The sequence below is a fragment of the Podarcis muralis genome, chromosome 12, assembly GCF_964188315.1.
Source record: "Podarcis muralis chromosome 12, rPodMur119.hap1.1, whole genome shotgun sequence".
Lineage (NCBI taxonomy): Eukaryota > Metazoa > Chordata > Lepidosauria > Squamata > Lacertidae > Podarcis > Podarcis muralis.
Genome location: NC_135666.1, coordinates 39,058,669 through 39,181,782, shown reverse-complemented (window position 1 = coordinate 39,181,782; position 123,114 = coordinate 39,058,669). Strand labels below are relative to the sequence as shown.

At 41.6% G+C, this 123,114-nt stretch overlaps 1 protein-coding gene across 4 annotated transcripts; it reads left to right on the top strand.

Annotated features, from left to right (window-relative positions):
* Positions 1-9,601: 9,601 nt before the first annotated feature.
* RFTN1 (raftlin, lipid raft linker 1) lies at positions 9,602-114,585 on the top strand. 4 transcript variants are annotated; one of them, XM_028750240.2, is made up of 10 exons: positions 9,603-10,075; positions 21,765-21,917; positions 42,551-42,737; positions 54,687-54,795; positions 72,280-72,610; positions 87,649-87,852; positions 95,378-95,493; positions 109,050-109,153; positions 110,792-110,873; positions 112,658-114,585. In XM_028750240.2, the coding sequence occupies exons 2-10, from the start codon at positions 21,773-21,775 to the stop codon at positions 113,117-113,119; spliced, it is 1,740 nt and encodes a 579-aa protein (XP_028606073.2). In that variant the 5' UTR covers positions 9,603-10,075; positions 21,765-21,772; the 3' UTR covers positions 113,120-114,585. The 4 variants fall into 4 exon arrangements, with proteins under 4 accessions (XP_077793181.1, XP_028606073.2, XP_028606071.2 ...); XM_028750238.2 differs by having other exon boundaries at positions 9,604-10,111; XM_028750241.2 differs by lacking the exon at positions 9,603-10,075 and adding an exon at positions 10,599-10,738.
* The last annotated feature ends 8,529 nt before the right edge of the window (positions 114,586-123,114 follow it).

The window sequence follows — 123,114 nt, the reverse complement described above, 5'->3', positions numbered from 1 at the left end:
TTAGGAAATCATATGGGGATAGTGTTATCCCCACTTTGCCCCACATGTTTTGGTCCTGTTCTCTGCTTGTACATTTCATGTCAAACAAGACACAGAGGGCAACAATAGGCATAATTTGTTCCACTTGGGTGGGAAAGAATTTATAATCTCAAAAAGCAGACCTCTGAACTTGCCTCCATGCATAGACCCACATGTAACATCTAAATATATTAGGGGGCTGGGCTGCAGCAGTCCCAAGTCCGTCAAGATAAAAGGATCTACATGGGCTCCAACCTTGTAGTTAGGGCAAGAATAATATACAGACAAATAAGCAACTATAGTCTGTACTTTCCGAGGTCAACTCATCTAACAATACACATTATTTCACTTGCCAGCTGTCCCATCACAGTCTTGAGCTGATAGATCAGAAGCAGCTATACATAAACCCTTTTGTGCCAGAAACAACTTAACTTGTGTACTTAAAGCTTGACCTTTTATACAGGACTTTAGGTTCAGATAACTTACACTTGCAAGAGAATATATATTCGAAGAATCCTGTAACCATGAACTGGAAATATTTCAGAAGAGCAAGAGTATCCTGCCATAGATTTGGTTCCCACAGCAACTCTTGTAGTTACGGAATGTGGTCAACCTTGATAAAATTTAAACTTTGATATACTGCTTTGATTTCAGTGAAGCTATTATGCATGCACCATTATAGCATTTTTAAAGGCTGCTTCCCAAAAGTTTAGAATGTTTTTTTTTTTTTAAATTGCTATGTCCCAAACTTGAACAGCATCCATAAATCTGTCTAATATAGTGTGTTACAGCTTAAGGTGATAAATGCTTCCTGTGCAGAATGCAGTTGCTAAGCAGTCCCATTATAGGATTACTTCTACTAAATAACTTGTAATGTGGCTACTACTTCAGAGAGCAGTTAAAAGTGTGGCCACAAGGATTGCTGGATTGCAGGGCACATAGATCCAACAAAAGACATGCTGTTGATTAGGAATACATCTGATCTGAGGGGAGGTTTACATCCAGTGCCAGACAGAATTGCACTCCGACTCGAGACTCAGGATTGCATCTTGGGGTGCTTTCAGATCCAGGGCTGCATCTGAAAGTTCGCAAGCAAAAATAATGGCCAGAAGTGCGCTTTTTTTTTTTTTTACCAGTTATTTGCCAGTTGCATCACTTCCTCGAGAAGCAAAACCTAGTTGATGTAACTCGCGTCTTAATGACATCCAGATTACACTACTGTATTACACTTTAGGTCTAGGATATGTTACTGCCTGCTGTTTCTCATATGAAGTCACTCGTGTTTTACGAGGGCAGCGCAGAGCCTTCTGTGCGGCAGCAACAAATAACCGAGGAGCTTCCCAGGGAGGTTCACTTTGGGCCACCTCTCTTTTTTAGGAACCCAGCCAAGATGATCCTGTTTTAAAGAGCTTTTTTGGGGTCCAGAATAGACACTGTAACAATGCGGTTATGTCATTTCATGGCTCCATTGATTGCTGCTGCTTTCATTGCTTGTAATGTGTTCTATAAGTTGGCAGTGTGTGTGTGTGCTCGTGAAATTTCAGGCCGGGAGCTAGATTTCATTCTGGGCAACCTTTCGGGAGCCACATTGCCAGTGGTGGGTGGGGCCAGAGGCAAAAGTGGGTGGAGCAACAAATGCAAAAAAAAATCCACTGCAGGGTTCTGTACACACCCTTCTCTACCCTCCATTGTGATAAACAGGATGGGTTATTAGGGTTCAAAGGCACATTATAGCTGGCACAAACACTTGCTAAGCAAGGCCAGTGAGAGATGTGACTTAGGGACATACAAAGTTATGGAGGGCCACATTTTGGCCCCTGGACCCAAGGTTTGCCAGCCTTGTTTTGTGTAATCTAGTATTTTTGCCTGTACATTGCTTTTAACCATTGGCAGCTATGCTGGAGAGGGATGCGGATGGCACTGTGGGTTAAACCACAGAACCTAGCACTTGCCGATCAGAAGGTCAGTGGTTCAAATCCCCGCGACGGGGTGAGCTCCCGTTCCTTGGTCCCTGCTCCTGCCAACCTAGCAGTTCGAAAGCACGTCAAAGTGCAAGTAGATAAATAGGAACCACTCCGACGGGAAGGTAAACAGTGTTTCTGTGCACTGCTCTGGTTCACCAGAAGCGGCTTAGTCATGTTGGCCACATGACCCAGAAGCTGTAGGTCGGCTCCCTCGGCCAGTAAAGCGAGATGAGCGCCGCAACCCCAGAGTCGGTCACGACTGGACCTAATGGTCAGCGGTCCCTTTACCTAGCTGTGCTGGAGTAAGTGTGTGTGTGTGTGTGTGTGTGTGTGTGTTTATGTATGTACATATGCATGTGAAATATGCAAATATTTTAATATATATGTGCTTATTTGCAGAGGGGGGTATTGCCAAACAATGATAAAATGTAACTGATTTTCTGATAAATTTATAGGTTTAGATATATCTAGCCTAAAAGTTAAAGGTACCCCTGAGGTTGCACGCTCATTTCGCTCTATAAGCTGAGGGAGCCAGCGTTTGTCCGCAGCTTCCGCGGAGGTCATGTAGCCGGCATGACTAAGCCACTTCTGGCAAACCAGAACAGCGCACGGAAACACTAGCCTAGGTCCTCACAAACATAATGGAATCTTGCTGGTTGGCATGATAGCACATTGTAATATAAGAAGTGACAGAATAGATGCATATTTCCTTGACTTTGAACATGGGCTATAATACTGTACTCCCACTGCAACATAATCACTGGCCAGCAGATGGGGTGTTAGGCTTAAGTATTACTACAAATTTCAGAAGCGCTGTCATGACTTAGTCTAGCAACAAAGAGAGTTGCTTGCAGTGCATTAGAGACCCATTGGTTTATTTTGACATGAGCTTCTTTATGCCTCAGATTACCCTGTCAAGGTAAATTCTGGGAAGGTGGTAGGTCTATACACACATGGGCTTAAATAGGGGGGGGGGGGGAAACAAGGTGAAAATGAAAGATAACTAATACAGAAACCACATCCTGATTGCTGAGGCAAACACAAATGCAGTACATAACCACATGGAAAATAACCTGTAGTAAGAAAGAGCTACCTGTCTTATTTGAGCTCTGCCTGAGAAATGCAAGTAAATAGTCTGGCTGTTGGATGAATACAAGATGCCAAGGAGATCAGGGATTGTGTACTTTTAATAGCTGTGTAGAAGAGAAAAGTTGCGGAGCAGTAGCACACACTGAAATTTATTTAGACCGTTGCAATTATTAAATTTGTACATAGTCATAAAGAGACATGGGGAAACGCTTTTAAAATTTTATATAAATATGCTATCCAGTACAGTGGTACCTCAAGTTAAGTACTTAATTCATTCTGGAGGTCCGTTCTTAACCTGAAACTGTTCTTAACCTGAAGCACCACTTTAGCTAATGGGGTCTCCTGCTGCTGCCGGAGCACGATTTCTGTTCTCATCCTGAAGCAAAGTTCTTAACCTGAAGTGGCCCACCTGATGCCTCTGGGAAGAGCACAAGTAAGGCTCAAAGGCAATAGCCCTCTCCCATTGCTGTTCCCTAACAACAAATTAGCATTGAGAGGCACACTGCCTCTGATCCTCCAGGTAGTGTATGGCCATCGTGGCAAGTAACCGTTGCTAACCTGAATCTAGAGGTAAAGGTAAAGGTACCCCTGCCCGTACGGGCCAGTCTTGACAGACTCTAGGGTTGTGCACTCATCTCACTCTAGAGGCCGGGAGCCAGCGCTGTCTGCAGACACTTCCGGGTCACGTGGCCAGTGTGACAAAGCTGCTCTGGCGAGCCAGCACCAGCGCAGCACACGGAAATGCCGTTTACCTTCCCGCTAGAAAGCGGTACCTATTTATCTACTTGCACTTAAGGGTGCTTTCGAACTGCTAGGTGGGCAGGAGCTGGGACCAAATGACGGGAGCTCACCCCGCCGCGGGGATTCAAACCGCCGACCATGCGATCGGCAAGTCCTAGGCGTTGAGGTTTTACCCACAGCACCACCCACGTCCCTAACCTGAATCTAATCCCCTTCTAAAGCCATTCAAGTTGGTGACTATTGACACATAATATGCGACCCCCAGGCCAAGGAGATAAGCAACTATACAACCTTTAGAAAACATCTGAAGACAGTCCAGTATGGGAAGTTTAATATTTTATTTTTTATATATATGTTGGCAGCTGCCCAGAGTGGCTGGGGCAACCCAGTCAGTTGGCAGGGTATTATTATTATTACTAATAGGGCATCCCTATTTTAAGGTTGGAGGGCATACATATTATTATAGCAAGTGCCATGGTTTCACTATGTCTTGCAATGTGTGAAGAAGTACAGTGGTACCTCGGGTTAGGTACTTAATTCGTTTCGGAGCTCCGTACTGAACCTCAAACTGTTCTTAACCTGAAGCACCACTTTAGCTAATGGGGCCTCCTGCTGCTGCCGCGCCGCCGCAGCATGATTTCTGTTCTCATCCTGAAGCAAAGTTCTTAACCTGAAGCACTACTTCTGGGTTAGCGGAGTCTGTAACCTAAAGCGTATGTAACCTGAAGCTTAGGTAACCCAAGGTACCACTGTACTTCCTTTTTTTTCTGTCCTGAATCTTCCAACATTCAGCATCATTGGATGACCTTGAGTTTTAGTATTATGCAAAGGTGAGAAGAACTTAATCCTTGTCAACTTTTTTCCACATCATACCCCTCTGCCATGGCGGCTCTCTTGACTTGCCCTTCTTCTAAACTGAAAAACCCAAAATGTCGAAATCTTTTCCAATAACCATTTTAAGGTGTGGCAACCAAAACTACCCAGTATTCTTGTACAGTGGTACCTCTGGTTAAGTACTTAATTCGTTCCGGAGGTCCGTTCATAACCTGAAACTGTTCTTAACCTGAAGCACCATTTTAGCTAATGGGGCCTCCTGCTGCTGCCGCGCCGCAGGAGCACGATTTCTGTTCTTGCCCTGAAGCAAAGTTCTTAACCTGAAGCACTATTTCTGGGTTAGCAGAGTCTGTAACCTGAAGCGTATGTAACCCAATGTACCACTGTATACCATAGATAGAAATTAACAGAGTTGTGATATTGGCAGTTTTATTTTTCAGTCCCTTTTCTAATTATCCCTATCATGAAATTTGCCTTTTTTCACATCTGTTGCACATGGAGCTGACATTTTCATTGCGCTAGTCACTGCAGTGTATCTTGGGTTTTAAGGATTTCAAATACAAAGAGAAGTTATAACAAACTAAGATTCTTGGGATGTACTGACTCACTGCTAGGGTATTAAAACCGTTAAGTCAGTTATACTTTATTATTTGTGGTCTCTAATGTAGACATGCCTGAGATCTGTGCCTGCTCAGAGCCGCAACTCAAACACTTCTACTCAAGGGAAATGTCCCAATGCGAGACACATGAACATAGGAAGATGCCCTGTACCGACTTATACCATGAATCCATCTAGCTCATTTCCTTTTTTTGCCAGGCATTTGACTTTTAATTACGTTCTTGAGTGGGTGGGATGTTTTAATTCAGCTCTTTAAAAACGGAATTGTCTTTTAGATTTATGTTGTATTTTATGCCAGTTTTAATGTATGTGTGTGTTTATATATTGTAAGTAGCTTTGAGTTACCTTGGTTTAAAAGTGACAAAACAACAACAACAACAACTAAACAGCTTAGTATTGTCTTCCCTAGCTGGCAGCTTTTAAGGCTTTTAGGAAAGCATATTTCCCAGCATAATCCCTGTGATTATGCTGTTAATTGAATGTACCCTATTTTTCGCTCCATAGGGCGCACCGGACCATAGGGCACACCTAGTTTTTAGGGGGGGAAATAAAGGGGGGGAATTATCCCCCCTCCAGCCCCAAAGAGCCACACGCAACCTCTCCAGCTGGGAGAAGCTGCGCACAGTTTTGTTTTTAGCCACGGGGCTGGGATGGGGGAAGCCCGAGCTTCCCCCGACCCCAGCCCCCAGAACAGGCTGTTATCCGCAAGCCTTCTGAGCCCGGCAGGAACTCCCGCCGCGCTCAGAAGGCTTGCGGATAGCTACCTGAAGCCCGGGCAGCGCAGCGGCAGTTGGGCTGCAAGCTGCTATCCGCAAGCCTTCGGAGCGCTCCAACCCCTCTCGCTCTCCAGGCTTCAGCGAAAGCCTGCATTCGCTCCATAGGACGCACACACATTTCCCCTTCATTTTTAGAGGGGGAAAAGTGTGTCCTATAGAGCGAAAAATACGGTACTTGTTTCATTTGCAAATAATGTGCTCCATGGCTCCTCCAAGGGCCAAGTGACATGCAAAGGTCTGTGCAGTTTCCTGACTCACTGCCCGGAATGTAAAAATGGCGAAGGCAATTTGACATTAGCTAGAAAACTACATAAGGTACACATGCGGCCCAAAATACACTGACAAGTAGGAAAGCTTTAACTACTGTTCTGTCTAACACTCAAACTGTAAACCTCAGATCTTCGAATGAAGGGGCAGTAAATAATAATAATAATAATAATAATAATAATAAGAAGAAGAAGAAGAAGAAGAAGAAGAAGAAGAAGAAGAAACAATACTATATTGATGGGGTTTACCTGGTATTAGAGAGCTGCAAGAGGAAGTTTAGCACCACATGGAATAGGATGCTGGTCTGTTGAAGATCCATTTTCCCATCACATTGGCTGCATTGGGAGACCAGATCTGCTGCCCATGTGGATCCTGCCACCTGAGGCACTAGCCTCACCTTGCCTCATGGGTGGTCCGGCCCTGATTCTTACATTCCACACTTCCAGTGCAGTTCTGCGTCACTTCCCTAGCCTCAAAAAATCTGCTTCTTTTAAAAAGTCAATTTGTTCTGCTAGGGTGATGGAGTGCTTTAATCCATTTTAATTGTGCAAACCTAAGTTCCCCAGTATGTGCTGGAATCTATCCTACAAATAAGACAGTGTGTGAAGGCTAAAAGTGCTGCAGATTTCAGACCCAGTTCCGTCTGTAACTATTACGACACATGATTTCTTTATGTAGCTGCTGATAACATTATCTGTGGACTAGACAGAATATTCTGTATTGACTTTTGAATCACATAAAGCTTGACCAAATTATGCTTCATACCAGGAATTAAATAAAGTGCACAATAAATAGCTTCATTTTGGTATGAGACATTCACTTTATTTTTAGGAAACATCTCTTAAGTTTTAACTTTTAATAGCTTTGATGCTCTAGATATCCCTCAAGTTTCACCTTTGATGTTAAAAACCATCCACAGGGTGATATTAGAAGCCACTGGTGTAGTGCCCATGAGATTGGAGCTGGAAGTGCTGCTGACCCGACTTCTTGTAATAATATACTGAAAAGGCTGCACTTTCGCTCTTCCCCAGATGCTTTAACGCCACTATCAAAAACCTGTGCAATTATATGGCCCCCCTGTTGGGAGTGCATGCTGCTTTCTCGCATAGGCAGAAAGCTAGACAAGTCAATGAGTGGGGAAAAATGATGAGGTAAAGGAAGAGTGTGAGAGAGGAAAACAGTGCAAACACAAAAGGAAAATTCAAGGGGAGAAAGAAGAAAAGAGATGATAAGAATAAAAAGTCAGATGGTAAAATGACTGGAAAATGTATGCAGTGTTTTCATAATGAAGGACATGAGCCTGTTTTATGCTCTTCTTTCTAAATGTGTTCCCTTTAGGCAGCTTTTTTTATTTTTCCTTCTATTTTGTGGTAGATGGCAGCATAATTTAGATTATCTGTTATTTGCAAATGAGACCTGTTATCCCTCAATAAGCCTTCAATGCAGCTTCCTTTCTATTGTGAGGTGGCAGCAAGTAAAAACCTTTAGAAGAGCCTGTGCCCTATATAGTTAGTCTTTTATAGCACATGACAGCATGGTTAGAAAGGCTAATTAGATGGTAATTATTATGTAAAGTGAGAGTTTCGTACAGTCTATCCTATCCTAGTTACAGCCTTGCATTTAGGCTAGTTCCAAACACATTTTACTTACAAGCGCAGTGGGTCTGAGTGGAACTTGCTTCTGAGTAAACCTGTTTTGAATCAGAATTTGTAATTTTCTGTTTTGTATATCAGCCATGGTCCAAGACATGTTGGTACCTGCAGCAGAAAAATGCAAATAGTGCTCTTCAGGTGATAAAGATAAAGTGGTTTTGGTAGCATAGCATGTGCCATATGAGACAAACCCCCACTTCCAAATGATAGGACCCACTTTCCTCCATATAGGCAGAATAGAAAGCAACATGTTTCCTACAAACTTGAGTATCTAAGCAGTTTGTAAGGGACTAGGACTTAGCTGATGGAAAGAAGCCTGAATTCAGTTGTTAACTTCTAGGCTAGTAAGATGACAAGCCTAAAGAGCATGGTTGTAGCTAAGGGGAGGCAGGGGGGCAGCTGCCCCTCCCAAATCACTAAAAATTAATACAAATCTGAGGCTCTGCCCCCCCTAACAAAAGCCTGCTCCCTCTAACAAAAATCCTGGCTACGTCCATGCTAAAGAGTAGGCTCACTAATACTCTTTTCCCTGCAGAGACAATGTGATTTTGTGCCTTAACTCTGCACCTTCACCTACCTCCTTATACCTGAAGCAAAAGACAAGTGGTAGTAATAAGTGAGTTGAAATTCATTGTAACTGCAGGAAGCAATAGTAGGCTCTCTGCCCATGCTCCTGAACAGGATTTTTAGCCTGCAGTTCTATACATCAGAGATGGCTAAGCTGTAGCCCTCCAAATGCTGCCTATCTTCTCTGGCCATTGGCCTTGCTGGCTGCAGCTGATGGGAGTTGGAGTCCAACAACACTTGAGAGTACCACAGGTTGAGAGTACCACATTTGAGTAGGTACCTGTATAAATATGTGTTTTACAACAACAACTACTACTACTACTACTAATAATAATAATACTGCCCCCTCTGCTTGGTGCCGTATATGGAAGAATTGCCTACACTACCCTAAATCCAGCGCTGGCCACAGGTTTCCTGACCCTAGACCAGAAGGAGCTGCAATTCCACTATGTTGGGTCTGTCATGGTTTGAAGTGGCAGACTCAAGAGTGTCTGAGTGCTCAGGGCAGGCTCTTCAGGGGCCTAGGCAGTTGTCGATTTGGGGAGGGCCCGCTGAACAGTTTACAGGGCAAAGGTGCCACACCCAAGCAGTCCCTGCCCACCTTGACCCAGGTGGTCTCTTCAGGGGTCATGACATGAACAACATTCACTCTAAAGGGGCTCTGAAGGGCGTGTCAGGCAACACAGGCCTACCTAAGTGGGCCACGTGAAATATAAAATACAAGGTGTACATGGGAATAGCCAGGATTTTTGTTAGGGGGGGTAGGCCTTTTATGGGGGGGGGCAGAACCTCAGTTTGCTGTGTATTTTTATTGATTGGGGGGAGGCGCAATTCCCCCCCACACACCCAAGCTTCAGTAACATGTCTCCAGCTCGTATTTTATCTTCCACCAAACTCAGGGGCAGCAGGAAACCGGCCACCCATGTGCAGCAGCAAAAGGGCCACAAATATAAAGGATAAGCGCAAAGAGCTGCGCGTGTTTCCTTGGAGGCGAGCTCATCCCCCTCGAGCAGGATTAGGATTGGCCGCGCGCTTCTCGGCCGTAGCAACTCTGGGAGGAATCTCAGATTTTGGGCGGGGAGAAATGGCCGGGCGGGGAGCCCTGCTCTGGGAGCCTGACTTCTTGCCGGCGTGCGAGGAAGGCGTCGCCGTCGCCGTCCCCCGGCTTCGCCTCCGCTCCATTTTCCTCTCGCGGGGTGGGGTGGTGGGGAAGAAGAGGAAGTGCCTCGGATCCCCCCGGGGCCGAGCGAGAGGGGCTGCGCCCGCCGCTCCCCGCCCGACACGAGGCGCCTCCCAGTCCCGCTTCGGCGGCACCTCCTCCGGCGGCTGCTGCTGAAGCGCCGCCAAGCCAGCCCCTCCGAGCGCCCGCCCCGTCCAGAGAGGAGCAAACTTTCTTCGCGGCTGTGGTGATGAAGCGCGCGGGGAGCGGCTGCTCGGCGGGCTCCTGCCTCGGGCTGTGAGGGAGAGAGAAAAACCAAGGGAGGCGCGGCGTGTGAAAGGAGTCGATCCGCTTCGGCCTCCAGGAGCGAGAAGGGGAGCGAGCCCCAGGTGAGGGGGGGGGGACCCTCCGGAGCAACCTCTCAGGTAGGCTGTCGTGAGGGGAAGGGGGCAGCCAAGGCAGGCGGTTTGGGCGCCTCGTCGCCTTCGTTGATCCGGATTCCTTCTCTTGGCAGGCGTTTACAGCGCTTCGCCAAACTTCAGACCGTTAGGCGGGAGAGGAAAGTGTGCGTGTCTGATAGGGAGGTAGCGGGTAAGTGATATTATGATTATTATTATCCTCAGCTCCCACCCGACCCTGCTGGACAGGTGTGAGCGCTTTTGGAACAGCGCCGTGGGCGACCTGCCTGTTCTGCAGAATAATAATAATAATAATAATAACAACAACAACAGTAGTAGTAGTAATAATAGTAGTGGTAACGTTGGCGCAGAAAACTCAGCCTTCCACTGACTGAACGCTTTTGGCAACGGGCCGACCGTTTCGGAGTGGAGCCAAGGATTCCACCCCTCTGTTTTTTGGGGGGGAATCCGGAGTCGAACCAGATGCGCGCCTGAGAGAAACGAGGTGGTCCGGTTGCCTGCCTGCCTGCCTGCTTTGCATGTTTGCTGTCTTTGGGAGGAAGCCTCTCTCACTCAGGCAAGACGAAACCCATTTGCTTTAGGAGGACTGATAACGGTCTCTGCTGCTTTCCTGTCTCTATTGAAAGATCTGGGGTAGGTAAAAATAAAAAGTGGGAGGAGGGTGCTTGTGTTTGGGCTGTGTTCTTGCATTTCTGTCTCTTTTGGAAGTTTCTGGGAAATAGTCCTCTTCTATCTGTACTACGTACCTCAATTTATAGGAGTCTGCAACTATAAGAAGGGAGTATTGAAGCACGGGTGTATTGAAGCTGCTGGATGTTGTAAATTCGGAGGTGTGCCCACACCCGATGCGGGAATACATTGCTAGGTGAAGATTAGAAAGCCTGCGAAAAACAAATGGAGAGAGAGGGAATGTCATCAATAAGTGTAAAATGTACCACATTTACTGGTGTACAGCAACAATGTGGGCTTAATTTCCTCCTCCTTCCCTCACACTTGCATATGTGCACGCACATACACTAACCTTAATCTTTTGCCACAGGCAGCTTGCGCTAAAGATGTTATATTTCCCCAGTGGGTGGTATAAGCTGAAAGGACAGGCAGAAATGTTGGGTGGAAACACTGTCTTTCACTGTCATTTGGTATCATCCCTGTGAAAGTCTCTCATGAATCATAACGAGACAGTGAAGTACATGTTCTGCTTTGATGCCTTTTCTGGTGAGGGTCTCATCAAAAGTGCTGGAAAGGTCAGTTGAAAGGTCTGGAAATGACTATTCACAAACTTCCACAACAAGGATAAATAAATATGAACTTTCAGGGCCAAAGCCTGAGGCTGTTAGCTCAAGTTTCATGAAACCAGTGGGGATCTTTCAGCCTGTCTAGAGCAGACATGGAGCACCTGTGACCCTCCAGGTGTAACTGAGTTACAACTTGCATCATCCCTCGCTGTTGGCCATGATGGCTGGGAGATGATGGAAGCTGGTCCAACAGCATCTAGAGAGCCACAGGTTCTCCATCCCCCTTCAAAAGGCTGCTGTTGGCTTTTGCTTAGCCTCCGTCAAGCAAATGAGCATTCACACATTTACTTTGCAAAAAAATCTAAAACCTCCAAAAAGTTAAAACTGGTTCATTTTGTTTCCTTGTTTTTAGCCTGACGTAGTCCAGTAACATCACATCATTTGTTGATGTTTGAGTCTGGCATTGCTTTATTTGAGATACATTTAGGTAAGATTTTGTGCGTGTTTGTGTGTGGGAGAGAGAGACTTAAAAGCCAGATCTATATTTCTTTAGAGGTGTGTACAGCAAAAACTGGATTGGATTAAGACTTAATTCGTTAAGTAGACCCATTGATAACTAACTTATCAGTAATGTTAAGTTTTATAGATTTCAAAGGGTCTACTTTAAGCATGATTACATCTGGAACCATCACCATCTTTTCAGTGTCAGAAACGAAACCACCCCATAGTTAAAGGATGTTGTGGTTGTACCACACAGACTGCTAATTTAGGTCATGATAGACCAGGTAAGGCCCTTAGACATGACAGCACTTTGTTGTCTCACAGTTTCATGCTTAACTGGCTTTTTTTTGTGGGGGGACTTTTTTTAGTGTTTTCAGAACACACTTGACACGATACTGTAAATGTACTCATTTTGCCTGATAGGAGAAGCTTCTCTATAACCAACAACTTTTTGTAATTGCCATATAGGATAAATAGTGACAGCTTGTCTGGCATGAGCTACTGATTCCAATAGATAGGTTTTATATGTGTACTGTTTTATGAACAATGATTTGAATTAAGGAAGAGCTGAAAAAAATTCCAACTGCTTCAGATGGCATCTTTGGCCACGACCATCTTTAATTTGAGTGGGTGCAGGTGTAAAACTTATTAGAATAATAGAATTGTAGAGTTGGAAGGGACCCCAAGGGAGATGTTTTCCCTTTTCTACCATCTTGCCTGACTCCACTCTTGCTATCCCAGTGGACCTAGCATTGAATTCCATAAAAGAATTTAAGAGCACTCTGGTTCTGGTAGCAAGGAATCATTATTGAAGTGAGTGAGGATGAGGAGAGCTTATTGCAGATAACTCTATGAGCGAAGGAAATGCTTTTCCATAGGTTGGGATATCATTCCCTGTGAAATGATGAAATTCCAGCAAAAGTTGAGTCAAGATGGGGGCACTGAGAAGCAGAAGAGTGGACCCCCCCCAATTTGCAGAAGTACAACAAACTCTAAAACAGCATCAGCAACAATGGCCCTATGAGGACCAATAGCCACAGAAAGTTGGCGGTCAGCTAGAAAGAAAAAAACCTGAGGGGACATAGCTTGCTGGCTGAAACTCTGAACATGAGCATTCCTGTTAGGAGGATAGCAAACACTGCAACATCTTGCTGCAAGCTTCACTTACTCTTTATGCTATAAACACTTTTCAATAGAATCATTAAATATAAGGGGTCATAATAGACTTCTCCACTCAAATGATGTTCTGTCTTGAAATAATGTTTGCATTGCATCTGCACATTTTTTGTTTCCCAGATAGAATGCTGTTAGGCATTAATGGGGCAACAATAATATTAGATCTTCTGGTGACATAGCAAATATGTGAATAATAATGCTTTTGGCCGTATGTGAATGTTTGTCTGGAAAATTAAAATTATAGTATTATTGCCTCCCACCGCAGCAGTTCATTGCATCCCTTTCTGAACCAGGAGGTGTCCTGACTCTTGAGGCTCTCTGTACATCACAGTCTTTTGAAAAATGGAATCTGAATAGGACTCCCCTTTGAGCTCATGTGTGATGCTTTTAGATTGGCCAGAGGGTTGCCGTTAAGTGATGTAAGGCAACATTGATTCCTTCATAGGAGTCAGCATGGTAACTCTGCAGCACTTTCTAATCCCATCTGGGGCAACAAATTGAACTAGATCTTTCTGCAAAGCAGTGCTGAACAATCAAGCCAGCTGAGTGAACTGGGTGATAGATTAAAAAAAAAGAACCGCTCAAGAATTTGCTTCAGCTAAGATTTAATTATACTGCAAGTTAAAGTCTTTAGTTGTAAAATCTAATGGCCATTTTATTTAATTTAAACAAAAAGTTACTCCACTTGCCTTCCTTTGACTAATCACTGTTTTGTATATTATATTAATACAGGCTGCAATACTGCTTATGTTTTAGGCTGTTTCAATTTTGTTGGAATCAAAACAGTACAATAAGAGAATTACTGTGCAGAGGATTGCAGGCCCAATTAGAATGTTTACCAATCAATATTTATTATGTAGTAGAGAGAAATTCTCTGTTTCAGTTTCTGCAAAGACCATTAAAATGTTGTAGTTGAAGTAGGGTTGACACTTCTAATCCTTGTAAAATGTGCAGGATCTGGGGCAGCCTTGTTATATTTGCCTTTTTCTACACAGTAGTTTCCAATCTATTAGCGTCAGCTTTTTACATTGGGATATAAGCTCTAAGATGTATTACTGCTACACAATCCTATCGGTCACAGATGTGACTACATTTGCTAGCATCTCCAAATGTTATTTTAATTTCTGTTGCTACTTTTACTTTGGAGGCATCTGACAAATTCAGCTTTAAAATACCAGGGGGGGGGGGGAAATGTTGTTTTGAAGCACTTGAGCTGTGGTGTACGCTGCCTATCATGACATGGATGGGGAGACAATGTAGCTTTGAATATATGTGCATGTGTATAAGCCGGGGATGGCTAAAGTCCAGCTATAGTTGGACTGCAACTCTCATCATCACCCACCAGCATGGCAATGGTCAGGGATGATGGGAGTTGTGGTTCAGCAACATATGGAGGGCCATATTTAGTCATAACTAATGAATGGCAAATGTTAAGGAAAATTCTGTATAGTGGTTTCAAGTGTGAAAGCTTTATTACCTTTTTTGTGCTCTGTCACTCCTATTTACCATATCACTTTAGAAATGCAAGTTAATCTGTTGGATGAATAATTGATGCAGCATAACTATACTGCAACATCGCTGCTGCAAGTGTCTATGTAATGCAGTTCCTGGAACTATCATGGGAGGGTTGTTGGGTTAACCATTAAACACATTGACATAACATCTTGCAATTGTTCTTCAAGTTTTTTGTGTGTGGAGGAGTGCAGAGTTTCAGTGCTACTGTTCTATGTCTCTTTCCGTTGAGGCTTGTGGCATACCTTGTGCTACTAACAAAGTGTGGCCTTTGGCAAACTTGAAGTTCAAAATCATCAGGCTCCAACAAATCCGCTCACAATGGCTGGTGTAGTACCACCTTTTAGCAAGCCTGATGAGCAGCCAGCTTCCATTCCAACTTGGAGACACCCTGAAGGCACCCTGTGGACTTTTGGGTAGCAATGCTGAACAGCACACAGTCCCACCCAACCTTTCCCTTTAGAATAGCAGGGCACAGGGGGTGGGACTTGGAGCTGGAGGCTACAATTTTTATCTTGCACAGTAAAGCCAGACAAGATTGTGGACCCCTGAAAAACATGATGGCTCTTTATCTAGGTAACCTGTTGTTATAGGCCTATTTATATGTCCATTTTTCTTCATTTATTTTGCAGACTTGATCTTTCCTGTATACCTGTGAATAGATAAGGGTTAATGTAGATTTGTTCTATTTGCTCTGCTCATGTATCTTATTTAAAAGGGAGAATAGAAAGTCACTTATGATCTGCTGTAAATCTCTCCACAAGTTTAGCATTTGTGCTCTGAACTCTACATTCTTGCTTCCTTCCACCCGCAGGACGGTATCCAAAACATTATTAGCAGAGCAGAGAATGAATTTCTATGTAGAACTATGAGTCACCTGGTTTGTTGTAATTTAATACAGTGTAAAGAATTATAGTGGTACCTCTGGTTATGAGCTTAATTTGTTCCGGAGGTCCATTCTTAACCTGAAACCGTTCTTAACCTGAGGTACCGCTTTAGCTAATGGGGCCTCCCGCTGCCGCTGCGCCGCCAGCGCGCGATTTCTGTTCTCATCCTGGTGGAAAGTTCTTAACCCAAGGTACTATTTCTGGGTTAGCGGAGTCTGTAACCTGAAGTGTTTATAACCTGAGGTGTTTGTAACCCAAGGTACCACTGTAAATCTAATCTGCAAGAAAGCTTGGAAATAGATGCGGACAAAGCAAATTAGTAAGGAAAAACTTGCATGAGTTTTGTCATATTCATCATTGCCAGTGCTGCTTCATCTCAAAGTTCATACTTGTTCTTCAGCCTTCTCTCTTCTGCATCTAACTCCTTGTGCAAGTTATGTGCTTAGATGATTGGTATAATGTCAGAAGATGAAACTATTAAGATCATGAACTTTCTTTTATAACCAGTGATTTCCATATTGGCTTGGTCCACGTGTAACTTATAAGACAGAGTGAAACACACTGTGGCTTACTGGGAACAAGCAACTGTGTTGGCACACCATGTTGGTGCATACTAACTCAAATTGCACCTGCTGTCATCCCTTTGTTGCATTGGGAGGAAGCAAACCAGAGCAATGACTTAGTGTTACATGCAAACCATTGCTTGTGGTTTGTTTCGCTCCAAACAAGCAAAGACTAAACCACTGGCTTACTGCCATGAAAAGGCCATTGTACCTCATTAAAGGTGGTCTGATATAATACTACTTATGCAAGTAGACCAGCATGAGTAGTTAAATGTGCAATCGAATTGATGGAGATAAATGTGTGTGACTCGGCTCTGTTGCATAGAAAAAGGAGAAGTGCCTTGGAAGCATGGGGCAGTTACACGAAAGTAACCTTTCAGTCCCAAATTTGATGATCGGAACATTGACATGTGAGGAAGTCATGTGGATATTCATCTAGTTTGGTCATTATTGCTCAATCTCTTAAGTTCTGCTTAAATTGATCAGAACATCAAATCATAATACGACACACAGTAGTAGGAGAGCTATGTTGCTCTTTGCTGGTTGGGACTTGGGTACACAGTAGAGATGTGGTGGTGGTTGGCTGGACCATTCACTTGTTCTCTGACTTGCAACACAATGTGCTGTTTCTCAGGCTTTCTTTTTGAAAGTACAGTATAAAATACACATTCAAAGCAGCATAATCAAAAGGAAACTAAAATATTATCTTAAAGATTTCAAAATAAAACATTACAAAGGAAGTCAATTACAGAATCCACATTTAACACAGAAAAGTTAACAAAAAAATTATCTTCAGCATTTCAAAGGAAAACATTACTAAAGGATGTCAAATATAAAATATGATCATACAAATATAACATTTCTGCTGCTATTGCTGCTAGTCCTGCCAATGCTGGTTCATGGCAGGCAGCGGCTATGAGAGCTCAGGCTTGATGACCTGGGTCTGCACTTAGAGATAGCCAAGATAGTCTCAACCCTCTTCAATAGCCTCTGCTTTTTGTAGCTGGAGTCAGTCAGGGACCGGCCCTCCCAGACCAGGTGGAAAAAGCCCTGCAAGGCAGGGAGCAGGTCCTCTAGGACTAACAGCCAATATATATTTATATTTATGTTTATATACATATGTATTTATCATTGTGTATATATTTTTATAGTACAATTTAGACATTGGCGCAGCATCTGTAGTATCATGTAAATGGATCAATTCAAGTAATCTTGGGAAGTAGTGGGGGTAGGAGAGCTGAAAAAAATCCACATCTGGCAACCAATACACCCCTTTGGTTTCAGATAGTACATGGGTAGATGAGTCTTAAAAGCCTAGAACACAAATTTTCACAGCCCTCTAGCAGCTGTGATCAGTCATTTACAAACAAGTAATGTATTTGGTGTTAACACCATAGCCATTCTGCCAAGCTAGCAGTTCGAAAGCATGTCAAAGTGCAAGTAGATAAATAGGTACCGCTCCGGCGGGAAGATAAACGGCATTTCCGTGTACTGCTCTGGTTCACCAGAAGTGGCTTAGTCATGCTGGCCACATGACCTGGAAGCTGTACGCCGGCTCCCTCGGCCAATAAAGTGAGATGAGTGCCGCAACCCCAGAGTTGGTCACAACTGGACCTGATGGTCAGGGGTCCCTTTACCTTTAACCATAGCCATAGTTATCCATGGTTATAGTTATAGTCAGCCATAGTTATCTTCATGGATCCTGCATCCATGGAGGAGGAAAATACCAGGGGCAGTGGGGTGGTCCCTGGCACCCTTATTTGAATTACATTTGAATAACAAAACACCAGAAATAAAGGTCTTTTTATTCTTGGGCAGAGCAATGAGGAGCACGTGGCTGTGTAGGTTTGGCAGGGACAGGTGATGTTACTGTTCATCTAATGACAACAAAGGCTAGCAGGGCCAGGGAACCTTTTTCAGCCGAAAGGCTGCATTCCCATCTGGGCCATCCACCAGGGGCTGCATGCCAGTGGTGAGCAGGGTCAAGGGTGAAAGTGGGTGTGACAAATGCAATTTTTATCTTTTTTACAATAGGCTAGTTTCTGCACACACTCTTCTCTGTTGCCTAGCAAGTGAGAAGTATTATCAGAGTTCCAGCCAGGCAAAATTGCTCAAGGGGTGTTTCCAAACTACTCTTTTTTTAATAAAAAAAATACAAGCAAGATTTAGACACATACCAGCAAATTCAGGTTGTACAACTAAAGTCGATTTGGAGTTCTTGTGCAACAACCTAGCTTCCCTCCAAAACTCAACTTTTTGCTATAAGGAATGTAAAAGGATAATGCGCTGGGAAGTGTGGAGTAACGTTTGTTTGATGTAATGTTGTCTAAACTCCTCATTAGTGGATTTTTACACAGCAGTGTGAGCTAGCATGGTATTCCGTGTAAAGCAAAGAGAACCAGGCAGAAGGCCTTTTCGGTAGTGGTGCCCACCCTGTGGAATGCCCTCCCATCAGATGCCAAGCAGATGAGTAATTATATATCTTTTAGGAGACATCTGAAGGCATCCCTGTACAGGGAAGCTTTTAAAGGTTTAATGTTTTACTATGTTTTTATATATGCTGGAAGCCACCCAGAGTGGCTGGGGCAACCCAGTCAAATGGGTGGAGTACAAAATAATAATAATAATAATAATAATAATAATAATAATAGTAGATGAGTGTTCAATACATAAGTTGTCTGGAACTGACTAAGGAGGGTATGAAGCAGTACCAGAAACGAGTGCTTCCTAAGAGGAAGGGTGTGGCATGGAGAGAGTCTCAAGGGCCAGAGAGGCTTGGGGGCAACATTCCTGCCCCCTGTCTGAGGTTCTGTGCCCCTCCTCCCTCGGTCTAGAAGGTTAGGGTTAGGGAAACTTTCTTTAATTCTTTTGCAGCTTTTCCAGATTTTTCTGTAGTAGCTCCAATATGATATATAAACTTCACAGCAATTCTGGGAAATTTCACTTTTACACTATCATTGTAAACTTAATGGCTAAGGTCCTAAGGAAGTTCATGGAACAAAAGTTTCCCATCCTGTCATCTCTGCAGCTGTATGTATTTATGTATTATATTTTGGTTTAATGCTTAGTGGACTAATATCAGTGTAACTATGTAAATATTTAAATTATTGCTTTAAAAGTTTTTTAGAAAGAAATAACTCAAACTAGTTTCCAGTGTGTCTTGGAAATGATAAATGAAGGATTTCAGAGTTGGCTGATTGCTGAGATGAGTGTTCTCATTTTTAAATCTCAGAGGGAGGGAAGACAATGTTCTGCTCTTGTTGTGACCCTCCTTCATCACTCAAGAGGCATTAGAAATAATTCAATTGTAGCCCTTTATGTTGCTTATTCATTCCAAATTGGTGCTCCATGTGTATCTTTATATTAATTCTGTTAACGGTTATACAATCAGAGATAGATTTTCCGTCTTATTTTATCCATATGGTCGAACATATGAATGATTTAAGAGTCTCAAGATCCTTGCATTCATGGAGGAGTAATTTGTTAATCTAAATAAAATATGAGTTTTCCCCTGTGTCAGTATATACCAAATAAGAGAGCTTGTGCTATAATATTTGCAGTTTAAAAATGCTTTGGGCATTCAAGAGGTCTCACTCAAAGTAGACCCACTGAAATTAATGAACTTAAGTTAGTAATGTACATTCAATGAGTTTGTGTAGTTGTTAGGGATGTGCAAGCCCCTCACCCCAATCCAGTCTGGGGCCCAATCCACCACTTTGGATTGTCCTGGATTTGAGGCGCAAATCCATTCAGGAGCCAGCCCTATTCTCAAATTAGGGTTTGAAACCCTATTAAACATTGGGGGGGGGAGAAGGCGATGCTTGCCTCCCCCACCCAACTGCATGTTTAATCAGGGTTTAAAAATCCTAATTAAAGATACAGTTGGTGTGGGAAGGAGATGCACATCTCTTTTGCTCCTATGCTGCCACCACATTGCTTAAAGCGGCACTGAACCTTCCACTCAGCAGCTGGTGAGCAAAGAGTTAAGTTTGGCTGTGTGAGCAAAGGGCACAAGCATACACAGCCAAAGCACAGTGCAGAGCTGTTTCAAAGCCCTTTTGCAAACAGCTCTGTGCTGCTCTTTAAACCTTGCAGAGGCTGCCTGGTTCTCCTTACCAACTCGCCCCACCAATTGCCTGATCACCCATAGCATTTTGAGAGCCCTGGATTGCTTTGGGTGGGCTGATCTAACCCAGGGCAATCTATGGCTGTCTCAACCTGTTTCATCCAAAGCTTGGATCCACCCAGGTCAGCCTGATTTGGGCAGATCCAGACTTTGGCCAGAACTGTAGTGCCTTTCACTCCTTGGGTCTGTGCAAGCTTATTGGTCTTCCAAGATTTGTGTAAGTGACTTATAAGAGAATGATCTTTTTTAAATATGCTCAATTATTTTAGTAAGTGCATGCTCCTTTTCCTACCAACAGCCACTTGTGTGGGTCTTTCCAGAAAATTGTTTTAAAAGATCTGGTGTAATTTTGGCTCCTCTCCTTTCACAAGTGTTTAGGTTCTGGCAGAGCTTTTGCTTGTTCAGGGGACAGGCTCTCAAATCTGTGCAACTGTGGTTCTGTAACATCCTGCTGAGGGTATTTTGATAAAATTGATGGGGTACCTGCACAACAACAATATCCCTAAAAATGTTCTGGTACAGTTTCTAGCAGTTCTTCTCCTTCATAGATCAATCTGTAGCAAACCGTTTCCTTTTCTGGAAACTAAACCTCATTAGATTTTAAGTTTTGAATGGCATAAAAATGCATACTTAGACTATTAATGTTGAAAACCATAGGAGCCAACTCCTAGGGGCCGAGGGGTCATCGCTCCCCCCAATAAAATGTTTGAGGGGGCTGCTTCCCAAGTTGATGGACATTGCCATTCAAATGGTGTGTGTGCACCTCATCATGTGATCAATTACACAGGGTGGGGCTTATCTGCCCCCCCATTTTATTCAAGTTGGCACCCCTGCTGAAAACTACATATATTCCTAATACTTAGCATATGTTGGTTTCCCGTGTTTGCTTGTTCTTGGTCTTGTTCTGAACTGAAGATGACTAAGAATACTCTGATTTCTTGTTTGCTGTGACCAGAATCTCATTAGTAGGCATAGTGCAGACATAATGGGGTGAACAGTGGTTTCCAAAGCTGTGGACTCGTATCTTCTCCCCATGTGCACATTTGCCATACCTTCCATGGCTTCCTTAACTGTTTAATTGGTTGGCATGGGTGTGAATACGTTTAAAGCAGTCTAGGATTTCCCTCATTGTCATGGTTTGTAAACCCACTTGAAACCATGGTTACAATGACAATCCTAGTTAACATTAATCATATTGATGTAACAGTAAATTATTGTTTACAGTAAATCATGGAGAGCATGTTTAAGAGCCTGTGCAAATGGTGGGCTGCGAGTTACTATATCACATCTGTGTCACATCTTGACAAGTCTGCTATATATGTGTAATAGGTACTTTGCGTTCTAGGCTTACAGCATTTTTCAAAGTATTATTATGTTGTGTTTGTTTTACAACATGTAAAACAAATTGAGGATATGTTTCACACTGTTCTGTAGGGCATAACAAAAATTGAGAGCTGTAACTATAACAAATAATTACAATTCATTCTAAATGGGAAGTGTGTTTGATGTATTAGATTACATATAGCTCCTAAATGTCTGAACCATTTAATCATGCTGTTTCAAGGCTTACAGAAAATACAGTGATTCCAAGCAGACTATTCATGGCGGGTGATATACTTTGAACTAACTAGTGTTTTTCCCATCCCTTTTTGTCACCAGTTTTTGCAATGGGTTGCGGACTGAACAAGTTGGAAAAACATGATGAAAAGCGGCCTGGTAACATCTATTCAACTTTGAAGAGGCCTCAAGTAGAAACCAAAATAGATATTTTCTATGAATATCACTTCCTGGAATTTACAACTTTAAGTGATGGTAAGCCTATTCTTTATTTTTAGATTTTAAAAACATCCTATCTAGGATAGTTATCGTGGTTCATGTTGATAAGGAATATGGATAAATAAGCAGAGAAAATATTAACATATAACTTTTGTCTCTTTATTTGACATAGTATCATGCTCTGCCTTATGATGCTTTTCCAATTGTAAAATAGGTTTGATATTTATTCCTGTTTTGTATAAAATAATGTAAAATATCAGTCATCATATGTGCCCCAGGGACTGAAGTTGGAGGTTTCTAGTGTATGCTTAACAGGGAGCTAGCTATCATTTTTTGACTAGCTAAGTAGGATAACATATAGGTGCTTGCAGTTCCTTAAAGTGTGAACATTTGTTTGGACTCCAGTACACAATATACAGCTACTAATCAACTTTTCATTGAAGAAATGGGAAAGGGATGTGCAAGCCAACATGCTATTTCTGACCCCAAATTCATCTCTGCATACTCGGTGCATTATGTAAATCAATGAGCATTCTCTTGAAACACAATACATAAAATAATAGTTAAAAACAAACAATGGAAGACATCAAAAACCTTGCTTGCATAGAGGCAGCATTAAAATGGCTTACACTATGGACTTAAAATATAGTTAAAGAGCCTGTGTGAGTATAAAGATATTCACTTGGTGCTGAGAAGATCATTCAGAAAACACCAGCCAAGCCTCTTTGGAGAGGTTGTCCATGTGTGGTGTCACTGCATCCTTCTCTACATCTAATCAGAATATATAGGAGTTAGCTAGACATTTATCTGTGTGTGTGTGTGTGTGTGTGTGTGTGTGTGTGTGTGTGAGAGAGAGAGAGAGAGAGAGAGAGAGAGAGAGAGAGAGAGAGATGAGGTTGTTAAAGGTACACATCATATCTAGATTGCCCCTTAGCTTGTCATTCACTCAGTTCTTCTACAGTTTGACCTAGATCATAAGTGGGCAGCTGAATCTATCCCATGGGCTTGTTTCCATCTGGTGACACCCACCTGTCATTCAATGAATGTCATAGGACCAGGATGAACTGTATACATTTTCTGAGGCATTTTGTGAAGACCAGCATTAGGACCCAGGAATAAGCATGGAGTCAGTCTGGTTCTCTGTATTGGTACCTGTTGCTTTTACCATAAATAGCCTTAACCATCATTCATAGGTTGTGGCACCCACATTAAACAAATGAGAATGTCCTATTGTTCCCCTTTGCTTCCATAGGCTGACTTGCTATGTTGCATTTAAATTACATTTGACTAACTATAGTATGAGATTATCAAGAGATAACATATCAATACATTCACCTTTCCTGTAAATGAAACTTTGGCTTTGCTATATAATCATCTGCAGCTATTTCTAACTAAAATTTGACTAGTACTGTTCTTAAAATTAAATCTAATGCAAGTCTGTGCATGCCACACTGCTCCTGGCCCATTCAGCGCTATTTCCTCTTCCTCACTTCTTTTTCAAAACATGTGCAGTGTTAAAAATAACTTGTTAACAAATGAGGTGGTCACATTTACTGGTTGAGCATATAGTCAAGTGGGAAAAATCCTGGTTTGCATTAACACAGTTTAGATTTATGACTTTTCTAGTGGTAATTCTATTGAAAACAAACTTAACAACAAATGCACTTTACTTCATTCTAGCATTAAAGTTTCATTTTTTTATTTTTTTATTTTTTATTTTTTGGCTTGGATAAGAGGGGAATTGTTCTGGGGGTATCTGTTATAAAGTCAGTGGGTATGGTTAAATTATACAGCAAAAGAAATAAGGATATATCAGTGATGTATGGCAGATAAGTACTTTGGAGATAAAAAAAAATCCCTGTTTTATCCAGTTTCAAGGTAGTGCTTAATGCTACTTAAAATTCAACCAATTTCTGCTTAAATCTGTTGAATTATATCGGGTTTATTCCGTCGTCCAAAGCTGACAAAGCTGAAATATAATAATCTATAGATAGTTTTTATATATCTGTAAGTAGAATGGGTGGGATGCGGGTGGTGCTGTGGGTAAAACCTCAGCACCTAGGGCTTGCTGATCGCATGGTCGGCGGTTCGAATCCCCGCAGTGGGGTGAGCTCCCATCTTTTGGTCCCAGCTCCTGCCCACCTAGCAGTTCGAAAGCACCCCTAAGTGCAAGTAGATAAATAGGTACCGCTTTCTAGCGGGAAGGTAAACGGCGTTTCCGTGTGCTGCGCTGGTGCCGGCTCGCCAGAGCAGCTTCGTCACGCTGGCCACGTGACCCGGAAGTGTCTCCGGACAGCGCTGGCCCTTGGCCTCTTAAGTGAGATGGGCGCACAACCCTAGAGTCGGACACGACTGGCCCGTACAGGCAGGGGTAAAAAGGTAAAGGTAAAGGTACCCCTGCCCGTACGGGCCAGTCTTGACAGACTCTGGGGTTGTGCGCCCATCTCACTCTATAGGCCGGGGGCCAGCGCTGTCCGGAGACACTTCCGGGTCACGTGGCCAGCGTGACAAGCTGCATCTGGCGAGCCAGTGCAGCACACAGAACGCCGTTTACCTTCCCGCTAGTAAGCGGTCCCTATTTATCTACTTGCACTTAGGGGTGCTTTCGAACTGCTAGGTTGGCAGGCGCTGGGACCGAATGACAGGAGCGCACCCCGCCGCGGGGATTCGAATCGCCGACCTTTTGATCGGCAAGCCCTAGGCACTGAGGCTTTAACCCACAGCGCCACCCGCGTCCCCCACAGGCAGGGGTACCTTTACCTTTAAGTAGAATGGCAGGGTGGTGTGTGTAGAAAGGGTTGTAATGTAATCCAGATGCTGTGAGTTGCAGAGAAAGCAACAGAGTAGGTTGGATTCAAAACAGGAATAAAACGGGGGCTTGACTCCTAGTCTAAAGTGCTTTCTGTCATCTTTAGACTACAAATGTGCAAAACTCACTTTGGGTTAATTTTTTTTTAAAGTTTAACTCCATATAAAACCAACTAAGGCTTCAGTCCTAACACCAATTACCTGGGAATAAGCCTCATGGAATTCAGTAGATCTCACTTCTGAGTAGACATGGTTAGGACTGTGCTGTAAGAAAAAGGTTTCTTTTGACTAATTCAAGTAAATTTTAACTTATCAACATATATTGACAGCCCCCCCCCCCCCCAAGAAGAAAAGACGGTCAAAATCAGAAGAATATGAAGGAACTGAATCCAAAATGGGCTGTGAAAAATAGTTTTCATAATTGCTCCCACTGATGCTATATACGCAAGAGGAAGAGGAATATTTTATTAAAAGTCTTGGCTTCAGTTGGTAGAAATGTTTACAGCCAACTGTTTTTGTGGGACTGAGGCAACAGTAGGTTACACCCAAGCTGCTAAAAGCTTCCCAGCTGGTCTTTAGCTTTTCCTGTAGATATTATTGGATTTGTAGAAATGGCCCTCAGTGCTTCAGAGGTGGCATTAACATTCTTTGCTTGCTTGAGGGAAAAAAATCTTGCTCGCTTTTTTGTGGGGGGGAGTTGCTTCACACCTGACAGTCTTCAGAGATCCTCAAACAAACTTCCACACACAATCTGAACTCTCCAGGAGAACTATTCAGGAGTCTTGCCAATTATCCTCGTTTCAAAAATTCAAGTTCTTGGCTTCTCCTGTGGCTAGCATTTCAGGGAAACTAACCTGGCAGCTGTTTATTTAGCCTTGAATGTATGTAGCATCTTAGAGCTTGTAGAGTCCAGTCGTTAAGATGGTTGCTTCACAGCAGACTTGCTCCATGGAGTGGCTTGGTAATTATTGCTGGGGTGGGCGAAGCTGAAGTTGAGTTTAAACAGTTAATGACCACATTGATTATAAAAGTGAATGCTTTTTGTTTGCATACTAAATATAGCTATTTGACAACGGCTGAAACTAATGTCTTCAGCACACTGGTTTCCAAATTTCTGGGCTGGTTCACAGTAACTCCTTGCCCATGGACACAAGGCAGGCTTATTTACTGTATTGGTTTTGCCACCTACATCCCCCCCCCTTTAACCCTTACCCAAATATGCAAGGTTGACACACATTTTAAACAAATGAATAAGATCCAAGTTGCTGGTGTTGTAGCTCACAAACCTTTCATCTCAGTAGTAGCCAATAGGAATTACAGCAACCTTGTAGCTAATAGAAATTACAGTACGGCAGGGGTCAGCAAACTTTTTCAGCAGGGGGTCGGTCCACTGTCCCTCAGACCTTGTGGGGGACCAGACTATATATATATTGGGGGGGGTGAACTAATTCCTATGCCCCACAAATAACCCAGAGATGCATTTTAAATAAAAGAACGCATTGTACTCATGTAAAAACACGCTGATTCCCGGACTGTCCGTAGGCCGGATTTAGAAGGCGATTGGGCCAGATCTGGCCCCCGGGCCTTAGTTTGCCTACCCATGCAGTAGAGGGGCTCTGCTGCAAAGTTTAACGGTTTCAAGGATTCAGCACAGCTATAGTTTAGCTCCTGCCTGGAAACCTATGTCCCCACTGTGAAAGGGCGTGTGGACCCAGAATTGGCCTCCACAGTCATTTACGGACTCACTGTTAAGACCGTGTTCGTGGAAGACAATCTTATTCAGCTACCAGTGATTGCCAAAGAAGTTTAGCTCTTATAACAAGATCTGTAACTAGATCTTACAGTAATCAAGCATCTTCAAATCTTTACAAAGGATTTCCAAATCCAGTCTCCTTTTTTTGCATCCTGTGCACCTAGTAGTACTTGTGCTCAGGGTGATCCAGCACCCAGGCTACTGCTGGTGACTGAGGTGGGAGTAAGATGTGCCTGAAGTACCAATTTGTTCCTTAATTTAGTGCAGCAGTTATCATTTAAGTTGTGCTGCAGCTCCACTCAACATGCAAATAGGGTTCCTTCAAAGTGATGAATCTTGGGATTCTTACAATAATAGTGTTCTACTAGCCTCCACCAGCTAGTGACTTATTCTTTCTTTCTGTTTTACATGTGTGCTTTCAAACATATCCAGCATGCCTTAACATGTGCTAAAACACACAATTTGTGTTGCTCAGGGATTACCGTTTTCCTGCAAATAATTTTGATGCACTACATTAAGAAGATGGTTCGTGTTCTGCTTCAGCTTTGGGTTTACCTACTTATTGCCTGATTTATTTCTCTTACTTTCTACCACTAGGAATTAGGTAGTAGTGGGGTTCCATATATCCTAAAATGCTGATTTGGCAGATGATAATTGATTAGATTCTTTATTTTTCCAGTGTTGGAAGTTACCTAATTTCCTTGTTTTACTCTGAAAGCAGATGTGAACATAAAGAAAATAAGCATTTCTAAGATTTAGTTCCTTGCATTCAGTGTTTCATCTAACCTGTTTGTCTCAACCCTTCCTGAATCCATTGTGCCTGCAGTGGATAATAGGGGCGGAGTGACAGAGCGAATTTACTGAGCTTGGGTGAAAATAATCCACAGCTTTTCCAAATGCCATTCCTTTAGAGTGTAGGTCGTTCTCAGCTGGATATACCCACAGGAGGAAGAATGGTGCAATACAGGGTGATGTAGGTCAACTCTGCCGCTCCTACCAAAGGACTGTGGATGTGGCTATTATGCATCCTAGTTGCAGGGCAAGTTTTGTAAGATAATTCCCCCAGGAGTTTATGATGTGATCCTATAGTTTGCTGTCTCTTGCATTGGGCAGGGACTGTACCAGGTATGACAGCCTATACAGAGCAAAAACCAAAATAATTTCTATGAAGGCAACACTCTAGTACCGTTTCCCTCCAGCAGCTCATTTGGAGCACAACAACACTTTAGCAAGAAACATCCATACAGCAGCTGGTGAAAAGGCATGTAGTTGCCTCTGAAGCCTTCTCCAGTGCTGGTTTCTTTTTGTAATTTAGGGAGTGGAAAGATCTGTTCTTCCCAGTTTGTCTCTCACTATGTCCTTGCCCTCACCACAGGGAAAGCTGCTTCTGCATGCTGCTTTATGTGTTTTCTTCATTTTTGTTATTAACGTTGGAGTGCAACGCAGGGGTGTAGTGGGGGGGGGTCGTGGCCCCGGGTGCATTTTTGAGAGGATGCACAACCAGCCCCCACCCAACAGGCTCCCTCATTGGAGCCTGGCTCTGGTGTGCAAGGGAGCTGCCATGCCTCTCCTGCGCTGGGCTGCATGCACGAAGGAGCAGCCAGCTCCCTTGTGGCCAGCCGCAGCTCTGAGGCAGAGTGAAGGAGGAGAGTCACGGCAATTTCTGTCCCTCTTCTCAGCTGGGCAGTGCTGTGCGAGGATGCTGCTAAGGCGTGCCCTGCATGCATGACCTAGGTGGCAGGAGTGTACACTCCACCGCTGGTGCAACCACTGTTGGAGGAAGGGGTGTGTGGTGGTGTGGTCTGCCCTGGGTGTCATCCCTGAGGAGGGGTGACATCGCCGCCCCACCCCCCTGGGACACTCGCCCTGCCCCTGCGGGCAGCTAGCTCTGCCCCTGGGTGCACAGCATGTGCACTGCTCTGGGTGCCAGAGCACCTAGCTCCGCCTCTGGGTGCAACTCCAGCCATCTCTGACTATTGGCCATGCTGGCTAGAGTTAGTGGATTTTGGAATCCAAGAACATCTGGAGGGTGCCACGTTAGCTATCTCTGATTTCTGATCAGTTAATAAATCTGCCCTTGGTTTCTTGCCAGAGCATTCTTTTATGTGTGATAGAAGAAGCACTTGGCTTTGAGCTAAGACTATTCTTTCCACTTTAACCATAATGGTTTTGTGGTGCTTCTGACAGCTATCAAATACATTGTGGAATAAACTTTTGTGGTTGGTATGTACACGAGTGTATAAATACTATTTACACATGCATATGCACCAGTAAAAAGAGAATGTGTTTCGCAAGAAACCTGAGGTGTCACATTCCTGTGCACGGCAGAAATGGTGTAATGGCAAGTCACATCAAGTACGTTGTGGTTCCCATTTTACTGATAGCTGAGGGTAAGGCGATTGAGAGTAAGGCATAGCAGTTTTTTATTTCTCAACTATTTTTTATTAATACAATTTTTGATGACTACAGTTGAAGTAACATGCCAATAAAAATAAAACGAATCAAGTCCAATTCGTGAAAGGAAACATTTTTGACTATATAATTTATTAATACAAATATACTGAACTGCCAGCTATGATGTATAAGTCTGAAGAAAAGCTGACCAAATGCTATTGTATTGTTCTTTGTTCACATTGATGCATTGCCAGCTTGGACGTGGACAGGGAGTACTGATCATTAATCCATTGTTGTATGGGAAGTGATCTCTACTTCCAGTGTTGAAGCACCATGTGTTTGGCAGATCCTAGTGCATGCATGACCTGTATTTCATGAGGCACAGCAGTTTAACTCAGGTTAGTTACAGTTGAACAATTACCTGGATACTGGTTGCTCAGCCCCAGTAATTTGTCCAGAGGAGCACACACATTTCTGTATTGCTGTAGAGGCGTATAAATAATTTGGACATTTGCTTTGTTTTTTAAAACTACATTAGGTGAATTTTCAAATCAAGATACAGACATAATGGCCAATATGTTCATTTTAATGGACCATGTTGTAATACTTGGAATTTAAGAACACCCACGCAACTGTTGCATGATAGACAGATGGTTAAAATCTTTTACACCAAGTGGTGACAGCTTCCCTACTGAGAGAAGATGGGGAATCTTGTCTTTTTGACTAAGATTTAATGTAAACCACCAAGTGCTGAGGAAATTATTTTCATGGAAGAAAAAAAAACCTTTAGTGACTGTCAGTTACAGATTTGCCAGGAAAAAAATGTAATTGCTTTTGATTGGCTGAGCAATACAGCTTTTCTTCAGTCGGGTGTTCTGTACTTGGCTCATTTGCTAATTCTTATAAGCTGCATGGTTTTAACAAATAATATTCAGCAAATAGGGATGGGGTTGTCAAGTAAGTATGCATATGCAAGAGAAGCTCTCCACCCTATCTCTTCCCCAGTCCACTCTGTCCACTCTGAAAAACCTTTCCAGAGGGCAAGAAGACCCCGAGTAAAGCTTGGGATATAGGGTAAGGAGCTTCGGTGAGAAAGGAGAGTCAGGAAAAATTGGATGGAAGAGGTAGCTGGTTAAGAAGGCATTTTCCTGTACAGTCATACCTTGGATCCCGAATGCCTTGGCTCCCAAACGATTGAAACCCGGAAGTGAGTGTTCTGGTTTTCGAACACCGAACATCTGGTGCGGCTTCTGCAGCTTCTGACTGGCTGCAGGAGGTTCCTGCAGCCAATCAGAAGACGCGCTTTGGTTTCCGAATGTTTTGGAAGTCAAACAGACTTCTGGAATGGATTCCATTCGACTTCCAAGGTACAACTGTACATTGTTGCTCTTTTTCTTCACCTTTTGTTTCTATTTCTATTGTCAGTCTTTGGGGTTGTCCCCTATTTACTTATACTTACCCTGTCCAATTCACTTTAGTTTGAACATCATGAAATTAATTTCTCATTTTACTTTGCCTTACATCACTAGATGTCTTGTCTGGTTTACAACATTGATCTGCAGTTCTTAAAGTCGTTTTTTCCTGAACTAATCTGTGTATTGGTTGTAGGAGGAGGAACACAGGGTGCGAGATAGGACTAAGGCACAAAAACAGGAGTTCTTTAAGAGGATGTGACAAAGATTTACTTGCCCAAAGACAAAGATGAAGTAGAGGAGGCCAAAAAGAAGGTGTTTTAATATGGTTTGGGTGGTTTAAGCAGTGCTTTTTTCTGTGGGGTGCATACTCCTAAACATTTTGTGAATCTAAGTTTGGCTTCACTGAGGGGCAGTATTTCAATATCAGTAGAAAAATGAGAGTACCCTTTTTTTAAAGAAAAAAAAGCACTGGGTTTAAGTATGGAAACTGAGCACATTCTACCCTTATGTCATTTGTGTACATACTGTCACCGACATTGCCAGTCATTAAAGTGATTTTTAAACACTTACATGTAATGTGTCTTGCCCCACTTTTTCCCAACTGCACATTATCAGCTTTACAAATGCATATTTGGGAAGTTTTTAATGACTGATGTTTTAATGTATTTTTAATCTCTGTTGGAAGCCACCCAGAGGGCTGGGGAAACCCAGCCAGATGGGCGAGGTACAAATAAATCATTGTTGTTGTTGTTGTTATATTTTGTGTCCAGATGTAAATAAAAAAAACCCTGCCTAGGCTGGGAGAGTTGTTGGAACAACATCTACAGTCATACCTCGGGTTACAGATGCTTCGGGTTGCGTGATTTCAGGTTGCACACCGCACCGAACCCAGAAGTACCGGAATGGGTTACCTCTGGGTTTCGGCGCATGCGCAGAAGCAGTAAATCACAACCCGCGTGGGCGCAGACACAGCGCTGCAGGTTGTGGACACTGCGGGTTGCGGACATGCTTCCTGCACGGATCACGTTCGCAACCCGAGCATCCACTGTATGTGCTAGTTCTGTGCTGTGGCCGCTATCGGATCTCCTGCCTCTGCCAAACCTGGCCACAGACTGCTCTGACTTTGCCTCTCACCTGACCTTTGTTGTGGCCTCTGTTTGCTAGGCCTCTAAGCTTATAATGGACCTGGAAACTGCTTTGGTTGCTGCTGGCAAGTCTCCTGTTTATTCAGGGGCCTAGTGAAAACAGGGCACCTGTACTGAGAAGACAGAGTATATATATTTTTTGTCAGGGAAGAGAAACTAAAACCTCACTGTCCAGTGTTCATTATCAGTCTCAGCTCTGTCTTCTCACCTTTTTCTTAGTTCAGCTTGGCTCCTCTCTCCACAGCAAAATTCTGTTGCCAGTGCACAGCAAGCACGATGGTGCAGTTGGCTGCTAGGCCCTGGAAAATAGGCTGCACCTCTCTCTTTGTCGATTAGCCTTGACTATAGCATCTGCCTCCTTTTTTGTTGTTGCCTGATCATCAGGGCGGGTGGTGTGTCAGCACCCCTGGCCAATCTTAGGGGGAGTTTGATCCTCGTTTTCCATTTTCCACATCTCTGGTACAATCTCAAGTAAAAGCATTTACAATTTTGAATGTTTCGTGTGTGCAGTTGAGTAGGCTTTCAAAAATGGTAAGGGAGATAAGGGAAATCAACAGGAATTGTGAAGGGAGAAGCATAAAGTGACAAACTATATTGGAGAATGCAGTTGTTGAGACGATGATTTACAAGTAGCCTCAATTATATCATTAGGCCTACTCATGGAGAAGGACTTCATTCATCCAGAGATCATCCCCTTGGAAACAGACTTCCCTTTTCACAGATATATTTGTTCCAGAGGCCAGTTTGAACACAGAATTTTATGAATTGTTTATAAGGATGGTGGGCTGGTTTGTATACAGCTGAACATGTAGCTTTTTCTGAAAAAAAAGTTTACTAATATCAAGCTGTCTTCCCACTCGTTTCTCTTGCAACTTGTAGCATCTTAGATGATTTAGCCTGGAATCCTTTGCACACTTTATCAGGAATAAGCCCTGTTAGATTCAGTTAAGGCTTATTTCTGCACAGACTTGCATAGACCTTCATTCTTGCTTTCTGTACTTAGTGCATTATGCTGAAATCGTGTCTCATTTCTCTCTGAATACATATTTTCCTAAGGATGTCATCACACTGCAGTTCACATGGTTGCGGTTAGGCAGCCCAGCCCAGTGAGCAGAAATTTGGTGAGGTTTAAGGGGGAGGGGGTAGCTTTTGCGAGTGAAGTGAGCAGGGGTGCAGGCCCTAGTTGTAGCTTTTTTAATGTCTTGTTTCTCTCAACCTATAGCTCCCTTCATCCCTTACATTTGTTTTCTCAACTGCTATTTTGAGCAAGTAATGCTAGTTGTATTAAGTAAAGGACTTCAACACTGCAATTTGATTAAATTAAACAGTATGAACTCCTCTTTTCCTGCATTATTGCCTAGAGTAGACTGAGTGAAATACAGGCACAACTAAAAAAGGGTCTGCATATCCTTTAGAGTAATTATTGTAGGGGTATTTGCTTTTTCTATGAGCCTGATATTGTGCTATGATAAACTATTACAATAAGAGCCATATTGTGATTTTATAACGGGCAAAGCATAATTTATGATACCACATTTCTTTAAAATTATAGTTGGCAGCATGCTGGAGCTGTGAGGCTTCTTTATGATAAGGCCCTAAATGTGGTCTTCGTAGTACTTTTAAGTTCTTGATAATACAGAGGAAGTGGCCTAGTAGCTAAAATAAACATTACTGTTTATTTTAAATCATAACTTGCATCTGTCACACGATCAGTAGCTATTGGAATGAGAAACTGGAGAGGAGCAGAAAGGGATTTCATAGCTGGTAAAGCAACCATGCTGAACCCTCCTAAGTTACTAGGGTTGCTGTGGGGGCAGCCAGCTGTTTGAAATATGTGTGCAAAGTTTTTGCAATATATCAATTTTTAATGTTGAAAATGGAAATCATGGATTAATGGGCCAGACTTTAAAGAGATCTACTCAACCCAAATAGCAGGTGAGGGTTAAAATCAAATATATGTTTTATTAAGATCATGTCCAGGTATGTGTGCAAGGTTGCACATCTCAGGGGAGGATTTGTCGTAAGGGAGAAAAGGCTTGTCAATAAAAGATGGGAGTTTCTAAACAGACATCATGATATTTCTTTCAAAATGCACAACTTTCCCCTTTGGTGTTAGGCAAAGAGGAAGCACACTTTGGTGTTATGCAGAGAGGAAACACAGAATATGACAGACTGCTCAGTCTGCATGTGCCAGTGTAAATTTTCCCTGTAACAAAAAATAAAACTACAGTTGCATGCAACAGGTGGCCAAGGGTCTATAATTAGACCTGAAGCTTGAAGAATATAAAATGATAGGAAAGAATAGATAATCTTTTCAGTTTTCAGGCAGCATCTATAAATCTTTATTACATATTGATGAACTGATCTTTCTACTGAGCAGTAAATGCCTTCATTTTTTTTAATGTGACAACTAATTTTGGTTCTCTAACCATTACTGTCTATTCATAAATAAAGTAATTATCCTTTTGTCTTTTCTAATGGGATATGTTGTCATCTGGCTCTGATAGTGTTTTGTGCTGTATGTGACTGTCTTATTTATTTTATGGAGTGCTACTAATGAAAGGCAAATAAACTTTAAAAAAAAATTAATTCTAAAATATTGTAATTTCTGAGTAATAGGCTAACTTGTAATGGAACAATTCTTTCAAGTACATGGGCAATTGCTTCTGAAGACTGTGTGGTACCAAATACTTTCTTATCTACTCGCCCACTCACTCCTTTCCTCTGTGCTCACCAAATTTGCTACAACAAAACTGACAGGAAGTGCAAGGAGTGCAGCTTGATAACAAAAAGTCAGACAATTACGAAGTATTTTATTCAGTGAACATGTGGTGAAGAACAATGAAAATAATCTTGCAGAATATGTTTTAATTTTAGTCATTTGATCATTTGAAAAGCTTCATCAAGGCAGTCAACCCAGCTGGCTAAAAAAGAGGCAAGACTACAGAGAAAGACAGATGCTGCTTCTGAGCCGAGCTTTCCAAAATAAATAACACAATACAAAATCCAAAAAATAAAAATAATAAAATTACTCTGACACAGTTCCAAACTTTACACAACAGCGGCTTAACAAGAGACCACTTATTGTGCCATTCTCTTTTCTCTCTTTAGTTTTGAGATCTAGGATGCAAGTAGATGTTAATTTGTTTTGCATTTTAATAAACAGTACAATGGTTGGTGGCAAATTAATTCATACGATTTAGCACCCTTTGTCAGTTCTTGTGTCATGGAACAATTTTTAAGTGAGAGCACTGATGCAGAGCTCAGCCAGCAAAGCGTAACAGCGGCAGGCTGGTGCCTATTTATATTTTATTAGCATCTATCTCATCCATTAACTTCCCCAAACTCTATCAACTTAATTTGTAAGCCTCATAGTTTATTCTCTTTCAGATTAACTCCTTTTATCATTTCATTTGGAAATATGTGGCATCTGTAGGACTCCTCACAGCACTGAAATCTTTAATTTTTTATGTATCTTGCAACATGTGAAAACTCCCCCCTCAGTTGATATGAAGCTCTTTGTGCAATGAATGTTTATGAGAAGCTGGTGAGAAGTTTGTCGCTTAGAACACCTGTCAAACTTCTGCACATTGATCAAGAGCTGTGGCTGAAATCAGAAGCTAATGAGAGCATTTCTTCCCCTTTTAAAGCTATTCCTTTTCTCAAGAAAAGCTACATCTGATCTTTAGAAATGTACAGTTGCTGTCTCTAGTAAGTTTTCCTTGTATCACTTTGCATGAACTGCTGACAAGGAATGTTCAGTTCACAGCTTTTTCGTGACAATTTATATCCAGTTCTATCTGCAGAGGTGAATATTTGAATGAAATATGGACAGGTCTTCTCTTTTTCATCCACGTATTCCAAATGTGTATATATAATTATATAATTCTGGGATTACTTTTTTTCTTTTGGTGCTGTTCCATTTGCCATTGTTGCTTCCCCTATACCTGCATCCTTCTAAGTGTAGGTATGTACAGTCTGGTAATTTGAAGGAATTTGATTTTGGTGGTACTTTTTATGGTATTTGCATAGGCCAGGGGCAGAAGCCTTATGGGTCAAGTAGCTGCTCATAGGCCTTGCTTTGCTTGCCAGTAGTTCACATGTAACACTAAACTGTTTGTTTAGAACACGGATGTTCAACTTCCAAGAGACAGCGATCTACTCCAATTAAAAACAAACTGGCAATGATCTATCCATTGTATTGACCATAGTTGTTGAGCTTTTTGTGGGGAGGAAGACTCAAAGCTTTTTTTTGGACCTGTTGGACATCCCTGGTTTGGGATAACTATCATTTGAGTTACGGTAATCCAGCCCAGGAGGCTGATCATGACTTGCTGTCTTATAAACCATGGTTTGTTTTAACTATGTCTTGCAGTGGGTCAGAGTCCAACTGGGTTTGTTCTTAACTGTGAATTGTTTGGTTACCCTGCCCCATTCAAGCTGGAAAACAACCAGCTTTGGAGGTATAAGTCATGGCTTGTTTACTCATCTGTGAGATGATATCTCACATGGCTAACGGTTTGCTGAACTAACAATGTTTAAAACAAGCCATGGCTTAACATATGTGAGTGCTGCCACAGTATTAAGGAAATTCTATACCAACTTGGATGTGTTTATTTCTGATTATAATACAGTGGTACCTTGGGTTTAGTACTTAATTCGTTCCGGAGGTCCGTTCTTAACTTGAAACTGTTCTTAACCTGAAGCACCACTTTAGCTAATGGGGCCTGCTGCTGCCGCCGCGCCGCCAGAGCATGATTTCTGTTCTCATCCTGAAGCAAAGTTCTTAACCCGAGGTGCTATTTCTGGGTTAGCAGAGTCTGTAACCTGAAGCGTATGTAACCTGAAGCATATGTAACCCGAGGTACCACTGTATGTAGTTGTAAAATAATGCCCTCTACATTATTGGTAAATACACAAGAGTAATAATTACTGAGGTAGGAGATGGAATATATTTGTGTGGTGAGATATTCATCTTCTTTCTTGTTCTTTGAGCTCAATCCTCTCCTGGTCTATCAGAACTTCGCCTTTTTTCAGATTCTGGCTCAGCTTCTTTTCTGGATTGTTTTTGTTAAGCATCTGCTGGTGACTGCTAAAAGTATTCGTCATAGTTGCTGCATTAGCTGATATTCCATGGTATTTGCTGAAACATATAATAAACTGAAAAAGCAGGCCTGTAAACTGGGCATAGTGCAGTTTAGGGGCTTTGGTTGATCACTGTTTTGTCCCATGAGAAAAGCCATAAACCATCTTCCTAGCCAGTGTGTGCTCATATTATTTAAATATACTTTAGGGAAATCTCTGTGTCCCCAATACAACTACTCAACTAGTAAGAAATGAGAACAAAGGCAAGGAGGAAAATAATTTATGTTGAAATTATACACTTGTGTAAGCCAAATCTTATACTGCTGAGATACACATTTTTTCTAATGTCTTTAACTGTCTTACCTAATTATTACATGTTTGGGTAATAACGTTCCTGAACATTACTAGTGATGACCCTTCTAATACATTCACAAAATGAAGAGGCAAAAATATATGTACTGCCTAATTTGCAGTTCATGCTTTTCCAGTACCCTGTTTATTCTCTCTAAAGTTTTAGATATTATAATAAAAGTAAGCACAAGGAATTCATCTTTGTGGAAATTCCAGATTTGTCTTGAATATTTAATACTGATTTGTTTAATGGTGTTATTTATTATGCTCCTTCAAAGCTAAAAGAGAAACTGGGAATGTCACTTAACATAGTATATCAAGGAAAAAAGCATGAAATATTTACTTGTCTTTTTTTCTTCCTGGATCCTAGTCTCAGTCAATGTCTCTGAGGTTTTGTGTGCCTATAGGTTCTTAAACCTTTCTGTTCTCACTCCCTATCTCGTTTGTTGTTGTTGTTTAAAAAAAAAAAGACTACCATGTAGGTTTATTTCATAGTATTCATGTTTAGGATAGCTTCATTCATGCAGCACAGCAGACATAGATTTTAGGTAGATCCAGACTCATTAATTTAGTACGTCAATCAATGTAGTAGTGGTTGTTTCAGGAATTGTTAATGGCTTTATTTTTCAGTGCTCCCTGGACACAATAACTCACAGTAAATGTATCTGTGAGTGAAACTGGGAGACAGACTGTGCCACACTAGATAAGATTAAAAGTAGATTGCAAGTTTTATTGAGCATACTAAATAGCAATGCTATTTATTATTTAGGAACAATGCTATCCCTGCCTTATTATTCCAGCCTAGAAACTGATCTGATTACTTGTCATGGTTTGATCCTCAACTGACAAAGCAAGTTTTGAAAAGTAGTGCTGATCTTGCAATCAATAGGTGTCAACAATGTATGCCTGAAAAAAGAGGGTGAGTTCTTTATGGCCTGGTTTGTACAAAATACCAAGTCATTGTTTATTTAGCAAACCATGAGTTAACCCACAGATAGTCATACCAACCATGGCTTATTTCTCCATATATTTCCCACTTGGCTCATGTCTGTAGTTTGGTAAGCATCTGATCTGGTCAAAGAAACTTGTGGCTAAGGAGGCATACTTGGTTCGCATGTAACACCAAGACATAGTTAAACCAAGGTTGTAAGCCAGCAACTAGCCATAACTTCATATAGTGGTACCTCGGGTTAAGTACTTAATTCGTTCCGGAGGTCCGTCCTTAACCTGAAACTGTTCTTAACCTGAAGCACCACTTTAGATAATGGGGTCTCCTGCTGCTGCCACGCTGCCAGAGCACGATTTCTGTTCTTATCCTGAAGCAAAGTTCTTAACCTGAAGTACTATTTCTGGGTTAGGGGAGTCTGTAACCTGAAGCGTATGTAACCTGAAGCATATGTAACCTGAGGTACCACTGTATTGTGATTTATTGACAGGAAGCAAACTATAATTAAGCTGCTGGGCTGGCTTCACACATAACACTAAACCATAGTTTAAAAAACCCCAATAGTTTAAGGTTATGTGTGAATCAGGCTGTATATGGAGGGGCTGTTGTTGTTGTTGTTGTTTAGTCGTTTAGTCGTGTCCAACTCTTTGTGACCCCATGGACCAGAGCACGCCAGGCACTTCTGTCTTCCACTGCCTCCAGCAGTTAGGTCAAACTCATGCTGGTAGGTTCGAAAACACTATCCAACCATCTCGTCCTCTGTCGTCCCCTTCTCCTTGTGCCCTCCATCTTTCCCAACATCAGGGTCTTTTCCAGGGAGTCTTCTCTTCTCATGAGGTGGCCAAAGTATTGGAGCTTCACGATCTGTCCTTCCAGTGAGCACTCAGGGCTGATTTCCTTAAGAATGGAGAGGTTTGATCTTCTTGCAGTCCATTTATGGTTATGTGTGAATCAGGCTGTATATGGAGGGGTAGGTGGTGGTAACTGTAAACATAAGGACTGTTCATTTTGGATCATGATGCTTAGGACTGGGGCTTAGTCTGAGGAGGCTGATATGCTCTTCAGCATGATAGCCTTTTAGAATATTGCTTATTTTCCTGTGATGCCATTTCGAATACATTTATCTGTATCCCAGGAAGGCATAGAGTAATGAGTATGATAAAGTTCATTTAGTTACTCATTGTCGATATTTTTCCAGTTTGCAAGTAACCCTAAGTCAAACCATGACTTAGTTGGAACAAGTAAATGGACAGGCCCCGAGAGAGAGAAGATAATTGCTGCATTGTTCCTCTCTGGTTGCTTTCCTGATGTTCTGTGCTATAGTATGTTGTCTGAATCTGGGCTTGTGGTTTAGTTCTCTCCAGACAAACCATGACCTGTAACCAAGGTTTGTCCTGTGGTTTATGGTTTGCCTAGAAGAGTTCAACCACAAGTCCAGGGTTAGATGACATGCTAAGCTAAACCATGGCTTAACTTGGCATAGCACAATGACTGGGGAGGAGTTCAGTGGGCACAGTCTTCTTTTCTGGAGCCCACACATTTGTGCTAAGCCATGGTTTGACTTAGTGTGCTGTGTGACCTTGGGCAGTGAATTTGGAATCCTGCCTGCATATAATTCATTTTTGGTTTAGGGACTAGTTAGAACTAGTTGTTAGGAGGTATTCAGATTACAAGGGGAAAGTTTCACATACATGGTTTTATACCCTTGTTCTGTTATTTATCAATACAGAATATTTGCTAGTGTTTGAGGGCAATCAGGAGAGGAGCATTGCCTCTTTTAGGTCTTGAGCGATACATATGAAATTTTAGGGGTATGACAGAGCAAGGCTATGGCATATTTGTGTGAACACTGAACAGCTGGTTGTGTTTCCTGCAGATGTTCTCAAACTGACCATTTTTAGTAATGCACCATAGCGAGGTACATAGAAATCAATATTATTTAGAAACTTCCAGTTACCTGTTCTCCCTCTGACCCCAAGGTTATATTTCTACATCTTCATCATGAAAAGACAACTTTCTCAGAGTGTGAACCATTGTGGTGCCGTGTGTAGAGTTTGGGACCTGGATGTGCAAAATTGCCTTGGCTTTTGAATAGAGCCTTCCAACTATACCCCTTTACTGCGGTACCCTGTGATCACACCTGTTTTTGAGGTGGGTGTGATGCACCACTTTACCCCCACCTGATATTAGGCTAAAAGGATTCCACCTAGTCCAGTGATGCATCCCTGGGCCTGGAGCCTGCCGCCACGGGCCACAACAACCGTCCTCCCCAGGACTGGGTAAGCGGCCATTTACTGGAGAAGAGTTTGAATCCAAGCCAAAACCTAAAACAGATGGTTGAATTGTCCTGGACTGAAGCAAAGTGTATGTTGGCCATGTGCTTCCACAGAGTCCAGTACTGGTCAGACCCTCCTTCACCAGCCCAGGGTTATGAAAAGGGCATGAAATGACTGTAACTGACAAGAGACTCTCTTCTGCCTTGCTTGACTCACCCGTCCTTTCGGTTGGCTGTGCATAGACTGCCCAAGTTCAGAAACAGGGTTTAATTATTTTACTCCTAGAAGACTAGACATGGGGCAGCTGAGATGGGACAATACCTGTGATTCTGTGATACAGCCCATGTATCCTTAATGCAGTGTTTAGGCCTAGCAGTTATGGCTAACACTTCTATTGACTTTGGGTAATCAGTGGTGCCAACAGTTGGGTGTATCATCAGAGAGAAAACCTACCTACTGCTGATTGTGCCTATCTACAGTTCTCTGTTTCAGAGCCGAAACCCCCTAACTGTCAGAAGCAGGGTTGTGTGGGGTTTTTTTTTGGGGGGGGGTGTTAAATAGGAAGAACAGGCCTGTGAAAATTGGGTGCCACACCTTGCATGAACAGAATGCTTTCCACTAAGACAAAGACACAATTGAATAAAATCCTGAGCAGAGTGCTAAAAAAGGAAGAAATTTGTTTTTTTAAAGAATAAAAATAAAACAAAAAAGCAATTAAAGTTTTCAACACCCACCTCCGAATTTGTTTTGTATGCTTGGCACAGGGTCAGTCTGTTTTGACAGGCAGCTTGGTTACTTACATCTTACAGCACATGCATTCCATAACTTAGTGGATTTTGTTATGAATTTTACTTCATTTGTATGCTGTGACAGAACTGTGAGTTGTATTATTCTTCAGTATATGCATTTCTTCAGTTTCCCCCTCTCTATTTAAAGAAATAATGATGTTGTGTCCTGTGCTCCTCAATCAGAATCTCCATTGTATATTCTTGGAATATGGTTTTTGCAGGTTAAGAGAAACTGTGGCAGGAGTATAGGGCAGCAGCTACCTATCCTATTATTATTTAAATTATGCCTCTTATTATTAGTTCTGAATATGTATTAGTTTTTATTATAACTTCTTTTATTATTCAGAAAGAGAGAGCCATACATTCTTATGGGAAATGCAGGAGAGAAAAAAATACTTTTTAAAGAGCCTACTGTCTTTCATACAGACTGTATTCCTCAGGGTTTTACATAGAAGAAGAGCTTGCTTCAAGAACCTTCATACCTTTCGTAAGCTCTTATTCTTGTTGATGTTGAATAGTAGCTAGGTACACTGAAACTCCCTCAAGATCACGATCTGTAGCAGTACGAGTAGGAAGGAAATTAAAGAGGCAAACACTGAGAAATGGAATCAACATGGTGACGGATTGTGTGTGTGAGTGTGTGAATGCAGACTGGAGTATTTGATGAATCACCTTTAGATTGGAAGCTCTTCTAGCCTCTGGACTCTCTGGGACTGTTTTGTTGTTTACACAGAAATCCGGAATTTGGCTTTGCCCATTGTACACTGCATTTGCCCAAATAATAATTGCATTGTAATCTGAAATACAAACATTGTTAAGGAATATGAGGGGAATTTAGTATTTAAAACCTTTGTTTTACTAAAACTTTGCAGCTGTAGCTTTTGCTGCTTTAGGTGTCTTCTTAGTTTATGAGTAACATTTACTTAAGTTGGTAGGGTGATTAAAACAACTTTGTTTAAGAAATCTGGAGATGCAAAGATTATAGCTTTAAAGGTCAGCTATGATGAAGGGCAGGTTAGAAATGAAATGTAATTTAAGCATTTAGGTATCCTGGCTGATAGCTGTTGGAGATGTGAAATTCATCTACTTTGGCCACAGTCCTTAGCCATTGCACCTTTTGGGAGGGAGGTTTAAATTATAGTAAATTTATTTGTGGAGAAGGCCTTGGATATTGGAGATGTGAATCAAGTAATTGGTCACATACTGGTTAAGCAGGGTGGAAGAACAGGGGAGATGGTTTTGTAGCAGTGTGTTCACAGCTAAAAGAATACTGTAATTCTGCAGAATTGTGGATCCCAGGTGTTGCCTAATATTAAAGGTTGGATGTATAGACCTCCTGTAACAGGAAGTGTATGAAATGGCCCTTTTTAATAAAATGCAAAAAATGAAACTTTTGAAAGATGTGGTGTGGATTTTTAGAATTGTTTGCAGAATAACATCTAGAGCCATAAATTAGGGAAACAGTATTTTCTTTTTTTCTTTTGTGCTTAGCATTACTGCTACTAATAGCTGACTTATTCTTATTGCTGTTAGAGTTGCCATTAATATATACCATAAACAAACAAATGCACCCAACAGGTATGTATTTAGCTACTTTGCAGAAGTGCCTTTTTGTTACTAAAGAGAATGTAGACATTTAAAAACTCAACATAATGCTTACATAATATAATTCAGGTTTATTTATCAGTCTCTCTCTTTTTGGTTCCAGCTGAGCTACTGGGATCATCAGCAATCAGGCTCTCTTCCTTGCGTGATCTTCCTGCTCAGCTGCAAGAATTGTACCAGCAGGGTTTCATCTTGGCTGCTGTCCATCCCTTTGTGCAGCCAACTAATGAGAATGAGAGGACTCCCCAGGAACAAATCTTCAGGGCTGTACTGATCAAGAAAACAGAAAGGTAAAGCTCAAGATAGTGAGCAGGGAATAAAAATAGACAATGAGATTTCCTGCTGAGATTTGACCTAGATCAGGAAATAATAGCAGTGTCATGTTAATATTTGCTGTGCAAGCCTTGGGTATTTTCATAGGCTTAGCATGTTTTGCGTGTTTTATGATCCATCTGCAACTTGGCAGCAGTGTCTGAGGATAACAAGCTGAAATGTGTTTCATATTTTGGAATACAGTACACTGTCACCAGGAAACAACCAATCCTGGGCAGAAGTTTGAGAGGCTGGCCTGTTCTTTTCCTCTTTTAGTGCAATATTATTTTGTTAACATGCATCTAGAAAAACCATTTGGTTTCGATAATCACTTTTCCATTGTCTGTATAGCTGGTGGTATTACGGTATATAGGCAGTACTATTTAAAAAGAAGTTGAAAATTTGCAATTATATTAGAATTCAACCCCCAATACACCTATAAAAATTTTTCTTGCTAAATATAGACACATCACATCAAGAGAATTCTTTTGTTTTGCTTTGATTTCATTTCAGTGCAGATAAGCAGCGCATTTTAATGTAACCTATGTTCAAAGGAGATTAGGAGAGAGACAGAACTTTAAAAAAAGCCCTCGTGAGTTGGTTAAACTTCAGACCTTGAGGACATGAGATATCGCAGTTTTTGTGAAGTTGATCAGCAGAAGAATTGTTTACTATGTAAATGTGATTTGTAAAAAAAGCCAAAAAGGCTAATGTCATTAGATGATATTTGTGGTTTCTCGTCCCTTAAGTCAATTGGCCATAGGCGGAGGATGCAAAGAAGTCAGTCTTGCATTTCACATTGATTGAAATGCAGCCCTTCTATTTTCATTACAGGGAGGCAAATGTCAGTGACCCCTCCTTGCTGCAGACCACACACCAGCTGCCCCCTAGGCCAAACCACCATCCATATGGGTGTAGTGTAAGCTTTCTCCTCTGCAACTTAGCCTTCCAAGGGTTAAAAATAAGCTGACTCAGTTCCTAGAGAGGAGAGGAAATTAATGTGGGAAGGAGAAATCATTTTACAAAGGAAATACTATTTTCTCCCCCTCTCCACCCCCAAAGTCTTTTCCATGGCCTTGTATCACCATTGAAATCAAAAAGCCTTTTCCTTCCTGGCTGGAGTGAAGTGACTCCTGTCACTCCCAAGCTCTGCATGGTGATCTTTCTTGGATCTGGTGAGCTCCCACACCCAGTCTTTGTGCATTTGGGTGAAGGGGAGTCCCAGGACTGCAGGAAGGAGGGTGCATAGGAAGATCTGCAAGGCAGGAAAGCGAGGAGAGGACTAGACGACCTGGAGGGGTGGGGGGAAGAGATGCCCAGAGTCCAACACCGGGCAGTGAATGGAAGCACAACTGATTGGGAGGGTGTGGGGGCCTAAGAAGAGCAGGTGAGACCCTACCTCCATTTCATCCCCTAGAATAGGAATACCCCACAACAACACCCACATCAGGGAGTGAAGCTTCTGCCTTTCCTCTACCTGTGCTGTTTCCAGGTGGAGCAAGGAAAGGTCGCTTTGTTTAACACTAAATAATTTAATGTGTAAAGAAAGAAAGAATATTTTTTCCATAAGAAACCTAGGTTTTCTGTATATGTGCATAATGTCATGCTTCCCAGTAGATTCAAGTCTCTCATCAGTGCAGGCAGGTTTATAGTCCAAACACAACAACAGCCCTAGAACGAAACCAGGTCAAGCACATAGAATCAGTCTAGATCCATCCACGATCCAGAAGCAAGCTCAGAAATGGGGCTTTTCTCCTCCATAGAACAATGAGAGAAAACCAGCCTCTAGTCTGTAATGGGCAGATAATGCATACCCTCTCACCCTGCTTCTAATGCAGTCACCGGGAAGAAATTTACAGTTGCTGGTAGTGACTCCTTTTGTGAAATTAGCCGTAAGAATGGGGAGACAAAATGAACGTTGGCTCTGAAGGTGTTCCATTTTCAGTGTTCTTTCACCAGTGTAGCTGCTGCTTCTCCCACTATTGTTTCCACACCAGTAACAGAATATTTAAGCCCATGTGGGTTGTTCCAACACAGCTAGTAAAAAAAATTAAAATAAAAAATGCAGTATAAGCACGGATAATTGGGAAACACTGGTCTGTGAGTGCTCCAATTGGAAAATAGCCTCTACCAAAGGCATCATGGACTTTGAAGAAGCACAAACTCAGGGAGAGAATTGAGCTAAGAGGAAAGCACGTTTGGACAGTGATGGAGCTTCATGCTCTGGCATCAGGGGGTGAAGCGCAGGCAGGGCCGGGGCTGGCGCGCGTCCCGGGGGTGTGGCGTGCAGCCCACAGGGGCATGGCGTGCGTCCTGGGGGCATGGCGCCCAGCGCAGGTGGGGGGAACAGCCGCAATGGCACCCCACCCAGATCATGCTGCTGGGGGCAGTGCGCTCCCCCCGCACCCCTCTACCTCCACCAATGCATTTGGCAAATCCTCACCGTGATCAACTTCCACCCGGAAACCTATGTCCCCACTGTGGAAGGACGTGTGGATCCAGAATTGGCCTCCACAGTCACTTATGAACACATCGCTAATACCATATTCATGGAAGACAATCTTACTCGGCTATGAGTGATCGCCAAAGAAGAAAGAAGGAGTAAAGGTGTAGGGTATGCTCAGGCTACTGAGGTGCATAGCTTGCCTGGCTAACCCTGTTTCCACAGTAACCCACATAGGTAGAAGTTATCAATGTGTTATCAATGTGAGAGTAAGCACAAGAGAAAGTGGTGGTCTAATAAAAATCTCAGATGCTGCAGTTTTCTATTAAGAAACAAAGAAGAAGAGGTAGTTGTAGCAACCTGGTTCCAGTATGAATTATTATGCCAAAAAGGTAAAGAGGCTACCATCATAAAAGAGAGGGGAATAGAATAAACTAAGGTGGGCAATACTTTGACGCTAGAGGCTATGTAGTTTGACAGCTGTTACCTTTTTGTTTATGTGCAATATAAAACATGTAGCTATGGTGGGTAAGTTGCCTGTGTTAATAAGAAGCTTGATAAACAAAAGAGAGCACATGCAATTTTAGTCTTTAAGCAGAGCATTTTATCACAAATCGGATTGCTTGTAGCCAAACAGCTAGGTGGAAATAAAATGTCTAATTTTGACATTTTGCTGAAGAGGCTGCAGCTAGTGCTAATTTTCATCTGGCATATGCAAAAACCTTAAGATTACTGGAGGCTCAGTTGTAAGTGCAAATTCATTAGCAGAACTTGCATGCCCTAAGAATTTAGCTAGGACTTCCTGCTATTTTCAGCAGTCCTGATTACAAATTCTGACAAATTGCATGATGTGATAAAAAGCTTTTAGTCTTTATTTGTGGAGCACAGCACAGTTTCTGTTAAGTCCTCTCCACACACCCAGAATTGTTTGATTTCTCCTTATTCTCTTGTACAAGTACTACATGCATCTCTGCCTCCCCCCCCCCCCCGGGAATTTTATGCAGTGTGGAATCAGGATTGTTTGATATGGTTTTATTCACTATATGCAATGTATAGCATATAATAATGTAATCCTTGAATTAATATGTGCTGGCATTGGTATTTTGATTTTTGTTGCAGCTTATTTGTAAGCTGACAGTTGAAGACTTCGAAACTCTATTTTTGCATCTTGGAAAAGTGTCACTGAAATGAATGCCAATTCTACTGTGTTGCTACTGACTTGATACAGTCAGCTCTGGTGATTGCACACCTTGCATTTCACATTATTTTGAAAGTGTCCTCACATGAAAAGAATGCCCCATATGGAAAGCTAACACACTTTTTCTCTTGACATACATACATACATGTTTTTCACATGGGGACAGTTTTAAATAAATGAGCTGTTACCTGAAATCTGAGGTGGTGCAGTCAGATGACACACTGTACTAAGTTAAGAACAACTTTACGATTCATCAGTCATTGTGAATTGTAATAATATTGATGAATCTAAGGAGTCTTTCCCCACTCCCCACCCCTGTGATCAAATGTGAGGAGAGAGACAGATACAGAGGGAGAGATCAGATGGAATTATTAATTGGGCCATTACTGAGTGTGGTAGGTAGCATGCTTTCATGTGAGCTTATTTTTCAGGACATATATGTTGTGGCGGATAATATTGCTCTTTTCTTTTCTTATGATCAAATGGTGCCCCCTTCTCTAGACAATGCAGTGCAATAATTAGTAGATGTGCAAAATGTGTTTCAGTACTGGCCAGTCCACACTCTCCTGCCTGGGCACTCCAGCCCAGGTGAGCCCAGACCCACCCCACCTGGGAGAGATCAACATGAGTTTCTTCCAAGCTCATCCTCACTTAATGTGGGGACACCATGTGCTCCACAGGCCCAACTATTGTTTTCCTCCTTCTTATACTGCAGGTACATACTGCAGGTACTCACTACAGGTCACCACATACAGAGTACCTATACATGTTATGTTTCTTTGCATACACTGGCAAGTGTCATATAAAACATAGTGCTCAATTCTGGGATATCGTCCACTAACAGAGAAAGGTGCAAGTACATTGATGAAGTCCCAAAGATTTTAGGTGGGGTTTGACATACTTGAAATGGCTTTTGGGTCGCTGTTTGATACGCAGGTTAATGATGCTTCTCTTAGATAATACTGACTGTGGGATTGTTTGCCTTCTAGCTGAACGAAGTGCTATTCAGAAGACATCTTAAGGCAGCCTTGTTCAGGGAAGTTTTTAATATGTAACACTGTACTGTTTTTAACACTTGATTGGGAGCCGCCTAGAGTGGCTGGGGAAACTCAGCCAGATGGGCGTGGTAGGTATAAATAAATAAATAAATAAATAAATAAATAAATAAATAAATAAATAAATAAATTATTATTATTATTACTACTACTACTACTATTATTATTATTCTTACTATATTCACTGTTAATGTTTCAGTGTTCAATTGTGAGCTAAAATATATTCCTAAGAAGTTTTTAAGCAGTCTTTACAGCTGAACACATTTAGTTTCTGTCACGTTGCGGTGATTGTGGGCATCCCAGAATATGAGTATATGCAAACTCTCTTACTCTAGAGACTAAGAAGGGATTTTTAGAAAAAGAAAATAATCATAACAAAAACTGTGTGGTTTTATTTCTGCACTTATTTAATTGAGCAAAAAGGCACCTCAAATAACATGCTTAGCAAGTGACATTTCCCCCCCTGGCATATTTTATGCTTCCCTTTCATACCCTACGGCACTTAAATATTCTAGAGTTTCAGTCTGTGTTTCAGATGTAGTATCATGATGTCAGTATTTTAGAGGAGTGTTTTTCAGACAGGGTACCAAGAGCATTCCCTCCAGAGGTTCCACAAAATTTTACAACCTTCCACCTCAAGCACTTTCCCCTCTTGCACCTGCCAGTCATTCCTCAAACTCAAGCTACATTGCTGAAAAGTTAATGAACCCACAGAGTTACATTTGTGAAAAACATTCTGATCGTTGAATGATTTGAATAATATTCCAATTATTAATTAGCAAAAATTCTTGCCTTTGAATTTTGTAACTGTTAAATAATGTTCTTAATTGTGTTTACTGCTTTGTGGTGGGGGCAGGGAGACGTCGCTGAGATTCTGCAGGATATCACTCTATGCTGCAGTATTTCCTCTACAAAAAAACAGAGGAAGAAAGATAGAAAACGACTGTTTGCAACTAAATGTGTCATTAGAAACCACATCAACTTTTTAAAAAGATAATAATTGGTGTGCCCACCCCCACCGATTTTTTACCCCCTGGACTGCAGCAAGCCAGGAGGAGAAATTTCACTGTTCCTTCCTCACCTTCAATTCTGAAAAAAATAAAATTGCACCCCACACCTACTATTATTAATTATAGGTGCCACTGGGAACTTTCAGACTAATAGCAGCTTGGGAGTAGGTGATTTTCACTGTGGCTTTGATGGGTGGGAAGAGTGAAACTCCTCCACATGCTGCAGACCTGATGAAAATCATCCCACCCCAGCCCCCCGCTGCCTATTGTTACATTTTATAACCCAGTATAGTTTCTAATGACACATTCATCATCATTTGTCCTTTGACCATTAGAGTTATGGAAGTAGGAGAAATCAAATGCAAGTGCATGAACTAAGGACAGTCCAAAGATGCTTTTAGGTGGAAAGATGTGATTATCTACTCTCTCACACTCTTTTGCAGAGAAGAAGCTGCAAAGGGTGGCACCAGAACTGGCTCATTATCACCTTATGCCTCTGTTGCTTCCCAGGCATCTAGAAATAGCACATAACCATGCATGTAATGTGCAGAAAAGGCCATGATCAGAGGCTGGGTTGCATTGTAAGGAGTGCTCTAATTATGAGATGCATTATAAAGGGTGATTTCAGAATGATGGTGGGGATTTTTGAGATAGCTATGAAGAGGCAGCAGATGTGAGGTTTAATCTCGGGACTGCTTGTTCACAGTGATTCTCACATGACAGAACTGATTCACACTGATTTACACTTTCAGGAAAACCCCTTACAGAAGAGGAATTGCTAGCGGGTGACAGCTTATTACAAAGCATGTTTCTCTACAAGCTTCTTTCAGTTCTAGTAAAGTGGCCAGAATAAGAAAATGAGGGCTATATGTACACACAAAGAGAGAGAGAGAGAGAGAGAATGAATGAAGCAGGCTCCCAAAAAGGTCCCGAGGAGCTTCAGAAAGGCATTATGACCAACTTGGTCGGTCATCTTGTTTTCTGATGATCACATAATTGCCCTCATGTGTTTTGCATAACTGTTCAACATACCTTGTTCTGTGAATTATATCATGTTTACCTTGTGCCAGAACAATTTAAATAAAAGTCATTGAAGGACTAACCTTCTTTTGAATTATATCACTAAATTTCCCTTTAGCAAAAGCTTTTACGTTTTTTTAGTTGGAACTTCTTGAAATTCAATGTTAATTGCTATGTTTGTCCTTTCCAGCCTAATTCTGGTTTGCCTGACATAAACCTATTTGGTCTCATATGGTTCATCACAGGCCACCAGAATCACAGGACGCTATAGCTCATTGCGTAGTGTCCAAGAAGAGTTTATAGGGCGGTATGAGGATATAGATTGGGTGTAAGGAACGTCCAGCCCTCCAGCTGTTGCTGAACTACAACTCCATCAGCACCTATAAGCATAGCCAATGGCCAGGGATGACAGGAGTTGTTGGGGGTTGGCAATTGTCTGTCTCGGGAGACAGTGGGAGAGTGTGCATTTAAGCATGAAGTCAATCCATTGGAGAATTACAATGTCTGCTGTGGTTGTAGATACCGAAACAGGAGAGACATGTTGTGTTGCAGCTGGGGCAGATGAAGGTGTCTGGATGGAGTGATGCAGGTGCACCATGACGTTTCTTCTTTCTGTGCTCTCCCAGCCGCACTGCAAAACCTATGCTGTGAATACATGGTTTTGGCTACCCTCCTTGCCAGAAAAAGGTGTAGTTCTTCTTTCGGTGGCTGCCATTCAAAGTGAGTCTGATCTCTTGTAGAGTGGCAATGTTGATGCTGAGTGTTTTCAGCTCACTGACAATGATGGCCATCTTTCATGAGTTGTAGTTCAATAACATCTGGGAGTGCCAGAGGTTCCCCAACTCTGATGTACAGTGGTACCTCGGGTTAAGAACTTAATTCGTTCTGGAGGTCTGTTCTTAACCTGAAACCGTTCTTAACCTGAAGCACCACTTTAGCTAATGGGGCCTCCTGCTGCTGCTGCACGATTTATGTTCTCAACCTGAAGCAAAGTTCTTAACCCGAGGTAATATTTCTGGGTTAGCAGAGTCTGTAACCTGAAGCGTATGTAACCCGAGGTACCACTGTATATAGTGTTGAATTTGGATAGGGAAGACTTGAGTTTAAATTCTTTTTCAAGCTTTATAAATGACCTTGAGCAAGTTAGTATTCCTTAATACAGGGATGGGGAACCTTTGGCCCTCCGGATGTTGCTGGATTACAACTCCCTTTCCATTGGCCATGCTGGCTGGCGGTGATGGGAACTGTAGTTCAACAGCATCTAGAAGACCAGATTCTATACTCCTGACTTATTCTAAACTTCCTTATGGAGTTTTTAGAAGGATAAAATAGGAATACCATTTGAAGCTGCTGATATGTATTCAATGGTAGATCTGTGTAAAGAGTCTTACAGGCACCTTGTCTGGATGTGGCCAAGATGTGAGTAACCGAAGACAGATGTTTCACACATACATGGGCTGTATCCAGCTAAGTCCTACACAGAGTAGGACTTAATTCACTAGGACTCACACTGGATGAAACATGTATATACACACATAAAAAGGTAAAGGGACCCCTGACCATTTGGTCCAATTGTGACTGACTCTGAGGTTGCGGCGCTCATCTCGCTTTATTGGCCAAGGGAGCCAGCGTACAGCTACCGGGTCATGTGGCCAGCATGACTAAGCCGCTTCTGGCGAACAACAGCAGTGCACGGAAACACCGTTTACCTTCCTGCCGGAGTGGTACCTATTTATCTACTTGCACTTTGATGTGCTTTTGAACTGCTAGGTTGGCAGGAGCAGGGACCGAGCAATGGGAGCTTACCCCATTGCGGGGATTCGAACCGCTGACCTTCTGATCAGCAAGTCCTAGGCTCTGTGGTTTAACCCACAGCGCCACCCGCGTCCCATATACACACACATACACACACGCACAGAGGCAATGACCATTTTGCATGGGGGTTCCGTTCCCAGCCCCCACATGCTTCAGTGGAGCATGCACAAGCACCTCCGCCCCCTTATGCCATGCCCACGTTATGCCCCCCTCCTGCCCTTTTCTGGGTCCAGACATCAGCAATTGCGTGACAATTGGATGCACCTAAATGGTTGCCACCTGTATACTGATTCTTACAACTAATTTTAAAATATGTTTGTGTATTTTTTGTCAGGCTGCTACTAAGCTAATCATTTTAAGCATGCAGACAAGGGAAGCTGTTTTATATTGAATTGTAACAATTGTCCATCTACTTCAGTATTGTGAACACTGACTGGCAGCACCTCTCCAGAGTTTCTGACAGGATTTCCACTCTACTTGAAGATGCCAGGGATTGAACCTAGGACCTTTTGCATGCAAAACATATGTTCTACCACTGTGCTCTGGCTCTTCCCTTGTGTATGAAATATGCATCAATTTTAAACACACCTCTTACATCAGCAGTAAGGTAGTAGAATTAGAGTCACTAATAGAAGAGTACATACCAGCGTTTACACATAGCTCCTTTCAAGCAGCTTTGTTCATTAGAGAACGAGGGGGAGACAGGAAGTACAAATGCCGTGCCCTTCCTGTTCTCTGCACTTCTTTGTATCATCTGAAATACAACATTTACCTTTTATCCTGGAGGAAGGTATAGGAGTTCTATTTCTGGCACTACGGAGACACTTGCGCTTCCTGTCCACACTGTGTTTCTCAGTATCGGAAGCCATTCTTCAAGTCGCAGTGCAAACAGTTATGAAGCCTGAAACTGCTTTACAGAATTACTCAGATTGTAGTCTTAGATTTTCCCCAAATAAAAAGCTTTTAATGAAGCCGTTTTGAGTAATGGTATCAGAATATATATGGTTATTCACAGGGACATCCCTTTTTGAAGTTGTTAATGGTTTTGAAAGTTACATCACATTGGCATTCTGCACGATCTGTTTTATTCATTGAATGCAAATTGTACAGATCAAGCACTGGTGTATTTGGTTTTAGAGAGTTGAGTGTCTTCAGTAATACAACAGGAAGTCAAGTTCCTCTTTAAACCATTTCCTCCTCCTTTGCTGCCATGTACAGTGGTACCTTGGGTTAAGAACTTAATTTGTTCTGGAGGTCTGTTCTTAACTTGTAACTGTTCTTAACCTGAGGTACCACTTTAGCTAATGGGGCCTCCCGTTGCCGCTGCGCCACCAGAGCACGATTTCTGTTCTCAACCTGAAGCAAAGTTCTTAACCCGAGGTACTATTTCTGGGTTAGCGGAGTCTGTAACCTGAAGCGCTTTAGCACCCATAAATTTCAGTACCAGGGCCATGCATGCTGTATGGCACCCATGATCCCAGGCACCCACGGTCGTGGGGCCAAGCTGGCACTCCTAACAAACTCTGGGTGGCTTTGGCAGAGAGAGTCATTATTTGGGGTCATTACTCACACAACTCTCCCTGAAATTCTGCGGAATACGTAGAGGGCTTGGGAAGCTATGAGATCTATTTTCTCACTGCTTAACATGAAGATGGACTTCCTTTGCCCCTATTATGTGAATGTGATAGAACTTGGGAGAGATTTAGGTTGAACAATTCTTTCAAATATTCATGTTTTAATTTATATACAGTTGTACCTCAGGTTACAGACGCTTCAGGTTACATACGCTTCAGGTTACAGACACTGCTAACCCAGAAATATTACCTCGGGTTAAGAACTTTGCTTCAAGATGAGAACAGAAATTGTGCTCTGGCGGCGCAGCAGCAGCAGGAGGCCCCATTAGCTAAAGTGGTGCTTCAGGTTAAGAACAGTTTCAGGTTAAGAAAGGACCTCCAGAACGAATTAAGTACTTAACCTGAGGTACCACTGTAACTTCACATTTCAAGAAAGGAGATTTCAACCAAGTTTACTGAGCTGTCTTGGAAAGTGGTGGGCTTTTCTTTTTTTATGGGTTTTTAAGCAGACTCTGTTTCTTTCAGGGATGCTTCTGCAGGGGATTACCTTCATTGGCAAGGGACCAAATCAGGTGACCTTTGATTTTCCTTCCAACTGTGAATTTGCTATTTTTAAAAATTAAGGAAACTTCCTCTTTTCTAACAAACTCTCAACCTCCGTTGCCTTCTGATAACCTCGGTTATTGTCAGGCTGTTTTGAGCTTTCTTTTCCTTTCCTTAAAAAAACAAAACAAAAAACCACGCAAATATTTGGCATGCCTGAGGAAACCCCCAAATATTGGGAAACCACCACTGTTTCAAATGTAGTTGGCACCATTTTGCTGCATAGCTAATGGACATGGCAGTAGAAGGAATGATAATCTACAAACATTTTTTCCTCCACCTCTGGAAAAGGAAATGAATGCATCCCAAGAAATCTGAAAAGGAGCCTACGCTTCCCCTTTAACGGTGGGCATGAGTGGTCCCATGTTGTTTACAGTCCTAACGTTATAGGAAAGAGACAGGGGCATGTAGGGTAAAATAAAAGTGTGACCTCTTTTTGGGGGGAGGGAAACTCTCTATAATGTCCCACAGGAAACAGTGCAGTCTTGGACTGCCTTAACAGTCATTTTCACTCTTCACTGTCCCAGTCTCATAGTTCTGAATGTGTTAGAAGCTTTGCAAGTACCTAGGGACCACCTTCATCTGTAGCGAGCAAGCATTTGGAGTGTCTGACAGCTGGTACTGATCAGTTCGGAATACTCAAAAGATTGTATGTTGTTTTCCCTGCTGTTTAGCTAATATGAAGCTACCATTTTGGCTCAAGTAGCACAGAGCTTTGCAATTCCCTTAAAACCATAGCAGCAATTTTGTACTCTTCTTCCTGTTTGAAACAACTTGGCTGGTAAATTAAGAAGGGTGATGTTTCATCGTGTGACAAAAATACAGGACTATGGCTTTAAGGCAGTAGGCAGTACATGACAACAGGGTAGTATTTTGTTAAGTTTTCTCTTTAAACAAATAAAAAAGAGAGAATTTGAATTATTTTCTATTTTTACATTTAATCATGCAGTTCATGTTCTAAGATACCTAATGTATGTTACAATGTTTAAATAACAAGTTCTAGTTTAGCCCTCAGTTTCAAAAGACTCTCATACTTTAATAATACTTTAATAATTTCTTACTATTACAGGAAATGCATTGATCTCAGAGTTCTTGTTACACAATTGAGTGTTCTGTGTCAGTGCTTGTCTAGGAACTACAATAAGTCTGAGATATGCATAGAACATGTTAGTCACCTGCTTATGAAAAACGCCTTCTTTTTCTTTTCAGATCCCTGAAAAATGATGCTGTCAGTGAAGGAAATACCTTAGAGATAGAAAGTTGCTTCTCCTCAGACCACCTTCTAGATAAATCAAAGATGCCAGATCTTATAAAGAAAGTAAGTACAGTAGAAGAGAAATAGTCGCAAATAACAGTATAGATAGTTGCATTTGGAACTACTGATACTAAGGTACTAATGTTTACCAACCCCCAACCCCCCAATCTATGGAACACATTGTTCTGTCTTTCTGGTATATTTGTCTGTTTTGTTGAAATCAAGTTCTAAAAATTAGAACTGGTGTAAGTGATACTGAGATTTACTATTTTCCTCTTAGTTGCAACATTAAGCCCTGTTTTACATTGCTCACGCCTAATGCAATTCAGCCCCAAGCTTTTTGGGCCCACAGAATGCAAAAAGGGCAGAAGATCAGGTGAGACACAATAGCTGAATCAAAATGGGCCATATATATTGCTACATGGCATCCTAATCTCCACAGTAGTGCAAGATTCCCGGGGTTCCTGGAACTAATCCAGGATTCACGGTGGACAGTGAAGTAGGTGATACTGAGCACTCACTGTAAGCCATCAATGCATCACCACTCATGCCTAATTTGTTGTGTCTTTCCTCACTCCCACCTGCACCAGAGGGAACAATTTCATTGTCCCAGCTTAGGCTAGCATCCTATTCTCTCTCTTCTCCCCCATCTCCCCCCCCAATCAAGATTCAGCCAGGTGCCTTTATCAGCTTGCAAGCAGTGCAGAAAGGTAACATACTTCCTATGTGTTCTCTCTGTATCCCCCCACCTGCCCCATATGGTATGTTACCTTTGGAAAGCCTCTATCAAATATTGTGGTGAAGTTCAACGTCAGGAAAAAAATGCATTCATTATCAGGGGGGTCATTGCTAGCTCCATATCTGAGATTTGCTGCATCATTTTAGAACAGGTGTTATTCTAATGAAAATTAGAATTTTGCATGTGTCAATTATGTGTAGCAAATTAATGACTATAGAAACTGACAAGTTTTTAAAAATACACTTTGAAAATAGCCATCTGTGGTGTTGTACTAGAAAAAATGTCCCCTATGAATAACATGGTGGCGCTTCTTCAGTACCCAGATTAACTTTTATATCTGCAACTATTCTCTACTCCACAGATAGTTCTTGTGGCCCTCTAGATGTTGTTGAACCAGCGGTGGAGGAAGCCGCTCGGGCGCCTAGGACGGTGTGCCCAGGGGTGGGGTGACCCACCCAGAGGGGCAAGGCGAGGGCAGGGTGAGCCACCCATAAGGGCAGGGTGCACTGCAGGGCCTCCAGAGTCTGCCTGCTTCCTCCCACTCAGCAGCCCTACAGCTGGTGGGGAGCCAGCAGGTGGACCATTCAGGCAGCGCGGAGCCTGCATGCACCCAAGCCACCACGTCTCTCCCAGCAGAGACACGTGGCTCGGGCGTGCTGCAGGCCCTGCGGTGAGTGCCACCCTGCATTTTGTCACCCCCCTCAGTGGTAACACCCGGGACGCACAATACCCTGTGCACCCCTTTCCTCTGCCCTTGTGTTGAACTACAACTCTGATTCTCCCTAACTATTGGCCATTCTGACTGAGGCTGGTGAGAATTGTAGCTCAGCAACATCTGGAAGGGCACACATTGATTATCCCTGCTAATACTACTGCACTCTGTGGCTCTCCTCTAGTTCTCGTTTCAGCTGCATACTTCCTCTTTGTTTGTGTACAGCTTTCACAGAGTTCTCATTTTCCCTTGAATTAATCTGTGGCCTTTTTACAGTCGCTGGGGGAATCGTGATCTTGTGCTGATGAGTTTGAGGGAAATTGACCTTTAAATATTACTGTGAGCTGTGTGTAACATGGTGTGTGTGTGTGTGTGTGTGTGTGTGTGTGTGTGTGTGTGTGTGTGGTAGCAACCTACATAAAATGAGAACAGGAGGATAGAAAGTCCTTAGCCACTCCTAAACAAATGTCATATTTAGAAGTTGAAGATCAAAGGTTTTCTGAGACCAATGTGAAAGATTTTACTTGTGGAGAAGTTACATTTTACACACCCATGCACACCCACTGAGTTCAGTATAACTTCAAATGCATAAAATGTCCTCGTGGTTTACATGGAGAAGTTATGTCTGGTTTTGATCACTAGTTAAGTGTAAAAGATAAATTAGCTGAAAACTTAAAATACATTATGAATCTGTGGGCACTGTAACCCTTATTGTTCTTGGAAGAGCAAAAATGCATCTGGGAACATGCATGCATTCTAACAGATGGGAAAGGGGCGTCTGCTGCTATATAAAAACATTTTTAATCTACAGTGAATAATGTTTCATCAAAACACAGAACAGGGAAATGACTGTATCCCAACATTTTTCATTAAACATACAGTGGGGGTTTTTTATATAAAAAAGTAAATTTCCATTGCATTCCATAATTTCTGACTAATTGTTTAAATATATAATTCTTCGCTTGCAGACCAGAAAGAAACTAGATTTAACACATGACCAGAGTGGTAAAACTGTTGTGCTGTTCATTTGCTTTAAATGTTTCCTGTTATGAATGCATTCTTCATTTTTGTTCAATAATCTGAGACATTAGTCGTCATTTCTCACAAAAAGAGCCTAATACATCTTGGGTTTTTAACTTGTCTTAAGGCAAATTATTATTATTTTTAATGGAGAAAAATTGGAACGAAAACTGCTTCTGGCCTTCAAACAGAAAAGTCTGAAATGACCCTGCTGTAATGTTACTTATTGCCCAAAGGATTTGCTATCTAAGTGATCTGAAACGCTTTGAAACCATTCCTGTCTTTCAGGAAAACACTTGTCCTTTCCTCAAAGTCTTTACAAAAGAGCATTTTTACATTTATTTCTTTGCACTTCATAATAAGGGCTTCTCTCAAAGCGTTGAACTTGGGGCTTTATTTTCCGCACACTTAGAAAGCAAACAGAAACCATCTCTTTGTTTAAGGATCTTGACATAGATATAATCTAGAATAAAGCATTAAGACTGGTCAGGACTGCTCCTGCTGAGAGCTGTCTTTGGCAATAATGTTTTGAAAGCATATGTAAAACAAAGGATTGTGGAAAACAGTGCACATTGTATATTAGGTATCGTGGTGTGAAGAGCAACATATGTTCTTGATTACACTTCTTAAAAAAAACTTACATTCATTTTTACTCTGCAGTATAACTTTGGTATTCAGAAACTCACTCTGTGATTGTAGCAAAAGTATTCCATTGTGCCCCCGGGGGACTTGATTTGCTTTTGTAATCCTTTGTCCCACGGACTTTTTTTAAAAGGTTCATCTTCCTGGCCAATGTAAAAATAGATGTGGTAGATGTGTATAGTACATGGCCCCAGCATTCCAGGGATTTCCCCCCTGAAGACTAGAAAGAAAATTTGAAGCAAACATCTGATTATGTTGCATTACTATGTGTCCCAATGATTTGTTCATTGGGACACATATTAGGGACACATTTCCTTTTAATCCAGATTTTGCATGGAGAACTTCAGTGCTGAAAAGCAAAGATTGATGTCGTGTATTCAGAACATCCAAGAAAATGTGACTCTTGGCAGGAAAAAGGCTGCTCACCTGTTCTGCATAACATGCAGTTACTACTGTGGGTGGTAAAAGCATTAGCACTCCTGAAGTGGGCAGTAGGGGCAAGGCTACCCACCTTGTAAAACCTTAATTTGTTAATATGGGAATTGAATGGAGGGATGAGGCACAAAGCAATCATTTGTTGGTTATTGAATGCGACTGTGCTCTGAACACTGACAGGCCTTACTCATCCAGGTGTATGGCAGTGGTGGCTGGAGCCCATTGGGATTGGTAGGGCAGAAGACAGGGAGGCTGACTATAGATACCTCAATCATAGGTTGAGCCAACTAATTCGAGTATTGTGCCCATCCTCCTCTCTCCCAAGTTCTACAAGAACAACACAGAGATTGCAAATGAAACTTCCTATGTGTATGGTGCTAGAGAAATATATTTCTGGACAATGAGACCAGATTTAGTCCATTACCTACAAAAGAGGGCTTTTAGAGTTCAATATTAAATGGATATGTTTACAATATCACCTCCATTTTATGACTTTAAGGAGTCACTGTCAAATGAGCAGCATGTGTTATTTATCTTCTGTAATACTCTTGCAGAACTCAGACCTAATGTAGTGGAGGTTTAGTGCTTTGGGTAGTTCTTCAGTTTGAACTTATCTTATGGATACTCGAAGTTTAATATATGGGGGAAAGGCTGAAAAATAAAGATTATGAACTTGAACTTCCCGACTGTAAGAAATATTTAGGGATGAGATTTATTTTCAGTAAGAAATGTGCTAAACTTGATGGTGGTAGTGTTTAGTTTAAAACTTGAGCAGCTGCTGTCTCTTGGAAACAGGATTTATGTAGCTTCCTTTATAGCTACATTATGTTCACGAAGTGAACGTGTTAAAGCTGTGAATTTCTGCATTAATTCTGCTAGTGATGAAACACTGTATTCCTCTCATATACATAGAATTGGTATACAACCAGCCTTAGAACAAAATCTGCAGACATGCATTGACAACCTCCCCACCCATTTAACCGTCCAGTGGTCCTTTACCTTTACTCCCCTTACCATGTATTCTTGGCATCTAGTATTTGGCACTCAGTCCATGGACTAACATGTGGCCATGTGGTTGGATTATTTGACTACCACTGGTGGGATTTGGAGTCCAGCAGCATCTCTTAGCCACATCTGCTGTAGACCACACAACTACTACAACCATTTAACATTCTCTGCAGGAAATCCAGAATGCCCTGTTAGCTGGAACTGTTTTTGCTACCTTAACTAATATCAACTATTTTTGCACAGCTGTTGGACCATGCAGTATCCATACTTGTAGTTGTGCCTTTTGCATAGATCATTGAGCCGTTGCAGCGCAGACCCTTTGTGGATTGCATCCTTACTTCTATCTATGGCAATAGTCCCCAGCTTTCATATGGTATAAACTGCTACCTGCAATTAACATGTGTAGCATAAATGTAGTAGAAATCTGCTTTGATCGTGAGTTGTAATTTAAAATTATGATATTGGCTGCTAATATCCTTAAAAACAGATGCAAAGTAAAGTGTACAGTTTATTGTAATAACTGTATGCTGATGTAGTAGTAGACCCAGCTACATGGAAGTTGTAACCCGATAATCAAAAAAAATGTTCTTAAGATGAACACAAGTGAAAATAGTTAGTCATTTTGGAAAGATCACAGCCTATAGTTAAAAATAAACTGTGCTTCATTCTTTGTAATTCAGAGTCTTCTCTGAATGCTATAGAAGGGAACAGTTTTCAAAACCTACTCTTTCACATATGTTCACATCAAATTCTTAACCAAGGAATTGTATCAATTTATGAAAAATGTCAAGGACAACCAAAAACTTGCTTTCAAATTTAAAAGTGTCACTTCGCAAATGAATCTTCTAAACAACGCAAAAGTCAAGGTTTCTGACAAATGGCCTCAGAGAAATACTAATGAAGAATGATGGTGCTTGAATGTGTAAGTAAGTAAGCCACAATTTCACAGCAATATTTGACATGGTGTTATATATATTTTTCTCAGTACCTTTTGCCTGAAGATTTTTGTTGGCATGCCACCTGTCAGAGCATATTTGTGTAACTTTTAACAGGAAATTGTTTGAAGAGGGTTATCTCTGTTCTACATATATTTCCAGTCAAGAAGTATGACAATCTCACAAACATAGAAATTAGGTGTATTTTGGGTTTTTGTTTTTGTTTTTTAAAAGTGTTGTCCATTCTTTTGTTTGTTGGGTGATACATACTAAGCAGCAATACTAAACTTTGTGACTGGATTTTATCTTTTTCAAAAGCAAAAGAAGGATCTCCTATACATCAGGACAGAAGAAAGTAATTTGTTGCTGGACACACCTTTTAAAAATCCCTTATCCAGAAATAGCTATGCTACATTAAATTGGGATAGTCAGTTAGCAAATCACAGGCTGAATCTGGCTCCAAGAACAATTTCATCTACCCCCACCAAATTTTAATTAGCTTCCTACCATATTTAAATTTCATGTGTGGCGCTGTATAATACAGTAAACCACTGAGTCTCTTGGGTTTGCTGATTGAAAGGTCAGCAGTTCAAGTCTGCATGAGCTCCCGTTTCTTTATCCTAGCTCCTGCCCAACCTAGCAGTTCGAAAGCATACCAACGTGAGTAGACAAATAGGTACTGCTGTGGTGCGAAAGTAAATGGCGTTTCTGTGCACTCTGGCACTCGTCATGGTGTTCTGTGCGCCAGAAGTGGTTTAGTTGTGCCGGCCACATGACCTGGAAAGCTGTTTGCAGATAAACACCGGCTCCCTCAGCCTGAAGCGAGATGAGCACCGCACCCCATAGACTGTGGCTATGTATAATCTAAATGCATATTTCATACCTGTACCAGGTAAATGAACTTTATAGAACCTGACTAGCTCTATAGTTTGGGATGTATTTTTTCCCCTGATAACATAGTATCCATTCAAACATAGAGAAGTTGACCTTCCCTGCTTTAAATACTGATGTTTCATTTCCACAGAAACTGTTGCTCCCTCATTCTTTCTTGGAGCATGAATCATATCCCAACCCTGTCTTTAAGGTATTAGTGAAGTAACCACTTTGCTCTAATGATTAGTTTGTGAAAATAACCAAGTCAGTCTAAAATACTGCAAGCTGTGTTGAATTAGTGCATACTAGTAGTTTTCGAGTGAACATTTGCTCTGGATGGAAGCCAAGAAATTCCAGTTGCTGGCGTCAAAACAGTTAAGAGAAGTTTGGAACACCCATCTTTCTAAGTCAGCCATGTGTCTTCATTTTATTACATTGTTATGCCGCATTTATGTGGTGCTTGGTGGAATACTTGATATTGAGCACGTGCAAGATATATGATGTGATAATTGTAACATACAGACTAAAATTGATAAGAAAAAGAACTGTCTGTAAACAATTAATAACATCTAGGCACAGATTTCAGTTTCTATTATTGCACTCTATACTGTTGTGTTCTGATATTGCGTGAGGTTTCCCTACCTTTTATAAGCCAAGTCTGCTGCAGGAATTGATGAAGCTGTAAAGATTTAAGTCAAAAAATAAAGAGTTGGTTTAAGAAGAATTCTTTTTTAAAAAAGTCTAAAACCTATTCACTTATTTAATAAACAGTATTTTTAAAACCAGGGACGCGGGTGGCGCTGTGGGTAAAAGCCTCAGCGCCTAGGACTTGCCGATCGAAAGGTCGGCGGTTCGAATCCCCGCGGCAGGGTGCGCTCCCGTTGCTCGGTCCCAGCGCCTGCCAACCTAGCAGTTCGAAAGCACCCCCGGGTGCAAGTAGATAAATAGGGACCGCTTACTAGCGGGAAGGTAAACGGCGTTCCGTGTGCTGCGCTGGCTCGCCAGATGCAGCTTGTCACGCTGACCACGTGACCTGGAAGTTTCTCCGGACAGCGCTGGCTCCCGGCCTCTAGAGTGAGATGAGTGCACAACCCTAGAGTCTGTCAAGACTGGCCCGTACGGGCAGGGGTACCTTTACCTTTATTTTTAAAATCACTTCTGCTTTTTAATATTTAAATGCAGTTACAATATTGATGGATCTGCTTCTATTTCTAATTACTATTTTAAAACAAAGCAAACGCTTCATCTTGCTGCTGCGCCACTATGCCCATTCCTTCTATGAGATCTTGAACATGGCTTGTAACTATATTGGAGCCATTCAAAGGACACATGGCAAACATATTGGAGTGATAGTCAGAACCTTAATTCAGAGTTGTTAGTATAGTGTTAAGAGCAGTAAGCTGCCTGTCCACCTAGCCAAAGTTTCATCAAGTTTGATGGGCAGATGAGGCATGGAGACTGGGCACTGTGGTTCATTAAGGGTTATTGGGAATTGTAACTTTGCGAAAGGTAAACTACAGTGCCCAGAATTCTTTGAGGGAAAGAATGCTCTTTGAATGTGCATTAAAGGTATAGTTGTGTATACCCCCTCACCCCGTTTACTCTGTACCCAATGCACTCCCACCACTGGTTTGGGAAATTATCCTAAACGCATTATCTGAAATGCATATACATCCTGTATATGCAACCCCCACAGTTCACTATTATCTAAGGTGGTATTGTGCACAAACCTTTTGTTTCACCAACAGTCCAGAAGCTGTATTCACATAAAGTTTCCTTTCCCCCCACCTATCTGAATTGATGCGTTGACCTCTATTTTGCTGTTTAACCATTTTTGAAGGTTAGCACCTACCTTTCATAAGCACCTGCCTAACTGTAGTTTGACTATTGTCAACAGTCTTGACCCAAAGACAATCAATATTATCCTCTCAATTTTGCTGCAACTCTGTGAGGTAGGCTGCCATCATTAATATTTTATACATATAGTTGTCTCCAACAGTCCAACTTTAGGTGCCTCCCCCCTTGCTGTGAGGTGAGTCAGTACTTTTCATGATGTACAAATAAGGCAATGAGATTGAAAGGGTAACACTACCCATTTGCTGTGTCTGTTGTTGAGCTGAAAAATTGAATCATCATATTAGCGCAAAGTTGAGCAATTCCTTCAAATGCCAATTCTGGACTTATGTCAAGAGTTTTACATAGACTGTTTCTGGAACACAAAATATTACTTAGTGCCCATTGCATAGCCCCAGTCTTGGTGACTCTTTGCTGCTGCAAAACTGTCACAAAGTGGTTGCTATTGTGCTCATGGATGCTATAAACCCACTTGAAAACTATGAACAGAGAGGACTGGACTGGTCAACTCCAAATGTTTCAGCTGTTAGCTTTTCTTGAGCTACGTAAGTTATCCGGCAGCTAGGAATCTATTTATATATTTATTTATTAGCATTGGGGAACTTGTACATTTAATGTACTCAATTGCTTTTTAATTCAAGACATTTTTTTATTACATATGTTCAAGTTATTAAAGTTTATAGCAGCAAAAATTTGTTTAGATTTGTTTTTTATTGTAAATATATCCGAAGCAGTAGAAACAAGAAAGTTAAAAGCTAAAGGTATTTCATGTCATTCTAAATTGCCCAGGTAGGCACATTCTGTGACCCTGAACAGCAGCAAATGACCAAACAGGACACCAGGTGTTGGTATGAAATCAAGCCAAATCTTTTATTGACTGTAGTAGGCAGGATATGTGTTGATATAGCAGTAGGGACAGGATCTGTTCATCATTCCACTCGCCCCATGCTGGTGGAATGGGATTAGCTGGGGTTGGACCACGCCAAGCCAGTTCCATAGGAGTTGGCCAGTGTTGAACCCTGTTAAGGTGCAACCAAGCTGGCAAGGTCTTACTGGGTAACCAGAGTTAGGATACCAGCCAGGCAGAGGGCCCGAACCCAAGCTTGGGTGAATGCCATGGCCAATCCTGCACTAAGGTCCCTTCACTATGTTGATCCTGCCCAATGCCATTTCTGCCCTTGAATATACATTATTCTGCCTAACAGAGGAAAGTCATATGTTTCACTAAGGCAAAACAAACAAACAAACAAACAAACAAGGGCCAATCAGGTTGGGAGAATAATTCCTTTCAGGTCCTGTCAACCAGCGATCCAGATTGCCCATATCTGGTGTGGTGATTGGCACATAAAGGCACACAAATTTGTAATGTTTTTCCAATCTGGAAAACCTTTCCTGTTATCCTGCCAAAGTTGAATGGTATTATTTTATATTCTAGCTTCTCCCAAGAGCCAAGTATATGTGTGGGATAAATTCTTCCAAAATCTGGTATGCAAAAAATAAAAAAATAAAAATTGACAGACTATAAGGATGTACACTGTACAGTATACCTAGCTTATAAAAGCTAAGTGATTGCAGACACCTCATTCAGCCCCACTGCATTAGGCTCCATACTGCTTGGGAAGATCCTTTTATTTGTTTATTTGTGGTAGCCTATTCTGGGGGTCAACAAGCATACCCCCCAAACAAATTTTGGCTCATTCAGCACCAATCACTTGCTTGAGAAGCAGGAAGAGAGAGGTTGAATGAGGGCTTTATTTTCTACCCAAACCAACTTATGTCGCTATCAGAGCTGACCACAGAAATAGGAATGTGCAAACAGATCATTTACTTACAGCCCACTGCTACATGAAGATCTTTGAGACAAAGCCTTGAACGTAGCACATACTCTGGCAAATATTATAGTTAAACAGATTTCATGCAGCTTTCTTAAATGTATTTGCTGCTTGAGAAATAGGGTCAGTTTGAAAGGTTTTTTAAAAGTTTTTTTTTAGATTTAAAAATGTTGTAATTCAAAGCATACAGAAAATCAGTAAAATTGATCCGCACTTTTGACTTTGCAGCACCTTGTAGAGAGCAATAGTGCCTCTGAAGCTGGAGCCTCCATGTGTCTCATTGGTAATAGACCCACCTTCTCTGCATTTGTTTATCAGTGGTTCAGTTTTTAAATATAAATTTGGCCAAGTATGATGCACTGCCTGTAAAATCTGCTGTTAATCTAGAAGATCTGTTTCTGTTCAGAGAGGATCATATATTTATTCTGGTTCAAAAATAAATGTAAATGAATTCCAAAGTTTAATGCTAGCTCAGAAGTAAAAGCTGTTCTTTCATGGCAGAGTGCAGTGAACTTTTTGTTCATGTCAATAAAATGTACTTTATTACTATATAGTTCATACTGTATAATGTGGGGCGTAGCTCCACGCAGTGTAGAAATTAATTTCACTAAGCACACACATAATATGAATTGTGAGGTTATTTGATATCCCTGTGGCTTAACTGCTAGTTAATTTATTTGTACTAAGCTTCTTTAAAATATACAGCTTAATCTGAACCATGTGGTATGGACTAGTTGCCTTTGAAAGTGGACTGAATACCAATCTACTGTCATAAGTGCTTTCTCCTTGTTAAAAATAAGATTCTTACCCCAGTGCATTGAAACTTACTGAGGATAAACGTAGCCTCTTACCTGTGCTATGATATTTCATATATTATTGCAGTGGTCATAAAAAACTGTGTTCCTAGGAAACTTTAAAGGCTTCCTTGATGACATTGATAGTGGTGGAAAAGCTGCTCCAGAAATGTGTCCCTGCCTCTGCTTGAAGGGGCTCAGGGCAACAAATATGGGGCATTCCCATGTTACTGCCATAGACAGTTGGAGGTAGGCTAGACTGAGGCCATGTAAATATTCATAGGTTAAAAGGCAGCAAGGTCATTTCTCTCTGCTGCATTTCATGCCATATATGCACATTTCTGTACACACCGGGGTGGGGACATCTTTACTCAGTGTGCATTACTTGTTTGGTTTCCCTGTGCCTGCAACCCCCAACCCCCGTTCATGAAGCTGTCATCTGTGCATGTGCAGCGGCTGCCTCAAATGAGCACACCTTGGCTTAACTGCAAAATGAATGTGGCTTATGTTTATGAATTGGGTGAAAGCTGGTTTGAGGGGAAATGCAGCAAGCAGCATTATTTCTCAGGAAGCTGCAGGATAGATGGATTGTGCCAAAATCATGTGTACCCAACTTCAAACACCAGCGGTGGAAGCACGCTGGAGCCAGAGTAAATGCTATTGTGTACATAGCTTGAGAGCGAGCTATCTGAAGCCATACAATTGTCTTCAGGGTTGAGCTGGAATTTCAAACCTTTTAACTGCCTTATCTAGAACATTGCACTTGCTGGAAAACACAAAGTGTGTCTTGAAGCACCATTAAAACTAACAGATTTATTTTGGCATGAACTTGCATGGATTTCAGTCAATTTAATCAGATGCATTATGTGTTATCCCCGCGTTCCAGGTGTTTATACAGTGGTACCTTGGTTCTCAAACACCTTGGTTCTCAAATGCCTTGGCTCTCAAACGCCTTGTTTCCCAAACGCCGAAAACCCGGAAGTAAGTGTTCCGATTTTTGAACATTTTTCGGAAGCCGAACGTCCAATGTGGCTGTCGGCTATTGTTTCTGGGCGCCTGCACCAATCAGAAGCTGCGCCTTGGTTTCTGAACACTTCAGAAGTCAAACGGACTTCTGGAATGGATTAAGTTTGGCGCTTTTGTTTTTCCTATCTATTTTGTGTTTTTTGAGGCATTTTCAGTTAATTTGTTTTTGTGACTGTGTGGAACCCAGTCCAGCTACTGATTGATTGATTGATTGTGTGACTGTGAAAGTGGATAAAGGCCCCCCATCCGAACAATGACTATCATCAGTGCAGGTAAGAAAAAGAATATAATTTTAATTTTTATCATCTACAATACTGTCTTATTTTTTTTATAGTACAGTATATTGATTATTTCAGGGACGCGGGTGGCGCTGTGGGCAAAAGCCTCAGCGGCTAGGGCTTGCCGATCGAAAGGTTGGCGGTTCGAATCCCCGCGGCGGGGTGCGCTCCCGTTGTTCGGTCCCAGCGCCTGCCAACCTAGCAGTTCGAAAGCACTCCCGGGTGCAAGTAGATAAATAGGGACCGCTTACTAGCGGGAAGGTAAACGGCGTTTCCGTGTGCGGCTCTGGCTCGCCAGAGCAGCGATGTCACGCTGGCCACGTGACCCGGAAGTGTCTCCGGACAGCGCTGGCCCCCGGCCTCTTGAGTGAGATGGGCGCACAACCCTAGAGTCTGTCAAGACTGGCCCGTACGGGCAGGGGTACCTTTACCTTTACCTTTATATTGATTATTGCTTTCATTTTATGAATCAGTGGTCTTGTTAGATAGCAAAATTCATGTTAAATTGCTGTTTTTAAAAGGCTGGAACGGATTTATCCATTTTGCATTACTTTCTATGGGAAAGCGCGCCTTGGTTTTGGAACGGACTTCTGGAACGGATTAAGTTTGAGAACCAAAGTACCACTGTATACACGTGTGTGTACGTGTGTGTGTGTGTGTGTGTAAACAAGGAGGTCTGAGGAAATGGAATGTTGAAAATAGTAACAGTAATCATTATCTTCTTAAAACTGACCATTCATAAAATAGTTTGTGATAACATAAACATCCTGGCTTTGATAAGTCAATTAACACATGTAGTGTGATTTAAAAAAGCAAAAACAAAAGGATTTGTCCTGATTCAAGTCACTTGAGATTTACCAAGAGGCTCAGTTCTAATTTACATTGCAGTCTCATGCTAGCTGTCAACATGCCTGAGTATCTGATCTTACATCTGCAGGAAAGTATTGAGTGCATTCTGGGTGCACACTGTTTGCTTAAGGCAATAGGTCTCAGAACCCTCTGTGCCATGCATGGATTCCTCAGCAGGCAAATAGATGGGGAAGGGGTTCCCTGAGGGTAGGAACATCATCCAGAGCCTATGGATACTGCTGTGTTTCAGTGCGCTCAGCATGTATGTTGCTTGGAGTAGTTTGACGAGTGGTCTCTAAAGCTATTCAGTCATTGCGTACCTGTGGTGCAGTTATCTTCCTTGTTGCTGCTATAGCTACTTAGTAAACAGCAGTAATAGTAGTAGTAATGGAAGCTCTACAGATGCTCATCAACCATTTTGCCCAAACCTGCAGGGAGTTAGCCTTACCATTAGCCTGAAGAAGGCCAACATCCTAGGTGAGGACATCACCAGCACTTCATGCATCAGCATTGGTGACCACACACTTGAGGTGGTAGAATATTTTGTCTACTTGGTCTCCACCACAACCAGCAACCTCTCCATTGATGCTGAGCTGGACATGTGTATTGGCAAGGCAGCTACAAAAGGATATGGCAGAATGTGGTACTAATGTACAATACCAAGATGAAGTTCTAGCAGTTATGGAAGTGAGTCGTGGGCAACTTACAAGTGCCAGGAGTGACAGCTCAATGCCTCCACATGTGCTGCATCAGAAAGATTTGGGGCATCATGTGGCAGGCCAAAGTGTCAAAGATGTGCTCTCCCAAGCCCACATTCCCAGCATGTTCACACACTCCTGTCTCAGCGACGTCTACACTGGCATGGCCATGTCCACAGAATGGAAGATGGCAGGATCCCCAAGGAGGTGCTCTATGAGGAGCTGGCTTCAGGCACCAGCCTCGTTGGAAGACCAACTCTGCATTACAAAGATTGCCTGAAAACATGACATGAAGGTTGGAAACATCAACCCCGCCGAGTGGGAATCCCTTGCAGACAACCACAGTGCCTGAATACAGGCAGTCAGGTCGTGCATCCACAGCAATGACCAGAGGAAGAATGACCACTGGGAGGACCACAGAGAGAAAATGTCATGGTGTATCCGCAGTAGCAGAACTGGACGCCTTCCTCTGCCCCAGCTGCAACAAAACATGTCTCTCCCATATTTGTCTCTGTAGCCACAGCAGGCGCCGCAACCTTCCAACACCCCCAAAGGCACACTACTCCCATTGTCTCCTGAGACAGATGCCAACCATCTCACAACCATGGAGTAGTAATAATAATGTAGTAGTACAGTAGTAGTAGTAGTATCATCTTAAAGTATTTCACAACAATCCTAAGATGAACAAGTAGTCCTATCCCCATGTTCTAGATGGGAATGGTGGCTGATCCTTAAACATGGTGCTTTGCCTAAGGTGAGCCCATGTCCAAGTTCAAATCTGAATAGGGAGCTTCTGGCTCATGCTCTTAATTCTTAGGCTACACTACCTCAAATGAAATTCTGTTTCATAGGAGGACTGGCATGCTCCTATGCAAATGCAGTTTTGATTAGCACTCAAAATATGAACAAGATTTAATTGCAGACAAATAATGAGTGCATTGCAAATTATTTGTATAATGCCAGGGGCAGGAGGGGGCTGGTATTAATTTCAGAAATTGCTACTAGTCACGAACTTTTACCCAAACCTCTTTCTGCTTCTGTGGTCCAAGAGTAGCATACTAGAGCAGGTAGTGGTTTTTCAATTGACAGACTGTCTAAAATTGATACACATCAGGATTTGCTACCTGGATCACCACCTTATTAATCCTGGGGTAACAAAGGTTACCCCCATTTCAAGCAGAAGTAGCATATATTTAGCAGTAAAGTGCTTCATCATCCACTGATATTTGAGTAAATGGAGGCAAGTGCTTGCAAAGGTAGGCAAGCTGTGTATACTCCGGGCTAAATGTCCAAAAACTGCTTCTTGTCATGACCTCACACCCGAATTACTCTCTTATTTCCATGGTCTAAGTTGCTATTTTTTAATGAAAATAAAATAAAAAATAGAAACCGATCCAGAAAATCTGTCTCACCCAATAATGCCTGGAGTTGTTCAGTTCTCTGGTTCCCAGTTCTCTGCTTCCCAGTCCCTCGTTCATCTGGAACACCAGTATCTATGACCTAGCTATGATACTCATAAAACAGATTATGTCCATTTCTGTGGTACAGGGGCCCATCAAACTGTTTCTCCGTCAGAAAGCTGAAACTCTACCTCTGCTAGGCTATTAATTTTGACAAAGAGCTTCCACTGTGATGTTCACATCACCTTGGCATTGTATCAGCAAATTGAAACTCTGGTTCCAAAATCCTGCAACTGTGACCTTCTGGCTTTCCGGGGGAAGCAAGCTTCAATTCCTGCCTTCACACAGCTCAGCAAATAAACTGTAACAATGGTGTAAGAGAGGAAGTTGTCTCTTCCATCATCCAGGTGTCTTGTATGTATTTAGCACAGTAGCATGACCATCAGGAAATTGGATGATTCATAACATTTTGGGGGAAAGATAGAATGAGTTTCCTATGGTGTGTGTGTTTTTTTCCCTTGGGATGGAATAAAATGACTGCTTCTCTACACTGCCATCTCTGTCAGCATGCAGCTCATGCGGAGAATTGATTCCACCTTATTTGCATTTGAAAAAGCTTGCATTGTCTTTATTTTGGTCTCTAATAACAGAATACATTGACACTGCGTGCTTAAAGTGGATGGTTGGGAGAGACAAGACCCATCTCATTCTAATACCATTTATTTTTGTAATGGGGTTTTATTTGAATTCCTAATTATGAGTGAATGTAGCTTTCCCACTGTGTCGCCTCTTCTCACAGCAGTGAATTTACCTGTATTTGAAAGAAGCAGCCTGTCAGTTGTATCTTTTCATTATAGTATCAAAAAAATCAAGCCTTGGGTCCTATTATTCTCTGCTCTATTGCTGAACCCTCAGTGAAGTACATGGTGGTTGGGGCCAGCAGGTCAGCTCTGGATGACAGGGGACATAATCACATGCACACACCCCTCTATCATAGTAACAAACTACACAACGTCTTTTCTTGGTTTCTGTAGTAACTTGTTTTTCCTCTTTCATTGTTCATTAACTCCTCTAATCCTTAGTTTTCTCAGCTAGGCAGATTTAGGTGCCAAAAAGCAAGGAAAGCTACCACAGGCTTGTAACCAAAGAGCAACTTGAGCATTCCAGCATTCTTCAGTGGTGGGAGTTTCTCAGTTTTTCTGCCAGTTTTACCATCTCCAGCTGCTCCCTCGTTGCTTTATCACAAGTGGTTCTGGAGGATGCTCAAGCCTGTTGTGGGAAAGGGGCATAAATGCTTGATTTAGTAGTATGAGCAGAATTTTGCCCATGCTTCTTTGGATCCAAGCTATTATGTCTCAGGTTTTTAGTTCTCAGATTTTTAAAAAAATGTTCACTTTATTTCTTCCATTTCTGACATCTTGTAAAACGGCTATTGTTTCCGAAGAACTTCTTCTGTATCTCTGTTTTGTACTTTAGTAACCCTTGATCTTCCACTTCCAGTAAGCTCACCCCAGGTCATGAAAATAACCATGTACAATCACATCTGTTTTCTGTGATTCTTTATGTTCTTTTTCTGCATGGTTATGGTTTGTAGTTCTGCTTTCAGTATTATTACCTTCAGGAATACCAGGTTCCTTCCTCTTTCATGCATTTTATATTTCCAGGGTTTTATTATTTTCCTAGAATCATGAATTATCTGCAGTTCTAAATTCTGAAGTCAGCACTATGTGGTTCCCATTTTAGGAACCTAAAATTATTATTTCTTAATAAGCTTTTCTCTTAGTGCCTTCTGCTTTTATATTCTCCACCAGCTCTTCCCTGTATCTCAGCTTCTAGTTATTTAGAAGAACCTTCTGAAACAATAAAGTTGTTTCCAAATGTATGCCAATACTTTTAAGGAGCTAAATATTTGTTAAGTTGTTCTGGGGTTAGGGTTAGGGTTAGGGTTAGGGTTAAAAATTTATATACATATATTGCAGTTGTTGTTCAGTTCTATCATGGTAGTTTAAATTTGAATCTGAATGGTGATAGAAATATTTTTAAAAAGGCAGATGCAAGGGGGGAAAATAGGGATAGCCTGAAATTTGTAAGAGAAGTGGCACATTGCATCTATGCCATTTCTTTGCTCTACATGAACATTATTAAATAGAAGAACAAACGTAACAAATCAGAAATTTTCCATTTTCATTGAGAGTATGCAAAGAATATATAAACAACACATACCATTGTGTTTTCACATTTTATTTTAAAAAAATACTTAAAGGAGTTCATGTCAGACTTCCTTGGAATGCAGTATACAAATCCAGTGAGGCTTTTCATGCAGTATGGAGGGGGATAGGGAATCTATACCATAAAATAACACAGCTTCACTTGACATGTGGTATATTTGAAACACTTCTATTCCTGAAGGACAACTTGTAAATTAAAATGTAATCTCTCTTGGATTTTATAGATTCAAGATGCAGCAAGTCGGGGCTTGAGGTTTGTTGGAATAATACCTCAATATGCTTCCGAAATGAACTCCAAGAGCAGCAGTGCTGTAATATCCACCAGCAACAGCTCCAGGGAACTAAAAGGTGATAAAAACCCATCAGATTTTGCTGAGGATTGTGTTTCATCAGATCATGAGAAAGCAGGTTGCACTAATGGATGCAAAGTCCCAGCAGCAAGGGAGGAAAACGTTGACCAGTGTGTGGACCCCAATGAAGACTTGAGAAGTGAAGGGCAGGTCATTGAACATCTCAGTTTAAGCTCTGCTGGAGAAAATGGAGGGCAACTTCAAGGTGAGAATTCAAGTTTGTCCCCAAGTCTACTGTGGGCAGGTTAGCACGATGCTGTATTGGGACCAGATTCTCTGCCGCTTGCTGTACTAATGAATAAACTCATGCGTTTTGCCATTTATTTTCATTGATAATGCAGAATGCACTTTATAATCTTCTTTGTTCTTGCAGCAGTGCTACAGGTAGGTGTCGTAATGCCCATGTTATAAACAGGGTACTTGGGATGTAGAGATGTTGGTTTGTCATGGACCCTTGGCTGTATTAGCATTTTCCCTAGCAGTTCTAAGAATCCAAGGCTTTCGTCTCCTGGGCCAAGCAGGCTTTCACTGAGGAAGAATTAGCTTGGAATAAAAGGAAAGGTAAATAAGGTAAGAAGAGCCTATCTAGTCTAGCATTCTGTTACCTGCAGTAGCCAAGGAGATGCCTATGAGAAACTCACAAGCAGGATATGAATGTAATGGAACTCAACCGGTATTCAGAAGCTTGGGGCTTTCAATCATGGCTAAGGCTGTAACTCAATGGTAGAGCATCTGCTTTGTATACAGAAATCCCTGCCATCTCCATATAGGGCTGGGAATGTTTACTGTCTGAAATCTTGGAGAGCTGCTTCCAGTCACTGTAGACAATACTGTGCTAGATGTATCCAGTGGTCTGATTCGGTATGTCAGCTCCTTATGCTCCTAACACCATTGATAGCCTTACTAGCTAATCCCCATTTAAACCTCCTTAAGTTGGTGGTCATCACCACATTTTGTGGAAACAAATTTCATCATTTGGATGTGCCACAGTTGGGGAATCTTTTTGGCCTGGTGAGCCAGATCTTTATCATCCCATCCCCACCTTGCGGGCCAATTTTGACATGTGAGCAAGGCCACAGCTGCATCAAATGACTGATAGGTGGATTATCCTGCCCATCTGTCAGCTGAATTGGTCCTCAGGAGTCTGTTTCACCAGTGAGTAGTCCCTTCCCCCCTGTACATCACTTTATATTAAACCACATTTGCCATTTTGATGCCCATTCACCCAGTTCAGTGATATCCTTTTGGAGCGCCTCACAATTTGTCTTTACTTCTAGCGTCCTGAACAATTTGGTGTCATCAGTAAACACTGTTAAACCCTAATTCTATTATTATTATTATTATTATTGCATTTTCAGTTTGTTTTTATTTGCTTTTCTATTACAGTTCTTCATTGGTATATCAACAATAGTACAACAACTGTTGCATTTTAAAAAAAATGAAAATAAAAAAAGTGTAAGGAAGGGGGGGGGGAGACTTCTTTTCATATACTTCCACTCCTTCCCTGGTTTCCTTTCTATTCCCAACCTATCCGCATCTTATTGTTCTTCTCAATTTTCCTCTATCCTTCTCTATCTCATAATTTACGTTGCTGAATTATGCTGATCCTGCTACATTGATTGTCTTTTGATAATATTTTTTCATATATTCTATATATAACATCCAATCCTCATTAAGTTTTTTTAAATCTGTTTCTTATTCTATTCTATTCTATTCTATTAGTCATACCTGCTGGTTCCGCGTATCCCAGCAGTTTATGATGCCCCACCTCTTTTGTTGGAACCATGTCTGTTCTCCACTTTTGTGCAAGTTAAACCCTAATTCTAGATCACTTACGAACAGGTTACAACTTGCCAGTCATAAAAGTTGATGCTCAACAGACTCCACTTTTTATATTTCTGCTTTTAACCAAAAGGAGTTAAAATTGGTCCACTGCCTTCTGGATTTGTTTCCTCCCTGCAGAGCTGATGTTCTCTAACCTCCAGATTGCACTTTCATTCCATTTACTACTTGCTGATAGGAAATGGAAATTCCCAGGGAATTTTGAAATTCCCAGAGAGAGGATACAAAGTTCAAAGCATTTGGGACTATATCAGAGGCAGTGTAGGTCACTTTCACATTACTAATTTAGAGTAGTACAAGAGTTAAAATTTTGAAGGCTTGTGAATAATTGTGATGATGCCAGCTACTTTTATTCTTTTAGTCACAAGGTATAGTCAGTCCTTCTACAGCCCCCCTTTTTGGACTTGGTTTCTCAAGATTGCTTAATAACTTGTAACTTGAGAGCAAAATTACTACTTCTAATGCTAGAGCAGCAAACAAACAACAACCCCAAAAAACCAATTCCTTTCCATTCATTTTTGAACAAAAGCCCAATGTGCTACATTAATTCAAAACAAGCACATAGATTATTAGATTTCTCCATTAGTATCTCTTGCAAGATTTTAATTTATTATAAAATTGTATATAATGTTATATAAAAAGAAAAACACCATAGAGCCTGCCAACTATTTTAAAACACATATCTAAAACCGTTTTTTGCCATGTTTCCCTTAGAGGATTCAATTCCACATGATGTCTCTTTCAAACTAGAGGGAGGATACTCACACACATTGCTTCAGTCTAATTTCTTCCACAGAGCTAAGATTTATTAAGTTATTCTGAAATTGTTAATTAGGCCCATCTGGCAGGATTTTCAGGTTACTTTCTATCTTCTGTTCTAGTTTATAGTAACTGCCTCTCCTGATTCTGCTTTTAAGCAGGTTTGTGTGATAGACACACAGCAGCACTTTAATTCGTAAATTGTCACAGAATACCCTTTACAGACTTTACATTCTTCCCAACACGTTATTTTTGGGGACCTTGCTTTAAACTGCAATTACAGCTACATTTGCAATTTACTGGCATTTCTGAGCTGTCATTTATTGCTATGTATCTCACTTTGCAAGGGCATTTCCCTGGATGGGTCATTAAGAGAACAAAGGAGAGGGGGCTCTGTGCCAGATGACAAATGGGTGGGGCCCCTCAGCTAGCTCTTAGAGAGTTGGAAAGACAAAGCCTGTGTTTTAGAGCAGAGTTTGCTGCCTTGCAACCTAGAGAAAATAGCTACAGGCAGGAAGGGAAGAGAGAAAGCCATGGCTGATTTCTTCTTGAATCCAAGGCTGTGGCAATGGGAGAGGAGGGCTCAGCTTGTATATGCATAGTAGGCTCAGGTTGTAAACCAACCATTAATAATAAAGACACCACTGTCTCGCTGTGCCTCATTCCCAAAAGGAAACGCAAACCCTGCTTAGTGTCTGGAACCCGTGGAATCTCACATTGCTCGGAAATTGGGGTGCCATGCAAAAATTCTATACATAAGCAACTCAATAAATCTGTATCAATGGCTTGTTCACATTACTGTGGTCAGAAAAGGCTGGTATGCATTTAAGTGTGTACAAGATAAACATGCTATGTATATGTAGTAAACATGTTGCTGTATATCTGATCTCTATGACCCTCTCCTCTGTTTTTTTGAGAACAGGATAACAAAGATCAGCCCTGGGCCATATATTGCCAGTGCAGGATTTCTAGCAGAAATTGCCTTTTAAAAAATCAGTTCTTTAAAATGCAACCCAAATAAATGTAACCAGAAGAACCATGGCTTTGTCTCTTTTGTTTTGGGGGATGGCATGGCTAAGTGAAGTCTTTAAAATGAGAGCCATGAACTAATCCGTGAACTTTAAACAAAGAAGAAAGTAGAGACTAGCAAAGCTAAAGAGTGCAATAACAGCCAGATTATTAAGAGTATATTTCAAATACTATCAGTTTTCTCTTTCAGTCTGGGCTGTGGGGTTTTTTTGGGTTTTTTGTAGTTGGTTTAAATCCATTTTTCAAGAGCTGTTGTTTGCTTCCGTGTTAACATCACCAGTAAAGTGTGTTATGTTGTGTTGTTTGCACAGCTTTCTGAATTGGAATTAAACTCATTTGACTCCACCCCATGGTTAAGATTGATGCAAATTGCAACTCTTAAACAGGATTAAGGCTGGCAGGGTAAGAATGGGAGGAATTGGTGCTTGTAGGAGCTGGGGGACCACATGATTCTGCAGCCTGCGTCTGATTTTTGTGTCCCAAGCAAGATTACAACACGTTATTAAAAACAGTTTAAAACAGCTTGCCATCACAAAAATAAGGTAGGATGTCACAGTGATAGAATTAAGATAGGAGATAGGACTAAAGTCGCATATGATAAAATGCAACAAATTGCAGGAATGCCTCTTGAAAGAAACCAGGGAAACAGTATATTTTCTGACTGTTCCGATGACCTGTTGGGATGTTATCTCTTTTACTTGTGGATCCACTTTTTTACCTGCTAATGGTTTGCAAATTTGGGGTGTGTGCTCTGTTATTTGTGTGTGGATGAGAAAAGGAGGTATCTTCCTGTACCAAAATATTTCCCCACACTGCATCTGATTTCTTTATTATCCCTTTGCGACCACAGTTTTCTTCAGCACTTCCTTTTCCTAACCTGGAAAACTTATTCCAGTTTTGGCAGTGATCTTTCTTCCTCCCATGTGAGCACAGGGTATTATCTGCCTTATCTTTTACAAGGCAACCTTTTCTCCACACACCCCTTTCCTTTTCAGAAGTCCATTTTTTTGCCAAACCAGACTTTGTTAATGAGGACTTCGTTATATCTTCTGCTCCAGAGTTCTGACTTTTCTTCTTCTAATGACACTATTTGTTTTTCACTTTCCCCCCTTTATCTTGTACTGCTTTGTAACTTTGAATGGTCTTTACTTAGCCATGTGTTTTGTTGACCTTACATATGACTTGCAGAATGTTATATCTTATCCACAAGTGTATTCTTAACTTTTTAGCGAGAGTATAAATATGTTTCCATTTACAACAGTATTTAAACATAATTGCTTATGTTGAAATAATATTGGGTTCCTTTTTAATATGTGTACGTTGAATTGTAAAGTCCTTGGCTGGGAAAAATCCTTATCCTGTTTCCTACAACTACAAAATGATAAAACAACCCTCTTGATCTATATAAATCTTGGCTCAGCAGTTGGATGGTTTTGCCTAATCAGCATCTCTACATCTATCTTTTATTTGTGTAAAACAATCATATTCCACTATTACTAATTTGCATTCACATATTTTAAAGTGAGAAATACCATGAATTTGAAGATTTCTAACACTGTGTTTTTCAGCTACAGGATCAAACTACATGTGTGTGACCCTGCATTTTTCCTCAGAATTTTCTTTAAACTGTCTGATCCAAATTCTTAAAATGTACCTGAACCCAAAAAGCGGTTTAGGAATCTGGCAAGAAAGTGCTTTATTCTTGTTTTACCCCTTTGAATGTTATTTTTAACCTAAATTTCCATCATTACAAAATTTTGTGCCAAATTCCCTTATTAACTGATTGTTTGATTTTTGTAAAACAAAAAAAGAGACATTTTAAAGAGTTTTGGGTTTTTTTTGAAACAGATGGCAATGCATACACCCCAGATTATGGTATGCAACTTATTTTAGCTGTTATGGGTTATAGATTTGTGAACTAGTGGGCTGGAGATCAATCTTGTTTTAGTTATAGGAAGTGTCCTAGCCATTATCCTTCTGTCCTGCTTCTTAAATCAAATTAAACAGAGGAGGGAGATGCCTATGACTTAGTGGCAGAGCCATATGCTTTGCACACAGAAGGCATGAGATTCAGCCACTGGAATATCCATTTAAAGAGAACCCAGATAGCAAGTCCTGTACTCCAAACAACAAGAGACTTTCTAACAGAGCAGTCAGCCTTAAGCTTAGAGAGACCAACAGTCTGGTTATGTATCATACTGCTTCGTGTGTTTGTCTGAAAATACCTTTTCACACACCACATACTTCAAACTATGAAATTCACTTCCACAAGAGGTAGTGATGGTCACCAACTTTGATAGCTTTCAAAGAGGGTTAGACAAATTCATGGAAGGTAAGGCTACATTCTGCCTCCATTGTCAGAGTTCTTTCAGGCTTCCTACGATCATTTAGTTGGCCTTTGTGAGAATAGGATGTTGGATTAGATTGGCCTTTGACCTGATACATCAGGGCTCTTCTCAAGTTCTTTCTTTTTATTATTTTAAAATATTTTAATCCATGCTTCATTGTTAAAGAGATCCCTGGTCAAGGTGCAGTAAAATAGGAATAAAACCAAAAAAATCAACAGGAGCAGATAAATAAACAGCTTAAGCAATATCAGCACCGATACCAGAACCTCATCATATATAGTCCATTTCATAGGTTTGTTGTAACAAGCTAAGAACAGCAATGTAGTGAGCACATTTAAAAGGCTACTATAATGATAATAATGGATCAAGCCTTGTTGCACATCCTAGGCTCAGATTAACATTCACATTTTGATCTCTGGTTTTTCCCATTCTATTGTTTTGACCACCTACTTAGATGACTTTAAAAGGGGGTTGGACAAATTCATGGAAGGCAAGGCTATTAATGGTTACTATTCATCATGGCTGTATACCGCCTCCCAGATCAGAGGCACCATGTTGGAGAACACAAGTGGGAGCGTTAGATTGCCCTCATGTCCTACTTGTGGTCTTTCCATAGGCTTCTAGTTGACCACCATGGGAAACAGGATGCTCGGTTAAATAGATCCTGCTTGATCCTGCAGGTCTGCTGTACTTGTTTTTACATGACACAATATCATTACCAGAAGCTGTGATGATGAATTACTCAGTGTGCCATTAAACAAAGTTTTATGATCTGTGCTGAAATCTTTTTGTGGGAAGGAGGGAGGGATAAGTGGGAAATATTTTTTTAAAATCAAAGGTTATATAGATCATAAGCTTTTTATTTAGAAATTTAAAAAGAAATGCTGTTAACATGGGTTATGTGGCATGACTAAATAACTACTGTTACTGCAAGGCCAATTGGAATATATATGTGCTGTCTTTTCCCCGCAGAACAATTTTGTACAATAGTTATTAAAGGCAAAAGAGATTTTTAATAGAATAACCTTTCTTGTGCATTAAACGTGAATGTGTTTTTTTCAGTGCCTAAGAACAGCTTGTCTGGAAAGCTTGTTAGTATTTGCAATACTTTGTTTCTGCCTTAATTAAAGCATATATTTTTCTATTTGGAAAAAAAAAATCATTATCTGCCTCCTGTGGGAACTACTTTTCCCTCCTTGAACAGTTTATTGATGTTATAGTGCTCTATAAAGAGAGATGTTTGCAAAGTGTATGTCACTTTTAAGAGGAGTCGGCGCTCTCTCTCGCAGGAAGCGAGAACTAGGGGGGAAAGGAAGAGGCAGCTACAAGCTGGAATAGATAGCTTCACTTTGTTCAGTAAAGTAAGGTTAGCATTTGAAGTTAACAAAAGAAATCTAAGCTCGCTGTTCAGGAACACCTTGGTGACAAGGTGAAAGAAAGAGAGACTCAGAAACAGGGAAGAAAAGCAAACAAAAACCTGTGAAGAAAAGAGCTGGTTTCACTTTATGTAACAAGAGTATAGAAGAATAGGGATGGGCAAATGCGGCCCTCCAAAATGCAGCACAACCCTCAATAGGACTCATCAGTTTTTGAGGGAAAGGATCATTTTAGTAAAGTATGCAGCCTGAATCACACAGGGTCCCCCAGACGTTTAATGGTCTATTCATCCCTGTGCCACCACTGTGCCCACTTCCCCGCTGCCACCAACCCTTTTCTCTCGGGTACACACTGAGTCCAGACAGTTATCAAAATTGAACCAAACAAACAAGTTTATTTTATAAGTATTAACAAGTTTATGGTTTCTCAGATAATATTCTCGTCAGTTTCTTAACTTTAGTTTCTTTACCGGCCTATACCTTCCTAATACCTTCTGACTGATTATCTCAACTGTTTGACTGACTCCTCTTAACAGATTCTCTCACATCACACTAGCCCAACCTACAGACTTATCCTCTCCGTCCCTTCTCTAACTCCAGACTGACTTCTCAACTCTTAACTCCTCCCCTTGGGTTCCTATTGGTTAGTCATTTACATTTAGTTAACCCTTTCCTTATGACCCAGTATGATGTCACACACCTAGGAAGGCAAATGCCACAGGGGGCAAGTTGTTGTTGTTGTTTTTGTTACATTTATTTACATCCCCCCTTTCCCCCCGACACAGACTGAAGGCGTCTTATAGATAAAATAGAAATAGTTAAAAGCATGGGGGGGAGGGACATTAAAAACAATTAACACACACACAGAGACCTATGTATATATGTTTATCTATTAAAACATACAGATGATTGCAATAAAACCATCACATCACCAGCTGCTTAGTTAAAAACACCCTGTTCACAAAAGCCTGTTGGAATAATAGAGTCTTCACCTGCCAGCAGAAGGACAAGAAGAAAGGAACCAGTCTTTGGGGGGGCCACTAGGGGCGCATTGGAAGATGGCCGACAATAACATCTCTCCGACCCACACGAGGTAATTAAGAGGCTGTGATGGGAGTAAACAGCCTCCCTGCCCCCCCAAGGGAGTGGGGGGGACTGCCCTTGCCTGCTGTGCCCTATACCACCCCCGAATTTGAGGGGGTGGGGGCACTAGGCAGAAAGCCCTTGTGCGGACTTCGGCTCTCCTGGACGCTGTCTCTCATTCGCGCCTCTAGCTGCAGCAACTTCAAAAGAAACAATTAGGTGGAAGCAAATGCACATATTTCAAGGAAGAATGGGGAGTAAAAAGACTGCTAATTGAAGAGATCTCTGATAAAGAAGACAGGTCGGATAAACAAGAATATATCATGAAAAGACACACCAAGGCTCGGTATGTCGGCAACGGGATTGGATGGGGGGGGACTTTCCTTTCTTTTCTTTATGTGATTAACCAAGAATCCCCCCCCCCCACAAGTCAGAAATGCCGCTTAAATGACCTAAGCTGATGATTTAAGACTGTGTGGAGATAATCTCTAACCAAAAGCATGTTTTAAGGAAATCATGGAAAGTTTAAGAGCTTTGGGACGACGCAGTAAAAAAAACAGTGTCGCCATTTTGGTAAGTTCTGTCAAAAGACTTATGTCTGGGAGGAGGAATGGATCTGTTTTCATATTGCGGGCGGCCTCCTCAGAGGACTAAAAGAAGGTGACAGATTTGCGAATATAAATGATGGAAAGAGTGCTTTTATTTATGAAAGTATGGAACCATCTCGATATGGTGATTGGACAAACGGAAAAATTCACACAGGATTATAACTGGTGTTTATCTGCTTAAAGAGATTATCAGAAGAGATCATAAAGAAAAAAGAAAAATATATGAATAAGATGAGACGTGGGAACAGCAAGATAGGACTGGATAGAAATATGAACATTATTTGGACAGATTTGTGGATATTAACGTAGCAGCAAGATGATGATTGGAATCCCCTTCGGAACTTGAAATATGGGTACCCCCAACAAAAAATTTAAAATTTGGCTTTGTAATTCGGAATTATGTGATTTGATTTGATTTGATTTGATTGGTCGGTTAATAAAAAATATTTAAAAAAAAGAAAAGAAAGGAGCCAGTCTTAACTTCTGTAGGGAGGGAGTTTCAAAATCTGGGAGCAGCTACCAATAAGGCCACCTCTTGCATCCCCACCAAGTGTGCCTGTGTGGACGGCGGGACTGAGAGAAGGACTTCTCCCAGGTCTTAGAGCCCAAGCAGGGAATATGGTCTTCCATATAGCCTGATCCTAAGCCATATAGGGCTTTATAAACAGCACTTTGAATTATGCCTGGAAACAGACCAGTAACTTGTTGCAACAAGGGAATCGTATGCTCCTATAACCAGCAAACAGACCAAAGCCTCCAGATTAACCAAATGGACCAAGGCCAGTGAAAGGAGCAATGTTGTTTGGGGAATAAATACAAAAACTGGAATACTTAAAAATGTGACCCAGCAGCCTGTAACAACCTCTTACACTGAAATACAATTGCTTGTAGATAAAGGAACACGGCTATCAACAGCCTAAAAGAAGTAACCTGTGGAGGCTTGCAAGAATGCCCAAGAGTATAATCACTGCAGCAGTATGGATTTTGGGCAACTGATAATGAACTTTAACAGTACAGTTAAAAGAATTGTGCCGAGGGGAAGGGGAGCTCAGTATTGTAGCAAATCACTCTGCCATCTAGTCTTACCCAACTATTCTTACTAGGAAACTCTGAACAATGTTGTATCTTGCTCACAGTGAACATTATAGAATTGTAAAGTCTACTGTGATGGGAAAACATCTGTTTTCCCAGATGAAGGGCTTATCCACAATCAACTTAACTTCACTCTTTCCAGACACAATCTGCAATTTAAAGCTATGTGCCTGAGCACCCTCCCCCCCTCCAGAGCTTTCCCTGTGAAAAACTGCTCTTTAAAGCTAAATTGGAACAAACATCAATCTACTCTGATTCTGCTTTAAATAGTGGGTTTTCATGAGGACAGCTTGGGGCAAAAAGCACACATAACCCGCTTGGACACTGAGTGTTAAAGGGCACAATCTTTGCCTGGAAAGAGCAAGGCCCAAGTTAAGTGTGAACTGTGCCTACAATCAGAACCCAACAAAATTTGAGAGTGGGCGCAGGGACACCCAGCACGGTTGTTGCTTTTCTTTTCTTTTCTTATAATAATTTTTATTAATTTTAACATATAAATTATAATACGTACCACAAAACCTTATCACTTATACAATCTTTTTGGACTTCCATCAGCACCTCTGATGATCCACTGTTTTAACCACTTCTTATGCATTTCTTAAATTTATATTACCTTTAAATGTCTTAACTAATCATCCTCCCCCTTATCCATTTTTGCAATAATTCCAATAATACTCACAAAACTTCTTGCAAGCCTACAAACATCGTCTGATCTTCACAAATACTTTTCAAATAATCCGTAAATTTACTCCAGTCTTCTGTGAATTTCTGGTCCCGCCGATTTCGAATCCTTCCTGTTAGTTTATCCAGGTCTGCATAGTCCATTAGTTTCATCCTCCATTCTTCTTTCGTCAGTAATTCTTCTTGCTTCTATTTTTGGGCCAATAATATTCTTGCTGTCGTTGTTGCATATAAAAAGAGCTTACATTCCTTTCTGTTTATATCACTCCCTACAATACCCAGTAAAAATGCTTCTGGTTTCTTTATAAATGTATATTTCAACATTTTTTCCATCTCATTATATATCATCTCCCAGAAGCTTTTCACCTTTTTACATTCCCACCACATGTGATAAAATGTTCCTTCTTTTTCTTTACATTTCTAACATTTATTGCTGACTTTATACATTTTAGCTAACTTGACGGGTGTAATATACCATCTATACATCATTTTCATCATATTTTCTTTTAAGGCATTGCATGCAGTAAATTTTAAACTTCTTTCCATAATTTTACCCAGTCACTCAGCTGTATATTATACCCAAAATCCTTAGCCCAATGAATCATAACCTACTTTACCTCCTCATCCTTCAAATGCCATTGAAGCAGCAATTTATACATTTTAGACAAAATTTTACAATCATTACTTAATACCTCTAATTCAAACTTTGATCTATTTTCATCAAATCCTCTTTCTTTAAAATCCTGTTTAAACATTTCATTGACCTGGCGGTAGTTCAGCCAATCATTCACATATTCTTTAATTTCTTCATATGGTTTTATTTTCCATTTGCTTCCTTCCTTTTGTATTAATTTCCCATAAGTTATCCATTTTCCACTCATATTGACCTTTTTCACACTCATTGCTTCTAGTGGGGATAACCAATGCGGTGCTTTACGTTCAAATAGGTTTTTATACCTATCCCAAATTTCTATTAAAGATCTTCGAAATATATGGCTTCCAAATCCTTTATGGACTTTTGTCTTATTATGCCATAAGTGTGCGTGCCACCCAAATCTATTATCATAACCTTCCAAATCCAACAATTCTGTATTTTCTCAACTAGAGCCTTTCTCGGCTGCGGCTCCAATCTGGTGGAACGCTCTGTCACAAGAGACCAGGGCCCTGCGGGACTTGACATCTTTCTGCAGGGCCTGCAAGACAGAGCTGTTCCACCAGGCCTTTGGTCAGGGCGCAGCCTGACTCCCTCCTCTGGCAATCTGCACAGAATTTTGCTTAACGGTTGCCATCAATTTTATTTTAATTAATTTTTATAATGAAATGTTTTTAGAATGCTGGATTATTTGATTGTTGTTAGCCGCCCCGAGCCCGGCTTCAGCTGGGGAGGGCGGGATATAAATAAAATTATTATTATTATTATTATTATTATTATTATTATTATTATTATTATTATTATTATTATTTCTAATAACATCCATTCCTTTAACCAACAGAGGCAGGATGCTTCATAATACAATTTCAGATCTGGCAGGGTGAAGCCTCCTCTTTCTTTTGCATCTGTTAACAACTTAAACTGTATTCTTGTTGTTGCTTTTCATTTTATTTCCCGTGGTTTTTGGAGCTCTGCAGAAATGCAGGAACCGTTAAAGGGCTGGGGCTCTTGCCAAGCGATCTAGGTGAGACAGGTACAGGAGCCCTGAGAGAACAAAATGTTGGCAACGCAAGTAGACAGAAGGGAGTCAGCCCATACTCAACTTCTGCGTATCCAGCTGGCCCTGCCTACTTACCCCAACTTCCCCTGAACCTGCTACTGAGGTTTCTCTATTCTTCCACCCACTAGTAACTGCCTTTCCCCTCAGCCACCCTGTCCATTTGTGACATCACAGGAAGTTTGTAGCCCGCGGCAACTGCTTAGGGACGCATCTGCACAGCCTCCCATCCTGGTACTGGAAAGGGGATTGTCATGAATGTTACTTAGATGTATTTAGAAATACCTTGATTTAGAAGTAGAAGATGGCTTGCTTAAGCTCTGCTGTCCCCTTCATTGCTGCTTTTGGGGAAAGCCTCTTCGGCTTGTGACATCCATGAAAGGCAAACACAGATATGGTGAGGGGAATGGCCCTCATTCAACAGTTATCATCCAGCCACCTCCACTGGCCAGCCTGCCAACCTCCACTGGCTTCCGCCCATGAATATCCAGTGGTTCATTCGCCCAGAGCCTGAAAGGCAGCCTACACCGCTATCTGAACATGCGATTCCCAGTCATACCGTATCTGGTGGGTGAGCTATGTCCACACTCTCCATTCATACTTACCCCAGCATCAGCCCACAAATATCCACACAGTTTTTGTCAATGGCCTTCTGAAGGTGAATTTCAACCAGCTTACCTGCACAAACTTCAGCCTCCTTCAGCCCTGCGGCATCCCGGGCTTCCACATGCTAATCACAGCTTCTGCCAGGTCCATCTCCAGCTTCCAATCATGGATATCTGCCGCTTTCAAGCTGTGGTCCTGCTCAACAGGTACACTTGCCTTCTCGTTGCTCCACAGCATCTCATTGATGGATGATGGCCTCCTTCCATTTGCCACTTCACCTCCATGCAGAAGGAGACCACTAAGTACTGAATAACACAACTGTTGTCCACTGTGTCCTTTTCAAGCTTTGCCTTGGGCTGCTTTTGTATATCCACTGAGTTGCCATGTGCTTATGTGACATCACAGGGCGTCCACAGCCAATAACAGCAGCTGGAGAGGCATCATCATCATCACCTCCTCAGGCCTCACAATGGTGGGTGCAGCTCAGCAGCCATTTCCCCTTTGCTTGTTTGCTATGTACATCTCACTCCTTATCTGTAATGACATCAGAGAAAGGCATGCCATAAATCCACCTTCCCATTTTGATTCTCTGGCATCCTATCTGCATAACCTAGCAATTCCAAAATATAGATGCGCTTTTACTCTCGTAAGATTGAATGTATTGCCCTCGGCTGTACTTGAGGGATGATTCCAACAGATTCCACACGAAAAGCGCTTAAGTCCCTGTGGAGATGGCAGCACCGAATCAGTGGTGCACGCCCTTCTGGTGTGCACTCTTTGGAATGAGATTATCACCCCTCTTATTCATTCCAGGTTGCCCAACCACTGCCACAGTGTCCTTTCTCTTGGCAGATCAAGATGAGCAGGTGACAGCAAAGGTTGCAAGGTTTTTAGTTGAGGCAATCAGAATAAGATCCACCATTTGACTGCTGATTCAGGACCCTAAACTGTGTTTTATATAATCAACTTTTTATTTCTGTTCTGTGTATATTGCAAAGTTATTTTGTTGCTATGGCCTATGGCTGATGCAAATAAAGTTTCATTCATTCATTCAAATAATATTTGAAAATAATTACTAGAGTTTTTGTTATGCAAATTGCAGCCATGGGGAAGGCACATCAAACTCAAGTTCATGGACATCTGGGGGGAAAGTTTAACTTTCTAAGCTGGAAAGATTGGTAAATTTCATCATGTCCCCTATCAGGCTTCTCTTCTCATGGCTAAACATTCCTGTTTCTTTCAACCTATCCTTATAGGACTTGTTTTATTTAGTGCTGACCACCTTCATTTGAACTTATTGCAGTTTGTCTGTATGCTTCTTAAAGTGTGGTATCCAGAGTTGCACGCAGTACTCCAGGTGTGATATGAGTAGTGAGAATAAAGCAGAACGGTTACTTCGAAACTATGGTTCTGTTGGTGCTGCCCGAAATATCATTAACTGTGTGTGTGTGTGTGTGTGTGTGTGTGTGTGTGTGCCTTTGCCTAGACGTCATGAAGTAGTCACAGAATCGGAGAAGTGCTTTAGTATTCTCACAACAAAGTGGCCCTTAACTGCAAGAAACCTCTGGAAGTGGGAATTAATGTGAAAGGTGTGTCATGTGGAACTTCACTTCTTCTTCCAGAACAATGGGTACATTAGCCTGGAGCAGCAGGAAGGACTTAAGGTGTATCCAAGTGCTACATCACATTCATTCATCTTTCTAACTGTTAATTAATGCATATATTTTGTATAAGTATGCAGTCATGGTTTTCATCTTCAACTGTATTTTCCTGATTTTGTCAGCCCTATGTCCTGCTAATGCCTTGCAAATCTGTTTCCTGCTTTATTTGGTCGTACAAATTCAGTTGGCAAGAATGCGTTATGGTTAAAATTATTAGTTTGTTGCTTAATAATATAGGTCATTTTGTAGCATGGTGGAAAAACAGTTTTTGTTAATGACCCAGTAATGTTTTAATTATACATGGGGAAAGCTCAGTTAATAGTGCTTATTAATGTGTTACTTCTTTATGCTGGCAGACTGTACCCTAGAGAGAGGGTGTACTATTTTCATTGCTTTTATCATTATTGCTATTTCAGCACTTTGTATGGTTGTATTTTATTTTTTTTTAGAAACCGAGATCTTTGCTGTCTACAACAAGCCAAAGGCTTTGCAGAGATCCAGCCAGTACTACAGTTTAACAATCCCTGTGAAAATCACCAGTGATGGGCAGAGCATTTGCAGCTTGGAAGCCAATTGGCTGGAGCATATGACAGATCACTTTCGGAAAGGGAGCACGTTGGTGAATGCCATCTTCAGTCTTGGAATGATAAATGGTACGGAATTTCCCTGCAAGATTATTACTCTGTTTATATACTTCATTCGTTTAAAAGATCAGCTATTTTCTCTTTGTTTGTGACTATTAGAATGCACAAAAATTGCTCAGAACCTGAACATGAAAACGTGAGAATATTCATTATATATAAGTGGTAGGAACACTTTTTTAGTATGAAATCAAAGAAATGAGGCAGATGTGCCTAAGTAGCACCTCATTCTCTTGCTTCAATTTCCACTCTTTCAGATAGGTTCTTAGCAAAAAGGAACATTCCCTCTTTCTGCTAATTACACCTTGAAATTACATGCCATACTGAGTGCAAATTATTTGTTGGTGTCAATCAGGAACAGTCTTTGAAGCAGCAGCACCTTTGCAAATTTCCAAGTGTCTGAGTTTTAATTCCTGCAAAACTTCTTTGCTGTTTTGTGACAATGGATCTTTTAAAATTCAAGGTAGGCTGCATAAAAGCCTCAAACCAGAGCCCATGGAGTATGTGTGTAAACTATATGCATGCACAGGTTCAGTGTCAAGAGGCTTCCAAACCATTGGGAAGAGTGAAGTGGCTGCCTCAAGTGGAAAATTCTTGGGAAGAGGGGCAGTGGCAGCAGCTTTCCCAGCTGTTCCTCCCAATTTATCCTGGCTTTTCCTTTGGGGGGGGGAGGATAGTGTACCACATTAGTCTCCACAGTTAGAGCCAGTGTGGTGTAGTGGTGAAGAGCGATGGACTCGTAATCTGGTGAACCGGGTTCGATTCCCCGCTCCTCCACATGCAGCTGCACCTTGGGCTAGTCACACTTCTCTGAAGTCTCTCAGCCCCACTCACCTCACAGAGTGTTTGTTGTGGGGGAGGAAGGGAAAGCGGAATGTTAGCCGCTTCAAGACTCCTTCGGGTAGTGATAAAGCAGGATATCAAATCCAAACTCCTCCTCCCCTGCACTCCCCAATGTCTTGGCCTGGCCTTGGTTCAGAAGCAAGGATGAGCTAGAGTTGCCTATGGAAGCCCAGTAGGGAACTTTCCCCAGTAACCCTGGGATATTTACAGTTTCTGAGGAAGCTGCCTTCCCTTCCTGCTCATCTGTTGGGTTCCAGTACATACCTGATCCTTCTCCCTCCTCCCAAGTAAACCCCCCCCCCCCATAATGAAGGCCTAACTGCCAGACAAGCACTCCTCCATCAACTCTGGGCTTATTGCTGGGCCTGACTCCACCTCTGCTATTGGGGAATTGGGTGTGGAGAGGGATGGCCTGTGGCTGAGGCAATTAAGGTTTGGCAGGGGGCAGCAAAGGTTTCTTGGGGGCTGAATAAGTTGGGCTGCTCAGCTATGACATTGGGCTCCTTGGTGTGGCTGGACCAAGTCCTGCTCCTCCTCTTTAGATGAGGTTCCTCTGTGGTCCTGGTCTGGGCTGAGCTCTGACAGAAATGAATGGAAAAGTCATTAGGAGCCATGGAGCTTGGTAGAACAGCTGAATGGCAGCTGGAAGAAATCATTGGACTGAGATGAACTTTTGCAGTGAGTAGTTCAAAGTACTGCTGTGGAGGCTGGTGAAATTTAGAGCAGAGATTCTTTGTTCTGTCCAGGCTGTTGCTTCCCCCAGTGACTGCAGTAGGAAGAGGCTGTTTAATGCTACAGGTATTGTCTTGGAGTGTGCCACCTGGGCCAATCCTCCTGGCTTATATACAATTAGTGATAGTTTGGGAACACCAACATTTTCAAGCACTTGCTGCATGATCGCATTTGTTCTGCAATAGTCACTTGCCTAAAGAACTCATAAGCACCAATGTGTATGAAAATAAAATAAAAATCTTTTCAGCTTTTTATTCCCCATTGGCTTTGTTGTGCATACCAATATCTGAAAGAACCACATGAAGTATGCATGTTATTTCTGAGTGAGTAACAACGCGCTTCCATAGGTACAGGTTTTACTGATGTTTAATAACTAAACATCAAACACACACATAGTCCTTTTGATGCAGCACAATCAAATGTCATTCTGTCCTCTCCTCCTCCAGTCTGGTGTAGTAGTTAAGAGCAGTAGTCTCGTAATCTGGTGAACTGGGTTCGCTTCCCCGTTCCTCCACATGCAGCTGCTGGGTGACCTTGGGCCAGTCACACTTCTCTGAAGTCTCTCACCTCACAGAGTATTTGTTGTGGGGCAGGAAGGGAAAGGAGATTGTTAGCTGCTTTGAGACTCCTTAAGGCGAGTAAAAGCCGGGATATCAAGTCCAAACTCCTCCTCCTCTCCTCCTCCTCCTCTTCTTCTTCTTCACCACCACCATGATATGTTTCTATCATGAGTGGTGACTACAAACCCCAAACTAATTCTGCAGTTGCTAGCTCTCTTCATCTGCTATCTTCATTCTGTTGTGCTCTAACAAGGAAATAGGCAGCTGTTGTTTTTTACAATCTGAACACAGAAATCTTGACTTGTAACACGCATGGTGATAAGGATGAGACTCTTTATCAAATCTGTCAGTTTTTGTTTAGCTGAGCTACATACCTCAACTCTGCTTATTCTTTTGACTACTCAGAAATAGTAATATACACAGTCTTGATCTATCTCTAAGATTTCCAAACAGCAGTTTATGTAAATGAAAGGCCAAAGCCTATGTATTTGTGCTAGATGCCATATGTTAGTTGGTGCTATTGAAGGAAACAAAAATGTTATTTTTAGAACTTGGCTTGGGAGCTAAAGCTCTGAGCATGGATATTTAACATTTTTTGCTTCTCTCTCTGTGTGTTTTTAAACACAAAGCTTTATTTGTCTTCCTGTCTTTCCTCTAGGGAACTCAAGGCAATGTTCATGAAGATCCTAGGCAGTCTTCTCTCCAGGCACTGATTAGATGCAGACCTGCTTAGCTTCAGTCGGGCTGCTGCATTATGTGCCATACCCCTGGACCCAATATTGTTCATATTGCTCATTTCAATGTCTCTGCTACCAGCCTGAAGATAGAACTAGTGTTGCCACATTCCAGTGAGGTAGCCTTAGACAAGTTTCTTTTGACACACGCTTCCAAGGACTAGGGCCCACTTCTCGGTTGATGTGTGGTGTGTGTGCAGTGGTGGCTGGTGTCCATTGAGACTGGTGGGGCATAAGACAGGAGGCCAACAGTAGAGAGAGACAGAGCCAATGACTGATGCAACCACAGCCAATAATAGACAAAGCCAAGTAATTTTAGTTTCCTCCCCACCCTCCTCCCTGCTCAGGGGCAATGCTGAAACAAAGGAGGAGGAAGGTTACACCCTGGACTGGTTGTCAGGAAGAAGGGAGGTAGGTGGGGGCTGACTGAGGGAAGCAAGTGCCCCATACACCCTAATGGAGCAGCCTCTGCTGCCTTGTGTGGTATTCATGTGAAAGCCCTTCTTCCCTTGCTGTTCCATATGGTTGAAACTGCCTTCTAGAATGCTTGTGCAATGCCACCTTTCCTACGTCCTTCAAATCTCTCCTCAAAGCCCACCTTTTCCACGAACGCTTTGGAGCAGCCCCCTTTGTCCCATGCCCTCTAGTAGCTTAACCTGCACCTAAGATTAAGCATGTGCAATCGAAACAACTGCCTATTCCTTCCTGTTTACCTCTGCCTCCATTTCACACCCCTTTCAGTTTCTTCTGTGTCACGTTACAATCTCCAGGTCCGGGCCCCTTACACTCTGAAGCACCGTTGTTGGGTGGTGGTGGTGGTGATGATGATGATTATGCCAGTAACATGGATATTAATTCCATGATATTTTGAGGCAAAAGATAATGCAACTACATAGAACACAGAAAACAAGTCTATAAATACATACAAAGAATTAACTTTCGTTAGACTAGGCTGGGGATGTTTTTGGAAGTTTCTTGGTAGGTTTTGATAAGTATTCAGCAACTTGTGGTATCACATATTGTTACGTGAGAGTCATGAAATGTGGAATTAGATCCAGAAATCCCACCACATGAGTGGAAGGCGCTTGTATATGGGGATCACCAGTCCCCGCTCCCCCCTCCTGTACCCACAGTGTGTTACATCCTATGAAATCTGGCTCCAGAGGATTGGTGGGGGGATACTGTAGAGCAGCTGCTTGGAATGTAAGTAATTAAAAGTGAGGAGATCAGTGACACACCCTCACTCTCCGCTCATGCAAACTAGGGTCTTCAGATCCAGCCCAAAGTCAAGCCACAGGCAGCTTCTAGCTTCTAGCCACAGGCTCTTCTCCATCTCACGCTCCTGCCTGTGGAATTTAGTTATCCTAAAATTAGTTATCCTTGTTAAAATTAAATGGGGAAATTAACAGCTAGACTTAATTTTTTCATCCCACAGTAAAGGAAATTCTAAAGGGCACATGATGGAATGCTTTCTTCTAGCTTGTTGGCAACCCATGTAAATTGCAACTGAACGTTCTCAGAAACAAATGGTCATTTATTTTATATGTATAAACTGCAGTTTTGAAACTATGAGTCACTTGGCCTGATACAGACCAATTAGGCCTGTTTTTCTTAAGGGCAAACATTTTATTTCTGGCTCCTTATCAGCGTATTGCTTAATATCTGAAATACAACATAGGAGAAGTATTATTCTGTTGTTTACACATTAAAAGTGAATTTACATAACAACAGGGCTCTGGGGGAGTTTCCTAATGTCAGATTCTGCAGTTAAAATGCCTTCAAAAGTGGGGTTGCAAGATGAGCACAAAGAGTTTACTTTGTGAACAACCATAATAGGGCAATCAGTTTACACTTGGAATTTGGGAGATGTGCTGCTAATGTGTAGAATACAGTGGTACCTTGGGTTAAGTACTTAATTAGTTCCAGAGGTCCGTTCTTAACCTGAAGCACCACTTTAGCTAATGGGGCCTCCTGCTGCTGCTGTGCCGCCGGAGCATGAAGCAAAGTTCTTAACCCAAAGTAATATTTCTGGGTTAGCGGAGTCCGTAACCTGAAGTGTATGTAACCTGAAGCGTATGTAACCTGAGGTACCACTGTACATTATTAGGGAACATGCTGTTTCCTAAAGGCGCCTTTCTACCTGTGGTTGTGAAAACTGAAGTTAATGTAGTTGCACCTAATATAGAACTGTAAGCATTGCAAGACAGTGTAAGAGTCAGCACCCCATAGAAGAAAGTTAAGTTTTGGTTTTGCAACCTAAACAGAATTATATTATCACAGAATAACAACACCTTCAACCTTTTACCAAATCGTTCCTCAAATGTGTGTGTATGCTTTCTCCTTTCTGTTTCATTTTTTTCTTTCTGGGGAAGAAAGGAATGGGGTGGGGTGGTATAGTTATGACACCGTGATTGAACAATGTGATTTTTAATAAATATAAAAATCACAAATTAATTATTAGCTGAATCCTACTGGACATTTTGCCACTTAATGTTAAGTAATACCATCATGAAGTGAAATGACTAATATTGAGTATAGAAACTGAGCAAGTAGCTTGGGGGGGGGATTAAGATAAGGGGGAATTTTGCACGGGGTTAAGTTCCTATACCTTCCATTTAAGAAATGTGTGCCGCATATATAAACTCTTGTGCATGACAACAGTCATGCACCTATTTTGTCACATGTTTAGGTTCCTGGAACCCGTTGCTAACAGATGACACAGACATGTGCATTATCAGTGTAGGAAATGTTAGTGGGAAACAGCCCATATATGTTGGTGGGCATCAGCCAGAGGCAAAGGTGGAGGCCACATTTCTTTGTTGTACCTGTGGCAGTGATTTTTTTCACAGCAATAACAATAACGTAAAGGTTAGGCTTTGTGCACGACGCTTAATAGTTCAAAGACAACAAACAACACAGGGAGACATTGCTTCCCACTAGTATAGCTGTCATAATAGAATAAGAAATCTTTTCCCATAGTCATCTTGTAAATCATGTGCAGGAACATTAAAATGACATTTTGCCCAGCAGAACATCATCAAATATTTATATACCCAAGTGAAAATAGCCTTTTGAGCACAGTGGGAGAGCATCTTACCTTAATAAAAAATGCAGTGATAATGGAACCTTTTCCCATGAAGGAGGGTGGATTAACCTTTTCCATGAGCTTAGTGAAGGTAAAAGGTGAAAATTTATAACGAAGCTTGGGCAGAATAGAAGCAATTTTTAGTCTTAATGGAATGGAAGGCTATGCTGAGCTGGTTATTAGTACAAATGAGCCATCACTTTATCATTTAGTTTTTGAAATTAATTGTGTTGATGTAATGTGCTGGAATCCACTGGATTAATTATGTGCTAAGTGAAAACAAGTTAACTGCTCAAAAAAGGGGCCTTTCTGGAGAGGAGAGGGGTTAAATAGATGTGATAGTTAATGCGATACTGCAAAAAGCCCTTGTAAGAGCTTCAGTATTTTTTTGGATGACTCCTACTAAAGCAGGTATGCTTCTGCTCAAAAGCAGGCTATTGCATGGGGTTTCTTATAATAAATTGAGTTACTTTGGCATTCCCAAAAGGCAATGCTAGGATTTGTGCATGAGCAGGTATTCTACAGTAAAATCCATTAAATTGTTTATTAATGCCAGGTTAACTATGGACACTTGCAGTTTTTCAAACACTTCTGCAGTGATTTGGAGAGCCATCTCTTTTTTTCACCATTCATGCCCTAGTATGTGGGGAGTTTTTTCTCTTGTCTTTATATGGCATTGTATATGTATGGCATACTAGATACTTTTTTTAAGTGTGGGGGCAAAACACCCCAAATTCAGGGTCATCACCACCATTTAGTGTGCTGAGGCTTTGTGCGGTCATCAAAGGCAAGAGTAATCGGGAAATCTTGACTCGAAAGGTTCACTGTATGAGGAAACACTTGTTGCTGCAGAGCAGTCCTCCTAAACTAGCTATGCCCAATACACCAATCACCTGACAAATGATTCGGGATAGTGGAGAAATTCTGACCGCAACTCTTTGTTCCCTAAACAGAAAAGGGATGCATTAAATATTCTGACCATTCCTAAAACAAAGGCTGCATTGAAAGCTGCAACTCAGTTGCATCTATGATTGTTGACTTCCAAAGAAATTGCCCAGTGCAGATGTTACCGCAGACTTGCAGTTTCCAGGGAAAAGAGAAAGCACAATTCATATGTAGAGGAATAGAATCCAGTGCTGGGGAAGTTGTAAGGCATGCTTGATATCCCTACGATCTCATCTCTTGCCATGGCCATGCCTCTTGACTAGGTCAGTGCCTCAGATACTAGTCAAGGAGAAGGGAAGAAATGCCTCAAGCTCCAGAGGTGTCCACCACCAATCTTGCATGTGCACGTATCTTTTTATGTGTAAAAATAGCCAATAAAAACAAGTGCAATTCTGTTTTATAATGGTTGCTAGCAGCACAGCACTGCATACAAAGGATTCATTTGTACACCTACTATTAGTCTCATTCATTTTAATATAGTTGGACCATGCAGGGGTCTTTCTCTCCCTGTGTTTTGCAAATAACATGCTGGGAAGAAATTAGGATTGTGATAATGAACACACACACACACACACTTTAAAATTGTTCATAGGATACCCTAACTGTGTAGCTTATAGAAACGATTTGTTTCTGCACAGATTCCTTCCAGGGGATGACAGATGGCGTGTTCATCTTTGAAGATATTTCCGTGGAAGACAACAAGAGTATACAAGGCTATGATGCTATTGTTGTAGAACAATGGACTGTTCTGGAAGTAAGTGTGTTGTTTTGCTTTTGTTTGTTTCCTAATATCTTGAATCACAACCTAATGAGAAACTAATAGGTTTTTTAAAAAAAAATCTTGCTTGCTGCGTCTATTAGCAATAACTTATTTAGCAATTTTCAGTATCCAAGATTTCTTACAATCTTTTAAAATTTATTCTCTCAGCAATCCCAGCGGACTACCCAAAGGAGCATTAGGGGAAACAGTGAAAGGTCTAGTTGTTGTATTAATTTGTTACCCAGTTAGTTTTTTCATGTCTTATTAAAAAGAGGTTTCACATTCCACTGATAAAACTAACTAGTGTTGGGATATTTGAGCAGCTTCAAATGTTTCATTTTCCTACATATATGCTGAACAATGTATGAAAGGTGCTTTCATCCTGTCCCCACCCTTGCTGCAGCTTTCTCAAAGCAGTAGCTAAGAAGGGAAAGGTTTTTTTGTTTTGTTTCCTTCCCCCCTATCATAAGGTTACCAATTTTTTTTTCAATGAATCCAGGGACACTTTTCAACTTCAATGGATTTTGTATGGGAACTGATTTATAAATCCAGGGACTGTCCCTGGGAAATGGGGACATCTGATAACCTTACCCTACCATCATTACATATAGAGAAAAAGCACTGGTTCCACCCTGCAAAGGTAGGAAAAAAGTAATACATAAAGCAGGGCTCTGAATCATTTTTAAATGAGGGTCTTTGTGGTGCCAGTCAAGTCTCCTTTGTTTATTGCAAGGCCTTTGGAATCATCGAAATAGAATGCATGTAGTTACAAAGAATGTCACAAATGTGCTTTGCAGGTCATTTGGCTCTTGCTATGTGTTTAATCAACTCAGTGTTTAAGTGCATGGTTAACATCAAGCATGCAGCTCCTAAAAAAGAAAAAAAAACCCTTTTATATTACATCTGCTTATCCCTGCTTAACTCCAGAGCTAGCAATCCCAGCAAATTTACACACATTTATACCAAATTATTTCAGTCTGTTTTTAAATCATTATTATTAATAGCAGTATATTAAAAACATTTATACCTGCTTTTCTGTGTGTTTCAAGATAACTCATGAAAACTTAAAAACAATTTTGAAATAGAAGTATTCACACGACACCTTTAAAGCACATTTGAAACACATTCTTTCTCTCAAAGAATTCTGGGCACTGTAGTTTATCCCTCACATAGTTACAATTCCTAGCAATCCTTAACAAACTACAGTGCCCAGAATTGAGGCAAAGAACGTGCTTTGAAGTTTAGAGTGTACACAACCTAAGAAACAGCCAAAGCTGGACAGCAGAGTACCGTATTTTTCGCTCTATAACACGCACCTGACCATAACACGCACATCGTTTTTAGAGGAGGAAAACAAGGGGGGGAATTCTGAATGAAACAGTGGATGTATCATTTTTGTGCCTCATGCTGTGGCCACAGACATGTGATCTGATGGTGAATTTGGGGTGACCCAATGCAAAAATCCTGAGAATCCCTGTGGATCTGTGCTTTGTAACAACGTTTTTGCACCATTGTGGCCCCAGGCAGCAGTGGGTGCGTGATTTTTTGGGTGCAGGCTGTAGCCATGGACATGTAATGTGATCTGATGGTGAATTTGGGGTGACCCAATGCAAAGATATGGGACGCGGGTGGCGCTGTGGGTAAAAGCCTCAGCGCCTAGGGCTTGCCGATCAAAAGGTCGGCGGTTCGAATCCCCGTGGCGGGGTGCGCTCCCGTTGCTCGGTCCCAGCACCTGCCAACCTAGCAGTTCGAAAGCACCCCCGGGTGCAAGTAGATAAATAGGGAGCGCTTACTGGCGGGAAGGTAAACGGCGTTTCCATGTGCTGCGCTGGCTCACCAGATGCAGCTTGTCATGCTGGCCACGTGACCCGGAAGTGTCTCCGGACAGCGCTGGCCCCCGGCCTCTTGAGTGAGATGGGCGCACAACCCTAGAGTTTGTCAAGACTGGCCCGTACGGGCAGGGGTACCTTTACCTTTTTAATGCAAAGATCCTGAGTTTCCATGTGGATCCGTGCTTTGTAACCACGTTTTAAGTGGGGAGGGAAGGAAAAACACAGAAGGGACAAGGAGCATGAGAGGGGTGTGCAGAGAAGCAGCTGGCTAAGAATGCAGGAGAGGGGTTTAACGGGAGGGAGGAAAGGAAGGCAAAAGTTTCCCCCCACCCACCCACCCAAGCCAGCCCCCCCCCCTCCCACCTGCATGTTTTCCGGCTGCCTGTGAGTCCCTAAAATGCTTCCCTGGACACAGCAGCACCGGAGCACAGCACGGAGAGGAATTAGAAGGAAGGACGCGATCCTTTCCTTTCCCCTCTGCTTGCCGGGAGGGGAGGGGATTTCCCTGCTCTTTGTTCCGTTTGAGCAAACAGCAACCGAAACAGAAGAGGGTGGGCAGTAAGACCCTGAGGCAGAATGCAGGAAAGCAACAGCTTCCACTCTTCAGGTGTCCCTCCTCCCTGATGTGCGATTTGATTTTTGCCTGATTTTTGCCCCTGCACTCGGGCCATTCAGCTCCAGGGACCACACATTTGCTCAATAACACGCACAGACATTTCCCCTTACTTTTTAGGAGAAAAAATCTGCGTGTTATAGAGAGAAAAGTACAGTAATTAAAAGCTAAGTTTTAGCAGTTCATACAAAGATGCATCAGAAAGTAGACACATGGGTCTCTTTGGAAAGGTCATTCTACAGTCTAGTATACAGTCTTTCTCAACCTTGGGTCCCTATATGTTATTGGACTACAACTCCCATCATCCCTAGCTACCAGTGGTCAGGGGTGATGGGAGTTGTAGTCTTATGCCTTAAACTTATGGGAGTTGTAGTCTTAACTACACATAGGGAGTTGAGAAAGGCTGTTCTAGTAACTGCAGCTAAAAAAGTTATAATGTTGTCGTCTGCCATTTTTCAGAAGATAAGGGTATAATCAACAGGACCTCAGTTGTTGAATGAAGCTCCCAAGTAGGTTCATGAAAAGAGGTATTCTAGTCCCAGACTATATAAGGGTTTAAAGGTAAGACCAGCATTTTTAATTGTGCCGAGAAGCAAATTGGCAGCCAGTGCAGCTGAGAGTGCTATACAAGGCATTATGGGGTTTTAAGAGCAAATACAGTTTTAAGTATGCATACAGAAGCTCAGACTGGAATCTGTTTTCTATATAGTCATGTTATGGAGTGTTTCACCTGTTTACTTTCTGCATGTCAGGCTGCTGTTAAAGATGCAGCAGTGGTAGAAAAAAAGTGGGTAGGAAATCCTAAGACTGAAATCCAATATATATTTTCTTGGGATCAAATCCTACCGCATTCAGCAGAACTCACTTCCAAGTAAGCATGCACTAGATTGGGTTACATAGTCCCATGCATCTTACTCAGAAGTGAGTCCCACTGTGTTCAAGTTGAGTTTCCATTATGTGAGTGTGTACATGGTTGCAGCCTTTTAGTGCCCCATTTCCCATTAGTTCTGCCTATTGCAACTTCCTGGATCTGCCTACATTTAGATACTCTGCCTCCCCGCTCCCCACCTAATGGGTACCAGCTGCCATGTGGTAATGCTGAATCCTGAAGCATTTCTGAGCTACATACTAAAAAAAGATCAGAATCACTAGACCATGCTTCTTCCTAGCCCTGTGTTTGAATTACATTGTAAGTAGCCTGATTGCCTTACCTTTTGAGACAGCCCCCTTAGCTTCTTTTCAGAAGGATACCAGTCTCACCCTTGAAGGATCAAGAACACAAGTGGATAGTCTCACTTCTTCAAGAATCCTGTCTTTAAGTTGCACAAGTTTAACATAAAAAGTAGGAGTCGTGACTGTGTTCATAATGTCTTTTCTAACTGTGGAGTCAGAACTGACACAAGTACCTTTATCTACAAAGTGTACCAAAGTGTCACTATCCCCAGGAGGACTAAAATATAGAAGTCCACCACTTAGAACAGTCCACCTGAACAAAACTGGACACAGTAGTCCTGGTGAAGTAGAATGTTTAGGGTGCCATCACAAATTGGTTTCTAAAATTCGTTCTGGGCCATGTTTAGTAAGTTTTGATGTAAGTTTTCTTTCACTGCTCTAGATATTTCCTTCAATTCCTCAGTAAACAAAGTTGAATGGGTTCTCTCCAGAAGAAGGTGGGGATCTAGGAATGATTGCATTAACCACTCAGGGTGTCGCCGGTTCCTGAACCTGACTAGTTTGTTGTCAGAACTACCAGTCCTATTAGCAGAAACATCCTACAGGAGGCATCAGAAAACCAGTTGGGTCCATCAGCTTCCCACTGCCCCACCCATACAAAATTATAGGACATAAGAATAAATCATTATTTTACCTTTTCAGTTTGACGTATATAGGGTCTTATGACATCTTCCTTCCAGGCACTGACTAGACCCAGACCTGCTTAGCATTAGCAAGCTGGGTGCATTGTGTTTCTTCAGACTAAACCCTAAGTGCCCCTTAGGATTCTCCCAAATAATTGTGTGTGTGTGTGTCTTGCCGTAAGAGTGTGCTTAGCAGTGGAAGTTCAGTTGTGTTTTCGTTCACAACTTCATTTAACTGTGTTTGTGTGCATTATATCAAGTTTGAGCAGGAATCGGCATCTCCTTATGGACAAAAAGCACGGCGTGCTTAATTTCTAACAACAGAGGAGCCTCCCAAGTGTAAGCAAGGGGAACATGTTCAACACTCTGATGCGCTCAGTATGTGTGTAAAATGTCACTGAGTAGAGAATGTAAAGCTTCCAGCTGTCACAGTATGTAGTCCTTGCCAAGTAATAGACAGGATGCAGTAGTGCTGAGTTATTTAACTCTTAAAATTTAGAACAAACTGTGGCATTCTTGCCTTTTTGAGCAGGGGCCTCTTAATGATTACATGCCTTCAGCTGCCCTATTACTTCTACCCTATAAATGTTGGGCTGCATTAATTCCACTAGACTCCGTGTGATCTAGCATTGAAACCACTTTGATTTTAATACTCTTTGCCTAGGAAAGTCCCTTGTTAACCAGAGCCTACACAACCTTTCTTTGCTTCTCCACATCTTGCCTGTTGTCATGTTTTTGCACCAAATAAAAGAAGATAATTATTTTGCAAGCTGATCCTTTTGCAAGTTCTGCAAAATAATTCCCTGGCTGCACGATGTTGGTGAAACTTCATTTCTTGAGTGAAGGTTTTCTCTGAAAATACTTCCTGTGACTTAAGAGAATTTAGGTGGTGGTGACAGTTGTCTCTCTCTAGCTCTTCTGGAGACATTGGAGTGCCTTTTTTGTGGTTGCTGCTGCTGTGCATTTTCAGCATTTTGACACGAAGTATGAGTACACAGTTTCAATCTGTTGAGATGGCAGATTGCCTAGTGGAAATGATTCCACTGTGTAGCCATGTTTTTGCTGCAGAGCATTCATAAAGCAGAGCTCTTTACTGATGAGGGGTTTGGAGTTTGCGAGGTGGGTGAGCAGGAGCGACGTAAATACGATGATCTGCTGCTCTTTCTGGAAGTGTCTATGAAGAGCCAGCTCTGATTTGGCCTTCATTCTCGATCTGTTAAATGTGTGGTGAGTTTGGGCTTGAGCAACACAGTTTGATGCCTGCTGCTGAACAAACTACGCATGCCTAAAGCAACAGGGGGCCAAAAGTGATGAGCGTGAAATTCAGCCCTTTGAAAGGTCCTGGATGCTGTTTGAAGGTGACCTAGAAAGAAGGTGGGAGAAGATTTTGGTAGGTGCCCTTTGGGCTTCTCTTTCTATATGGGTGAGAAAGGGGTTGTTGAGCAATGTGTATTTGGGCTTTTTTCCTTTAAAAGGCTTTCTTGATGTGTGCGTGTTTCTGTTTAGCTTAGAAATATTCAGAATGCCAAGGATCAGGTTTTGCAGAAACTGTTCTTAGATGTAACAGTGTAGCTTGGCAGCAGTTTTGGTCCTTAATGTTTAAAAGTGCTGCACTTTGAACATAGGGATCATTTCTTACACCATTTTTGTATGGTGTTTGTACTAAGTAAGAGGTATGAAAGTAAACAGACATCTGAATAAAAAGAACTTCCCTTTTCAAGCTGTTTTCGCTATTGTTTATCTCTGAGCTTATCATACATTTTAGAGGCTCTTTCCTTCAACTATACAATCTTGCAGGAAGTGCAGAGATAGTGGAACTTGGGTTTTCAAACTAAAATGCTAAGTAAAGCAGAATGTTGTGAACACTGGCCCAACTGAATGCAAAAGTTCATTATAATTTGTATGTCTGAATTACATAAACGTGCAGAATTTTATTATTACCAAACATGGTTACACTGACACAAATTCAGGCATACTTGTTTAATATTCCTGCGACTACTTGATAAGAGGTTTGTGTGTGTGTGAATCCATGTAGGAAGAGTGTTGGGGTGAAATAGCAAATGTGTGTGTTGGGAAACTGGGACTTGCCCTCTACTTAATTCATAGAGCAAATAACACCAAGCCAGATTTGTCCTTCAGCAGAATACACTTAAGATACAGTGTACAAAGCAAAGGTAATGGCAAGATTTTTCTGAATTGGCTGGATTTTGGGCCCTTAGAAGTAGCCTAGCTAAAATGCATGGTTTTGTGTATAGCTTTTTACCTCCAAATTCTTTAATAACTGCAATCTAAATGACTGAGAGATGTTATTTTTCTACAGTCTAATGTTCTGCACACCCTAATCTCCAAGCAGGGAGAGATTTCAACGATATGAGCCTTAGGTTTGGTTCTGTTGGAATGAAAGTCCTGGGGAGGGGGCGGAACTGGTGAGCTTTTCTCTAGTGTAAGGTTTGTTTACACTCTCTGTAGCATAAGCAAGCAGGACCCAAAATGCATGAGGAATCAGATGCCACATTTTGAAGTAGGTGAAGTAGTCCACCTCCCCACCAGAACCATCACCAGTAAGATAATTGAATCCAGAAGCTAAAATTAACTGACTTAAGCCCTGGCTCCCTATGGTCCTTCTCCCACTCAGGGTCCTCATTTTGTCTTAATAGTACGCTGCTGAATGCCAGGTCAGTGAATGAGGTGTTGTAGCAACGTAGACCCATTTGCTTGGGGGCAGTGTGGTGCGGTGCAAAGGATAGTTCACAGTAGCATATCTGTGATTCTGCCTCCCTTTCCAAGTACTCCGTCTAGCACACTGCCAATATTAAAAGTATTATCTGTTTGATGCTGGAGACGGGGTGCTTGTTCCATTGGTATACCCACCCATCTCACTGGTTTTCTGCTCCACTCACCCCAAGCTGGACTTGTAGCAGAATCCTGTAGATGTCTAGGGACGCGGGTGGCGCTGTGGGTAAAAGCCTCAGTGCCTAGGGCTTGCTGATCGAAAGGTCGGCGGTTCGAATCCCCGCAGCAGGGTGCGCTCCCGTTGTTTGGTCCCAGCACCTGCCAACCTAGCAGTTCGAAAGCACTCCTGGGTGCAAGGAGATAAATAGGGACCGCTTACTAGCGGGAAGGTAAACGGCGTTTCCGTGTGCGGCTCTGGCTCGCCAGAGCAGCGATGTCACGCTGGCTACGTGACCCGGAAGTGTCTCCGGACAGCGCTGGCCCCCGGCCTCTTGAGTGAGATGGGCGCACAACCCTAAAGTCTGTCAAGACTGGCCCGTACGGGCAGGGGTACCTTACCTGTAGATGTCTACTCAGAAGGCTGTTCCAGGAAGCTCAATAGGACTTACTCCCTTATTAGTGTGCTTTGCAGCCTTACAGATTCTTGTTGTGGAAAAGTTGAGATCGATAAAAGAAGCTCCACACAATGAAGAACTGACCTTTTCATTTCAGGAAATGCCTTGAGCGTCCAGTGCATCTGTGTGTGCTGAGCATTCCCTAACATCATAACAAACGGGGGGAAACTGAGTCAGAACCTCTTTTCAGCTTTTGGGGGAGAGATGTTTAGCGAAGTCCATAGGCCCCACTGCCTGTATTCATTTGTGGCTTGTGCCTTTCTTTGTGGTTTCAAAGATGGGTGTTACCAGGCACTTATCAGGGCTGCTTATGTCATATGCTGTCGTAGCCTTCCTCCAACACGGTGGTGTCCTGTAGAAGTTTTGGACTGCAATTTAATCAGTTGCAGCCAGTTTAGCTAATGGTAAAGGATGATGAGAGTCATAGTCCAGAATGTCTGGGGAGCATCATGCTGCGGAATTGCTATCTTTCTTCAACAAACAAGTGGTTGAGGTGGATTGATGGCCAGTTACACAGCTTCAAATTCTAAAATGATAACTTCAATCCACCGATTGGGCATGGGGAATTAATTGCTGCAAATGAGCTCCCCCCTGTGTTATATGGCTTCTAGATCTTGTTATTTTGTTTGTTTCTCAATTTTGTTTTATTTTTATATCTGCAGCAGGAGGAAAAAGATAAAATTGGTAATGCAGGTTGTTTTCCTTTCTAGTGACTTGGCCTAGATATTTCCCCCCTCTTATTTCTCAAATTGCAGAGCTTTCTAGTTTTTCCTAATGAGCTAGACTATTGCTGAGTGAGAGAAGAAGAAAAAAACCTACAAAATCATAAGTAAAATTGAATTCTTTTTATCTGCTGCAAGACAGGAAAACAGCCATCTCAACATGCTCTGGTTTTTGACACTCAAGGTGTGATCAGAGATTACTTATCAACTGCAGGAGAATGGGGAATGAGAGAATGAGTTCATTAAATTTTTGCTCGCTTGCTCTCTCACAGAAGGAAACGTCTCTCAGTTTGATTTGTAGATCAGCCCACACTATCTCCCCCCCTCAACTCCCTGCGACTATGCTTTTTTAAAAAGAAAAAATCTTTTGTCTTGAGGTTTTGACCATTTCTTGTTATATTGAGCTTAAAAAATAAACAAATCATACGCTGTTGCTATAGATTCACCTTATGTGTTGATTGGGTTACAACTTAACATTTCTGCCGTCTCCAATGATAAGTATGAAATGCCATTTTAAATGCTTGGGTTGTTAGTGCCCTTTAATCACTTCCTCTAATAGCAAACGCAGGTGGTGAGCACAGACAGAAACGGAGCCAAAATGGAGCCACCAAAAAACAAGAAGACATGCTCTGAGGTTTTCAGAAGAACAAATATACTTAAAAAGAAAACAATGGAAACTGGGCATACTGAGAAGCCATATAAGGTTTACTGTCAATTGGATTAATAATAATAATAATAATAATAATAATAATAATAATAATAATATACTGGCCTTCATTCGTAAATCTCAGGGTGGTTCACAACATAAAATAAAAATAAAAAGAGAGAATTTGGGGGTAAGAGGAAGGGAGTGGAATGTTTCACTTAAGCTTCTACAACTTACGACATCTTGAAGGAAGGCATGGCAAGCTGGCAGGAATCATGAGCGGAGGTCCTCCTTCCAGGGCGTAAGGATACACCCTGGCATTTTATTTTAGGTCCTACATGCATGGTAGAGTTTGGAATTTTATGTAAGCGGGGAGGGAACGCTGCCACCTAAACTGTCGCGTTGTCACCTTTCAGATTTCAGTACAATGCACAGTGAATCATTGTAACTGCAAGTCACGCATATTTTGCTGAGTTACCAGAGGCAGTGTATTCTACATGCTGTTTCTGCCCTCTTCATTTGTCATTCTAGTTACTCCGAGTATCATTGCTGGCGGCATTTGATCAAACGTCCATTTTTATTTCCGCTGAAATAAATGTGAAAGACATACATGCAACTTTTATAGGTAGTTTCCTTGACATAAGGCACTTAGGTATGTGGCAGGGTTGTGCAGAAGACTCAAGAAAACCGCATGTAGTTAGTTTTGTGAGATGCTCCCATGTGCTGCTTCTTCATGACATGTACACTGCAACTGACACAAAGTTTTCTCTACTTTCCTTACCTGGAGCTACCGTATTGACCCAAATATAAGTAGCGACCAACTATAAGCCACACCTTTAATATTCAAGGGGCAGAAAGAAAAAAATACAATACCCGAATACAAGCCGCTCCCTTAAAATTCCACAGGCACTCACACCTGTTCCATTTTACCGTATATCCATTTCAGCAGCGATTTCGTAAAAGCCAATTTTTGTAAGATCGCGAATTTAAGCCGCAGTTTAACTTTCCACGGTTAGAATTTGGAAAGAAAGTGAGGCTTATATTCAGGCCAATACGGTACTTTCTGTAAGGATAAATGCTTAATGGTGCTGCCCTCGGGTAGGAAGCAATCCAGTCTTTCCCCTCTCACATTTACATTGTCACTGGCCAGAACTGGTTGACCTGTTCAGACTTGGGAATGGAGCATGGCTCTGCAGCAGAGAGCATGCTTTGCATTCAGATGACCGCAGGTTCAGTCCCTGAGAGCTTCATTTAAAATGATCAGACAGCAGGTGATGTGAAAGATCCTCTGCTTGAGATCCTGGGGTACCACTGCCAGTCAGTGTAGATGACAATGAATTTGATGGACAGATAGGTATACGGGCAACTTTTCATGTTCCTAAGTAATGCTTTTTCCCTTGTTCGGCTATTGGGTGGTATATTAGTCTATTTGATGCAGCCCTGACACCACCCCACAGCAACTCTAGGCAGCTGATGGGGTCTAGCATTTCAGCAGGTACCACTGCAGACAGCTGCCTTTTTGGCTCTTGAAGACACCTGTGGTTTTTCTTCTCTGTGCCCCATAAGTTGATCTGCCTTCTGGGGCATTGTGAGTGATATCATATGGCTGCCATCAGAAGCTGGTCCAGCTAGGCATCCTCAGTGGCCTTGCTGTGGAGTAAGCCCCCCAAAGGCCCCTTACTATTAGGGGAGGCAGACTCACCAGATGGCACATAGCTCCGGGAGTAAGGGGTCCTCAGCAATTTGGCACTGTAGCTAAGAAGAGGCTGATGATTCCCAAGGGCTGTGGAAGGTCCTTAATCTGAACCAAATGAAAATATACTTCCTTGCGTGTAACAGGATCCAATTTACAGGGCAGGCTGGGCAACTTGACAATTGTAATGGCAGTAACACTTTGTAGTGAAATGTGGAGAGAAGCAGCACTTGGCTGTCTAGAAATCTGCTCACTGCTCTTTTAAACTGACCTTTGCCTTCATTTCCCGAGCTGATAGATGTTGAAAGAACTTGAAGCTCAGCTCAGCTCAGTGCTTGGCTTTTTTTTCTTCCTGAATTTGTACGAAGGTCCAGGACGGCATCTGCTTGAAGAGAGTGCTGGTTTGACAAGTGAGACCAGTTTGGATTTTACAGCCTTTGTGCCACTGAAAAAAAAGTCTGTGGCAGGAAAAAACGTGCAGCACTGAAATGATTCAGCTTCTGCAGATGCCAAGAGGATGCCCCAATTTGCCAGAATGGCTTAGTCTCAGGCTTTGACATCTTGTTGTGCCGTGACAGAAATGGGTGGTGCTCCCTTGTAACTAGGACCCTTGGGCTTTGGGCTATTTGAAAAACTTATCAAGAGGAAAGAAATCTGTTTGGCAGCAAGATACTACGGGGTCTTGATATAGGAGGCAGTGTTATCCTGTTGTGATTGTGATAGCTGTCAGAAGCATCCTGCTATGCTCTAGAGGAAATGGGTCATATTTATGCTGATACTGATCGTCCCTCACCAACCCCATTTTTCTTCATAGACCTGCCTGTAAATGGTGGTCCTGCCAGCTGCTTCTGAGGAGTCTTGTATTACATCTTAATGGAAAGCCAAACAGATCAGAGAGGTTCTGGGTATTTCTGGTCTTAAAATTGGACTCCTTATTAGTCCTTTTGAGCATCAATGTCTTTATAAACAACTTGGATGAAGGAATTGAGGGGATGCTCATCCAGTTTGCAGATGACACCAGATGGGTGGGGTAGCTAATGCCACAGTAGATGGAATTGGGATTCAAGATCACCTTAACAGGTTGGAGAACTGGTCCCAAAGTAATGGAATGAATTCTAATAGGGACAAATGTCAAGTTCCAGGCAGAAAGAACCAGCTGCACCAGTATAAGAGGGGGGACACTTGGTTTGCCAGCAGTACATGTGAAAGGGATCTAGGGATCTTAGTAGACCACAAACTTAACATGAGTCAACAGTGTGATGCAGGAGCAAAAAAAGCTAATGCTATTCTAGGCTGCAGAAGTTTCTGACAGTTCAAGTTGTTCAACAGTGGAACGTACTCACTCTCCTTCATGGAGGTTTTTAAGCAGAGGTTGGGTGGCCATCTGTCATGGATGCTTTAGCTGAGATTCCTGAATTGCAGGGGGTTGGGCTAGATGACCATCGGGATCCCTTTCAACTCTACCGTCCTATGATTTTGTGATCAAGTGGACAAAGCAGATAGTGATAGGCAAAATGAATTTTGGGGAAGGAGAGAGAACAAGAAGAGTGAAATTAAGGGAAGGGGTGCTTTTTGTGGCATGGTGAGCTTCATTCCAAAATCATGGTAGCAAAGCAGAAGTGACAAGTAGCCTAGGACAAGCCACTGGTTCAAAATATAGCTCCCTATCTGTAAAATAGGAGTAATGATGACCTACCTCAGGGGGTTGTTGCGAGGATTAATGCAGTGGACTGTGACTGTTTCCAGATAGGTAGCTCCTAGCGCTATTCCTCTTCTGTTACAAGGTACAAGTAGAATTACAGCTGACTTTTCACACTGTTGAAAATATTGTGCGTTTTCTGTGTTTACATCCCACTATGTTCCATCCACTGCAGTGCAAATGACATTGCTTGGCATCAGTTTTTTTAAAAAAATTAATTGATAATTAGCACAAAAATACTTTTCCAGCTTTTTTTTTTTAAAAAAGACCGATATAGAGCTATAATACTGTAAGTAAACTGGAGGATATTTTATAAAGCTAAGATGAAAATTTGTTGATTAGTCCTCTCTCTGGAGTGGTCTGTCATAGCTGCCATTTTGTACTTCACTGCAGGGAATTATTTGATCTCGTATATTATCTGAGACAATTGGCAGAGCCAGACTCTAAAGTGAAAGGTACCATTTTTATCTCACCCGTGCATTTGCTGATGAAACATAACAAACAGGCTGTGCTCTTGTGTGCATGACAAAAGGAATAAAATGGACTGCATCCATATTTTCATGCTGCTGGATGCAAATGACCTGTACTCATTACCACCATAATGTCATTTAACACACCATGAGATGCTCTGGAAATCAAAGGAGCAGCTATTCTCTGGGCTCAACTGGTGTAAACTTAAGAGTTGCTCGCTTTATTTTAACAGAATTGCTCAGCAGCTCCACCTTGTATAGTTCAGAGCAGAATTAGCCCTGGTTAGCATAGCTGGATTTTTGTACTGCTTGAATACCCTTTTGTCTGGAAGGAGGTAATTGTTCTCTTTCAGCTAATATTGCAGGAGGCCATTCATCCAGGGGATCTCCAACAAAACAAAATGAATTAGTCCTGTTGATCTGATTCATCAGCTGCCACAAGGAAGGTTTTGGAGCATGGAAAGAAATGTGTTTCTCCTGTTTAAACAAAATTATTTAACCCTTCAGCAAGAACTGAAAAATGACCCTTCATTCCTTTTGTTTTTCAGTATTTATTTCTTCTCCTGTTTTGCTGAACTGGCAGAAATTATCCTCACCCGTAAATAAACCACCTTTATAAAATAGCCTCGCTTTTCACATTTAACTCTTAACGGCTTAATTTCTCTTCCCCAGGGGGATCGAGTGCAGGCAGATTACGTTCCCCTGCTGAACTCTCTCGCCTTATATGGCTGGCAGCTGACTTGTGTGCTTCCCACTCCAGTTGTAAAGACAAACAGGTACGGTGCAGAAAAAGCCTATGGGAGTCAGCCATAAAAGCCATCCTTGCTCATAGCATGGGGTCCCTATCCGTGTGCATTAAAGCAGCCCACAACTGTGAGAATCATGGTACGAGCATGAAATGCTTCAGTTCCTCCTCTTTGTTTGCCCAGCAGGGCGAGTAACGGGAGGCGTTTGGCAGGCTGTGCAGAATATCTGGGCTTCAGACGCAAGTCCCGTCTCAGATAATTGATGCTAACCAATGGTTTTAACTTTCCTTTCCTGCTGAAGGTGGGGGCTGAGCATTCCCTTTCACCTCTCAGATGCTGTTTCGTCTCAGTGACCTGGTTCACCTGCCACTTTACAGCATAGGTTTAAATACCAACGTTTAAACAAACAAGTTTAAAGCCCACTTCATCAGTTGGAGGAAGTCTGTTGGTTGGCAGATACGTGCCTATTGTGGCAGTGGGGGAGTGTGAACAGTGGAGCCTAAATGCCATGAAATGCAGAGACATCTGTTGGTCTGTCATGTACAGGTAGCAACCATTTCACACATGTCTGATTGATGCCAACCACACACACAATCATTGCTGCAGACCTGGAAGTGGTCCAAATACAGCATGGGCTTATGCGCGCTCCGCAGACGCACGTGGGGGCCAGAAATAAAATCCCTGCACAAATGGGACGTTACCTGTACTTTATGCACATGACAAAGTAGACTCTAGTCCCTGAATGTTCAATAGTCTTTAAGGTGTCACGGGGCGCTTCTTTTCTCGTTAGTGCTTGATACAAGAGCTTAGCACAGCTATCCATCTAGAATTCATTTAGGCTGTTCCCTCTTGGTACAGATTCACACAGATCCTGGTTTGTTCATGAATCATGCATTCCAGCTGCAAGCTAACCCATGTCTTGGCAAGGCCCATTGAATTTGCGTTGTCCGACAATAATAAAAATACACATTGGGCCATATATAAATAAGACACTCTCTCCCATAGCTCTCCTTCATGCAGTAAATCACCTTGTGGTGGGAACAGATTTTCTTTTGTCAAATCCACCAATGTAAACATGCAGAAATAGCACATGAAACAGCCTTTCCTTGGCTGTCATCTTTGCTCTTCAGGCTTGTGTTTCTTCTCCTCCTTCCTTGGCCCACAAGCTCTCTTGGACCTGCCCATGGAGCCTTTAAGCTCAGTTGAATTAAGGGTCAGTCTGTGTATTTAGTTTTATTTTGAGTTTTGTTGCACAGCTATGTAATATGTTAATCAGCAGTATAGAAGGCCTTGTAGTTTCTTTGCCAGGATCCATTACAGTTCAAAGACATCCCTCATGTGGACTGACTTTTCTGGAATGACTCATTTATTAAGGGCTTGTACCTCAACTCCAGAACATTTTGGCAGACAAAGTATATACTGTACCACTGTCGGAATGTATCACAACGCAATAGACATGAGTGAAAAAGAGGCTTCTGGAGAGCTGAATGTTTTAAGTGCCAATCCTAGTGTTTTAGTCTGGCAAAGGACAATGTGTTCGGGATCTTGTTAAACACTGATTTTAATGGATGGTTATGAGACGTTCCTTGAATTTTAAAGGGCACTCTGGATAAATGGAAGTCATTTGTAGGATTGTGTTTTTATATATATATATATATTTTAATATAGGGATGGGAATTTGGCTACTAAGCAGATCGTCTTTCTTCAGAGACCCCTCCTGCCCCAGAAAACCAAGAAGAAACAGTCTAAGGTATATGGCCTTGAATTGCTCTGTGTGTTTGCTTTGGCAAAGCTGTCATAGTCTAATTGATTTTCCACATCAGCAGAAACAGCTTGTTTAACACTGCTGTGGTTTAAAAGATTTGCGGAACACTTTTGAACTATGTCTTGAGTTGTTAAACTAAAGAAAAAATAAGTGAGAGGTCCCATCTTCCTTTCTCCCATTACAGCAAGAGAGCTGGACTCTGTGTGGTATATGAGATTCTTCACCCCCACTTGGAGTCAGCTTTAGATTTTCCACATAACTCTTGAATTTCCACATAACTCTTGAGTAGCTCAATTGCTGTCCACTCACACTTTAGAATATATACTTAGGTGTAATGTAGGACTACAAACTAACAAACCTTTCCATTTGTGACTTTTAACCTTCAAAAAAGAACCAAAGCACACTGGGTTGATTTAGCATCCAGCTATAGATAGCGCTGTTGTGTCGTTCTGTTCATTCTGGCCTCAATAATGTTATTTTCTAATTATTAAATGTGCATGGTTTAACTATATCTTAAAAACAATCTTTTTAAAAAGTGACTTATATAGATAGGGAAGTTATATATAGTTGGGCAGCTGCATGCACACACCCGTATCTTTCTGTAGCTTGAAGGTATTTTGGAGATAAACAGAAGGAAGCAATCTTGATGAAATTATAACAGTGCAATGGAAATATATAATCTGGTTTAAGTCAGTGTCAGCATTTCTGTGCGATGCAATGAGAGATTATGAGATTGGGAATGAGGTGGACAGGCTGGCATGATGTTGGCCCAGGTTAGTTATCATAGCAATAAGCAGAAGTGTTAGCATACTTTCAGACATACTTTTCCAGCCGTTTCTGTGTGTGTTTGGGTTTTAAAAACAAATAAAAAATGAAAGCACATTTCCTATAGATGTGAAAAACCCCACCCCACCCCCTTCACACGCACACGGGTGAACTGATCCACCCATGTGGATAAATTAATGCCTTATGCCAGCTATGGTAGAAGAGTGAAATAATAATAGCAATAGTGAAATAACCATGTACCTACCGTCTCCAGTTGCCAGATGTGACATGCTCATGAGATACGTTAAGACAAGAGCACGCTACGTCAGGGTACTTACTTGAATGAACTTCATATTAAAATGATTTTGAAGAGGGCTTGAATGTTGGTTTTTTAAAATAGTGTACATGCCAAACTTTTCAAACACTTGTTTGCATAAGTGGCAAGGTTTCCTCTCATGAGCATTTTTTTCCAAAAGCAATGGCTCTGTATGTGTGCCTTACCTGGGCTTGCTTTCAAAAAAATAATAAAAATGTAACATCATACCTTGCACCTATCTGAGTTTGAAGGGTAGGAGGCAGGAGGACAATACCTTGTGCTGCAACTGTTCATTCATTTACTGTGGACAAGATGCACAAAACCGGGTGCGCAACAGCTCCCCATTGCCATATATAAAGGAAACATCCTACATATGCTGTCTGTGAACTTTCACTAGTTCATAGAAGAGATTGGGGAGGTTAACACATTTTTAAAACACAGATCAAAATGTGCCATTTAAGAAGATTGCTGTTTTCTAAGAGAAGCTTAGCATGTACCTACAGGAGAGATAACAAACCAAGCTATTTCACTTTCCTAAAAAGTGCTCCTGTTTAAAAATAGAAATCCACAACCTGCCTCATCTCATCACACTTATTAAATTAACATTCAGCATTGAATTTAAACAGATTTCTGCTGGTGCCTCTCTCTCTTTTTTTAACATAACCTTTATCACTATATCTGTTTGCAGTTTCATTGGAGGTTCTCCAAAGAAGACAGACACCAGAAGCAAGCCAAGAAATCTTTGAAGGCAAAACTAAGTGCCAAAGAGCGGCACCAGACAGGAGAAATGCAAGAGTTAGAAGTTACGGAAAATGCAAGAAATTCAGAAACACAGTTCTGCACAACTGGAAGTGGCTTGCAGTTCCCAGTAATCTCAGATCAACAGCTGGCTGCTGTTGAAGACGGAGGAACCGAAACTCTTGGCCATGGAGACGTGCCTCTCTACAACAATGAAGTGTTTGCAGAAAAGTGGAATGCAGGTCATAATGCTGAACAAGATGGAGGAGGCTTGTGTTTGGAGCAGACAGGCATGCATGGAAACTGTGAGGGCCAAATATTTCAAGACCATTGCACTGCAACTGACACTGATTGGAGCTGTGGAGCAGAAGCAACAGAAACCAGTTTCGATGCCGGGTGTCAGTTCGACTGAGAGAGGCAATTATTTGCCAAAGTAAGAAACTCACTTGATTTCACGTTGCTGGTTTTCTACAGGTACACAGTGGAAATGTTAGTCCTATTGCATTTTCAACTTGGCAATGTATGCAAGCCTATTCAGGCTTTTTCTGCCACCCAGGGAAACCCATGGATATTGGAAACTGTGTTGAGCTGCTTTTTCAACCAAACAGAAACTGTCCTGTGCTTTATATGTTCATATTTTTAAACAAAGTATAATTGGCGTGCACCATATTTTTATTCAGTTTTGTGAAATGGGAGTTCAGGATATAAGAAGCTTTAAAGAAGTGGCTATAAATTGTATTTGTCTTAAACACATTTATTAGTATGCCTTTGGAACTACTAATCTCTTGCAAAAAAAAATCTAAAGCAATAAAGTGTTTTTGCTTGGGAACCACTAGTGGCAGAGAGAGAGAAAGAGAACGCAATGATTTTCTATATGCTTAAGAATCTCATTCATACTCAGTGTATCCGATTACCATTTAATCAAGATTATGTTCCAGATTTTTAGGTTGCTAATCAACATGTCACATAAAACAGACCATAAAACGAAATGCATGTAAAAGACAACCTGGTTAACTTGTGTATATTTCATAAAACGGAGGACCCGGGGCATTTATCACCTACTTGTATTGGAAGCAGGTGAGTCCTTACTGAGAATTTTCCTCAAGAAAATAATCTGCTAGCAAACATAGAAGCCACTATAGTCTTGAAATGCACAAACTAATACACCATTTTCTCAGCTGACAACTAGGGATGGGGAAGGCATTTATTTGGTCCACTTTTCACAGCAGACGGGCCTAATAAAACAGTCCCAAATTTACTTGCTGATTGGAATGCAACTTAGCCTGATTTTCTGTTTCTCCAGATTTTGTGATGCAGTTTTAGTTTGTAAAAGGTGCACACAGAAACAAGCGTTTTAGAAATTAATACATTGCATAGTGAATGGCCTATTTCACGTAGTAAAGTGCACATGGTCTAAATGCAGACTTCCCATGTATTGTTTAAAAAAATCTGCATAAAACCTATTATTGAGCACCAGTGGGACTGAAACAGGTTGGGATTTGCTGTTCAGCCCATCCCTACTGATAGTACATGATGTAAAATCACTGATTTTTCTCATATTTTTCAGGCATATTAACCTTTACAATAAAACTTGTGTTATTGGAATTTTTAAATGCTCTCAAATATATATTAATTCTCAGTCACCTTTTATGTATACATTGTAGTTGCATTACCTAGCAACCCACCTGGGCTCACATTTGGGCAATGTTTAGAATCTGTAAAGTGTTTTGAAAATGCCTTCTGTCCTTTCACAAATTCAAACTCAAGTCTATAAACAATACAGCTGCTTTTCTTTACCAGCTGATTTATGTTTGATAGTTCCCATTAGTTTCTTTGTAAAGTATTTTGACTCAATAAAACATGGTCTCTAGGTACACATCATGCATACTTAAGCTATTTTTTAAACCGTCAGCTTCATCTGCAAGAAACTGCAATTTGCAGAACACTTTAAAACAAAGCTGTACCACTTCAAATGGCTGCATAAAAGATAATGGAAGGATAGTTTAAATCATTTCATTCCACACACACAAGGCAATTTAATCCCTCCCCCAAGTAATTGAAGAATGTTTACTTTGGCTTCAGCAACTTAGCCGAATATTAGAAAAACAGGACTGTAAATAACTTTAATTACTCTTGGAATTCTAGATAGAGGTATCTCACCCTGAAGCAACCATGAAATATCCGTGCCCCAATCTTACATTTAATTGCTGCTTAAATACAAATAACTTTGTGTCTACTTTTTTATAAGCATGTGCCATAATCTGTAAATATATATACCAGTGACACTACAAAATTAGATACACTTAAAAGCTGTGAATCTTTTAATTCCTGCAGTAGTTTACTGTTCTTCATGATCTCTGTATAGAGAAGCACAGAGCCTTTGTCAAAACCCTTCTAGAATGCTAGTCTACAGATTTTGGTGGAAGGGTAGGCACCCTTGAGTCCTGTGAACACATCCTAAGGTGCAGAGCCTCTTCTTTGACCAATACAGTAGCTGCATCAAGGCTAACTTCCTCTTGCTGGTTCTTTATCTAAACAAGCTAGATCTACCCTGTTCAAAATCCCGCCCCCATCCCTTTACCTTTCTTTTGCTTCTTCTAGTTCTTTCATTTTGCATTTTTTGTTTGCTCGCAGTGGTTCTCGTGGTTGCCGCTGGGTGCCTAAAGCACAACCCCAAGAGAGGAACATAAGGCTAAGAGCTGTGTTAACCGTCAAGTACTTACCAATGCTTTGGGCTGCAAACCCTTGCTAGCTCCAAATGGAGAGCATATCCCTATCAGCTCCTGTGGTCCATTAGCTAGATTATTGTAGCCTCAGCAATGCCATTGTCATTTGTATCTACTGACTTTAGTCCCACTCATTCTTATTATTTACTCTTTCCTACAACTACTTTCTAGTCACTCTTTTTTCCTTCTGTTCTACATCCTCATCTGCCATGGAGACATCCCCAAGGTAGAGGTTCAGCGCTGTGTTAAAACATTTTGGCAAAATGGCCATCTCCCTATAAACACACCCAGAATTCAAAATCTATTTATTATTGGCTAATTATTTAAGGCGCCCATAGAACATTTAATCAAGTTTATAGATGCCTTAAAATAAAGTACAGGAAGGATGTTTAACTTTCTGTATTAAAGGTCCATTTTAGAATTTTAGTAACACAAGCTACGGTTCTGTCTACAAACACTCTCCAGAATATGTCTGCCTTACTGTGTGGCTCTCATTCTGCTAAGTTATCAGGATCTCAGAAGGGAGGCTGTGAACAAAAGAAACAGGTAAAAACACAGATGTATTCTTTTACTTCCAACTGTTGAAAAGTCATATAAAGAATCATAGAACTGTAGAGTTGGAAGGGACCATGAGGATCATCTAGTTCAACTCCCTACAATGCAGGAATCTTTCACCCAACATGGGGCTCAAACCCATGATCCTGAGATGAAGAGTCTCATGCTCTACAAACAGATAGATACAAAATATCAGTTTATCTATTCTGAATGATGGCCAAGCTTATTCTTAAAGGTAAAGGGACCCCTGACTGTTAAGTCAAGTTGCGAATGACTCTGGGGTTGCGATGCTCATCTCGCGAGGAGCCAGCGTTTGTCTGCTCTGCAGACAGTTTTTCTGGGTCATGTGGCCAGCATGACAAAGCTGCTTCTGGCGAATCAGAGCAGCGCACCAAAACGCCGTTTACCTTCCTGCCGGAGTGGTACCTATTTATCTACTTGCACTTTGACATGCTTTCAAACTGCTAGGTTGGCAGGAGCAGGGACCGAGCAACGGGAGCTCACCCCGTGGCGGGGATTCGAACCATTGACCTTTTGATCCGCAAGCCCAAGGCTCTGTGGTTTAGACCACAGCGCCACCTGCATCCCAAGCTTATTCTTACTGCATCCTAAAAATCTGCAGCCTATACTCACCATTCCAGAAGACCTCCCAGTCCTGAGGGGCACAGGGAGCTACAGTGGGGAGAGGGCAGGAATGCTCTATTAACCAAAATTAGTTACACATGCTATTGTGGATACAATCCCCAATAAAGTAACCAGTGCAAATGTGTGTAGATAACACCAACCATTGCCTGCCTTCTCATGGGCGTTTTGAAAATTATATTTCCCTTTTAATCTTGATTAATTTAACTAGATAGAAAAACTTTTTTTAAAAAATGCATTCTGTTCCCTCCAAATTCTTCTGTCTACTTAAGACACACCAAAGCAGCCATCCTACTTCAAAGGCTACTGACATTTTCTGTCCCACGATCACTGCACTGGGACGTGTTTCCTGAACCACACCTCCTTTTTTAACTGGCAAGGTATAAATTAATTCTTGAATATTAACCATGGCAGTTGCAATAACAACTGACTGAATCAGACTTTCAGAAGTCTGTTTTCTTGAAGAACAGTAATAGGCCAAATGTCTGTTTTAATATGATAGATGAAAATAGAGTGAGAATGGGCACCACCCCTGCAGAAAGACAGCTATAGTAATACAGTGACGAATAAGTTGCATTTTACACTCACTGGAAGAGGACAACCAGCTGTCCTGGTTTAAAAACAAAAGTACTATTAAAGATGACCATCTGAAACTCTTCAATCCTACGATAAATAATTGCAAATAACACTGGAAATGATATGCTTAAAGCCTTTCGTTGTGAAGCAGTGGGGTCACAATATTGTATGTATGTATAGTGGTACCTCAGTTTAAGTACTTAATTCATTTCAGAGGTCCGTTCTTAACCTGAAACTGTTCTTAACCTGAAGCAGCTCTTTAGCTAATGGGGTCTCCTGCTGCCACCGCGCTGCCGGAGCACAATTTCTGTTCTCATCCTGAAGCAAAGTTCTTAACCCGAGGTGCTATTTCTGGGTTAGCGGAGTCTGTAATCTGAAGCGTATGTAACCCGAGGTACCACTGTATGTATGTGTACACACACACCTACTGTCTAGATGGAAATTATTGCACAGGTGCAGATGTGTGCCTGAATTTATGAAACTGATACATCACACAGAAAAGGGCAAGACAAGAAATGATGCAGACAGAACACAGAGCCAATATCATATCCTTAATTTTTATGAAGGCAGCCTGTGCTGGTAGCATCAGAGCCAGTGATATTTATGTGACTGCTGTTTCTTCTGAAGTAGGAACTACGAACGAAGACAATTATACTGAGACTGATATGTTAGATTCCCACAACTGCCTGTGGGAGCGTGCGGCTCTGTTAAGAGAGCTCATGCTCCAGCCAATAGCATGATGATGCCGTTTGTATGAATCAGTATGCCTCTGCGACTGCTGCATATGCTGCCAGCATGATGTTCACAATCACATCTCTCGGTGTTTGACCCACCACAACCAAGCAAACTGGAGTAGCTGCCCTCCCAGCCCCCCCATATGATGAAAACAGTTCATACAAATGGTACCTGCTCCATGCAGACCTGCCTAAGATGGTGTGCCTGTACTGACTGTGTCTCTCGAGTGGTGTAGAGAATCCACAGTGAGGTGCTCATGTAAGTTTCCTTAATTTCTCATCATGTTGCTGTAGTTGCCAAGATACTGCTAGTGAAAATGAAAAAGGTTCAACTTAGTAATTATATTATCTTTGGCTTTAGCTACCTGTATCTCTCCATTCATGGTGGATGTTGCCTTAGGTCAGCCGCTGCTATAATTGTCAAAGAGTCCTCATTGTACAGAAAATGGAAGCTATGTGTGCAGCTGTTCTTAAGTACCTTAAATAAAAGAAATCTAGGTGGGACTTTTTAAGCCCAGTTCAGTTCCTTATTTATGAGACCAGGAACAAGTGCAGTCCCCATTGCTCCGCTGTCCATTTCCTGGAGCTGAAAAGGTGCCACTACTGATGGCGTTTGTGCTATGTTACTGAGTACAGGCTCCATTCCTTTATGCCCTTAGGGATATAGGAAGTTGTCTTCTATCGAGTTAGAACTGGCATGCTATTATCTACCCAAAAGGAGTAGAGCTCAGGGAGTGAGATTCCAATTTTCTTAATCCTAGCTGAGGTCTGAGTCTTTAACCTCCACGATGCAACTCGTGTTCCCGACCAGCGAGCAATGGATTCCTTATCTCCCATCTGCTCCTACTTGTAAAATGCACGTGGCTTCTGCATTCCAAGGTAAAAATAAGGAATGTCTTGGGAGAAACATTAAGATTTTGCAAGCACCACTCAGCCTGCTATCAGCAGATAGGCATGCACTGTCCGCCCAAATTCCCCAGCTGCAAAAGTAGTGTGAAGTCTTAAAGAGAACTGAGGGAGAAGCAGAATGAGGGTGTGCGCAAGCACACAGCACCACCAGATGCTGCCCTTTAAAACAGGCCACTCTTATGCTGAACAGGCCACATTAGTTTTCAGGAGCTTAAAATGCATTTTGGGGGTTGAATGAAGGCTGCTTCACACTAGCAGGGCACATTCACTCCATTCCCAAGTCATTGTTTGCCATCAAAGTGGAAAATACTGCTCTTGCTTTTGATCTATCAATGCATTTTGCTATTACGCAGATGAAGCTCATGTTTGGTAAACCCCAGTTCAAGTCAAGTCAGGGTGACTGTTGCTCTCCCACACGTGATATACTTTTATTTGCATCAGATTCTCTTGTAGGATAAATGAGCAGTCACGGTACTAGTTTGTATGAATAATCTTGCATCCTCTCCAATCAAGGAAGTTTCACATCAAATGAATTATATAGCAGCCTGCAGTTGTTTAAAAAATGCTTACCCTATTAGACCATTAAGAAGCATAAGAAATCCCTAGAGATTCATAAGTAAAGCATCAATGGAAAATATCTAGTTAGTGAGGAGCCCAGAGAACACAAGTCATTGCTGCAATTGCATGGGGATCTTGTTTTTCTTTTGGAGAAAATATTCCAGATGAAATAGGGTGGTTAACACCTTATTTGAAATGCTTGTGTTGTTTAAGTTTATACTTACTATAGCAGGCTTTAAATTCGCAAGAGAAGGCACCCCTTCTGTAATTAAGTCCTTGAATCCTGCGCCTGTTCCTAGGGTCATCTCGCAGACACATTTTACTGACTCCTAGGTGTGTGTGACATCCTCAATTAAAGAGACAAGCCATTATTCCTGTAGTAGTCAGTCCATATAAGGACTGACAAAAGTAGGGGCATGATGGAGGAGGGGAGAAATCGGCCATAAAAAGCGTGGAGTCTTTTGGATATGTATCTGTTGACATTTTGGAAGGAAGCAGGGCTGTGTAGGAACCCACTGCTTCACCATTGTTCTACTGTAGCCCAAATGGGTCAGCCATCATGTTCCACCTTTCTTTCAGCTGTTTAAAATCACAGGTAAAAGAGTTGTATTAAGAGGTGGCTACAGAACATTGGTTTATAGTTCCACTTTAGGCTTGACACTGCTACTGTCATAGATAATCTCCTTTCTCAGGAAGATTAATTCCCTCCGGCTCAGAGAATTTAAAAAGATCGGAATTGGCATTTCAAAGAAAAAGGCATCCTCAATATTTATACGAGTTGACAAGAGCTCCACTCCCTGCATGCTCTTGCACGGAGCCAAGCAATTTCCTCCTCTCTCCCCTTTTCAAATAGGGGTACTGACATGTCACACTGGCTCATTGGAAATCAAGGAGAGCTAATGCTATCAGAATAAATTCTCTTTCCACAGCCTAGCAGTGGAGAGCAAGTACTGCCACTTAAATCTGCCAGCAGCTAAGGAATGGTGCAATGTATAAGTAAAAAAAGGGGGGGCGGGGAGGAGGGAACTGAAAATTTACTTCAGAATTCCATGCAATTCTTTCATATTGCAATGTGCTTTTTAGATCCAAAAGAGGTAGGAACTTCTGGAACATGGAGGTCATGAGTTTGCCCAATGTTTTTAAACTGGTTCTTGCTGGGTGGTTTGAGCAGACTTTTTTTTTTTTTAACAACACCCTCAAGTCTGATTTTTAAAAAAATGTTCATAAATTGCATGCTATAAATTAGTCATCAGCACTGTTTGGCGTACAAAGGGTCTGTTACTAGAATCTAACCCAACTTGAAGTGCCTGGAATAATTGCCATCAGCCCCATTAAGTTTCCATTCTGACTGGTGAACTCTAGAGAATTGAAACAACCACAATACTCAAAAGAATTTGGCACAATGTACGGCCTCCTTCCCATGAGTTCCTGCAAGTTGATCAGACTGACTGGTCAACATTAAAGAATGGGACACGTCTGTGATATTACGCAAAGCGTCCAGACAAGGCTTGCATGCAGCTAATGTGTAGATTCCTTTTTTGTTTGGGGAAGAAGGTTCTGATCAGACATCCATCACTACAGAACAATTCCTTGGCTGTGTTTGCATTGCTGGACATGTTACACAAAACATGTCCAGAAGATATCTCAATTGTCCTTGCACCCACCCTGTTTTAAAATTAGCTATTATGGAACCATATTGACAACTAAACAGTAACAAAAATTCAATAATATAGCCAACTAAAGGCAGGGTATACAAAACCTAAACATATTAAATAATAACCATCTAAAATCATGACAGCCATATTTATTTAGGTGACACAGGGAGAGAGATATCTGTAAACCTGAAACTAAACTATATTATATAAAAACCCAGCATAATGAATGGAAATTATCAGGATCTTCCTGTTCCTTAGAGACCCGTAACTTGGGTGTCATTTTCCCCCTGCAATAACTAAATTCCAGAGATGTTTATACCATAAAGATATACAGTAGTCAGATTTCTTAACGATTTAATACTTTAGCAGCTGCCACAATCCATGCCAAAAGTTCACTTCTCCCTTCCCGAAGTCATCATTTATAGAAGGCTTATGTGGGACTATCTGTGATAATCATACTGTGTGAATTGCTCTGACCAGTTGGCATCTCATTCATTTCACCTACGACAAGTATATTAGTCATTCCAAATGACTTGAAGAAACACAAGTGATTAACAGGAGTAACATAAGGAAGAAAATCAGGACATAGCAGATGGACTTTTAAAAATATTAAAATCTGACATTACAAACAAACGTAAGTTTAGTAGTCTGCGCTCACAGAATCTCTAACATTTTCAAACTAAATGGGATAAATAATCAGTTTCCAGCACTTAACGAGAACTAGCTACACCAAGAAAGGCCACTAACATTTTGTAACCAAATGTATAAAAAAAAAGACCACCCAACAAATTAGACCAAAGCTCCATCAAATCCAGTTCCCCCCACTGGCCAAGCCAAAGCCTCAGTAAAGTCCAGAGGTAGGTATATAATGGTATACAATGACATATGACTCTCCAAACCTGGAGGTTATTATGACTAATAACCATAGATAGATCACCTGTAAATTTTCTGAATCCCTTTTGAAGTCATTTAAGCTAGTGGCTATGAAACCTTGTGACAGGGAGTTCCATAAGAGAATAAGCCTCCAGGCATTCAATCTAAATATATGGAGAGCAAATGGGCACTAGTGAGCCTACCTCCTTTTTGTTGAGGTGGTACACACCAGGCAAACTCACTAGTCAAATGACCAGGGCTGTTCTTTTAGCGTAATGCACGAGTAAGATAGGCACTTCAAACTCATGCTGATAGTGTGTTGGCCGGGGAGAGTTCCTGGCACGGTGTCTGTGAAGGGGCAACTGAATGCCGGATGGGCTGCAGGAGCCTGTCAAAGCAGCAAAAGCCAACAAACAGAGATTGTAACTCTGTTTTAAAAAGTCCCCTTTCCACCAAAGCTGAACAGCAGGCAACAGGCAGAAGTTCCCTTCCATTTCATGGAAAGGTAGTACGCTGACATATAGCATTCTACACAGAGGAAACAGAAAACTCATCAAGGTAATTAGGCTTATGCTTAAGCATTATAATCCAAATCATGGTATCAGTTTAACACCTTTGGTAGCCTCAAGGCATTTTACATAATTAGTTTCTAATTACCATGGATATGAAGTGACACAGCAGCCTTTAAATTAGCTGTTTTCCCCTTGGTTTATATAGTGTCATAAGGATACAATAGTCTTAGGTAGCTTAGCATGCAGACCTGTTTGCCCAGGTTACTTAGTCCTGAACATCTCAGCTGGAAGCAAATCCCACACAAATCAATGGATTTTCCTTCCAAGTAATGGGTTTTCTTATGCTCTTCTCCATTATGATGGTACACTGCTGAAGACTTTTCACAAGAATGGCCATTTCACGAGCACAGAATCCGGGATCTGAGTACGCTCGATTCCATGAGTTGTTCTTCGCACACTGTTGGCACACATAAATGTACAACAGCTGTATTTTCACCGCTACCCCCTGTGCTGCTTGTAATAAACTCCCATGAGTTAAGGCCATGGCTTTAAGAGGTCACTGAAGAAGTAGCATGCAATACCTGGAATGGGCAGCCAAAGTTTTGCTTATTTCAATGCTGCTGAGAAGACAAGCCATTTTTAAAGCAGACAGCGGGCTTGTCTCTTC

Coding starts and splice junctions, on each gene's coding strand:
- RFTN1 (XM_028750240.2), top strand. CDS start 21,773: ATGGGTTGCGGACTGAACAAGTTGGAAAAACATGATGAAAAGCGGCCT. Junction 21,918..42,550: donor ATTTACAACTTTAAGTGATG/GTAAGCCTATTC, acceptor TTTTGGTTCCAG/CTGAGCTACTGGGATCATCA. Junction 54,796..72,279: donor TGCCAGATCTTATAAAGAAA/GTAAGTACAGTA, acceptor TGGATTTTATAG/ATTCAAGATGCAGCAAGTCG.